At 52.0% G+C, this 121,613-nt stretch overlaps 2 protein-coding genes across 5 annotated transcripts; one reads left to right on the top strand and one right to left on the bottom strand.

The window, feature by feature from the left end:
- The first annotated feature begins 8,919 nt into the window (after positions 1-8,919).
- LOC143828257 (galectin-4-like) lies at positions 8,920-17,573 on the top strand. Its single transcript, XM_077318539.1, has 4 exons — positions 8,920-9,093; positions 13,431-13,519; positions 16,009-16,204; positions 17,346-17,573. Exons 1-4 carry the CDS (start codon positions 8,944-8,946, stop codon positions 17,466-17,468), a joined length of 558 nt encoding a protein of 185 aa, XP_077174654.1. The 5' UTR covers positions 8,920-8,943; the 3' UTR covers positions 17,469-17,573.
- A 3,490-nt stretch (positions 17,574-21,063) lies between these two features.
- ACTN4 (actinin alpha 4) lies at positions 21,064-120,377 on the bottom strand. 4 transcript variants are annotated; one of them, XM_077318553.1, is made up of 22 exons: positions 120,119-120,377; positions 61,435-61,549; positions 60,542-60,661; positions 55,434-55,520; positions 54,166-54,253; positions 52,042-52,120; positions 50,158-50,239; positions 48,355-48,440; positions 40,617-40,709; positions 39,517-39,747; positions 38,665-38,812; positions 35,852-36,002; positions 32,368-32,476; positions 32,117-32,257; positions 30,634-30,816; positions 30,339-30,473; positions 29,272-29,451; positions 28,015-28,161; positions 26,113-26,193; positions 25,744-25,809; positions 24,478-24,636; positions 21,064-23,717 (listed from the first exon to the last, which is right to left on the bottom strand). In XM_077318553.1, exons 1-22 carry the CDS (start codon positions 120,257-120,259, stop codon positions 23,559-23,561), a joined length of 2,781 nt encoding a protein of 926 aa, XP_077174668.1. In that variant the 5' UTR covers positions 120,260-120,377; the 3' UTR covers positions 21,064-23,558. The 4 variants fall into 4 exon arrangements, with proteins under 4 accessions (XP_077174668.1, XP_077174669.1, XP_077174670.1 ...); XM_077318554.1 differs by lacking the exon at positions 48,355-48,440 and adding an exon at positions 47,438-47,523; XM_077318555.1 differs by lacking the exon at positions 25,744-25,809 and having other exon boundaries at positions 120,119-120,376.
- Between the last annotated feature and the right edge of the window lie 1,236 nt (positions 120,378-121,613).

The following is a 121,613-nucleotide window of genomic DNA, read 5'->3' as shown; positions in this document are numbered from 1 at the left end:
AAGAAGAGCTGGTTCTTATATGCCGCTTTTCTCTCCCCGAAGGAGGCTCAAAGCGGCTTACAGTCGCCTTCCCTTCCTCTCCCCACAACAGACACCCTGTGAGGGAGGTGAGGCTGAGAGAGCCCTGAGATTACTGAAGAAGAAGAAGAGTTGGTTCTTATATGCCGCTTTTCTCTTCCCGAAGGAGTCTCAAAGCGGCTTACAGTCGCCTTCCCATTCCTCTCCGCACAAGAGACACCCTGTGGGGTGGGTGAGGCTGAGAGAGCCCCGATATTACTGCTCCATCAGAACAGCTTTATCAGTGCCGTGGTGAGCCCAAGGTCACCCAGCTGGCTGCATGTGGGGGAGGGCAGAATCGAACCCGGCATGCCAGATTAGAAGTCCGCACTCCTAACCACTACACCAAACTGGCTCTCAGGGAACTCCAGACAGGGAACTCCAGAGTGGTCTGGGCATGAATGTCTGCACCACAGCCCACAACACAAGGGCCTCAGAGGCCTGAATCCAGCAATGGAGGTAGCAGAATGGCAGCAGCTCCCCCTTCCTCTCCCCCCTCCCCACGTCAAAGAGGAGGCTGAGGGTCCCCATTCGCCACCCCCCTGCCTCACGCTCTTGAAACAGAAGTAGGAGGAGAGGCCTGGGGGAATGTGTCTTGTGTCCTGTTGCAGCCGGTATAACTTTGTAAAGGGCGGTTAAGGCAAAAGAGGTGACAGTTAAACAGGGCCAGGAAAAACTCACATGCTTATCAGATGCGTTTGCTGCATGGGACATTCCAGATGACATTCCAGGGGAGACATGGAGATTGCCCACAGAGGTCAGTTCTCCCGGGGAAAATGGAGGCTTTGGAGAGTGGACTGGGGGCATTGAAGAAGAAGAAGAGTTGGTTCTAAGATGCCGCTTTTCCCTACCTGAAGAAGTCTCAAAGCGGCTTACATTCACCTTCCCTTTCCTCTCCCCACAACAGACACCCTTTGAGGAGGGTGAGGCTGAGAGAGCCCTGATATCGCTGCCCGGTCAGAACAGTTTTATCAGTGCCATGGAGAGCCCAAGGTCACCCAGCTGGCTGCATGGGGGGGAGTGCAGAATCGAACCCGGCATGCCAGATTAGAAGTCCGCACTCCTAACCACTACACCAAACTGGCTCCCGGGAGTCCCTAGAATCACAGAATCATAGAGATGGAAGGGGCCACACAGGCCATCTAGTCCAACCCCCTGCTCAACGCAGGATCAGCCCAAAGCATCCTAAAGCATCCAAGAGAAGTGTGTATCCAACCTTTGCTTGAAGACTGCCAGTGAGGGGGACCTGGGTTAGCAAGGGCACCCTTAAAGATATGGCCCAACCCAAGTTTGCGGTCCTTCACCAGTCTTGGCTCCATGGTAGGGGAAGGAGTAATCTTACTCTGGGAAGCTTTCTCCTATAGGGCTCTCCCAGCTCCGTTGATCATTGGGGTGGTGTGTCAGAGTGGAGTGGGGGTCAGTGGAGAGTTTGGGTTGATCCTCCTGGAGATGGTGATGGCTTGGGCTGTTCAGTACCCCAGGCTTGTAACCCTGGGGGACTTCAATATTCCCACTGATTTGCCAGCCTACAGGTCTGGTTCAGACTTGCTGTTGACCATGGCAGCACTGGGGTTCTCCTAGTTTGTTGCTGGACCCATCAGGCTAGGCACACACTCAATCTGAACTTCGGTGCTGGGGTAGAGGTGGATCTGATGGTGGTTGACCCCGTCCCATGGTCAGACCACTACACCCCGAAGACCTGGCTCAGGACACCACCCCTCCCTGTCTGGGTGGTGAGCACATTTTAGCTCGCCCATGGAGACTTATGAATTCAACTGAATGAATTCAATACTGAATGCTCTGTAGGACCCGATACCTCCTGACAACTCACTGGTGCTGTTAGTGGAGAACTGGCAGTCCCATTTGACTACTGCTATCAATGAGAGCGCTCCTAGGCACCCTCTCCGCCCTCACCTCAGACTGGCTCCTGGTATACAGAGGAGCTAAGGGAGAGGAAGAGGGAGGTGAGCCAGCTAGAGCGAGTATGGAGGAAGACTGGTGATGAAGCAGCAAGAACATCTTATTGCACACTTATGAGGGCATATGAGATGGTGGTTAGGGCGGCTAAATGAGAGTTTTATGCTGCCTATGTCACATCTGCAAGCTCTTGCCCGACCCAATTGTTCTGACCACCCTCTAGGAGGGGTGCCAAAATAGTAGCCAATTGGCACTTGGCTGTGAGGCATTAGTGAACATTTTCGCAGATAAGGTCTTGTCACTCTGCTGGGACCTTCCTGTCACTTCTAATGCAGAAAGCGAACTAAAGGCCCATTGGCCATTTCATGGCTTCAGGCAGCTCTCAGAAACCCAAGTGGCCGAGTTGCTAGGGTTAGTGAGGGTGACCACTTGCCTCCTTGATTCCTGTCCATCTTGGTTACCCAAGACCAGGGACCAGTGGACAGGGGGGCCTTTGGGGGAGATCATCAACCTCTCCCTGTCTACTGGGGGGTTCCCGGAGGTCCTGAAGGAGGCGGTGGTTTCCCCTTTAATGAAAAAGCCATCGCTGGACCCGTGGGACCCGGCCAGCTACCACCTGGGTTTGCATCTTGTGTTCCTGGGAAGGGTAGATGAAAGAGCCGTGGCAGACCAGCTCCTGGCATACTTGGAGGAAGCTTCAGTCCTCGACCCGTACCAGCCAGTTCCATCCTAGCCTAAGGTGACCAGATTGTGAGGGAACGAAGGGATGGAGGTGGGGTGGCTCCTGTCAGGCAGCGGGGGGGGGGGGCGGTGGCAGCGGGGGTGTTCTCCTCCTGTCTCCTCCCAGCTTGCTCACGTGCTGACCTGCCAGCGGCTTCGGGGAAGGGTGGGTGGTGGCTGCGCCAAGCCCCGTGCAAGACAGTCTCCTCAAAGCTGGGGGCAGAGTCGAGGCAGCTGCCTGGCTGCCCACCCCATCCGGGCCAGCCTGCTGCGTGGCTCTGCCGCCTCACCTCTTGCTGCACCACCTCACCTTGCCCTGCCCTGCACCGCCTCGCCGTCGCTGGGCAATTTAAGCAACATGACGGGATGCGAGGTGAGTGGCCTGGAGGTGGGACAGTCCCGCCAGAAGCGGGAAGGATGGGCACCAAGGTCCTAGCCATGGGGTGGAGACAGTCTTGGTTGCCTTGGTGGATGATCTCCAGATTTCTGTAACTTGCTGTACACTGGCCTGCCCTTCTCCTTAACTTGGGAGCTTCAGCTGGTGCATAATGCAACTGCTTAGGATCGTAACTGGGACACCTTGAGGGGCCCATATCCAGACTGTGCTGAGATAGCTGCATTGGGTGGCAGTCCTAGCCCGGATCAAGCTCAAGGTGTTGGTTTTAACCTTTAAAGCCTTTTGTTGCTTGGGCCCTGAGGGTCCACTTGTCTCCTTATGCCCCCCTCAAGGCACTTCGCTCTGAGGATGCTAATCCGAGGTCTCTGGCCCTAAGGAAGCATGCCTGGCCTCAAGCAGGGCCAAGGCTTTTTCAGACCTGGCCCCAGCCTGGTGGAATGAGCTCCTGGGAGAGTTGAGGGCCCAGATGGAGTTATCTCAGTTCTGTAGGGCCTGAAAATGGAGCTCTTCTGTCGGGTCTTGGGTTGAGGTCAGGGCTAAGATCAATACAGCTCCTCCTTAGGCTAAGCATTACAGCCATACAACGCATCCCCAGGTTGGTCTGCTTGGGGGTTAGGGAGAATTTGTGGGTTTTCTCGGGGTTTCTAGGATTTTATGGGATTTTATATCTGTAAGCCACCATGAGTCCCTCAAAAGTGGTGGGATAAAAGTCTAAGAATGAATGAATGACTAGAATGGCCTCCCTGGCCTCTTTTTTAGCAGAGGGAGGGCAGGAGAGTGTGGCTTGAAGCTGCCATCTAGTGGACTATGTCAGGATTGCCTCCCTCCCTGGCCTCTTTTTTAGCAGAGGGAGGGCAGGAGAGTGTGGCTCGAAGCTGCCATCTAGTGGACAATGTCAGGATTGCCTCCCTCCCTGGCCTCTTTTTTAGCAGAGGGAGGGCAGGAGAGTGTGGCTCGAAGCTGCCATCTAGTGGACAATGTCAGGATTGCCTCCCTCCCTGGCCTCTTTTTTAGCAGAGGGAGGGCAGGAGAGTGTGGCTCGAAGCTGCCATCTAGTGGACAATGTCAGGATTGCCTCCCTCCCTGGCCTCTTTTTTAGCAGAGGGAGGGCAGGAGAGTGTGGCTGGAAGCTGCCATCTAGTGGACAATGTCAGGATTGCCTCCCTCCCTGGCCTCTTTTTAGCAGAGGGAGGGCAGGAGAGTGTGGCTCGAAGCTGCCATCTACTGGACAATGTCAGGATTGCCTCCCTCCCTGGCCTCTTTTTTAGCAGAGGGAGGGCAGGAGAGTGTGGCTCGAAGCTGCCATCTAGTGGACAATGTCAGGATTGCCTCCCTCCCTGGCCTCTTTTTTAGCAGAGGGAGGGCAGGAGAGTGTGGCTGGAAGCTGCCATCTAGTGGACAATGTCAGGAATGCCTCCCTCCCTGGCCTCTTTTTTAGCAGAGGGAGGGCAGGAGAGTGTGGCTCGAAGCTGCCATCTAGAGGACAATGTCAGGATTGCCTCCCTCCCTGGCCTCTTTTTTAGCAGAGGGAGGGCAGGAGAGTGTGGCTCGAAGCTGCCATCTAGAGGACAATGTCAGGATTGCCTCCCTCCCTGGCCTCTTTTTTAGCAGAGGGAGGGCAGGAGAGTGTGGCTCGAAGCTGCCATCTAGTGGACAATGTCAGGATTGCCTCCCTCCCTGGCCTCTTTTTTAGCAGAGGGAGGGCAGGAGAGTGTGGCTCGAAGCTGCCATCTAGTGGACAATGTCAGGATTGCCTCCCTCCCTGGCCTCTTTTTTAGCAGAGGGAGGGCAGGAGAGTGTGGCTCGAAGCTGCCATCTAGTGGACAATGTCAGGATTGCCTCCCTCCCTGGCCTCTTTTTTAGCAGAGGGAGGGCAGGAGAGTGTGGCTGGAAGCTGCCATCTAGTGGACAATGTCAGGAATGCCTCCCTCCCTGGCCTCTTTTTTAGCAGAGGGAGGGTAGGAGAGTGTGGCTCGAAGCTGCCATCTAGTGGACAATGTCAGGATTGCCTCCCTCCCTGGCCTCTTTTTAGCAGAGGGAGGGCAGGAGAGTGTGGCTCGAAGCTGCCATCTAGTGGACAATGTCAGGATTGCCTCCCTCCCTGGCCTCTTTTTAGCAGAGGGAGGGCAGGAGAGTGTGGCTCGAAGCTGCCATCTAGTGGATAATGTCAGGATTGCCTCCCTCCCTGGCCTCTTTTTTAGCAGAGGGAGGGCAGGAGAGTGTGGCTCGAAGCTGCCATCTAGTGGACAATGTCAGGATTGCCTCCCTCCCTGGCCTCTTTTTTAGCAGAGGGAGGGCAGGAGAGTGTGGCTCGAAGCTGCCATCTAGTGGACAATGTCAGGAATGCCTCCCTCCCTGGCCTCTTTTTTAGCAGAGGGAGGGCAGGAGAGTGTGGCTGGAAGCTGCCATCTAGTGGACAATGTCAGGAATGCCTCCCTCCCTGGCCTCTTTTTAGCAGAGGGAGGGCAGGAGAGTGTGGCTCGAAGCTGCCATCTAGTGGACAATGTCAGGATTGCCTCCCTCCCTGGCCTCTTTTTTAGCAGAGGGAGGGCAGGAGAGTGTGGCTCGAAGCTGCCATCTAGTGGACAATGTCAGGATTGCCTCCCTCCCTGGCCTCTTTTTTAGCAGAGGGAGGGCAGGAGAGTGTGGCTCGAAGCTGCCATCTAGTGGACTATGTCAGGATTGCCTCCCTCCCTGGCCTCTTTTTTAGCAGAGGGAGGGCAGGAGAGTGTGGCTCGAAGCTGCCATCTAGTGGACAATGTCAGGATTGCCTCCCTCCCTGGCCTCTTTTTAGCAGAGGGAGGGCAGGAGAGTGTGGCTCGAAGCTGCCATCTAGTGGACAATGTCAGGATTGCCTCCCTCCCTGGCCTCTTTTTTAGCAGAGGGAGGGCAGGAGAGTGTGGCTCGAAGCTGCCATCTAGTGGACAATGTCAGGATTGCCTCCCTCCCTGGCCTCTTTTTTAGCAGAGGGAGGGCAGGAGAGTGTGGCTCGAAGCTGCCATCTAGTGGACAATGTCAGGATTGCCTCCCTCCCTGGCCTCTTTTTTAGCAGAGGGAGGGCAGGAGAGTGTGGCTCGAAGCTGCCATCTAGTGGACAATGTCAGGAATGCCTCCCTCCCTGGCCTCTTTTTTAGCAGAGGGAGGGCAGGAGAGTGTGGCTCGAAGCTGCCATCTAGTGGACAATGTCAGGATTGCCTCCCTCCCTGGCCTCTTTTTTAGCAGAGGGAGGGCAGGAGAGTGTGGCTGGAAGCTGCCATCTAGTGGACAATGTCAGGAATGCCTCCCTCCCTGGCCTCTTTTTTAGCAGAGGGAGGGCAGGAGAGTGTGGCTCGAAGCTGCCATCTAGTGGACAATGTCAGGAATGCCTCCCTCCCTGGCCTCTTTTTTAGCAGAGGGAGGGCAGGAGAGTGTGGCTCGAAGCTGCCATCTAGTGGACAATGTCAGGATTGCCTCCCTCCCTGGCCTCTTTTTTAGCAGAGGGAGGGCAGGAGAGTGTGGCTCGAAGCTGCCATCTAGTGGACAATGTCAGGATTGCCTCCCTCCCTGGCCTCTTTTTTAGCAGAGGGAGGGCAGGAGAGTGTGGCTCGAAGCTGCCATCTAGTGGACAATGTCAGGATTGCCTCCCTCCCTGGCCTCTTTTTTAGCAGAGGGAGGGCAGGAGAGTGTGGTAATTTCCCCAGCATTGCCAGCACTGTACTAAATTTAAAATCCGACCGTGTTTGTTCTTACAGCCAAAGGAAAACTGAATTCTCCTCTTGGCTAGAGCTAAATGCCCTGGCTCTTCAGGGCCATCCCATGTGGGAAGCGAAGGAGCCAAGGGCCAACCCCTCTGCCAGCCTCTTCCCTTGGCAGCCTTCTGGGGTCCCTGGGAGTCGGTGGGCAACCCTGCCAGGGAGGGAGGGGCACCTCCCCAAAAGGACTACAGTGACAGCAAGTGACATTTAAAAGATAACAAAAATAAAATAAAAACTACAGATGCTGTATGAACAAAGAAGGGAACAGTCAGAATATATGGGGAAGACAGCTTGGCATAGTGGTTAGGAGTGCGGACTTCTCATCTGGCAAGTCAGGTTAGATTCTGCGCTCCCCCACATGCAGCCAGCTGGGTGACCTTGGGCTCACCACGGCAGTGATAAAACTGTTCTGACTGAGCAGTGATATCAGGGCTCTCTCAGCCTCACCCACCCCACAGGGTGTCTGTTGTGGGGAGAGGAAGGGAAGGTGAATTAAAGCCGCTTTGAGCCTCCTTCGGGTAGGGAAAAGCGGCATATAAGAACCAACTCTTCCTCAGTAATATCAGGGCTCTCTCAGCCTCACCTCCCTCACAGGGTGTCTGTTGTGGGGAGAGGAAAGGGAAGGTGCTTTGAGCCTCCTTCGGGTAGGGAAAAGCGGCATATAAGAACCAACTCTCCTTCTTCTTCTATGCGTTCATCCTGTCCCCTGCAGGGTGGCCAAACTGTGGCTCTCCAGGTGACCATGGACAACAATTCCCATGAGCCCTTGTCTGCACATGCTGACAAGGGCTCATGGGAGTTGTAGTCCATGGATATCTGGAGAGCCACAGTTTGGCCCCGTCTGCTAGAGACAAACAAACAAACAAAAAAAGGAAATTTGAGGGAACTTTCAAAGTTTTGTTGCTAATGGTGTTTTTGAGGATCCTCCTCCCACAGCTCTCTACACCCTTTAGCTGTTTGGCCCTGTCAGCCGTTGCTGTCCTCCCCAAAACCTCTTTTTTCATTCGGTGGTCCCAGTCAGATCAGGCCTTGGCCCCTCAAAAGACACTCCAACCACAAGCTGAAATGACGTCAGCTTTTAAAAGGTCAGAAGGCCCCTGTAAATTAGGACAGATTCCTTACGCTCAGACTGCGGAGATAAACAGCTCACCAAATGCCCCGAGGGGAATTGCTGATGAGGCCCACCTGATAGCCTTTGTTCACGCAGAGGGACACAACAGTTGCCAACTCTGGGTAGGGAGATACCTGGCGATTTGGGGGGTGGGCCCTGAGGAGGGCGTGGCTGGGGAAGGGGAGAGAGGTCAATGAGGCATAACAGCACAGGGTCCACGTTCCGAAGCAGCCCCTTTCTCCAGGCGGACGGTCCGTCTTCTGCCGTCCACAAAGCAGTTCCCAGGAAACCTCTAGCTGCTGCCTGGAGGATGGCAACCCAGTCGGGCAACATCTATCGTAAAGGGAAACACAAACCCAGCCTGGAAAACAGGCGGGAACCAAAAGGTTAGGGGTGAAACCAAATGTGGAAGAATAGGAGCTCAAAAATCTTTCAAAACCATACCAGAATATTATTATTTAATGAATTAATTATATGCCGCCCTCCCACGCGGTTCGGGGGGGTGTACAACAAACATTTACATCAAGAAAAAAATGTCTTAAAACCTTAAAAGCAAACCTATTCAGCACACATAAAGCATCTCAGCAGTAATGCCCAGCCAGGGTTGTGTGTGGTAGTGTCCGAATCGGCCGATTCAGGCGCTGCAGAGGTCCTCACTGAGATGTTTGTGTGCCAAACAGATACTCTAAACCTTTTGGAGCTGGAATCATGTCCAGTGGGCGGTTCTCCATCCCAGAATCTGATGTAAAACTTGCTTCCAACGGGTGGTTGTTCGTGGCTCCTCCACCGACAGGCTCCCGGCCGCTTTCCGTGCTTACCTGAGCTGCAGGGAAGGAAATTGTGCGCGCACCTGTCTGTTGGCTAACCAGGCCTGTGACTCGCTGGAGGGTAATTCCAGGCACCACCAAAACAGTTGCCCTCTGGAGCACCGCCTCACAAGTCAGGGCTGTGACATCTCACACAGGAGGAACGCTGACTAAGTGTGAAGTCACAGGGCGTGGGCGGCGATGGATGCCCCGAAGGGAGAGCCACCTCCCTTGGCATCCTGGCTACAAAAGGGACCGGCCTCCCTGGGAGCAAAGCCTCCGCCATCGCTCCTGCCTCTCCCCCTCCCTGGCACCAAGACAGCAAGGATGGCGATAGAGCCCGAGACCTTTGTGAGTACCGCTTCTCGGGGGAAGGAGGGGTGGTTGGGATCTGGCCTGGGAGGCACAGGAGGCCAAGCTGAGTGCTCAAGTGCCAGGCCCTGGACAGAACACCAGGGGCACCCAGGGGCACCCAGGCCCACCACGCAAGGGGGGCACTTCCAGATGGGCAGCTGGGCTTATCCCTCCTCTGCAGAAACGGACTGCAGGCCAGACCGGGTGTTATCCTTCACATGTCAGAGCCCAGAGAGGCCTCTGCTATTGAACTCCCCGGATCCCTTGTATAAAGCAGCATTGTGGGCTATTTGGGGTGTGGGTGTGTGTGGTTTTGTTTTCTTTTTCTTTTAAGGAAGCAAAGAGCTAGTAATTAATACCACAGGCCTGCGTCAGTGCCAGCAAGGGCACTGGTTTGGCATTGGTCACCCCCCTCGCTGAACAGCAGGGCCCTGTCGCCATGACGTGTGCTCACAGAAAGAACACAGCCTTCCGCCCCGTGCATGACTTGGACTCTGCCGGAAGGACACCCTGAGGGACAAGCTTCACCGTCTGTCAAACTGGATTTGCACTGCTGCGGCTGACCTAGCCAGACCAACACAAGAGCTCTCCCCTCACTGTCCATTCCCAAACTCATTCTTTGGTGGTTAGCTGAAAAAGAGGACTCCCCGCCCCCCTCAAACAAACAGACTTGACAGCAGGAGACCAACATTGGCCTGTGCAGGCTTAATTCTCAGGGCATATCAGGCCCGGCTTATTTTCTCTGCAGAATTAGACCTCGCCATCTGCTGCCAGGTAGGGCACAAAACGTCAGACCTCCCCGTCTTAGGGAAGGGGAGGGGGTGAAGGAGGGGCCTACCATCTCCTCTGGTGGGGCAGGGCACTGAAGCTCACCCCCTTCTCAGTGTCATAGTAGAAGAAGAAGAAGAAGAAGAAGAAGAGAGTTGGTTCTTAGATGCCGCTTTTCTCTACTCAAAGGAGTCTCAAAGAGGCTTACAGTCGCCTTCCCTTTCTTCTCCCCACAACAGACACCCTGTGAGGGAGGTGAGGCTGAGAGAGCTCTGATACTACTGAAGAAAAAGAAGAGCTGGTTCTTAGATGCCGCTTTTCCCTACCCGAAAGAGTCTCAAAGCTTCCATTCGCCTTCCCTGTCCTCCCTCACAACAGACACCCTGAGAGGTGGGTGAGGCTGAGAGAGCCCACATATTACTGCACGGTGGGAACAGTTTTCTCAGTGCTGTGGTGAGCATAAGGTCACCCAGCATGTGGAGGAGTGCAGAATCAAACCTGGCTCACCAGATTAGAAGTCTGCACTCGTAACCACTACACCAAACAGCACAGTGCATAACATTACAGATGGTAAAACATGGCTATTTTCTCTCTCCCCCTCCTCCGGGGAGTACATGGTTCTCTCCACCTCTTTTTAAACCTCACAACAAACCTTTGGGGTAGGCCAGACGGAGAGAGAAAAGCCCAGAGTCATTCAGTGAGTTGCTTGGCTGATCAGGAGTTGGAGCTGGATATGCTCTGTCTGGGTGTCTAATGTATACGTCAATTAGGTTAAGCAATTTCGTTCCACATGAGTAGAGTTGAAATTGAGCGTTCAACGCACTTCCTATCCAGCCAAATTGTAAAATGGGCCTGTAAGGAACAGATCAGGGATCTGAGTGGCCCAGGAATTCCACAACTGCCAGTTGACGGACAGCGTTCAACCGGAGCGAGAAAGCGGAACGGCTGTTGTTCTCTCTCAGGGAATCTCTGGAACGGCACATTTTCCTCTGCCTTCCACCCAACACAGGCCTACCGCTCTCACTCTGCGCCAAACCAGTCTGCAGTTTCCTAACGATTTCTCGGGGTGGGGTGGGGTGGGGGGGTGACTAACTTTCTTGGCTTTCTGCCCGTGAATGTGTGCGTGTTTGAGTGGCTAAGCTCCAGGGGTGGCTGGTGTTAGAACCCATCTCTAATGACAGAGATCAGATCCCCTGATCTGGGGGAAATGCCAGCCTGGAACGTGGGTTCTGTAGAATCGTCCACTGCTTCAGCTAGGCTTGTCCACTTCGGCGGCCAAAGTGGCCGTTCCAGCCTGAAGCAGCCAGCGCCATGGCGCTGGCTGCTTCGGACTGGAACGGCCACTTTGGCCGCCGAAGTGGACAAGCCTAGCTGAAGTTCCCAGCCTCCATCCCCAACTCTCCAAGTATTTCCCAACCCAGAGCTGCCACCCCAGGGCATGAGTGGGACAGACTCCTGCTAATGCACTAAGGTTACCTGGCCAGGGATGCCAAGAGGGGAAACGGGAGCCCCTAACCGAAGGCCGGCTTGTTCACCTTTTCCACCTCCACCTGGGGCCTGTCCCGCCTCAGGGAAATACCAAAAGGGTGTCAATGTTGTAAGCATGTTTGAAAACAAGTAATATCGTTCAGCATGGTGTGATGGTGAAGAGCAGCGGCTTTTAATCTGGTGAGCTGGGTTCGGTTCCCCCGCTCCTCCACATGCAGCCAGCTGGGTGGCCTTGGGCTAGTCACAGCCCAGATAGAGCTGTTCTCACAGCTCTCTCTCTCAACCCCACCTTCCTCACAGGTTGTCTGTTGTGGAGAGAGGAAAGGTATGGTGATTGGAAGCTGCTTTGAGACTCCTTCAGGCAGTGAAAAGCGGGGTATAAAAAACAACTCTTCTGTGTCATTGGGTTTGCCCATATCCTTTGTAAAACTTAAGTCTCCCATACCTGGCATTATATTCTCTTGCAGGCATGGCCCATCCTGAAAGAGCGACCTTTATGTCCGTTCTGTTGGCCTTCATAACAAATGTGCCTACCCCTCTGCTTAGCAGCAGTGGCCAAACTGTGGCTCTCCAGTTGTTCATGGACTGAAATTACCATGAGCCCCTGCCAGTATAGCCTATTGGCAGGGGTTCATGGTAAATGTAGTCCATTGACAGCTGGAGAGCCAATTTGGCCACCCCTGGTTTTATGGGATTGTACTCCAGCTGGAATCCTTGTCCTCCCCAGGATCCACCTCAAATCTCCCAAGAGCTTCCCCAAACTGGAGCTGGCAACCCTATGGCCCCAGCCCCTGCCTGTGACCGGAGCAGACCCCGGCAAACCCAAGCATACCTGGCGTCCCCAGCCCCAGTCTGGGCAGGTTGGCAGTCTCAAGCGAAAAGGAGGGATCCCTTTTGGCTCTCTTCATCTGGACAGTTCCTCAGTTGCTCCATCGTACAATGGCAAAAACAAAGCAACCAGTTTGCCTTTCTAAATGTGCAAGAATTGAGAAATGCAGCACAAACCTTCATTGCCCCACCGGGCCAGTTCAGGGCCTGTTTGGCTGGCGGAGGAGCTGCAACATCCGTATTCCTTAGAAAACCACACCTCCGCAAAGCAGAGCAAAAACAAACCTCCCCACGTGTCAAATCTCTCTTGCGGCATCATCCCGTGCAGCTTTGGGGGCGGGAAAGGCCACGCCATTTCACAGACCCACTGAACATTTCAAAACATCAGCCTGCTCGTTTTTCCGTAGAATTACCCTCCCAACTACTTTATTATGGTTTCCCAGCCCCGTTTTGCAAGTCAGGAAAGCCCGAGGAGGTCCTCTGAGGTTCTGGGCATGTTCTGCACCTGGGATTACAAGGGGTCTGTTAGGGCTGGGCGCTTCGGCTCTGCCTGCTTCAGGCTGGAACGGCCGCTTTGGTGGCTGAAGCGCCCAACCCAAACAGTGGTCAATTCACTGTGAGAAAATGGCCCCTTCAGAAGGGAGACTCTGTGGCATTCTGCCCCCTGGAAGTCCCTCTCCTCCCCAAATTATGCCCTCCTCAGGATCAAACCCCCAAATCTCCAGGTGTTTCTCAACACAAAACTGGCCATCCAGTCAGCATTTAAGCATGATAGTCCACAGCTTGGAAAATGAGAGGCCCGACATGGCTGGGTATTCTGAGAGTCAAGAGACTTTTCTGTCCTCTACAGCAGTGGTCCCCAACCTTTTTATCACCGGGGACCGGTCAACACTTGACAATTTTACTGAGGCCCGGGGGGGGGGGCGTTAGTCTTTTGTCAAGGGACGTTGTCGCCTGAGCCCCTGCTCCACTTGCTTTCCCGCTGGCGCCCCTGACTTCCTGCTGCCTGCTGCAGCTGCGCAGTGCCACGCTGAGGGGGTGCCCCAGACATGGCGGCCGCTGGAGAGCACCAAAGGTGAGCCGGAAGCGGAGTGGTAGGGCAGCCCCCGAGGCAGCAGCCGGGGAGGACGACTGATCCACGGACCGGTCCCGGGCTCCGGACCGGGGGTTGGGGACCACTGCTCTACAGGACTAGAAATATGGCAGCTAGAATGGCCAAGTGGGCCTCAGCTTCTAATTCTGTCTTACAGGACATGCCTTTCAACCGGAGGATCAGGGGTGGCCTCCATCCAGAATCGGTGGTCGTGCTAGAAGGTTTGATTCCAGAACAGAGCAAATGGTAACTTATCCGTCAGTCCTTGCGACAGAAAAGTGCATGGTCAGTAAGGAAAGATGCACTCCTCAGCAGAGACAATTTTTCTTTCACTAGAAGTTGATATGTCAAAACAGGGTAGCCAACCTCCAGGTGGGTCCCAGGCCTCTCCCTGCTTTACAACAGCGAATGCTGGCAGGGGCTCATGGGAATTGTAGTCCATGGACATCTGGAGGGCCGCACTTTGACTACCCCTGACTTACAGGGTCGCCATAAGTCAAAATAATTAGTACGTTTTTTTTTGGGGGGGGGTCTTAAGTTGCTGTTAATGTTTGAACACGTCCTTTGAAAGAATGGGAGCTTCCAGACTCTCTGCAGACCCACACACTGTGGCAACATTACCCTTTGGTGGCAATCTAAAAACTGAACAAATGGGAGAAACGATCTGAAGAAGATGGAGTCCGACTGGGGGGCTGTCGGCTGTCATGACTTCCTTTTTGAGATGTTGTATATTTACAGAAATCTCCTGTCTATTTATCCATGTCTGGACACACCCGCCGCCACTAACACAGAAGATTATTTGCGGCTGTCTTTCTGTCGTGTTCTTTTTCATGTTGTGGTTTCAGGTGATGTTTCTATTTTTGAGCTCTGCAGGACTCTCTCTCTTGTGGTTTGTGAACTTCTGGTTTAACATTCCTTGAGGGTGTCTCTCTTTCAGCTTTATTTCACTCAAGCTGGGGATTGGCACTCCCCACCCAAAGTTTTGCCCTGAACTTGCGCAGTGTCACTCAAGGAGAGTGCTTCTGGGCATGCACAGAGTACTTTCTACATTTCAGCCCATTTCAGTGTGGAGAGCTAGAACCAGGGTGAACCAGACTAGCACAGTGGCCAAGTTTGCAGATGACAAAAGATTATTCGGGATGGTGACCACCAAGGCTGGCTGTGAAGAGATCCAAGAGGACTTTGACCAACTGGGTGAGGGTGGGTGACAGTGGCAAGTGAAGCTGAGCATCGGTAAGGCCACAATATTCCAGCTTTGAATGTAGGCGAAGTTTAGACTGAAAGGGATCTGCCCTGTTGCTTTAGGATGCTCAGGGCTGATCCTGTGTTGCAGGGGGTTGGACTAGATGGCCTGTATGGCCCCTTCCAACTCTAGGATTCTGTGATTCTGGGGTGCCGGTGGCCTGACGTTGCTGAGAATGGACAGCTCCATGAAAGGGTCAACTCTGTGTTGCTGCATCCGTGAAAAAGGCAAACTCTGCAACAGGGATCCTTAGGGAGGGGCTTGAGACTAGAACAGCCAGTCTGGGGATGCCCCTGGAGAGATCTATGGTGCTGCTTCATTGTACAGGTTACACTTCTGGTCACCCTGTCTCAAAGGACAGAGTTGGGGAAAGGACAGAGGAGGGCACCCAAGATGATGGGGGGGGGGGGGTTGGAGCCCCTTCCCTAGGAGGAAAGGCTGAAGAGTCTGGGGCATGTCCGTTTAGAAAAGAGACAACTCAGGGGGAACAAGAGGGAGGTTTCTAAAATGATGCCTGGGGTAGGAAGAGTTGACAAAGGGAACCTGGTCTCTCTTCCCAAATACTACTAATCAAGGGCACCCAGCAAAGTAGTTGGGCGGTAGGCTCAGGGTGGACAAAAGGAAATGCCGCTTTAGACTGAGGGGGATCAGAATGCGGAATTTGCTGCCAAAGGGTGTAATGATGGCCATAAACAGCTTTTAAAAAAGGATTTGATGAATTCATGGAGATCAATAGTTATTAGGCAAGGTAGCTGTGGAAAACCTCCACCCCTCCATCGTGCCCATTGGTCCTGCATAGGGACTGTTCCACCACCATTTGGGAGAGGAGGCTGGACCAGATCCTGGTCTGACCCAGCAGGACTTGGTTTATATTCTTCTCAGGGGAAGGCCTCGGCCTCTCTGCCCTGTGGCTGGCCCTCCAGAGAAACTGGCTGGCCCCTGGGTGAGACGGGAGGCTGGACTGGATGGGCCCTCCCTGGTCTGACCCAGCAGGGCTCTCCTGATCTCCTTAGGAAGGCCTCGGCTTCTCTGCCCTGTGGCTGGCCCTCCAGGGGACCTGGCTGGCCCCTGGGTGAGACGGGAGGTTGGACTGGATGGGCCCTCCCTGGCCTGACCCAGCAGGGCTCTTCTGAGGGTCTTCTCAGGGGAAGGCCTCGGCCTCTCTGCCCTGTGGCTGGCCCTCCAGAGGAACTGGCTGGATCCCGTGTGAGACGGGAGGCTGGACTGGATGGGCCCTCCCTGGTCTGACCCAGCAGGGCTCCCCTGATGTCCTTAGGAAGGCCTTGGCCTCCCTGCCCTGTGGCTGGCCCTCCAGGGGAACTCGATGGACTCCTGGTCCGATCCAGCAGAGTTCTTCCGATGTTTTATGTTCCTTTATTACAAGTTTGATTTCTGCAGGAGAGTCGGCAAGGTGTGCACCTCAAAAACCTTATCTGAGCACCTCAAAAACCCTGCTGGGGGCAAACGGGTGACGGCTCCTCTCCTCTGGCAGGTTCTACATCCAGTTTGCCAAGGGCCAATACGAGAGGGCTAAGGCCCTCCGACTCGAAGCCCGCTTTGAGGACTTCCCCTACTTGGCCATCATTAAGCTGAACTGCTTTGACGACCGACCGCGGATCAAGGAAAGCCCCCTGAAGCCGGGCAGAAGGTTCACGATCAAGATCAGTGTGACGTACAACAGCTACAAGGTTTGTCTGGGGAGGGGGGAATGCCATTGGGGGGGGCTTTTTTCTGAAATCTGGAAGGAGAAAGGCAAATACAGGTTTTCATGTTATGCATGGCTCAGTTGAGGATTGTATGAGATGAAGTCATGTTTGACTTTCTGGTGGTTTGGAGCAGAAAGCAAAAATCTCTTCCGCTTGCAACGAACAGCAGATGGAACTCGCAGGAACATGCTTAAGATCCACTGAAGGGATTATTAGCCACCCTGGGGCAGGAAGGGAGGACCTGGGCATTGACAATTAAATGGCACCTTCATATATAGAGGCAGTCTATCTGGAACTGCACACTGCAGAAAGGGGGGGGGCAGAAGAAGGTATTCACTTCCTTGTCCTATCCAGAAGAGTTATGAGCCATGATCTAGGGATAGTTTTTAGGCTGTGCTAAGATGCAGGCTATGGTGATTAAAATGTGAACTTTGCTGCTAGAGGATGTAGGGATGGCCATGGGCATTAAAGGGGGATGGGAGAGATTCGAGGAGCATGTGACTAGTAGCCAAGGTGTTTAAAAGGGACACCTACATTCAGAGGCAGCAAACCTCTGAATCCCGGGGCCAGGGGGTGACATCAGGGGAAGGCCTTGGCCTGCCTGCCTTATTGTTGGCCCTCCAGAGGAACTGGTTGACCACTGGGTGAGACAAGATGCTGATAGACTTCTGGTCTGATCCAGCTGGGCTCTGCTGCTGTTCTTAAGCTCGAGAGGAAGTCGAGCGGCCTCAGAGACACAAAAGTGGTGTGGTTACGGGACCTCGGGTGTCAAGGCTAGGACAATGGGCAGCAGTGCCAGGAAAAGAGAGATGAAATACTTGTATCAAGCAGTGGCAGAATCCTCTTTCCTGTCGACCTCTCAGCTTGCAGGCTGAGAGGGACAAGGAAACACGGCCCCTCTTTGTGTAAGCGCACCAAGCAGTGGGCTCCCCCCAAAAGCTGCCAAAGAACAGGCAGTGCTACAGAATCTGGGTGGATCTCTGCAACTCACCGGAAGGTGCCCAGTCCCCTGGTTGAGAGGGGGCCAAAGCAAGACCCTCCACCCCAGTGATTGGAGATGGCTGGCCTGGCTGCCAGAGCCCGCTCCTTCCACCCCCTTCCACCCCGTCTCTTTTTCTCCCAGATATTCGCCAATGGCCGACTCCTGGACGAGTTCCCCCACTGCTTCCCGCCGAAGGACGCCATCTTTCTGGAGGTGGACGGGGATGTGATGCTTGAGAAACTCTATTTGCCTCCAGGCCGATGAATGCTTGACAGGAGGGGGGGCAGCAAGAAGTGCCTCCCACCCGAGGCGAGCTCTGCACTGAGGAGAGGACGGGGGGTGAAAATAATAAAAGGCAGATATTCAGCAACGAGGCTTCCGGTCTGGCCCTGGCTGCTTCTCTCCTGGGAGCCACCCTGGTGCTCAAAGGGGAAAGACTGACCGTGGGGTTTAAGGCGGGGCCTCCAATCACGCCTTCCAAGACCTGCTAAGGTTCACGGCTGGCCGCAGGAGGTGGAGGTTGGCTTGGGCCACAGATTTCAAGGCCCGTTAAGGTGGTTGGATTTAGGTACACCTGCTGCAGAGAAGGGACACAACACTGGGATTCGGTGTCACGTTTTGAGCCCGTTCTGATCCGCCTCCATCTCTGGAAGCTTCCCTCACATGTTGACCCCCTCCCTCCAAACCCTGAGCAACCCCTTGTCCTGCCAGTTCTGGCCCTTGCTTTTGGCTGCTATTTTTACTAGGGCAAAGATTCCAAGTATTAATCTGAAAATACAGGGCAATCACCCTGCCCATCGACTCTAATTTGAAAGGCCTTGAGCTGAACCGTGCTCTACTGCTCACCCTGCTGCGATCAAAAATTACCCAGAAAAGCAAGATGGAGGGGCAGCCTTTGGGGGGAGGGGTGTGTGGAAAGACAGGTTTCCTGTCCCGCAGGAATGGGTTTAAACTATGTAGAGAACAATAGCGGCTAGATATCAGGAAAGCAATTTCACAGTCCGAGTAGTTCAGCAGTGGATCCTATGGCCTAAGGCAGTGGGGAGCTCCCCCTCACTGGCCGTCTTCAAGCAGTGGCCGGACAGGTACTTATCCTGGATGCTTGAGGCTGATCCTGCATTGAGCAGGGGGTGGGACTAGACGACCTCTGTGGCCCCTTCACACTCTAGCCCAGTGGTTCTCAACCTGGGGGTCAGGACCTTTTTTGGGGTCGAACGATCCTTTCATGGGGGTTGCGGGAGGGGAAGCAGCTTGGCCGGGGGGGGGGGCACCATCCACACAACAGTCTTGTGAGGTAGATTGAGATAGAGCGTTCGTCTGCCTGGAGCAGCGGAAAAGAGCAAGATCAGCATGGTGGGACAAGAGGCAGAACGGAACTGAGAAACCCCAAGGAATATACAGTTTACAATATACAATCCTGAACAGTGGATCTTCACGCCATTGGTCGGTTTCGGTTTAATTTCTGTGAAAGAACCCTTGCATCATTTTATGGCTGGGGTCACCCCAACATGAGGAACTGTATTAAAGGGTCGCGGCATTAGGAAGGTTGAGAACCACTGGCCTAGGATTCTAGGAGTCTAGTTCAGCCATGGAATGGGCCACCTAAGGCAGGGGAGAGCTCCCTCTCACTGGTGGTCTTCAGGTAGTAGCTGGGCAGGTACTTATCCTGGATGCTTGAGGCTGATGCTGCATTGAGGGGGGGGGGGTTGGGCTGGGATGGCCCCTTCCCACTCTAGGATTCCATGATTCATTCTTTGTTCTTTTTTCATCATTTCCACTCCAGCATTTCAGAGAAAATTCATGGGGTTTCAAGGGGGGGGGGGTTAGAAGAGAGAAAAAAGGGGAAGAGGCTGGCCACGCTCTCATGTGTGTGGCAGCACGGGGTGTGTGTGTGTGGGAATTCTCAACAGCCTCTGCCGCAACAGCATCCGGGTACGGATTTTGATGAGACCCAGTTTTAGCACCTGGCTCAGTGCCAGGTCTTCCTGGTCTAACCGGCTCACGGCCGCCAGTGTGACTAAGCCCTCGTGCTTCATGCGTGACTGCTGCGTGGCTGGATCAAAAGCAATGTTCAGAAATGCTTCGCAACCTGGAAGCCAGGTCAGGACAAGGTGTGGGCAGGCATTCTTCCCCAGATCAATTTTGGTATGACTAGGACCACTACCTAAGGCAGGGGTAGTCAAACTGCGGCCCTCCAGATGTCCATGGACTACAATTCCCAGGAGCCCCCTGCCAGCGTTCGCTGGCAGGGGGCTCCTGGGAATTGTAGTCCATGGACATCTGGAGGGCCGCAGTTTGACTACCCCTGACCTAAGGTCTTGAGAAGGGATTATGTTGGCCTGGTATTGAGACAAAAAATTAAATTATTCACACAAGTGGCATAACATCCTTAAAACCACAAGCAGGAAGTTGCCGAAATGCTTCCTGACCGTGGCTAAGTGCAGACTGGTGGCTAAGTGCAGAGACAACGCATGGACCAGGCTCCAATGCAAGTGTGTTTGCCTAGGGTGACCCACCCATCTGCGTCCCGCAGTCCTCTGCAGAGGGGAGAACACTCTGTGGGGCTACCCTGGCACCCCCCCCCCCAAACCTCCACAGCTGGGAGAAGGGGCTGCAATGATTACATGATCTGCTGTTCATGTCTTCACTTGCAAGTTCAAAATTCAGGTTAGATCTGGGCCGTGGTTTCCATCTCATCCCCTTCTGCATTTGGCGCAAAAGCTCTCCGTAGCCCGAGCATTTTGCTCTTCCCATTCCCCCGAAATTGCCTTGCTCCTTCAAAATCATTCTGGCCACAAAGACAGCCATTTTTGGCACTTGACGGTTCCAGAGCAGGCGTCTTAAGAATGTCCTCTAATACAGAAGGATTTCACTGCTGGGCAGAGAGCTTTAAGGAGAGCCCGTCAAAAATTGTCCTGAATGAGAGAATTTCAAGGGCCAACTCTTTAGAGCCACTTTGAAACTCAAGTTCTGCAACAAAGACCTGTTAGGTGGCCCAACCCGCCTTTTCCTGCTCTCTGCCGGTTTCCCCCCTCGGTGACTGCCTTGCTAACATTTTTACCAGTGGCCTTGATCAAGCTGCGTGGATTTTCGCTCGACAGGATTCGGCTTGAGGTTTTGATCCCTGTGGCTGTGCCTGGACCATGCCTAGATGGGTCCACATGAACACGAAGGGTCCGGGGACTGCGCATGCGCATGACATCTGCCAAGACGTACCTTGAAGTGAAATCCCAGACATGCCCAGACTTGTACATCCATCTGTGTTTTAGAAATGGACCAATTATATGGTTTCCTCTCACACTGTTGGGCTGGGTTTTAGAAACGGGCATGTCACGATTTTCTCTCGTGCAGCCCAACTGGGTATTAGCAAAGGACGTGCCACCTGATTTCCTCTCATCAGTCAGACTGGGCTTTACTTCCCAGGATTTTCTCTCAACCAGTTGGATGAGGTTTTAGAAATGGACCCTTCCTGTGTTTTTCTCTCATGCAGCCAGGCTGCAGCCAACTTCTGGTGAACTTGTAGGCTTTCCAAGGCCAGAGCCATTCAGGGGTGGGTTGCCTTTGCCTGCCTCTGCGTGATGATGGCTTCCTTGGCGGTCTCCCATCCCAGTCCCCACCAGGGCCGAGCCTGCTGAGCTTGTGAGATGGGATGAGCAGGCCAGCTTAAGCTATCTGGGCCAGGGAGCTGCTGCTTTGGGTACTTCGTTTTTTAAAGTGTGTCTATGCTCCATCCTTTTGACCAACAAAAAGCGTGCAGAGTCGATGTGGAATCCAAGCAGAACTCCTTGGCACAACCAGCAAAAAGCCCTCTTCTCTAAAGGGGGGGGGGAGGGAGGAATGAATCACACCAGATCAGTCATCCTTAAAAATATGACATTTTATTGTCTGATTTCCCGAGGGGGGGGCTGGTTTCCCCATAAAAGTGTGGAAGTTTCAGAACAGTCTTGATGAACGACAGATACAGAAAGAAGCTGGCAACTCCCTATTGGCTGAAACGCCCAGTCCTCGCCGTTGCCGGGAGACAGGGCGCAGTAGCAAACGCAATAAAATTAAAACTAACCTTCTGTGATGGGGAGCAGTGGGGTGGGGGGAGAAAATCCAAACAGAAAAAAGACAACAACAACAACTGAAAAACGGAATGACGAAAGGCGTGGGAATGTTAACCGATCTCCAGTGCTAAAAAGTCAGCCATAACTTTTCATGACATGATGAATAAGACATACACGGAAATAACCCCATCGGCAAATATACGATGCTAGGTGAATATATATTTAATAATAACAAATCTGGACGTTATTAAATTGCAACCGTCTGCTGTGGTCTGGTGGTTTTTTTTTAATTTTCTCTGCTTTTTAAAAAATTTTAATTCATTATTTTGTTTTTTAAGAAGATCTTTTTTTCCTTTCTGCACGGGTCTCTCCTCTGCTTAAATTTTGGTCCTCAGGGGGAGGGGGGAAACCCTGCACCATGATGAAGAAAAAAATTACAAAAAAATAGATATATATTTATATATATATATATATGCGTGAAGCAATGAGTTTTTTTAAAAGGGTCTGCTCGGAGCATGGAGGAGAGAAAAGAGAGGAGAAGGAAGACGAAACTTTGGGCAATGCTGCTCTCACCCCGGAAAGTGGGGGGTGGGGGGGGCGAGACAACTTTGGAGGCACCCAAAAAAAGAGAGTGATCTACACCAGGACTCGCTTAATTGGTCCCTGTTTGCTAACTTGACATCCTATTAGGTTCTCTCCCTCGGAAAACTGTAAAATGTGATGGATCTTCCCCCTCGTTTCTAAAAAGATGCTGTTTCCCCTTCAAGAGCATCTTTATAGTTAAGACCAAACCCCCACCCCCCCTTTCCTCTTCAAGTTGCTTGAGGACCTCCCTCCCCCCCACGCTTCCCACCCACTGTGTATAAAAGAGTGTACGCGGAGAGAAAAACCAAGACAAATCCGTTCAGGAGGTTGGTTGCTTCTGAGATTTCATCTCCAGCAAGCCCCCCCCCCCCGCGCCAAATAAAAAGACACTAGAAACAAGAGATGGGGGAGGGGGGAATAGGATACCCCTCGGCCAGCCCCTCAACGCAGAATTCTGCTTGCAAGTAAAGTGAACCCGTTTGGTGTTCGGCCCTTGATTTTTGTGTGTCGGTATTGCTGAGAGAAATCGTGTGGTCTAATAAGCTGTGCAAAAGTGAGCGCTGGAAGGGAGGATGCAGCCCAGAACCAGCTGAAAGAAACTGGCCTGAGAGGCCGTTGCACACCAGCAGAGGCCTCCTTCCCGCCCTGGCCCCCCAGCATGCCTTTGCCCTCTTCCCCGGTAAGCAGAAACTGAAAAGCCAGAAGTGAGAGACGTCCCAGGAAAGGCATCCCTGGCCTGCGGGAAGGAAAGAGGCGAGCAGGCGAGCAGTCTACCCCTCTTCACTCCCGGCCTCAGCCCGTCCCAGCAAGAGGAAAGGCTGAACTGTGGACGGGCATGGAAGGGCCTGCGCCAACCCCAAGGAAAGGTGGCAGGCAGAGCATGGGAGTCTTGGTGCATGGAGCCTCCTAACCCGGGGAGCCACTAGCAGCCCTGCTCTGGGCTTGGTTCAATGAGCCTGTTTAGAAGCACCTCCCGGATTGGGACCGGGAAAGAATCCACACCAGGAAGGCTGCCCCAAATGCTGCCCAGGACAGCTGGCTGCAAGGCCCATGAGGCGGCAGAAACACAGAGGTGGAGCTACCTTTCCTTCCAAACCTGGGCAGATTTCTGCTGGAATGAGGTTTAAATTAAAAAAGATTAAGAGAGGGTGGAATGGCAAGCCCAGGGAAGGAAGGAGTCCCACTCCAGAACAACAGCAGCCAGCATCTCCCCTGCAAATGAAAACTCAATTCCCAGCCGCCTAGGCTCTCTGGCTCCCTCCTCACATCTCCTCTTTGCTCCCTCCCTTGTCTCCCCTTCCTCCCTATTCCCAAGCAAGGCAAAGTCAAGAAGGTGATGGTGGAGGTGGGGGGGGGGGGGAGTGTCGAACTTGGCCCTCCACCCCGGCTCGATGCTGGGAAAAAGAGAGGACGGCAGGCCAGGCCGTTGCATAGGTAACCGTTCGCAGAATAAACGCAGTGAGGAAAAGAGTCTCGTAGGCCAGCTCCCAGGTTCGCCCGGCGTGGAGGCAGCTTGCTGTCCTCAGAGAGAAAAGAGAGAGGAGAAGAGGAAGCCGGGCCCCCACTGCGGAAGGAGGGAGCAAGAGAGTGCGCAAGAGAGACGGTGTATGTGTTTGGGGGGAGGGAGAAGAGAGAGAACTGTGGCTCCCCCCCTCCCCCCCCGCCCAAAGCGCCAGCGCTTGCAGTTGCTGCTGCTGCCGCCGCCGACTCCCTCTCCGCCTCACAGGTCGCTCTCGCCATACAGCGCCGTCGAGAAGGACTTGTAGTCGAGGGCTCCAGGGATGGCGTCCGGCCCTTGGTAAGGTGCCATGCGGGCGATGCAGTACTCGGCCTGGTCCGGGGGCAGCTCCCGGCGCAGCTCCTCGGCTGTGATGTAGTTCTGGGCAGGGAAAGAGAGCGAGCAGGAGCAAAATGTGGCAGGTCAAAGTTCACTCCTGGACTGCCACTGCTTCCCACCGTGATGTGGCAGCTCCTCTGCAAAAATTCGTAATGGGCCGAAATTTCGTGGCCGAACCCGATGCCACCAAACTCATTTTGCAAATGAAGCAAATCCTGAGTAACTAACGCTTTGATGCTCTGTTCCGCAGGATGCTCTCGTCATGCCTTTCTTGGGGACAGGCGGAGTCTTTTCTAAATCCTGCGGTGCCTCAATTGGAATTCTGCGGCCTCAATGCATTGTGCAAATTAAGCCAATTTCTATCTTGCGATCGGGGTAAGATTCTCTGGCTGGGCTAGCCGGGGGAACTCTAGCACGATGCACCACAAGTCCTTGAGGACCCCGTCTCAACTGCTGGAAATTCTGCTTCACTCCCCCAGTTTTGGGAGATCAGCAGAGAAGCTTTCTATGTCAACCCACTCACCCCTCCCAAAATGGCCAATGATGTGCCTGGAGGAGGTGGGGAGGGGCTCCCGGTGGGCATGCAGCTATGTTTTCCAGCCATATTCTGCCCAATAGCACCACTTCTGGGGTTTCTCGAAACCTGATGAATGTTTCATGGGTTTATCAATGGTAGAAATGCTGATCCAGGTGGATTAGAGACTTGTTCTCTTGCTATCGTGCAGGTGTGGGTACCAATCCTGAGGCCCCTCTGCCAGGACGGCTATGTCCACCCCCACCACCCCTCGGCCTGGGAGCTCACCTTGTCTCCTGCCAGGACCTTGAAGGAGGCGATGACCTGATCTGCTGTGTCGGTGTCTGTCGTTTCCCGTGACATGAAGTCGATGAAGGCCTGGAAGGTCACGAAGCCGCTGTTGTTGGGATCCACCACGCTCATAATTCTGTTGAACTCTGCATCCCCCTGGGGAGGGAGGGAAAGAAAGAGGCCATTCAGCCTATGAGCAAGAGGAATGGGACTTCAGCTTTGCAAAACTTCAGAGGCTTGCAGAGGAGCAAGTACAGAAGCCCATGGCCCAACAAAGCAATGAAACTGCCTGCAGCTCTACTGGAAGACCCCCCTTATGACAGTCCCAGCATCAGATGTCCTGGACTGCCAGTCTGAGCAGACCATACGGACCTTGGTGGACCAAGACTCATTCAGCATAAGGCTGCTTCCTGGGTTTCACATTCGTTGCTGGCAGTGCTCAGGCTGGCAGTCCAGGATGTCTTTCCCATCTCTTACAACCTGATCCTTCTAATGGGAGGTGCCAGGGATCGAACCTGGGACCTTCTGCATGCCAACCGGATGCTCTGCCACTGAGCCAAAGCCCCATGAAGTCTGTTAAAAGGCGGGGTTTCTCTTGCCCTAGAAGGCTCCAATGCAGTGAGGGCCGACCCTCTTTGCCCCTCAGCCTACGAGGCTTAATTCAGTCCTGCTGGGGGGGGGGGGCACACAGCATTTTGCTGCACACAAAAAAAAGGAATGCCCCCACCCTTCAGTTCTGTAAAGTCCTCCCCACACACCACAATCCCTCTATGCCTTTGGCCTGACCAACAGGGCATCCTTCTGACTTCCCCAAAATCAGCGAGCACTCTAGCAGCAGACCCTGGGCCTACCGGTTAATTATCCACCCCAGCAAATACCAAATCTGCCAACTTGAACAGGCCTCATTTGAGGGTTTATTTCAACCACAAGTAGACCTTTCCCCAGATTAAATCTACCCAAGTACTGGTGTTCGGGCAATCCATCGAATTACTTAAAAGCTAATCGCTTGAAAGGCAGATCCAAAACACAGATCCTTCATGAAGCTGACAGTTCCAGCAAATACTGTTCACCTGGAATCCTGAGTTCCCCCTCGGTCTCTATTCCACATTACGGCACAGAAGAATACCTCCCCGTTCAACTTCAACCCTCCCCTCTTCCCTCCTGCCCCCCTGGGAGCCGCAGCAGCCTAAGCAAGACTTGGACAGGCCCAAACCGCAAAGGAGAGGCTGGAGCAAGTGAAAGGGGGAAAGGCAGAGAGCGTACCAGGCTGTATCCCGTGGAGATAAGGAGGGCTCGGTAGTCATCCGTATCCAGGCTCCCTGTACGTTTCTGTTCCAAGAGGCCGGCAGCAGCAGGAGGAGATGGAGGAGGCATGCAAGGGGAGCGGGGAGAGCAGCAGGCCCCGGGAAGGGAGGAAGACGAGAGTTGCACAGAGAAAGACAGACAGTCAAGTCATGGAGAAGCGAGACAAACCGGGGCGGAAGCCGGCAAGGGAGATGAGCGGACAGGGAGGAGCACGGCAGGAGAGGTGGGAGAACAACAGCGTTGGTGAAGGAAGAGAGAAAAGGAGACCACGTTAATGGCGAATGCTCCCCCCCGAGGGCTGTGCAGGGCAAAATGGGCGCCGGGTACCTGTCTGTCATTCTCCACATCGTATCCCAAGCTGATGAGGCAGGCTTTGAACTCTTCGGGTCCCAGAGAGCCGCCATGGTCCTGCCGCCGTGCCGCACGTGCACGCCAGGACGAGAGGAAGGGGAGGGGAGGGGAGGCCCAGGCACACGCAGCCAAGGGAGGGGAAAAGACAGGCAGTTAGTTCCAGGCTGGCTCTGCCTTGGAGGCATTTCTCCCCAACCTGCCCCCCCCCCCCAGTGGACACAGGGGAAGGTGGAGTCTCGGGCCATCAAGGGCAGCATTGCCTGCTCAGACTGGCAGCAGCTCTCCGCAGCCTCAGGCATGGGACTTTCCAGCTGCCTCTACTGGAGCCTTGTGCCTGGAGATTCTGGGGCCGTCTGCATGCCAAGCAGGAGCTCCCCCACTCAGCCACAGTCCCTCCCCCGGCCTACCCAGGGGGTTGTGGAAGGCGGCAGAAGAGCCCGCGATGGCTAGTGGCCACTAAGAGTGGGCAGCTTCTTTGCCCAAGCCAGAAACCTTTGAGAGCCTGAGGCCAGCCTCTAAGAATCCGGAAAACATTTTCTGCAGTTCTCCTCCAGCCTCCTCAAGAGGCAGGTCTGCTTCACACGGGGGCCTGGGGGCCATCCCAACAGTGGCGGCTCTCGTCCAAAATGTGCGGGAGCAAAGGAGCCCACACAGGCCGGCGGCTGGATTCAGAATGTCTCCCACGCGGTGCTCTGTGTTCCACGGGGGCCCGTTCTGCAGAGGGACCGCAGGGAATGAGGCATGGGAGTGCACGAACCAGCTCATCCGGAGAGGTGTGTGCAGGATAGCAAAAGGGGCAGGAAGGTGCAGCTAATTTGGGGCAGAGACCAAGGTGTGGTCACAGGAGGCAATTAACTGCCATGCTACTTGGCAGCAGAAACCATGCTCTCTGCCCTGCAGAACAAGACGGAGTGCCCTCCTAGCCAGTGGTCTTTCCCAGCAGCCAGAAAGCTAACAAAAGGTCTTCATGATTTCGCAGCTTTACAGGGCAGCAAGGCAGAGTATCCGGCCTCAATGCGGCTTTGCTGCACTCCCAAGTTGCTAACATTATTGGACCGATCAATGCGGCAATGGCAGCGGCTCCCCTGGAACCTTCGTGCTTGGAAGGGAATCCCCTGGAGCTGGGAGGGGGGAGGGAGGAGCGGACAGGCCCACGTGATGATGGGCATTCAGTGGCCGAATCCCACAGGCACTCCATCTTGATCCAAGGAGGGCCAGCCCCTGCATCGCTTAGCATGGAGATGCTGACTGTGGGAATGGGCGTGGAAGAAAGTCCAAGGTGTGTGTGTGGGGGGGGGGGATGCCTTCTCCCCCAGGGAGTGAAGCTTCCAGTTTTCTGAAGGTAGTAGGCTGGGAAAGGAGGGTGGAGAAAAGTGCGACTGTGTCAGTGTGTGTGTGTGTGTGGGGGGGGGATGGCGATATAGCGGTGTTGATGCAGTGGACTGGATTCATGCCAAACCAGGCGTGGGAAGCCCTTGGTTCAAATCCTTGCTCCACCAGGCCAGGCCACCTCAGCCTGGCGTAAGGCACAGGGTTATCCTTGGGATAAGGGGGAGGAGAAGAGACAGTAAAGGACATTGCAATTGCAGGTCAGTGATAAAGACCATGACCGATAAATGCACAGGAAGATCCCTGTTGGATCAGACCAGCGGTCCGTCTAGTTCAGCAGGGCATGTGCTCAGCCCATTCATTGTACTTATCGAGAAGATGCGGGACAATGGAATCAATGACTCCCTAACCAGCAGTTCCGACCCCGGACAGGATCTCTGTTGGCAAAGACGGAGACAGCGGCTGGTGGAAGGACCGTGCTCCCGCAGACATACGTGGGGGTGGGGGCTCCAGAGTCAGGCTGCTGCCCCCGCCCAGGACCAGGCCTACCTTGTCAAAATGGTTGAAAGAGGCCCGGAACTCTTGCATCTGTTCCTGGCTGATGCCCTTGGCGTCCCGGGTCAAGATCTGGTTTTCCACCTCGTTGATGGTCCGGGCAATGGTGGTGAGGAGCTGCTCCCACCCGACACGGATGTGCTGGGGAGAGGCAGTGAGGAGAAACGGGCCAGTGAAAAGGCAGGCACCCTGGTCAGCCTACACTACCGGGAACTGTCAGGGTGGGGAAACAGGGGAGCCACAGGGGATCACCCCCGAGTCTGAGCCCCACCTCCTTTCCTGCAGCACAGAAATTTCAGGAGGGGAGTTCTGACAGGGGCATAAAGTGAGACCACAGCCACCCCCCCCCCCAGGTGTTTTTCCACAAAGGCTTTTCTCCAATGCCTCAAATCTGTTCTGATTTCTTTTCCTGAGAGTTTGTCCTTTACGACAGTGAACAATCTTTCAGGGAGGGGAGATTTAGAAACACACAGAGAATGCCCAAAGCCTCGTTTCAGGTACTGTCTCCAGGCGTGCTCTGCCCACATCCACCGAAACGGACTGTTCCTGGGCCATGTGAGGCTACTGGAGGTCAAATGACTATTCAGGCAAGAGTTTGAAGCTTCCCAATCGGCAGCTTTGCCAAAGGGCCTTTGCCATGAAGGGCTGTACGGGGGAGAGGGCCAGAGACCCATTGGCTGAGATTTCCAGCTCCAGCCCTGGAATGGGCAGACCCCTGGACAGTAGGAGAGAGCCAGAGTTCAGAAGCACCATAAAGACTAAACTTTGGGGCAGGGTGCAAGCTTTCGGGAGTCAGCACTCGCTTCCAGATGGGTCACTATGTTAGTCTTTCGGGAACAGCAGAAAAGAGCCAGGAGTCCAACACAACTGGTGGCAGAGTGTAATCTTTCAGAAGTCACTGCTCACTTCTGCAGACACCTCTCATGGAAGCTCCTGCCCAGCCACAGATTTGTTGGTCTTGAAAATGTTCCTGGACTCTTGATCTTTTTTGCTAGACAGACTAGCAGGGCAACAGGTCTTGAAGAAGGGAGTGGTGACTCCCGAAAGCTCCTCCGTTGCCATCTTCTCGGTCTTGAAGGTGCTCCTGGACTCTCCCTCTTTCCTTCTGCTCCAGACAGACCAACCTGGCAACCCCTAGAGACCTCTGGGAAGTCCCTTGCCCACCTCCTTCTGGAAGCCGGGTCTCGACCATGAGAGTGCTGCCTGCCGGTGCCCTGCCGGGGGGCTCACCACCATCCCGTTCGCCCGTACCTCCATGGTGTAGTTGGTATGCTTGTTGTCGAAGATGAGGGCCTCCTGGATGAGCTGGTGCTGCTGCTCCAGGACGTCAATGTTGGGCTTGTAGTCCACGATGCTCTGCTCGTACTGCTTGAGGTGATTCAGCTGGTCCTCCAGGGTGCCGTTCATCTCAATGGAGATGCGCCCAATCTCCTGATGGGGGAAGGGAGGAGGCGGAGGGGAAGGATGAGACGGGCTTGGCTTCCTGGAGAAACACCGAGGCTGGGGAAATGTCCAGGTTAGCCTGACCTCAAGAGAGCCAAGCAGAGTCGGCCCTGGGGAGGGCTTGGAAGGGCCACCACCGAGAGACCAGGGCTGCTACGCAGAAGCGGACCATGGCCAACCCCCTCTGTCCATCTCTGGCCTTTACGTGCATGGCCCAGGCTAGCCTGATCTCTTCAGATCCTGGAAGCTAAGCAGGGCCGGCCCTGGGGAGGGCTTGCATAGAGACCCCCTGAGGAAGTCCAGGGTCACTAAACAGAGGCAGGCAATGGCAAACCCACTTTTAAAAAGTCTCTTGCCTGGCAGGGGCTCATGCGAAATGTAGTCCATGAACATCTAGAGAGCCACAGTTTGCCACCCCTGACCTAGAGGGCCCAGGCTAGCTCCCTCCTGGCAGACCTTGAAAACTAAGCAGGGATGGTCTTGGTCAGTCTTAGGATGGGAGACCACCGAGGATGTCCAGGGCTGCTCTGCAGAGGCAGACAACAGCAAACCGCCTCTGCTCAGGTCCTGCCTTCAGCAGACATTAGCTGGCTCCCCGACCGCATTTTCCACCTCCAATGCTTCCAACAGTCTTGGGGAGTAGGCCATCCCTTGCCACTGCTTGGCCCTGAGGGGTGGGGGCATGCTAGGGCCTGAGGGGGGAAAACCACTTTGCCTGAAAGACCACTCAACGTGTGTGGAGGCCAGTTGGGACCGGACCCCGGCCGACCTCCCCCCCATCCTGTCACCACCCATGTCCTCCTCCTCCTCCTCCTCCTCCGTGCCCCCCACTTCTCTGTGCCTCACCCCGTTCCCGGGCCGCAAGCCCCCCTCACCTCCATCTTGGTCTGGATCCAGGGCCCGACGATGTTCGCCTGGCTGGCAAACTGCCGGCGGAGGTGCTCGTTGGACTGCTGCTTGCTCTGCTCGTCTTGGAGGGCGTGGTCCCTCTTTGGCACTAACTGCTGGACCTGATCCATCAACACAGCCAGTTACCCCACCCTGCCTTGGGAGTCTTCCCTCCACCCCAGCTAGCCCCGCTGCTTCCCTTCACCCGGCTCACCCCACAGATTTGCGACAGGGGCCTCAGCCAGCACTTGCTCCCCTTCCCTTCCCCTCCTCTCCACGCACCCGTTCCCACTTGGAGTTGATAATCTGCGGAGTGACTGAAGTGTATGGGTTGTCCCCAGACAGCTTGATGTTGTTGTAGTCCGCAATCCGCTGTGCCTCGCTCTGAATCCCCAGGATGGCCTCTCGCTCCTTGTCCGCCTCGGGCAGGGTGGATTTGAACTGGTCGTGGGCGGCAATCAGGCCCTGGGGGAGGAAGGTCGGTCTGGTTAGAAACACATGGAAATGGGCCGGAAGGGCCTCCGACTGGGCCGGGGTCACTCAGGACTGCAGTTGGTGACTGTGGGTACAGCCTTCATTTAAATATTCCCCTGCGAAGTAAGGAGACGTCTCGTGTTTAGTGACCAGAGTTACGGTGAATGCAAGGGTCACTGGCAGTTTAATTAAATACTCAATTAAAACACAATTAAATCCCAGAGTGTTAAGTCTGTTGCGCAAGAACCAAACAGCAATTTTGTGGCACTTTCAAGACAAAGCAAATTTTTATTCTGGCGGAATTGTCCGGGATTCACTCTCTCACACTCAAGGTTTGCCTGGCTGGGATCCCCTGTGTGGGTCTGATGAACAGGACTCTAAGGCACAAAAGCTCCTGGCAGAATTTTATAAACATGTTCATTTTTGAGATGCCACAAGATGTGAAGTTTCTTCAACGATCCCACCAGCTCAACGCCTGAACATTTTTGCTTTTTCGTTTTTGCTCCAAGATGGGCAGCTTTCAAGAGTGGCTTCTTCCCTTGTCCAAGGTTTTGGGCAGGCCCGAGACCGGAGAGGCAAGAGCAGACGACACGGCCTCAGAGTGAGTCACAGCCTAGGGGTCCAGTGACTGCGGGGGCTCTCCATGTTTTCCAGCCACAAAATCTTTCAGTGGGAGAGTGAATACAATTTGCTGCCAGAAGTTGTAGTTTTGGCCACAGGCACAGACAGTTTTAAAAGAGGATTCGGCAGATTTGTAGAGAAGGTCCAACAAGGGCATCTAAAAATGGCGATTAACAGGAACCTTCAAGTTTAAAGGCAGTCAGGCCCTGAACCCCAATGCTAGGAGGCAGCATCAGCGGAAGCCTCGGCCTCTGTGCCCTGTGGCTGGCTCTCCAGAGGAACTGGCCAGACACTCTGTGAGGAAGGAGGCTGGCTTATTGGTCTGATCCAGCAGGGCTCTTCGGATGTTCTTTGGAAATGCTGGTGGCCAAACCTGGTACCTTCTGCATGCCAGGCAGCTACTTGCCCTAAATGCTCTTGAGGCCGTAAAGGGCGGAGTCAGACCCTTGCATCCGTCTTTCTCAGCGTGGGCTCCTCTGACCAGGAGGGTTTTGGGTAGAGAAATGCCCATCCCAACTCTCCTTTAACTGGCAATACTGTGGACTGAAACTGGAATTCTACCCATGCAGTGAGAGTGATCTGGCCCTGAGCCACGGGTCCTCCCATTCCTGAGCCACAGATCCCATTTTTCTCCCCTCAAGCCGCAGGGACCCTCTTCCTTCCCCCTTACCTCGATCTCCTCGATGGTGTGGACGATGAACATGTCCTGCAGGTCCTCCATGGCACTCTCCATCCAGTTGTTGAAGGGCGCCGCCCTCTTGGCGTATTCCAGGTGGAGCTGGTCAATAGTCTCCAGCTGCTTTTCCGTTTTCTGGGCAGGAGATGCAAGAAGGCGGGTGGGTTGGGGCCTCCTTGCTGTAGACCTTGCTCCCCACCCGCCTGCCGAAATGAGAAATGGCTCTGTTTGGAACCCCTGCTCACCTCCAAGGCCTCCCTCCTGGTGTGGGTCAAGGAGCCCAGCAAGTCCCACTGGTCACAGATCTTCTGGCACCGGGCGTTGACGCTGGGGGAGTCATAGTAATCCAGTTCACTGCCGGACAGAGGAGAAAGGGCAGAGTTACTCAGCAGCAGATCGGAGAGCGAGTGTGAAACCATGAAGGCCCAAGCACCCCCAGAATGGAGGAATTCATTTATTTAATTCATTTAATTTATATACTGCCCCTCACTATGACGTTTCTAGCCGTGTACATGGAACAGTAGAACGAGCCCATTTTAAACTGCCCTGAGCTGCAAGGGAGGGTGGTATATAAATGTGGTATGTATATAAATGTAATTATTAAATAAATAAATCAATAATAAATATTAATAAAACAATACGTGTATGAAACAGAAGGCGTAAGGAACACCAACAGGAGGACAGCCATTGGAATTCAGGGCCTTTGCCCACAGGGCATCAGACAGCGGTGGATCAGGCCAGCGGGGGAGGCAGCAGCTGGGTGGCAGCTTTCCCGTGGGAGGCCTGGAGGGTCAGAGATGCTTGACCGGGGGGCCCTGGTGCTGGTCTCAACTGAAAGCCTGGCGGAACAGCTCTCTTCTGCAGGCCCTACGGAAGCGTTTGAGTTCTGATAGGGCTTGATTTCATTGGGGAGGCTGGGGCCACGGACGAGCAGGCCCTGGTTGTGGCTGAGGCCAGGAGGATTTCCTTGCGGCAAGGGATCACCAATCTGCTTGAATTGCAGTAGCCAGTCCCATAATCTGATCCTTGGGGTTACTCCAGCGGGAACATTTTGATTTTGGGGTGTGGACAGGGCAGCACTGGGAGGCTTCTGCGGTGCACGTTCCATTCCCTTTTGCAAGAGCCAACCTGTTCTCTAAGCATCCATGCAGGCCACAGACGCAACTGGAAAGCTGGCCTCCTGGTCCCTGGTCCCATTCTCAGAACCCTGACAGAGTTAGGGCTAAAACAAGGTGTTGGAGAGTTCCCAGTCCTCTGCCCTCTGCGTCTGTGTGAAATGGGAGCCATCTCAGTGGTCTCCAGCTGCCTTCCCCAGGAAGGAATGGAATACTGGATCTTCCAGCTTATGCCGCCTTGCTTTCCGACTGTACAGGGGCCTGGATGAAAGGTCATATGGGACAGGCCAAGAAGTTCTCCCCTGTGGGACTTTGCAGTCCCCTGACATCTCCCCCCCCCCCAGGGCTGCTGCTCACAAAGCAACTATCCCCAGTAAGGGTCCAGTTTAAATGAAAAGACTGAGTGAACAGGTGGTCTCATGGGAAGGTAATTGTGCTCCAGTGGTATTTAAACCGTGGGTGTCATGGGGGCCGAGGGGAGAAGCAGTGGATGGAGAAAGCTGAGGGGAAAACCAGACTTCACAGGGGTGAGAGATGGGAGGCACAAGGGCCCCCCAGCACACCTCATGGTTCTCAGGCGCATCCCCACTCCACCACAGATGGTTGGGTGAACTTGAGGCCAGTTCCACTCACTCAGCCAAGCCTACCTGCCAGGGTTGTTGTGAGGGTAAATTGAAGGGTGTGAGGTTATAAGCCCCTCTGGGTCTTCCCTGGGGAGAAAATTGGGGGTGCGGCTAAATAAACATTAAGGTTTCAGGTGTGACCTTTTTTTGAAAATTGACCCATGTCATCAGCATGACAGTGGAAGCTCTCTGGAAGCAGGGCATGCTGCTGCATTCTTAACCCGTGAAAGTCCCTTTCCTCGAAAGTCCAGGAAAGGAAGATGGATTATACTTGAAATTTGGGATTAAGCATAGAACTGATAAACTATATAGGAAAGAGAAGCCGAATTGACAGAGGTGGGTGATTAGAGGGATGAGCTACTGAGGAAATGTGCTGGCTTTGTAAATGGGGTGATATCTGGATCCCATTCTGGCTTGACCCGGTGAATTGAATAAAAGCGCCAAGGACTACACACAAGAATGGAGAAAAGACTTTTTTCCTGACGCTGTTTGGTTCTTCTCGTTTCTCGCATTCTTAACCTGTGGCGAGTGGCCCTGGAAGCTAGAAACTGGCACTGTCCCTTCTGCGGAAGGGGGGATTTGGTTTGGGGAGGGGGCAGCCCTCATTGGCAGCAAATTCTCAGTGGGCCCCAAAGGCCAAGTTTTACAGCCAGACTGCAGGCTGCTGCATGAGCAGGATCTAGTAGTGGCAGGGCAAGTCGGGCTTGTGCCAAGCAAAACAACTTGGGTGAAGACAGAGTAACAAAGCTACAGATGAAAGTGGGGAGGGAATCATCTCCCCCCCCCCCGCCCAACAGCCAGAAACTCTTGTTGAGTTGCCCAGACCCAGGAAGGCGGGGGGGGGGGGGAGGAGAGCCAACATGGCTCTGACTAGCTGTCCAACTGGGCCTTGCCAGTTCCAGAGTTATTGCAGGCCTGGGTGGCGGAGCGACGTCTCTATGAAATCATCCTGGGGCCATGAGCACGCCCCTTTCCCAGCGCTGCCTCCGCCCTTCCCAGTCAGGGGAATAACAGCCTCCATTCATGGCGGGGCCGCACTCCGGGCTCCTGTGTGTACTAATTGTGCGCGAGTTTATCCGAGCGAAGGGAGGCCAGGAAAGAAAAAGCGGTTCGCAGCAAAACTCTTACAATAACCGTATTCTGAGGTGGGCAAAAAGAGAAGAGGGGAGGGAGAACAATGGGGCCACTGTGCGTGTTGGGGGGGGGGGTGGCGGAGCTCCTCTGAGAAACATCTTCCAAAGAGAGGTGATCCCTGGCCGAGTCTGCACTAGAGCCAAGGATCTGCAAGAAACAGACCGTGACAGAAAAGGCTATTTTCGGCCTGCCAAAAATACCGCACGGTGTCGGGTTGCGTCACAGCTCCCCTTTGAGGCAAGCCCAGACCTCTCCCTCTTTCTTTTTGGGAGTGTGCTGGGAAGGGAAGACCGCCAGGCAGGCCCCTCCTTCAAGGATGTGCAGGCGAGGAGGGCAGAAGAAGGGCTGCGAGACTATGGTGGGCCCTTCCTGCTCACGAGGAGCCTTTCCCAGGGTAAGGGATGGCTCCCCTCAAGTCCTGGCTGCTTTCCACCTTCTCAAGGTTTTCTTTTTTTTGGGGGGGGGGGAACAAAAAAAAGGAGGGGGGAAAGGGGGGGGTGGCTATAACTTGGAAGCACCGGTTTTGCAATGAACAGCAATATCTTGGGGTTTGGGCTGGCTGAGGATTGGAGCAGTGGTCCCCAACCTTTCTGAGGCTGGGGACCGCCAGGGCATCGGGCCGCGCCCACATGGGCCATGCCTGTGCATGAGGCCGCGCCCGCGGGCCATGCCTGCACGGGCCGCGCATGTGCTAATGCACCATGTGCGGCCGATTTCAGCCGTGCATGGCGCATTCGCACATGCGCAGCCCAATGCGCAGGCGTGGCCTGGCCCTGATTCCCTCTCCCCGCCCTCCTGCAGTAAGAAGCTTCCCGGCCCGCAACCTTCCCAGGGCTGGCCTGACGGATGACCCCTACTTGAGTTCCTGCGCGATGGCCGCAATCTGCTCCACGCGGTCTTGGTGGGCCGCCAGGTCGCTCTCAAACGCCTCGTGCTTCCGGATCAAGGCCTTGATGTCTGACAGGGTGGCCGTCTCGTAGTCCTTCTGCCTCAGCATGGCCTCTTTTCCTGGGGGAGGGAGGGAGGGAGGGAGGGAGGGAGATCGTCATGGGGCTTGGAGCTGCAATGGGGTTGACGGGGTAGCAATTCCTGCCCTCCTCCTTGCCCAGCAGTGATAATAAATCAGGCCCACCTCCCAGGGCTTATGAAAGTGACACAGAGAGCCTCAAATACGTGTGGACATCTAGCACCAGAAGGGGCAAGAGGGATCCCCCCCCCCGCCATGCTGCTGTCTTATGTCACAGGACGCTTCCAGAAGACTTGGTTTTTATACTCCAAAGGACTCTCAAAGCAGCTTACAATCACCTTCCCTTCCTCTCCCCAAAAGACACCCTGGGAAGGAGGGGAATCTGAGAGAGCTCTGACAGGACTGAGAACAACCCTCTCAAGGCTGTGACGAGCCCAAGGTCACCCAGCTGGCTGCAGGTGGAGGAGTGGGGAATCAAACTGAGCTCGCCAGGTTGGAACCCATTGCCCTTAACCACTACGCCATGCTGGCCACTGTATGAGACAGGATGCTGGACTGGACGGACCACGGGTCGGATCCGGCAAGACTCTTTATGTTCTTATTAAAGACCTCAGCCCCTCTGCTCTGTTGTGGTCTGTCCAGAGGACCTGGTTGGCCAATGTGTCAGACATGCTGCTGGACCAGATGGACTGCTAGTCTGACCCAGCTGGGACCACTGGTGACACAGCTCAGCCTCTCCAAAGGCACATCGACCGCCCAGCCAGGCCCCTTCTCCTCCTCTACAGACTGGCCCCTCCCTTTTGCTTCCCACGGTCCTCAGCAGACGAGGGGGGGGGCTTCCCCTAACAGCTGCTCGACAGCCCAGTGTTCCCGCCACTTCCAGCACTTCCCTTGCAAACAGAAGCCAGACGCAGGAAGACAAGGCTCCCCCCCACCCCACCCCACCCCCCCCCCGGACACAGGAAACCTGAGAATCGTGGGCTGTCAAACTCTTCCTTGAGACTTGGTTTCCTGGGGGCAGGAGTCCATCGGCTCTGTGTCCCACCCACCCACCCCTCCAAGGCCCGGGGAGGGGGGCTGAACAAAATGCCGCCGCTAGCTGCCCTGGCGCACGGATGGAGCTTGTGCGTTAATTCAAAAGCTATTTGCATTTGGGAGCTGGGAACAAAGAAACGGCTGGAGTTTGGAAAATCGCTCCTCTCTTCCCATCAGCTGTTCCCCCGGACACGCTTGAGAAATCCCGTCCCTGGCTGCCAGCCAGGAAGAACAAGCATGCTCTGGGCAGAGCGGCCTGCTTGGGTCGAAGGCTCCCCCGGCAGAGTTAAACTCCTATCTTGCAGGCACTCGTAGCTCTCAGTCATTCAGAGTAAGAAGACCCCATGCAGCACTGATCCCCCCCTCCCCCGGCACACAGTGACATCCTGGGAGTGCATATTTAGCGAGCACACTGCTGGGAGAGTAGGCAAAGGGGCCAGGTCAGAGCAGGAAGGAACCAGGAGTCAGCCAATCCACCACCCTGCACAACACAGGAAATTCACAAGTACTGTTCCACCCCACCCTCCAGTGACCCCAGAGCTCTGCCCAGAGGAAGGCAAAAACACTCCAGGAGCCCTGGGCCCCTCTGGCCCCAAAGCGGCAATCAGCACAACCCTGGTGATGTTCGAAAGGCTGACGAGAGCCAAGATCGAGCTCGTCCCTACCCGCCATCCCTGTCGCAATCTGCTGAAATGTATAGCGAGTCATAGAATCCGCATGGCTGCCCAATGGCCATCTAGCCTGTGCTTAAAAACCTCCAGAGAAGGAGAGACGCACCTCCTGAGGAAGCCCACTCCACTGAGGAACCGCTCAGCAAGTTTTTCCTAACGTTTAGCAAACAACAATTCCGGTTTCAGCGTCATAGAAGGTCCTCTAAGCGTGGCAGTTCCGTTTTCCCCCGCAGGGCACACTTGAAGTCGCATTCTACTGAATTAGAGTGCAGGCCCGTCAAGGTGGGTATTGTCTGCTCAGGCTGGCAGCCGCTCTCCAGAGTCTCAGGCTTTCCTGTCCCCTGTTGCTTGGTCCTTTCTAACAGGAGGTGCCGGGGATTGAACCTGGGACCTAAGAGGCCTGGCTGGGGCTATCAGAGGCTCACAAACCCATCCGCAGTTAACAAGGGAAGACGCCATGAAAGCCCAGAACGTTTGCCTTTCGGCAGCAGCCCCCCCCCCCCCCCCAGACTCTCCCTAGTGGTTCAAAGAGAGGCTGGGCTGCTCACGGCAACTGATGCTGGGGGGGGGGGGGGAGAAAAACAGTTGTCTGGAGGGTGGGTTGGGCTCCCCCCCCCCCAGAGACAGGAATTTAAGCCATTTATATGACACTGCCCAACAGGAAGCTGCAAGGAGGAGGATTTAAAAAAATGTTTTTCCTGCTTGGGACAGAGCTAAAATAAGGCCTGATCGAGTCCTGCCTTCGGAAAACAAAACCACTCAAGACAGGAACTCAGCACAGCAAGAGGAAGGCCAGGCTCGAACCTCCCTCCTCTGCAAGCTTCTGTGCCAGGATGACAGAGACAGCCGCCCTTGCTGGGATCTGCGGTCACGTGACCATGTTTCCTGAAGCGGAGCTGCTACCTGTGCGGAACCCGCCAACTGCTGAGAAGCGCTCCTCCAGTTCAAGGGACAGAGCGGCTTCCCTGGTGGGGAGGGTGGTGGAGGGCTCACTCACCTTCGGTCCAGCACTCGTGGATGGACGCCTTCTGCCGGAACTTCTCCGCCAGATGGTCCAGCCTCTCCAGCCGCCGCATCTCGTTCAGCAGCCATTCTTCAAAGCCTTTCTCTGCCTGCTCCAGGTGGTACCAGCCATTGTTAATGTCCTGGGGGAGAGAGCAGGGACAGAGGGGAAACTGGGAGGACTTTCAGGCATGTGGGCTAGAAGGCAGAAGTCAGTGCCGCTGGCCACAGTCCTTGCAGCTGGCCTAAACGGCTTTGAAAGGAGGTAAATTCAGAGGCCTCAGATCCAGGCAAGGGTTTCAGCTGCAAGAGCTTAATGGCACCCACATATCCGGAGGCAGTGCACTCCTGAACACGGATGCCTACAGCCACACCTCCTCACCCCCTTCCCCTGGCTGTGTGCAGAGATGCAGAGAAGGATGCTCTATCAGCAGCTAACACCTCTCTGCTTCCCCCTGCCCCACTGCAACTCAGCACCACCACCCTGGAGAGCAAAGACAGCGACCTTCTTGACAGAGAACAGGAATCCAATTGCCCTCGCCATAAACTGACACCCCCCCCCCCCCGATATTCAGGTTACTGATAAGTCACCTCTGTTACAGCACATTTCCAGCACTTTGCATGTCTGTTGGTTGCAGCAGCCCTGTAAGGCGGGCCTGTTCTCATGCCCTTTTTGAAAATGGGGCGGGACAGAAATCGCGTTTGTGGCTGGGCTTGGGATGTTAATCTTTTGCGCTTCCTCTCGTCTATCTGCCTCTCGACCTCCACTCTGCACTTGGAATCGACCCCAAACCCTTTCTCATCTTGCTGGAAAACTCGTCCAGTCCTGCCTGCCTGGCGGACTCACCGAGACCATTTTCCCCTCGGAGGGCATGAAGGCGGGCCGGTTGCTCAGCCGCAGCTTGGTCTGCAGGGTGTTAAAGTTGATCTCCAGCTGGCACTTCTCCTGCACCTTGGGGGGCTTGTGGACCCGCCGGTAGTCGCGGAAGTCCTCCAACTTCTGCTGCATCTCTTGCATTGTCTTCTGGGGGACGCGGTTCTCCAGCCAGGGGACAGTGCGCTGGATCCACTCCAGCAGCTGTGGGAATGGGGCACAAGGTCAGCATGGGGTGATGTGGAAAGAGCACACGGTGTGCGTGCATCTGCCCATGGCTGCTTAGCCAAATCAGTCCAGTTCCACTAAAAAGCTGCGCTGTTCACAGTTGCAGTGCCCAGGGAGTCTCGGGGGGGGGGGGGGGGCTCAGTCGCTGCAGTGTGTTAACTGCTCTATGGGACCCTGTTTTGAGACCCTGTATTAAATCGGCTGCTCTCAGCGTGTAATCTGGTGCCGATGTCAGGTCATTGAATAGTCTATTAAGCTATTTGCTTATCTGTTCAAACATCTTTGTAACTGCCAATTCCACTGATTTATGATGGGACTCTCATTCAACCTTTCTGTATCTTAAAGGAGGGTCACAGCTCAGTGGCACAGCCTCTGCTTGGCACTCAGAAGGTCCCAGTTCAATCCCAGCATCTCCAGCTAAAAGGACCAGGTAGGAGGAGATGGGAAAGACCTCTGCCTGAGACCCTGGAGAGCCATGAAGTGGGGCCACAGCTCAGTGGTCGAGTCCCTGCTTGGCGGGCAGAAGGTTCAATCCCTGGCATCTCCAGCTAAAAGGACCAGGCAGGAGGTACTGGGAAAGACCTCTGCCTGCTGAGATCCTAGCTCAGTGGAAGAGCACCTGCTTGGCATGCTGAAGGTCCCGGCTTCAATCCCCAGCAGGCAACACTGATGCCAACTGACCAAGGGTCTGATTCAGCATAAGGTGGGTTCGTGCATCCCTGGGTATATCAGCTCCTCCTGTTCCCCTGACTTCAATTTTGGCCTGAAAGGCTCATGCTGTTAGTCACACCAAGCCTTGACCCCTGGAGAAAACCTCCTGGGACCATTTTCCTGCCAATACTCACGTCCGAAGCTAGCTTCTCGTAGTCCTCCATCAGGTGCTCGTTCTCCTGGTTGACGGCCAGCACTTTGCAGATCCGGTTCGCAGCCGTCTCGGCCTGAAGGTGAAGAGGAGAGACAAGCAGCTGAACATTTTTAGGCCTGCCTCGAAGGTGGTGCAAAACACAGATCGGAGAGGAAGCTGCCTGGCACAATCCAGTCAAGCCCAACAACAGGCAGAGCGTGAATTTGGGGAAACCAAGCCCCTGGCGGGCTTAAGCGGTCCTTGCAGCGAGCCCGAGAATCACGCGGAGGCTGTATGGGCCCCATTCCCCTCTGCAACCGCCCCCCCCCCGAGCCCAGCAACCTAAAGACTGTGGCCGCAGCCTCAACCTACCCGTGGGGCAAAAGTTTTAACAGCCCCTGCCAGGACAAACAGCAGAGCAGGTAAGACTTGGATGGCTCTAGGACAGGGGTGGTCAAACTGCGGCCATCCAGACGTCCATGGACTACAAATCCCATGAGCCCCTGCCAGCGCTTGCTGGCAGGGGCTCATGGGAATTGTAGTCCATGGATATCTGGAGGGCCGCAGTTTGACTACCCCTGCTCTAGGATCCCTACTTTGGCTACCCTGACCCCACTGTGCAACTGATGCCCCTGGTTGCATGCTCTATTCTTCTCAAACGGATCTATTCGAAAAGCAAAACCTCTATCTGCACACCCTGTTCTTCCCTGGGACTTGAGGATTTCCTCATTTGGATCTGGTGCACCTCATATGGGGATCAGGTCTTCTCTTTGCCATGCAATGCAGGTGGGATTAAGGGGTCCCTATCGGACGCTCGATGAGAATTTCGTAACTCCCCTGGGTTCCTTTCGTCTTCCCCTTTCCACAGTTCTCCCAAATGTCAAAGAGGAACCTGTCACTCTGGGTTTAGCGTTCTTTCAAGTATAGGGGATTTGTGGGGAGGGAATGGGATGTCCCTGGCAGCTAAATTTGGCCTCTTTCCCTGGCTTTTGCACCCGCCAAAGATGGCTTGTGCTCTGCCCTCCATAATACACAGTGCCCTGCAGATTAGAAAATGGGGAAGGGAGGGGGGAAGGCGGAGAAGAGAGAGAAAACAGCACATGGAAGCCATGGGAGGGGAAAAGTGAAGAGTTCAAGTACCTTGCCAGGAGAACAGAGTCCAAGGGGAGGAGATGGAAGCCAAAACATCAACAGAAAAGGTGAAGAGGGTCTATAGAAGGATGGGGAGAGGAAGAGAGGCACGGGGTAAATGAGTTGCTAACAGAACTAGATATGCAATTTTTATTATTTTATTCTGCCATCAGGAAAAAAAAACTTTTTAAAAAGATGCTGTTCACTCTAGAACAGGGGTGGTTCTCCAGATGTTCATGGGGATCATGGGAATCGTAGTCCATGGGCACCTGGGGAGCCACTGTTTGGCCACCCCTGCTCTAGGATCACAACCTACTCAAGGGGGATTCTCGCTGCATTTGTTGGAATACTGTGGGGGATGTGTGTGTGAAAAGATCAAGGTGGATCCTTACAGAGAAGAGTCTGCAGACAGCCAGAACTGCCTGGTGAAGAGCAAGTACAGGGGAGACGGGAGAAAGGAGTCCATTTCAATTCTGTGGACATCGTTAGCAGTTGTTGGTGGAGTTTATTCAGTCAGAACTTGTTCTAGGACTCAAGCAAACCTGGCCCAGGTAGAGCAGCTAGAGTCCAGAGGCACCTTAGAGGCCAACAAGACTTTCAGTGTAGAAGCACGTGCTGGCAAGGGATCCTGGGAATTGTTGTCCACGGACATCTGGAGAGCTACACTTGGCCTCCCCTGGTATAAGATCTCCAGCTTATGCCCCAACAATCCTGCTGGTCTCTTCAAGGTGCTTCTCGACTTGACTCTAGCTGTTCTGCTGTAGATTAGCAGGGTGACCCCAAGACCAGTCTGGAAGAGTTGCTTTCTGTCAAGCTGTGGGGAATAGGCTATGCAGGCTCATAGGCAGGCCTTCCTTCCCAGGTGCACTACCAAAGCCCCAACAGCAGCCATTACAGACCCTGTGCTTAAGTGTCCCAGCAACTGGGAGGGTGGCTTTTAAGGAGCAGGGCCTACTCTGTAGTGGCACCCTTACAGTGCAGTTCCTAGCCCAGACATTTGAGAATCTTTGGCAAAGCAGGTCACGGCAGGTCTTTGAACTGATGGCCAAAAGCAGGGGTAGTCAAACTGCGGCCCTCCAGATGTCCATGGACTAGAATCATAGAATAGAATCATAGAATCATAGAGTTGGAAGGGGCCATACAGGCCATCTAGTCCAACCCCCTGCTCAACACAGGATCAGCCCAAAGCATCCTAAAGCATCCAAGAAAAGTGTGTATCCAACCTTTGCTTGAAGGCTGCCAGTGGGGGGGGGGGGGGAGCTCACCACCTCCTTAGGCAGCCTATTCCACTGCTGAACTACTCTGACTGTGAAAATGTTTTTCCTGATATCTAGCCTATATCGTTGTACTTGTAGTTTAAACCCATTACTGCGTGTCCTCTCCTCCGCAGCCAACAGAAACAGCATCCTGCCCTCCTCCAAGTGACAACCTTTCAAATACTTAAAGAGGGCTATCTTGTCCCCTCTCAACCTCCTTTTCTCCAGGCTGAACATTCCCAAGTCCCTCAACCTATCTTCATAGGGCTTGGTCCCTTGGCCCCAGATCATCCTCGTCGCTCTCCTCTGTACCCTTTCAATTTTATCTACGTCCTTCTTGAAGTGAGGCCTCCAGAACTGCACACAGTACTCCAAGTGTGGTCTGACCAGTGCCGTATGCAATGGGACTATGACATCTTGTGATTTTGATGTGATGCCCCTGTTGATACAGCCCCAAATGGCATTTGCCTTTTTTACCGCTGCATCACACTGCCTGCTCATGCATTCACTGGCAGGGGCTCATGAGAATTGTAGTCCATGGACATCTGGAGGACTGCAGTTTGACTACCCCTGGCCAAAAGGATGGGAGGCAGCAATCGGGCCGGGACACCCGAGCTCCGGTCGAAGGAGGAAACAGTGTTAATGTCAACCAGTCAAGAATAAACAGACGATTCTCCTCAGACGAGATCCAGCTTTTGGGAAGCGGGTGGTGCCAGGTGAGGATTTTGCCCAGCACGGCTTCTGACTTGACTACTGGAGATTGAACTGGCTGTGTTGTCTTAAAAATACTGCCTTGGCAGCATCTGGCACTGCGGGGTGATGACCTCCACACAGTGTCACTGAAGTTAAACTGCTGTACCCTTCTGGTGGCTGATTCTGCCTTCTGTGGTGCCCATATTGCGGCAACCATTTTGTCACTGTGCCCACTGTGCTGTGTTGGAATTCATGCCCGCAGGCTCAAACAAGCTGGGGACCCCTGTGCTAAGGTGCTAACCCAGGGGTAGTCAAAACTGCGGCCCTCCAGATGTCCATGGACTACAATTCCCAGGAGCCCCCTGCCAGCGAACGCTGGCAGGGGGCTCCTGGGAATTGTAGTCCATGGACATCTGGAGGGCCGCAGTTTGACTACACCTGTGCTAACCGTTCATTAAGAAAACCATCTGCATAAGCAGGTAGAATAATTAAGGCAGCCGGGGCCTGAAAGACCCCAACGACACTTCCCTTCTTCCTAAAGTCACGGCCCTCTACTGTAAGCAACCACTGAGCAGTATACCTTGACACTAACTGGTAGTCAAAAACACCTTATTGCTTTGAAACACACAAACACAATGGGGGTCTAATGACAGTTTAGCAAAGTGCAGGTGAGTTAATGCGAATGAAAACATGGGAACCATCTACGACTCAGCTTTCAGGCTGCCAACTGGCCATGCTTACACAGACAAGTTAAAAAAACAACACGTGCCATTCCTGCCCCAAATCTGGGAGCGTAGACGCACAGCAGAGGCATGCTGGAAGCTGTGGCAGCGGCCACAGAGAGGGGGCTGATAAACCCCAGTGGATGGAGGAGATGAGCCAGCTCAGCCCCCAAGGTCTGGAAACGGGCACAAGAGGAAATTAAAGGGAAGGACTGGCAAAGCAATCGTGCGGGTGCAAGCCAGTTCAGACTTTAGAGGGGGTGGGGAACAGAGCCTGCATTTAGAGCACAGGCAGAGAAATCATTGGCCGGGACAGCGGCAGCGGCTCCCTTTCCTGCCTGTAAAGAATTTACACGGTTGGGAGCCAATAAATTAACGCCGGGCTCTAATGGGAAGCATACTGCGACAGCTTGGTGGCAGAGCGAACCCATTCGGTGCTGCTCGAGGGAATGGACACACACAGCCAATTCCTCTCTCTCCTTCGCACACATGAAGCTCTTTCAGCTTCTGTGACTAGGTCACCCAGCTGGCTGCACATGGAGGAGGAGTGGGGTATCAAACTCGATTCTTCAGATCTGAGGCCACTGCTCTTAACCACAACACCAAGTTGGCAAAGGATTTATACACAACTAAGAGTCCTGTGTCATTCCGGATTAGCTGAGAACAAGGAGTGTGATCCTGCACATGGTAGTCAACCCCCCCCCCTTACAAAGCCTCCTCTCCAAAGCAATCTGAAATCAGTTTTAGTGTGGACAGGGATAGGAGATTGGCTCTTACCAAAGGTTACCCATGAGATGAGTTTTGCGGTTGGAGAGGGTAGGAAAAGCAAAGTAGGGGGGGTGCAAGAGAAATGGGGCCCCCACCCACCCCAGCACACAAGCTGAGGGGATGCTGGCGAGAGAAGTCAAGCAGGGGGTCAACTGGGGGGTGGGGGGGATCTTGAATGAATTAAGCGGGATGCTGAAAGGCAGGAAAGGGAGAGCCAGGGGAAGGAGGCCGATCGGCACACGAGATGAAGAGCTGTGCTCTTCGGCTGGATCCAACAAGGCCAGGTGTGCTGGCTAAACTGGGGGTGGCGGGACCTGTGTGGGCCCTGGCTGAGCAACCGCAATGCACACTTACAGGGAGACTTCAACAGGTATGCTGGAGACCCAAAGGGGGAATCGGGTAAGAAGTCCTCTGGGTGCAACCCGTAACGGGCTGTGCAAAAACAACCCAATTCTACAACCTGCATGGTGCTAGGTGGCAACAACCTTTGGGCATTCCGTTAAGCTCCCCTGCCTTCAGGACTAAGCCCCAGAGCCAGTTTCTCATCCTCCCAGCGGCTCAAAAGGGAGCTCCGTCCGGAGCCCCTTCCACCCACTCCCTCCTGGTATGTTTGGAGACCCAGGACAGGCCCTGCCTGGGACTAGGAAGGGCTTATTCTGCAGGGAGGTGAGTGTGCAACCAAGTCACTAGCCCCAACTGTTTTAGGTGGACGATTTCATAGCTGGAGGGGTGCAGCGAGAACTGATGAAAGGAGACCTGAGTTCAAATCCCTGCTCTGCCATGGAAGCTCCTAGGGTGACCCTGAGCCGGTCCCACACCCCTGGCCTCCCCTCCCCATCCCTCCCAGGATTATTGTGATGCTACTAAAATGGAGGAGAGGAGAAGGAGGCAAGCCTCCCTCGGTTCCCACTGGGGGGTAGGCAGACTATAAAGTTCTGCACTCAGAGAGGAGACGTGCATGAGTTACTCTGGGTCCTTACTGGGGAGAAAGGAAATGAAGCTTCCTCGGGAGGTGGTGGGTTCTCCATCTTTGGAAATTTTAAACAGAGGCTAGATAGCCATCTGACAGAGAGGCTGATTCTGTGAAGGCTCAAGGGGGTGGCAGGGGACAGTAGATGAGCAATGGGGTTGTGAGTGTCCTGCATAGTGCAGGGGGTTGGACTAGATGACCCCTGAGGTCCCTTCCAAGTCTATTATTCTATGAATTCTATGAAGTAGAATTGGCTAATCAAATGTATTTGGGGAATTTTAGGAGAGCATGAAAGAATACAGCAAAGTTTCTCAGTGGATTTGACACAGGCCCCGGCATTTATCCAGAGTCTGGTGAAAGCGAGCAGCAAAGATAGGTTTTTGCTCCTTGAGCGCTCATTTTATCCCCCTACCCTATCCAAGGAACTCAAGGTGGGGCATGTGACTCCCCTCTCCGCCATTTTAAGCCTTGCAACCCTCCTGGGTTGCAAGCACCACACGGATCGTTCACTGAGAAGACCATGGAGGTGCCGGTTTCATAAGGATTGTGAAACCTGCCCACCCAGAGAAATCCCACAAGCCTCAGCAAGGGCAGACCATTCTCCCCAATTCACAATGCAGCCGACATTGAATGTTTAATTATTCTTTTCTGGGAAATCACTTGGACTTTGAGCATGCCATTTATTATTTACTTGATTGATGTATCTTGTCTTTCTCTCCAAATAAGCTGCCATTGTTCTCCTCTCCTCCATTCTACCCTCACAACAACCCAGTGAGGGAGACTGAGCTGAGAACGTGTAGCAGGTCTAACAGGTGAGCTTCCAGGGTGGACTGCCAATCTGACTCTGACACTTTAGCTTCTATGCCAGGGGTGGGCAAACTGTGGCTCTCCAGTTATCCAAGGACTACAATCCCATGACCCCCATGCCAGCATCATGCTGTCAGCCATGGATATCTGGAAAGCCACGGTGTGGCCACCCCTGTCCCATACCATGCTGCTACCAAAGAGTGGGGCGCATTATTGGTTCTTATTTCCAAAAACTGTAACATGGTCGCGCACTCCTCTTCTAGAGAGATGTGGCCAGCGATGAATGGTTATGACATTAGTGTGCTAGCTCCCTGGTTGGCATCTCTGGCCATTCCGGGCAATTCTTTCCACACCCAACCTCAACTGTGTCCCCGGAATAGCGCAGGAAACACGTTAGCGGTAGCTTTGGTTAGTCAGGCACCTGAACAATGCACCCGCAAAAGCAGCAGCCCCTCAGCCCACAGCCAAAGCTCACCTTCTGAGCCCCAGAGAAAGCGTGATAGAAGCAGGAGACGTAGGTCATGATGGCTTTCTCATCGGGCCTCAGCGTGCCTACAATATCTGTGCAGAAAGAATGAAAGAGAGGGAGGGAGAGAAGAAAGAGGCCAAGTCAAGAGCGCAAACGCAAGATCCCTCCAGACCCTGCTCCGGCATGCAGCAGAGGGGAAAGGCAACGACATGGCTTTATTTATTTATTTTTACTCTGGACAGGGACCCAAATCTCAGCTGGAATGAGAGAGCCATGATCCTCATAAGCCCAGGCAAATCTCTCGATCTCTTTCTCAAAGGTCTGCCCCAACTTTAATGTGCCACGAGCCACAAAAAAGGCAAAAGGAAAAAAAAACTTTTGCTAATAGGAAGGTTAATCGATATGCAGGAGACTCAGTGGGAGGGCTGAGGACAGAACGACAGGCCTTCTGACGCCCTTGGGTTTCACCCTAAAAGGAACGGCCTGTGGCTTCCCCCCATGCTCAAAACTAATCTCCCAAACTTTCTCCAGCAATGCAAATTAAAAGCAGGAGGGGACACCAGTGTAAATTGTTCAGTCAGTTTGACAGATGTGAATTTAACCTCTTAATCCATTGTCCAAAAAAGGAAGGACAATCACTGGGTCATTATGCTACATGAAATCCAGAGGCACACTGGTCACTCTACTGGAAATACAGAGGCATACTAGACACACTCTTTAAGCATCACTCAGAGCCCTCAAAATAATTTTGCCCAGAGGGATACGTGCATTGGGTCCTGGATGGCATATGCTCTTTAGCAACACCCTGATCTAGCTGAGATTTGGGTGCCCTTTTTCCTAGCGGTTGCTGTCCCCTGCAAGAGAGAGTTCAGGAGCATGAAAAGAACACGCTGTGATGGCATAGGCTCAGCTGCTTCTGGTACCTTCTGTGCGCCAGAGAAGGCATGGTAGAAACTGGAGACATAGGTCATAATAGCCTTTTCATCGGGACGAGCTGTGTTCACAATGTCTGAAAAGCGAACAATAAGCATTTAGGACACGGGGAGGGGAGAAATTGTGAAGGGGCCCCCTGCTCAGAAGTCCTCCTGTGGGGAAAGAGAGTCCATCTGGAACATGTTAACATACACGAGAACAAGCCACACATTCTAACCAAGCGGAATTGGCTGCTGGGAGAGGTTAAGCTAGTGATCCCAAGCCCTGAATGCCACACTCCAGGGCAGCTTCTTCAACTAACATGGGCCTTGAGTTCTCCCCATGCTGCGGCATCTAATGACACCTGCCTTTTTTTCTGAGCATCCCAACAGGAGGCTTTGGCCTTCTAATGCCGCTATAAATGCCTGCTGGAATACGGTCACTTTGGGTTGGCTTTTGTGGACTGTTTATTATGCCCTTCTTCCGCCTTCAGAGGTGGAAGTAAGAAGCCTATAAATACAGGGGCATGCTACCTTGTTTGCTGACACAGCAAACCAAGGCGTGTGGCTGTTTCCATAGCATCATTTGGGAGGGAGTGGGTTGATTCTTCTCTTGGATCCTTCCCAGCAATCATAATATAATATAAAGGCTGAAAGAATTCCTTCTGGAGTTTCCCTCCTCCGAATCCTCATAACGGAGAACTGCGGCTCACCCGAAACTCTGGAAACTTGGCTTCAGATACACCATGATGCTAAGCAAGCCACAGCAGAGAAAGCCTCAGACTGTAATGGCTGCCAGTGCGAGAGAGGCTGCTGGACCGTTTATGCACTGGGAACTTCACTGCCCCAGCTCCTGTGCAGGAGCACAAATCGGGGCCGGATGAAGTGCACCGGGCCAAATGCTCCTCCATGTGGGTGCAGGAATAGGTGAGGCAACCTGCCATGACTAAAACTCCAGCCTGCAGCCCAGCATGAAACCTCCAGTGCATAAACGCTAGAGGATTATGCCCATCCATCCTGCTAGTTCCCAACTCCACCGTGGGGCAGCATTTTCACTAACCAAATGGATCAATAGGATCCAGCCCAGAGTCTGCTGTTCTCCATATCCAGGACTAACTGAATACTGGCCGAACGCAGGCCAAACTCTGGACTTGCTGTTTTTAAGCCATGGAATTCTCACTGCTGGTTGTTCCTTGTTCTCAGAAAAGAAGACAACTGACAAATATTTACCAGTGGCCCATTTTGGCCCATAGAAAAACAAGCCAACAGCACACCTGAGTAAGAATGGACTCTGTAGGACTTCAGAGTGTGCTTGGTAGGATCACTTCTTTTTTAAAGCAGAAGGAGCAATTTCCCTGGAAGCAGAACGCTTCAGGAAGAAATGGAGATCTGCCAATACACTTCTCCCCAATGTTAAGAGTTTTCTCTTAAAAAAAAAAAAAACTGCAGAGGGGACATTAAAAATGCGATCCCTCACCTGAAGGTTGAAATGGTATGTCCCACTTAGCAGGACTCTACCACCTCCTCCCCCCCTCCGAGGAGGGCTGGGGCAGAGGACCTGCAAATTGTCTGCCTGAAGAGGAGTCCATACTTGCAGGGGATCACTGGCTAAATGCAGTTTCGATTACCCTGGTTCAGTGTTTTTGGCGTGTGCAACCTCAATCCCCACTGATGGTAAAAAGTATAAATGGTTCTTCAAAGCCAAGTTATTGATGGAACGTGCTACATTACAGCTCAAATGCAATGCAGCAGAAAGGAAGGAATGTTCTCTTGGCGCCCTGAGACCACGAAAACACAGAGAAGCGCCAAGCTTACCTTCTGCATCCAACATTTTGGGAATGTCGAGGTATTTCTCTGCAACCTCAAAGGCATTGTTCAAATTTGTGACTGGATCATCCTGGGGGAAGGGAATTTGACATTAAAGAAGGCACCCGGCACAGCAGTTGGCAATTCTGACCCACCAAACCCAGATCTTGGGAAGAGCTGAAGTCAGCATTTCATTTCTACCCCATTTCAGTATTCAGCCCTGAAAATAACAGCTGCATGCCATGGCTCTGCATAGCCACGGAAATACTTAAAGCCTTTCCCTGTGGGTGTCCCACCTTCAGGAGGATGGGAAACACCCACATTTCACGGTGGCAAGTGAAAGAAGGCTAAAATGGTGTCCCCAGAATTTACATGTCCTCTTGGCCACATGGAGCTCCTGAGGCTGCAGCTGTGATTTTTGGAAACAGCCATTCTCAAAATGGAATTTTTCAGATAGATCTCCATTACTGTGAGTCAGCTCCTGCAATCCTGCAGCAAACTGAGGCAATTTCTTCCTGTGAAAGCAGCCTTCCCTGATGCAAAACTCTTGGAAGGGCATCGTGCATTCGGAAAATGCTTTCTGCCACAGAAAGCGCCTCTGTATTCGAACGCTCGAAATCCCGCACACAGGCTACACTCCCCGGATTTTTCAGTATACGCTTAACACTCTCTGTCCTGAAGCCGGCCACAATGTTATGCTCATCTTATCGAGGGAGGAACTTAGGTTTAAGGTCCATGACTCAGTCCAGGACACCAATGACGGCCAGAGCAGGATTAGATCCCAGGTAATGTGCCTCTTGTGGCGCAGGGTGGTAAGGCAGCCGACATGCTGTCTGAAGCTCTGACCATGTGGCTGGGGGTTCGATCCCAGCAGCAGACTCAAGGTTGATTCGGCCTTCCATCCTTCCGAGGTCGGTAAAATGAGTACCCAGCTTGCTGGGGGGTAAAACAGAAATGACTGGGGAAGGGAATGGCAAACCACCCTGTACTGAAGGGGAGTAGATAGAGTCATGGAGGAGAGGTCTATCAATGCCTTCTCCCTTCCCCCCCCCGGCCCTTTACAACAGTGGTCCCCAACCTTTCCGAGGCTGGGGATCGGCAGGGCATCGAGCCGCGGCCGCGCATTGCGCATGCGTGAATGCGCCATGCGCATGCACAATGCGTGGGCGTGGCCCGCACGGGCACGGCACGGCCCTGATTCCCTCTCCCCGCCCTCCCGCAGTAAGAAGCTTTTTTACTGCGGGGGGCGGGGGCGGGGAGAGGGAGCCGCGGCCTGGCACCGGGCTGCGGCCCGCAGGTTGGGGACCACTGCTTTACAACACACTTTGGATGTCATTGTCTCCCATCACTCCCAGGTGGGACTATCTCGTTGCAGAGAAACAAGCTCTGGGTTCCCATTGATTTGTCATTGTCATGAGTTAAAATTTCCATGAAAATAAAATGTTCCTTATGCTCATTGTTGTGGCGTGTCTGTATCTTATTTTGAAGGGATGTTTAAACATAGCGATCAGAGAGCGTTAGGGCAGTGGTTGAGAGTAGAGGAGTAAACTACCCCCCCCCCCACCGGGCCTCAGTAAAATTTGTCAAGCGTTGAGTGGTCCCCGGTGATAAAAAGGTTGGGGACCACTGCTCAGAGGAACTGGTTGACCACAGCGTGAAACGGGGCGGGACCAGAGGGTCTAATCCAGCTGGACTCTTCTGTTCTTCCAAAGGCTTCAGCCTCTTTGCCTGTTGTTGGCCCTCCAGAGGAATTGGTTGGCCACTGTGTGTGGCAGGAAGCTGGACCAGATCGCCACTGGTCTAACTGAGCAGGCCTCTGCTGGACGGGGGGGGGGGGGGGAGACCATGCAAAACCACATGGTGAGACAGCAGTCGCCATTGTCATTGACGTACCTTCCTGAGTTTGTCGTATTCGATCAGTTCGGGTCTATGTCTGTGGATCAAGGCATTAAAAGCAAGGCCGTCTTTCCAGCTGTGGACAGAAGTACAGTGCAGTTATTTTTTCGGCTACTGCAGAGAGTCGGATGCTAAAGCTGCGCTTCAATAAACCATGAGTCAACTTCATATACTTGCGCATTTTGGGGGGGAGGACGACTGTCAAATGTTGACTGGACACCCACATTCTGCAAAATCAGACTGCCCACTGTCATGGGCTCAAGCATAATTTCTCCAGGCCAGGAGCGCAATTCTCAAATGACCCCGCCAACCACGTCCCAGTTCCCTGCCATGTAATCTCTTCTCTTTTCTTTCCCCACCAATGCAAAGCTGACTTATGGCAACATCATCAGGGGGTTTCCAAGGCAAAAGATGTCTGGAGGTGGATTGCTACTGGCTGCCCCCATGTCATAGACCACTCTTTCTCGGTAGTCTCCTTTCCAAATAGAAGAAGAGTTGGTTCTTAGATGCCGCTTTTATCTACCCGAAGGAGGCTCAAATCAGCTTACAATTGCCTTCCCCTTCCTCTCCCCACAACAGACACCCTGTGGGGTGGGTGAGGCTGAGGGAGCCCTGATATTACTGCTCAGTCAGAACAACTTTATCTGAGCTGAGACTAGTCCAAGGTGGTTGCACGTGGAAGAGTGAGGCATCAACCCAGCTTGCCAGATTAGAAGTCCGTACTCCTAACCACTACACCAAGCTGGCACTACTGACTGGGGCTGACCCCCAATTAGCTTCCAAGATCTGATGAGAATAGCATAACCTGGCCTACCCTGGCTCATGCAATCTGATGACTACTTCATATCCCTCATAAAATCAGAGTCCAGGAGCACCTTTAAGACCAACAAAGATTTATTCAAGGCGTGAGCTTTCGAGGGCAAGCACCCTTCGTCAGACTATGATCTTCTTACATGGCAGGGAATGTATAGCAAAAATCAGTTCTGTTACATCTGTGTCACAACCAGATACAGCCAATGATAATCCTTTGTCGAAACAGCCAATGAATCCCCTAGTTTTCAGTATGCTTTACAAAGAGAAACCAAAGTGTTGCTGGTAGAGAGATCAAAGGCTATCACAGGGGTAGTCAAACTGCGGCCCTCCAGATGTCCATGGATTACAATTCCCAGGAGCCCCTGCCAGCATTCGCTGGCAGGGGCTTCTGGGAATTGTAGTCCATGGACATCTGGAGGGCCGCAGTTTGACTACCCCTGGGCTATCCCCTCTCCATATGTCACTTGCTCCATACAACTGTGAGACATTCCTCCCAGGGCATTGCTGGTCCCTTCCCAAGGATATCCCTCACGTCACCCATCTAACACGACTGATCTGCAATGCAGGAGTGCTGATGGCTACAGATCAGGGGTGGCCAAACTGTGGCTCTCCAGATACCCATGGACTACAATTCCCATGGTCCCCTACTGGCATAGCAGGCGCTCATGGGAACTGTAGTCCACAGACATCTGGAGAGCCACAGTTTGGCCACCCCTGCTTTAGATAAACAGACTAAATTTACATGCGTAGAGTGGAAAGTTTCCCCACAGAAAAATTCAGTATCAGAAAAAGAAAGGTTGGGTTTTATACCCCACTTTTCACGACCTAAAGGAGTCGCAAGGTGGCTGACAAACACCTTTCCCTCTCTCTCCCCGCAACAGACACTGTGGGAGGTAGATGGGGCTGAGAGAGCTCTAACAGAACTGTTCTGTGAGGACTGCCTTAAGACAACTGTGACTAGGTCACCCAGCTGGCTGCCTGTGAAGGAGTGGAGAATCAAACCCAGTTCCCCAGATTAGAGGCTGCTGTGCTTAACCATTCCACCACCCTGGGACACTGTCTGCCCTGCATCACTGACCATGGTAATGGGCTTCCTAGCATGACCTGACCTCCAGCAAGCAACTTTGTTCAGGGCCTCTGGCTCACGGAGAAGAGACTAGGGGCCCGCTCATCCAAAGCCTTAACAGAAGATCGCTATCAGGAAGCAATTCCTGCGGCCTTCGATACACTCAAGCATTTTGGGAAGGTGAAGGAGTGAAGACGGGGGTGGGGGAGCTTCCGTCAAGGTGGGGCTTGGTTCCATTTTACCTGATGTGGAAGTTCTGCACGTTGACGTTCTTGTAGGGAGCCGTCTTCCGTTGGCACCAAAGCAACAGGCCTTCTTTGGCCGAGGTCTCTGCGCGCGGGGGGTGAAAAGGAAGTTACAAAGCTATATTCAAGAGCAGGCTTTCCTCATGTGGAGCTTAAGTGGAAGTGGAGGCCGAAAAGGCACAAAACGGACCCAGTCCAAGTCTAGACAAGAAACCCTGGTGGATTCATGCAGGGTTCATGGTGGGAGCATTCTGACAAGAAACACACTTCGCCTTGAGTTTCTTATATATTATGGGGTTCACCAGGGCCAGGAATCGTCTTGTGCAAAGTAGGTCTTTGTCCTTACTTTACAAAGGGGCTTGCAAGAGACTCAAGTATGAGAAACGCTATCTCTTAGAGGAGGGCAGGGAGCTGTTCTTGTTGGCAGCGGGAGACAGCACTCACGATAATGGGTTTAAATTACTGGTGGAAAGATTCGGGTTGGATTCATTCACAATTATTTTTTTACAGTAAAACTAGTTCAGCAGCGAAATCAGCTGCCTCAGGAGGTGGTGATCTCCTGCCTTCAAACAGCGGCTGGGCACATACTTCTTGGGGATGCTTTAAGCTCATCCTGCATTGAGCATGTGTATGTGTTTCGACTAGATGGTCTGTATGGCCCCTTCCAACTCTACGTTTATATGGCAACCCCTCCCCAAGGCCCACTGGCCTGTCCTTAACAGCAGAACAAGACAGCAGCAAGCTTAGGATCTATGGTTCCAAATATAAAGGCCGGCAAAGAGAGCTGAACATATCTTTAAACTTAGCTGCTCTTATAATATTTCAGCAGTGGCCTCCTTGGCGGAGCCGGTCCAGCCTCTGTTTCCAGTCCACAGGCTAATCAGTGTGCACAGTCCTGATTGGACTGGAAACAGAGGGCAGCCCAGCCCCCAATGAACCCAGCAAGGGGCAGTCTGACGCAATCGGTGCCAGTCTGCCCCTGACCACTGCTGGGAGAGGAGGTTGGTAGGCCTGGAGGTGGGGGGAAGGAGCTCCCTGCCCCAAAAAAGCCCACCGAGCCTAGCAGAGGCTGCGGCAGGCCATTTCGGGGCATAGGGGAAAGTTGGCAGGAGGCCTGCTGGGTATGTGAGGGAGAATGGGGATGCTAGTTTAGGGTTTTTTATCTTCCTCTCCATCGTACCAAAAGCACAGCATCTGTACAGCTGTTGTGATGTTGTGATAAGCATGAAGGGAAACCAACACCATGCCCCAGGTCTGGTGCCTACCTTCCACCGAGATGTCCTGAATAGCGAATCGGAGGATGATGGTCCAGATCATACCCAGGGTCATCTTGGCATTGCCGTCAACGATCTCTGAAAATGAAAGAGGAGGAGAATGTTAACAATGTGTGTGTGTAGGTAGGTGGGGGCGTGTGTGCTGGGGAACCATTCTGCCACAGCTAGTGGTGCTCCCGAAACTCCTGGTAACCGCAGTGTGCTTTGAAAAAATAAAACAGAAACAGGAGACCTGTTTTGCTGTTGCCACTGGGATCACTTACTTTGTGTCAGAATTACTGGCCCACTTAGCATTCTGCGTCATCAACTGATCTGGGTGCATCTTGATGGGAAAAGAGGCGCACCCAGAACATCAACTCATACAGAGAAACACCAGAAACAGACCTCTCTCAGGAATCTACGTGTTCCATCTTTGCACGGGAAGTATCCAAGTTAAATTACAATCGCCGAGAGGTGCGTCAGGTGACACTGACTGGAATGAAGCTGGCACAGTGAATCATGCAGAGACGCCACCGGCAGCCTCCTTGGGCGACAAGGACTTTGGGCTCGTGAGCAGGCTTTAAGGGGGCACTTTCCACTCCTGCACAACAGGCAGCTGCAGAATTACATGGCCTGTGAGAAAAGGGGTCGGGCAAAGCTGCTGAATTAGGGAAGGACACTAGGAAGCGCCCAGGGAGAGAAAGCCCTTTCCCTTAGGTCACAGATTCCGCCGACACCTTCTTTAATTGTCTGCTCACTGCTTGCCCTCTCAACCTGTCCACTGGAAAACACACAACGGCATAAAACTCTGAAAGTCGCTCCTCCACAAGCGCCTGTGGAGAGAGAGCCCTGGAGCAGAGCTTCCTGTCTCTGGGGGAAACAAAGGGAGAACAGCTTACAGGAGCCAACTACTGCCGTTTAACAGAGGCAAGTACAGGCAGGCCTTATGCTGTTCATGGGCAGGCAATCCCACCTCCTCCTCCTCTGCCACCGCCCCAGATTTTAGCAGCCTCTGATGGGCTGCTTGCAAGGAGCAAAACGCTCCCATCCGCCAAGACAACTCTTTTGTTCTCACAAGGCCCCGGAGATCTCAGGAAGGACTGTGTGTGCCTGTCACAGTCCTTAAGGGAACAGGATCCATTGCTCAATTTGTACCTTCTTTCTTTCCTTTTTAAAGAAAAGCAAGTTTCAAGACCTTATGACCATGAAGAGACGTTTTAGAGCTAATGGGCAATTCTTGTTGAAATCTTATGTAGAGGGTAAAGAACGTGAGAGCAGCCATGTTGGATCAGGTCAGTGGCTCACCCAGTCCAATGCTCTGTGTCACGCAGTGGCCAAAGCTCAGGGGCCATCAGTGGGTGCAGAACTCCAGAACTCCCAGTGTTGCCCCCCAAGCACCAAGAACACAGAACATCCCTGCCCCAGACATTTGCTCCATCTATCCCTTGGGGCCAAGAGCCACTGATGCCTCTGCTCCCCATGGGCATCCAACTCCCTCTTGAAGCTGCTTGTGCTGGTAGCCACCACCATTTCCTTCAGCAGGGAATTCCACGTTAATTACTCACTGATTGCTTAAGGTGAGCCATGAGGGAAGAGCTCCTCTGCCTTAGTTGCAAAAGCAGCCCGAATTCTGCAGTTGTAGTATCATGCATGCCTTGTTCTGCGCATTATGTTCACTTGTGCCAGTTACAGCTTTCAGCAGTTTGGAATTTACAACGGCCCAGGCATGAATTCTGATTTCCTCCCCGTTCTTTTCGAGAACGGAGCCCGTCTGAACCACTGGGAAGCCTGAGTGCAGCTGTCAATCCTCCCACCAGATTGCGCACGCCTGTCCTTGCCAGATTTGGGCGGGGAGCCGGCTCAGCTACTGGGAGGATTTAACAAGAAGCAACTTGGGTGAAGGCTCTGGCCGGCGCAACTTGGACAAACGTGACCATTTGGAAGCGAGGAAGGGAGGTGCAGTGGAGGGAGGTGCAGAGCAGAGGCAACTGAAGGCACTACTGGGGTGGGGTGGGGTGGGGTGGGGAAAGTACAATGGCAACCTATTTGGCAAACTCTCCTGTAACCCGAGATGCCACGCCTGATGAACTGACAGGGTGTCTGTCAGAACAGGCTCAGAGCTACCGAGGGCAACTCACTTTCCCAGGTTAGGTCCCAAGAGGCAGGAGCGGTTGCCTGATGCTGGGCCCCTGGGGCCGTTGAGTCAGACCGTCAAGGTCAGTGTTGGCTCTCAGGTTTTCCCACCGACCAATACCTGGTCCTTGTTAACTGGGCTCCTCAAAGTCTGATAAATTATTTCAGGGGCTCCTCCATGATCAAAAGGTTGAAAAAGGCTGTTATAAGAGAAGACATTTCCGCTAATGGGAGGTGTCAGTAACACTGAACCAACTCCACAAAGGAATTCAGCCAGCCAACTGCCTTTACGAAGCTCACAAGGAAGGCACGGAAGTGGCAGCCTTCCCCGTGCTTTCTCTGATGTTCTGCTGAATAGAGGGAGGCTGGGGGTCACTGGTCACCCTGAGAAAAGAGGCAGCTGGGTGCTTGGGCTGGGGTCAAAGAGGGAGCTGGTCCAGGAGTCAGAAGGGAAGAGAAAGCAGGGCTGGGAGGGGGGCAGGAGACCAGGAGATGGAGCACTTTCCCTGCGAAGAAAGGTTAAAAGTGGCTAGGGCTCACTAGCTTGGAGAAATGACGACTGAGGTTTACAGAATTATGCCTGGGATACAGAGGGCAGAGAAACGCCTTCTCATTTTCTCACAAGAGAAGCACTCGTGGTGGCGGCAACAAACTTCAAGAGGGGACTTGAGAATCATCTGGAGCAGAGATACATCAATAGCAATTAGCCCCAAGGTATAGATGGAACACTCTCTCTGGGGCAGCGATGCTCTGTCTTCTTGGAGCTTGGAGGGGGGGGGCAACAGTGGGAGGGCTTCTGGAGTTCTGGCCCCACTGGACGACCTCCTGCGGACACCTGGGTTTTGACCACACAGTGACATGGAGTGTTGGACTGGACAAGGCAATGGCCTGATCCAACATGGCTTCTCTTATATTCTTTCCCTGAATCAGAACAAGCACCTACCCGATACTTTGGCAGAGGGCCTGTAGCTAATTCTCCTATTTTAAATCCATGCCCAGTCTCAAATTCAGCCATTAAATTCTATGTATGTGCGAAGGGAAGAGATCAGCAAGGCTCTACCTTCCATGACTCTTACAGCTTACCCGGGGGGGGGGGGGATTTTCTCCAACCCCAGTAAAAATCAAATCCACACAGCAGGTGGAGAAACAGCAACCAACTAGTAAGGAATAACAGCGCAGAGGGAGGGGGAACAAACTCTGATTGGGGAGGATGGGAACATTTGCGCCTTTAAAAATAAATCCTGCAATAAGTTTACTGCAGCTCTGGCCAGGCTCAAAGCAGGATCAGTCACAGTGGCCAGGAAGAATGTTTGGCTGGCAAGTTTGATCCAATTTACTCCAAAACACCCAGCAGCTGACCAGCCCTGGAGGAAAGGACTATTCCTTTGGCCAGCCATCACAGACAGTTGTGTTTGCCTTTCGCTTCCTCTCCGGCTCCCAAACGGCTTTTAAAACTACCTCTTGCGGATCTGGCTTCCTGCAGATGCCGGGAAAAGAGAGAGAGGGGATAGGATGGAGGAGAAGAAGGAGCAATCTTATTCATGTCTTTCTGAAGGTCTGGATGCAAGTTGAGCTCCAAGACGGCAATTCCAGACTCTGCTGACACCTCGTGTGAAGCCCACTTGGCAGCTGCACAGCCTCAGACACAATTAGAAAGATGCATGGGGACAATTCAGATTCCAAAACCTGTGGCAGTGATGCTGACAGGGGCTCATGGGAACTGTAATCCATGGGCATCTGCAGAGCTACTGTTTCGCCACCCCTGTTCCATACAGTAAGTCTGCTCAACTATTTGGTCTTTCGTGTACCACATGCCACTCTGAGCCATTTGGAAGAGGGGGATAAAAATCTTGGTTCATGTACCCTTCTCCCCCTCCCCTCATTTTGCACAATTTATTCTGGTGTTACTTGAGGGAGGGGGCAAGGCTGATGGACATTTCTCTCCCCAACCCCAACCCCCCCGGGATTTCTATTCTGAAGGTCTTCTGGTTTCCAAGATTTCAGGAGGGGTTGCTCACATATACTCTCGGGGGTCTCCTTCAAGATCATGAGGGAAAGAAACTGAAAAAATGAAATTAAGACAGATATCCAATTAGACCCACGTCCCGTTTCATAGATCCTGATGACAAGATGCTGCTCCCACCAAACCAAAATTGTCCCCTCGAGATGCATTCAGAAAGCTGAATTCTGCTCCTGCCATTCTGCTCTTCTTCCTACACTCTAAGCAATCTGGAGTCTATTCGGAAGCATATTGGAACTCTGGTCAGCCCACTCAGTCATTTCAGCATGAGATGTGTCCATCACATGGGGGACCTTAACTTTCGTGACAGTGTTCCTACAGGGGATTTGGGTGATTTTTGCAGCCATCTTGTCCAAATGTCCTTGAGCTAGGCTGGGGCCTGAAGGAGGTGATTTTCCAAAGCAAACTTCACAGCTGAGTGAGAAATTCAAACTCAGGACTACAAAGTACATTGGCATCAGCTCTCAAATACATTCACCCAGCCAAATGCAGTCAGTTACAGAGCCATGCCCTGATCTACCACGTCAAGTCCCCCCTCTGAGCCCCTCCCAAAAGTTGCCAAGCTGCCTGAGTCAACAGCTGCATGAATTCCAATTCCCTGTCACATAATGCGACTTCTCTTGCACTTACTATGCCTGGCTCTTCTTTCAAACCCAGAGATCTCCCTGCATTCTAGCAAAGACTGCGGCACAGAGGCCAAGAAAGTCCCAGGGTTCCGTCCGGGAGAAGAGAAACTCAGAGGGGACAGATGACTAGGAAAGAGCTTCTGGAGATGAGAGTGGGGGAGAAGCCATCACATTTGTGGCAAAGTGCAAACTGAGCATGCTCAAAGGATTTGGTCTCAAGTGCCTCTGGTTCAAAATTCAACAGCCCAAGATCCTGCAGAGAGACCGAGCGGGCGACACGGAGTTGGACAGATCAAGAGGGCCTCCTCCCGCTCTACCCCTATCCCCTGCCACCAGCTTACCTTCAGCTCCTATGGAAACTAGTTTGACTCCTTTGCTGGCGATGAAATCGAGAGCCTTGTTCACGTTGTTGATCTTGTGCACCCTCATCTTCCCTCTCTCTGGTTTTGGTAATCGCTCCCCTGAAAGAGGCCAGGTTTTTTTGGGGGGGAAGAGGGAGAAGAGAGACGAAAGTTAGCTAGCTTGGAGACAGACTTCAAATAAGGCACTCAATAGGTTTCGAAAGACAAACTGGGGGGAGGGGGGGGTGCCACACTAGAAAAAAACATGGAAGAGAAAATCTACTGCAGGACTAGCTAAACTGTGGCTCTCCAGATGTCCACAGACTACAATTCCCATGAAGCTCATGGTAACTGTAGTCCATGGACATCTGGAGAGCCACAGTTTGGCCACCCTTGATATACTGTTACCCCAGCTTTTCTTTGTGGGGGGGGGGGGGGGAAGAGGGGAGACAGAAAAGAAAGAAGATTTGTAGCCGCCTTCTTTCTCCAAACAGGGATGTTGACAAACAGTACAGAGCCCATTTCTGAGTCCATCAGCAAAAGCTTAAACCCCACACAACCCTAAAACAACAGGTTTGGCACAAGCCCTGTGACCGGCTCCTCCCAGTCGGCTGGACCCTCACAGCCTCACAGGCCAAGCTCTCTGAGGGATAACTGTGCACATTAGCAGGCTAATTCTGAGTACAGGACTGGAGAAAATGGGGAACTGTCTCAACTGCAGGGAGAAGCTGGCTGCCCAGAGGCCACCAATGTATCCTGCCGTTGCAGCATGTCGCAGTTGGGCTGCTCCGCGCCTCCCGGCGTTCATGGCGGAAGGACAAAAGGCTTGTGTTGGGGAGAACATCAGGGAGGAGGGACCACAGAGCAGGTGGCGGCAGATAACAGCAGCTCACCCGAAATGACCTCCAGCAGCAACATGAGTTTGAGGCCATCGCGGAAGTCTTCGTCGATATTCTCGATCTGTGTGCCGGCTTTCCGCAGGTGGGAGTTGCACCATGCTGTGAAAGTCTAAGAGGAGGGAGAAAGAAAGAAGGTGAGGTGAGGTGAACAAAAAGGCCTGGATTCGCTGGCTGGGGGTAGTCAAACGGCGGCCCTCCAGATGTCCATGGACTACAATTCCCATGAGCCCCTGCCAGCGTTTGCTGGCAGGGGCTCATGGGAATTGTAGTCCATGGACATCTGGAGGGCCGCCGTTTGACTACCCCTGCGGCTTAAACGGACGTGTTCTTCAGAGGCTGAATTCCAGCCCCGTCGCCCAATCTCCTGCTCTTCTGTGGGATTAACAGTCCACACACTGTGTTTCCCATGACCAAACATGGGAAGCCCCCTCCCCCCTGGAAGATCACAACTTCAGCACAGACCACTCCCCAAGAAGAAACAAGCACTGCAAGGCTGGGTCTCCCAACCACTGGGCTGGGACACAGAAATGCATTGCAATTTGCACGGCCTCTAAAAGTGGGCTGTAACCAGCCCTCTCGGGTGGCCAGCCTGCTCTTTGGTACCCTGCAAACAGTCTCTTCCATGCCGAACGCATGCATTTTTTCTTCACTGTGTACACAATGCTGATCAAGCAGAACATGTCCCGATGGTCTCTACAATGAGTTTCTGAGAATCTTAAGGGACATCAGATGGAGTGAAGGAGAAGAACTGTCAAAGGCTGAGACGTAGCCTCCATATGTGCAACGGCTGTGTGCGTAGGAAGGCCACTTCCTTGGGGGAATACTGGCCTTGAAAGGCACCAAGGGCATAACTTGCCTAGGTCAGCCACAAATGCTGGGTCAGCCCTGGGGGGAGATGCCATGCCAAGTAAATCTGCATTTGGGAGTTGGGAAGGGCCTGCTGCATCTGAGGTGGCCTCTGGATACACGGCAAAGATAAATGAGCGAGCCTGCGAGACTTCAGGAGCAGCAACCTGCTGCCCCACCCCTCGTCACATTCCCCTCCAACTTCTTCCAGGTGGAAGATGTCCCAGAGGTGAGCCAGCCAGTGAGTGACCGGGAAGGGAGGGATGGGGGGCTTGGGACCATGGTCGGAGCGAGGGCGGTTGCCAAGCCAGCAGCTGGGACCTGGGAAGGAGAGGGGGCCAGCCCTGGCCTCCTCCGCGTTGAGGCCGGAAACATGACTGCTGCCTCACCGCGGGTGGGGGGCAGCCGCCACCGCGAGCCAGGGAAGAGGGCACGGGGGACCTGCAACATGGGCCCTTGTTCCCGCCTAACTGCCCTTGAGCCCAGCCCACCTCTGACTCTCATGGTTAGCCATCTGCGCAGCCCGAGAGGGTACTGACCTGCCACATGGAGGCTAGCCAGCTGGGGGGGGGGAGCCCTGGCCTTGGCATTGCAAAGTGGCCCAGCTTCCATGGAGTGGCAGGAAGGGGGGCCTGGGGCAGCTACAAAGCCAGCCATCTCCGCCCTTTCCTCTCCCCCTCCTTTCCCTTCCTTCCCCCTTCTTTCCTTCCCTTTTTACTCTTTCCTTCCTTCCTTCCCCCTCCTTTATCCCCTTTCCTTGCTTCCCTTCCCCCTCCTTTAACTCCTTCCTTCGCCTTTTCCTTCCTTCCCCCTCCTCCTTTCCCTTCCATTACCCCTTTCTTTCCTTACTGCCTCCTCTTTTACCTTTTCCTTCCTTCGTTCATCCTTCCTTCCTCCCCCCCACACCTGGAGATTCTAGTGCTCATTGTATTCTGAGGTACAGTGGGCTTTGGCCCTAGTTTTAAATATTTCTCTGCTGCCTTTTCTCCCAATCAAGGTCTACAAGGAGTCCACTTTCTATGTTCTTTCCGTTTCCAGTTAATCTGGGGACAAAAAAAAATGTGTTGGGGGGAGGTCAGTTCTGCACATGACAAATTGCTTTTGTTAAAAATACCAGAAGCAGCAGTCCTGGGATGAGATGATGGGGTAGGTCCTCTGTGTGATCTCAGAGGCTGTTTTTCCAAGTAAAGTGGCCAGTGCGAATCAGGGCGATCTTTAACTTACACAGGCATGCTCCTTTTCTGTTGTCATCCCTGCTTAGATGAAGGAGATGACACCCCGTGACAAGCTTGTGACTCGATTGATACATGGTCAGAGACCAAACTCCCTTGCTCAGCCTTGTACTATCCCACAAAGGGGGTGTTTTTTTTTAAACAACAACTAGCCATCTTGGGAGGGCACAGTATGCGCGATGCATCTATTTAAAGCAGGGGTAGTCAAACTGCGGCCCTCCAGATGTCCATGGACTACAATTCCCATGAGCCCCTGCCAGCAAATGGTGCCCCCGGGCACCTTGCCCAGAGCTTGCCCAGAGCTTGCCAGGTGTCTTTAGAAAGTGGACAGGGCCACCTGGGGCTTCTGATTGGTTGTGCTATTTTTAAGAGTTACTATTTCAGTTACGTATAAGCTCACTCTTACATTCTGCAGTTGGTTCCTCCTCCTGTGGCAACCATTTTGTGGCTGCACCGACCACCCTGTGTCAGAAATTCTAGTTGCCCATGGCCTCAAAATGTGGGGAGCCCCCTGGTCTAATGCTTCACACCCACGTTAGATTTGAGAGTCGCTGGTCAAGACATAAAAGAATCTGGGACACTTGTCAGGGTCACACCTCTGCCACACACCTGTGGTCTTTGGGAAGCCATTTCATCAGCCTTGCCTTGGTCTATGGAAGACTTAAATGGCAGCAGCGCTAGCAGGTCCCAAGAGGAGAGTTTCATTTGCTTAAGTCAGAGACGAGTGTAGCAGCATCCTAATGCCTAACAGCTTCAGCGTGACATCAGCTTCGGAGGACTATAGCTCACGTCACAGGCAGTAAGTATGTCCCCCTCTGCATAGAGTTGTTTCCCCCGTGCCCTTAATATTCTGGGACACAGTTCATGCATCTGGTGATGTGGGCTTCAGGACACCTGAGTCATAATTAAGCAGTTTTTGGGTGCTGCCAGAATCTCGCTTTTGCACAGATCTATTGGGGAAGATGAAACGGCCGCCGATCAGATTTCAGAGTGGCCATTTCCAAAAAACAGGCGTACACTATTTTAATTTAAAATATTTAAGAGCCCGTTTTCCCCACCACCACCACCAGGGACCTGAGGCAGGCATCTAATAAACATTTTCCAACATGGCTGAGCTCCAAGTGGAAGATGGGCTTCTTCCCCATTCTTTCAAGGACAAGGAGATACACCCTCCCCAGTTTAACGCAATTATAATATGCTCCCCATGGTACAGATGTCAGCAGCCCATCTCAATTAGTAATACTTGAAATACAGTCAAGGTGGGAGGGAGCAGGGAGGAAAAAGGATCAAGTCACCTTTTCTGCCTGATCACTTACAGCAATTATTTAGTAACCCAAGGAGACTATTTACAAGTCTGTCTCTAGCACACATACATACATACATACATACATACATACATACATACATACATACATACATACATACATACACACACATGTCTAAGGCAGGGGTAGTCAAACTGTGGCCCTCCAGATGTCCATGGACTACAATTCCCATGAGCCCCTGCCAGCATTCGCTGGCAGGGGCTCATGGGAATTGTAGTCCATGGACATCTGGAGGGCCGCAGTTTGACTACCCCTGGTCTAAGCAGATACAAACTTTCTGCAATTCCTGAGCGGGGGCCCTGCTGGGTCAGATGCGGTGGTGTATCTAGTCCAGCATCCTGTTTCCCACAGTGGCCAAGTTGGTTGTCCTGGAGGGCCAACAAGCAGAGCAGAGAGACCTGATGGTGCCCTGGGATTTAAAGGGTCGCTCTTTTTCTCTTTGGAGTCATTGTCGCTAGTAGCCCTTTATGGGCTCCTCTTCCAGGAATCTGTCTTAATTCCCTTTTACGAGCCATGTACACTCATGTCCACCACTACATGCCCAGTGACAGGAAATGCCCCAGTTTAATTACCCACTGAGTGTACATCCTTTCACCCGACAACTTCCAATAAGCCCCAAATTCCAGAGTTACAAGAAAGAGAGTTTTCTGTTCATGTTCTTCATCCCATGCTTAATTTCAAAAGCCTCTGCTGCTTCCCCCTTAGTCATCTCGCAGCTTAACCCTTTCCCTCCAGGGACCCCAATGCATATCTGCCTTTCCCCCAAATACAGAAACTCTGCACAAGTCAGCCAGGCGTGCAGATTCTCTTGCTACAAAGCATGCCCCATGGCCAAAAAACGGGCTTTCCCCCATTCTGATGTGCCTCGGTGAGCTCAAATCAGCCTACGTGGCAAATCTCACAGGTGTGGCTGCTAACTGCAGGACTTTTTGGGGAATGCGCCACCAGTTGTTCAGAAGGAGTGAGCTTTGGGCTACGAAGTCATTCCGCATCAAAGAGGTGACCCATAACACTCCCGCTCCAGATCCACAAGCAGGGCCTGGTGGCAGGATAGAAGGGAGAGCTGAAGAGCTCTGGCCTTTGTCCAAGCCATGTTTCCTAACCCTCCTCATTCAGAAATTTGTCAGGAGTGGCTGATTCATCTGCACCAAGGCAGTGCAGGGCTTGCCAAGCAGGTTACAATGAGCTTCACAAGAAAATGAGAACACGGGAATCCAGAGCTTCTTTGGATGTTTTTAAGCAGAGGCCAGATAGCCACCGGGCAGAAGTGCTGATTCTGTGAACTTAGGCAGATTGTGAGTGGCTGGGCAGGAAGGGTCTGTGTCAGTGCTTGGCTCTTGTGGCCCTTTCTTGGACACCCACTTTGGGATCAGGAAGCAAAGGTCAGAAAGGCCAGGGATCCTCATTTGGAGATGGGCATCATCTGGGCATGGAATTGAGGTCACTGTGGGTGGGCAGGTAGTGGTGAGTTTCCTACATTTTGCAGCAGGTTGGACTAGATGACCTTGGAGGTCCCTTCCAACTCCGTGATTCAAGTTCTTTCTCCTCCCACCCCTGCCCATCATCCGTTGATGGATGGATTCCACTTGATGAGAAAGTGGCATCAGGCAGGGCTCCGGAGGGGGAGGCAGGCAGCCCTGGGCTGAGGGACTCTCTGCTTGGTGATCTTTGAGGAGGAGCAGGAGGCCAAACTGGCTTGCTGCCTCACCCTCCAGAAGGCCAGCGAAGCATGCTCCAAAGCGACAGAAAGTGACGGGGATCGGAAAGAATCTGGAAAGGGCAGTCTGGCACCGGTGGGGGGAGGGCAGAGAAGCCACACCCGTTCCTCCGGATGACAGTAATGCACCTGCCATGCAGGGTGGGGCAGGAAAAACTAAGCCCGAAGCCGATCCCTGAGACAAAGGGAGCAGCATGGGCTCAGCCCTTCCGAGGCGTCAAAAAGGATTTGATGGGCATGGTGATCCCTGCCGCCACTCTGGGACACCCAGGCAATCGCAAAAAGCTGCAAAGCCTCCCCTGCTGATCTCAAGTGGGCAGGAAGGGAGGTTTCATATTCCTGCAAGATAAGGGCAAGTGATGCAAATCCTGGCTGTCTGTCAAGCTGAGCATTGCCAGCTGTGGGTGGGAAGCCACCTGGAGACTTGGGGTGTGGTGCTTGGAGGGGTCCAAAGCAGGGAGCAAAGCCACAGAGCCTGCCCTCCCACGTGGCCATTTTCTCTGGGGGGGGGAATGGACCTGTGTCATCTGGAGATGGCCTCTAATAGCAGGAAATCTCCAGGGCCTCATCTGGAGGTTTCAAGCCAAGAGAAGAACCGACCACGGCTGTTCAATACAGAGATTTATTAATTTAACTTTATGTTTTTTTAAAAATGTTCAAGTCCTTCAACAATAATAATTCTTCAAAAAATGATAGAACGCCCTTTTGGTGAGGCTCTCTGGGAATTTATAAGCTTGTGGCCAAAGTGATCTACAAGAATGGCTGGAAGATTGACACTTGGGTTGGAAAGGAACACCACTGAAAAAGGAGATTTCCCAGAAAACAAGGGATGCAGCCAAGGTACCCGTTTTGCTAGATGAGCCTCTTGTGGCGCAGAGTGGTAAGGCAGCCGTCTGAAAGCTTTGCCCATGAGGCTGGGAGTTCAATCCCAGCAGCCGGCTCAAGGTTGACTCAGCCTTCCATCCTTCCGAGGTCGGTCAAATGAGCATCCAGCTTGCTGGGGGGTAAACGGTAATGACTGGGGAAGGCACTGGCAAACCACCCCGTATTGAGTCTGCCATGAAAACGCTGGAGGGCGTCACCCCAAGGGTCAGACATGACTCGGTGCTTGCACAGGGGATACCTTTACCTTTACCTGTTTTGCTGGTAAAAATTTGATTGGTGAATATTCTATCATTTTTGAAGAATCATTATTGTTGAAGAACTTGGACATTGTTTTAAAAACATAAAGGACAAGTTTAATTAATAAATCACTTTACTGAATGGCCGTGGTCGGTTCTCTCGGCTTGCGATTTCTTTGGACCGTTAGGGTTGTGCTGCGTTGGCCTGGAACGGCCGTGCACTTTCTCCAGTTCCTCATCTGGAGGTTGGCAACCCAAGCCAAGCCACTCCAAAAGGGAACCCATTTCTTCCTGTTTAGTGTTGGCCAGGAACCAGTTTGCACTGACGAGGCCTGCCTGCTCATTACACGCAAACTGCCAAGAAACGGCATGTTTAAAAACACAGGGTAGTAAAGAGAGGGAATCTCCCCTTTTCACTTCTGCCGTGGGATCATGGTCTCCTCCCCCATGGCCCTTCACTGGCAATACGGAGATACTGGTGATCCACCTTGCAGGGCTGTTGTAGTGATTACTGAGATGATATGAGCAAATACTAAGAAGAGCTAATATTGCTTATCTATAGCGTACGAAGTATATAATAATATGAAGGCCAGTGTGGCGCAGGAGTTAACACACGCTTTCTCAGCCAGGACTTTATGAAGCCCTGGGGTTTCTTCACAGCCCGAGAAAGGTTTCCTGAATGGCTGGGAGCTAATTAATGTTTTGTATATCTTTAAAATTTGTTGGTGATGTGACCATATATGGTCATGTCAATCTGTCCCCCCCAAATGGCCAATGATGGGCCTGGAGGGGGCTTCTCAAAGCCTGAAGAATGTAAAAAACGTGAGAAAGGATGGGTTAAAATGTCAGACTAGTATCTGAGAGATCAAGGTTCGAATGCCATGGAAGCTTGCTGGGTGACCTTGGGGCCAGTCGTACTCTCAATATAGTCTACCTCACAGGGTTGTTGTGAGAATAAGGCAGGGAAGGGGAGAAAGACAGAAACTGCTTTGGGTCTGCAGCCCAAAGGAGAAGCTAGAAAGGAGAGCTAGAATTAAAGTTGTTACTCCTTTACAAGGTCGGTTTATTTTCCACCCACACGCCTTGAGTGCCTTCAGGCAGGTCAGTAACTTCAGAGATAAAATCGGGTGGGTCACTGGGCGGGTCTGAAGTAACAGGACAAGGTTGGAGTCCGGTGGCACCATAATGCACAAAGGTTCCCCCCCCCCTCACCCCAAGATATAAGCGGGTGTGTGCAGGCACACTTCTTGTGAAAGCGAATGCCTTGAATAAAACTCTGTTGCTCTTAAAGGTGCCACTGGACACCCGGCCCTGCAGAAATAAAGAAGCCGTTTGGGCAGCCCCCACCCCTGAGTTGGGTCCCCACCTTGGGCACCAGCTGCATCACCAACTCCAGCAACCGAGCCGGGGAAGGAGGGGCTGGGCTTTGCCGCCTCATGGTTTACTCATGCACGCATTCCTTCCCACGCTCCGAGGAGACCAACCCCGGCGTCCTGAACGGATTGGGAACCAAAACCATGCACTGCTCCGTGTGTGTGTGTGTGTGTGTGTGTGTGTGTTGGGGGGGGAAGACCCCCTCCATGGTCTGCTGGGTGGCATCACGAAGCTGGGTAAGCAAACAGGGCGCCCTGTGTCTCGTCCCATCTCTTTCCCCCCCCCCCGATGCCCCTCCCCAGCAGGCCGCTGGCCAATCCGGACAGGACTTGGTGAGCTCAACAACCAGAAATGTTGCTTTGACAGGTTTTAATGAACCCTTCGCCTGACGGGGAGGGGCAGCGGGAGGGAAGCAAGCTTCTTCCCCAGGCAGAAAAAGAACAAGAGAATCTGAAGCTTAAACCTCCACAGTAACCCCAAACACCCGCTTTCCATTTCTATGGATAATAAGGCAGGAAGAATGCACAGGGCTTGCAAATGAGCCCCCCCCCTTTCCCTCCCCGCAGCCCTGTTGCCACAGGTCAGATTCCAGCTCAGCAGTGGAGGCAGGAATCGCCATTAAACGGAAGCCACGTGACAGGAGTAGGAAAGCACAACAGCCCGGGAGCACCTCAAAGCCTGACCAAACTTTTCCCAAGGCACGGCTTCAGGTATTGAACCCTGCCACAAATTTTGCCAGTCTTGAAGGTGCTTCTGGAGTCTGGCTCTTTTCTACTGCCACAGACAGACTAATGCAGCGACTCGTTGCAGTCTGATTTATGCCGACTGCCTTATGGGGTTTTCAAGGGAAGTGATGTTCAGAGGTGGATTTTCTGTCACCTGCCCCCACAGAGTGGCCCTGGGTCTCCTTGGTGTTCCCGCATGCTGTAGTGGTTAGGAGCGGTGGCTTCCAATCTGGCAAGCCAGGTTTGATTCCCGGCTCCTCCACATGCAGCCAGCTGAGTGACCTTGGGCTAGTCATAGCCCTGATAGTGCTGCTCTCACTGAGCAGTCTTGTCAGAGCTCTCTGAGCCCCACCTCCTTCACAGGGTGTCTATTGTGGGGAGAGGAAGGGAAGGCGATTGTAAGCTGCTTTGGGCAGCGAAAAGCAGGGTGTAAAAAACAACTCATCTTCTTCCCATCCAAGTACTCACCAGGGCTGACCATGCTTAGTTTCCGAAATCTGATATGAGAAGGAAAACTGCTCACTTTTCAAGTCTTTTTAACTGAAGCATAGGGAGCTGCTTCTGACCGAGTCAAATCTTTGGTGCACCCAAGTGAGCACTGCCCACTCAGGTTGGTGGCAGATCTCCCGGGTCTCAGGCAGAGGCCGTTCCCATCACCCACTGAGGGGGGTGGGAAGTGCCAAGCCACAGACAACTCAGGGTCAGCCTGCAGGTTCTTCAGGACAAGAGATTTCAGAGGTCCTGGTCATTGCCCGCCACTGCGTAGCAGCCCTAGTCGTTCCGGGCGGTCTCCTATTCAAATACCAGCCAGGGTTGACCTTGTTGAACTTCTTAGGATAAGATGGGGTCTACACGTACCGCCATGATACTTTCAGCTGCATGTGTGGCCAGGGATAGAAACTTGGGACCTGGCAGTTAACCTACAAGTGAGTGTCAAGCCAGGGAACGTTTTCCAAAATGTGTCTACACAGAGGAAGGAGCCCTAACCCCAAAAAATAGCAGGTGTAAAGAGGGAGAGTATTAACCATCTCCCCCACACCCTGCGAGAGGAACAACAGTGCGAGGGGCTGGGGGGAAACGTCTAGCACAGGCTGGGCCCTGAGGTCATCAAATGGGTGGGAGTTGATACATTTTTATATATTTTTTAAAAAATTGGTAAACATTTATGGTCGTGTCACCCCCCCCTCCCTAAATGGCCCATGATGGGCCTAGAGAGGGTGGGAAGGGGAGGAGCCCCAGGTGGGCATGTCCACCGCTATGCTTCCCAACCCTATTCTGCACCATCATGCCAATTCTGGGGTTTCTTGAAGCCTGAAGAATGTCTCAGGGGTTTCTCAACAGTATAGGGTGGGAAATAGGGGAGGTATAGTGGACGTAGGGACTTGAATCCCATGGAAAACCAGGCAGTTTGGAGGTCTGCCTTGCTTGTCCTAGGGGAGCAGGGGTTTGCACATGGCAGTAGACAGCCCCTCCCCTTCCCTCAAGGGCCAGCCAGGCGGCCGTTTGCAATGTTAGCAACAGGCTGATGGACCTCGAGAGGCCCGAAACCTGCTCTTCCGACAAGAAGACCTGTTCCCGGATTACTTCTCCTTGGCCATGGAAGAGAATGCCGTGTGGTCCTCCTCTGAGCCATCTCTAACTCTTACAACCGAGAGAAGAAACCTGGATGGTTGCTGCTTCTGGCACTTGGGCAGAGAGAAAGCCAATGAATCTGAGGGGTGGGGAGTCAGTGGTAGAGTATCCGCTTGACGTGAGCGAGGGCCCGGGTCCAATCCCTGGCATCTCCAGTTAAAACACTTGGACAAGGACACTTGAAGCAACCTCCTACTGAATCAGATTCAGGCGGGTAGCCGTGTCAGTCTGAAGCAGCAGAACAAACTGGGAGTCCAGTGGCACCTTTAAGTCCATTTGTTCTTATACTGAATCAGACCATTGGTCCACCAAGGCGAGTATTGTCTCCTCCAATGGGCAGAGCTGGCCAAGGTTTACTGGAGCAAATGGAGGCTCCTCCATTCAGTCTCAGGGGCTAATGACTGCTGGTCAACCTCTTCTCCATGAAGGTTGACTAATCCTCTTTTAAAGCTAACTAAAGTAGCAGCCGCCCAGACCTGGATGGCCCAGGCTAGTCCGGTCTCATCAGATCTCGGAAGCTAAACAGGGTTGGCCCTGGATGGTATTTGGATGAGAGACCCACTGAGGAAGACCACGGTCCGTATGCAGAGGCAGAAGATGGCAAGCCACCTCTGAACGTCTCTTCCCTTGAAGACCCTATAGGGGCACGGTATGTCAGCTATGACCCCACCGGCTAGGGGCCACTGCTACATCTAGTAGCCGTCAATTCCGCAAGTCACTCACTCCAGGTGAAGGAGTGTGTTTTTGTCCAGCACCGAACACAGCTAGCTAGGTGGTCTCAGGGAGCTCTTTCCCTAGACCCCTCAGTGGCACCTTGAAGACAACCAAAGAGGTGGACTTATAAAACCTGCCGCTTGCGTGGCCAACTGTGGTGAGTGATCCTCACCTCCAGGTGACCAGGCAACGAAGAGCAAACCCGAAGAGCTGAATTCCTCCCCTCCCTTCCTGGTGGAGCAAGTGTGAAATAAATGATTAACTCAATGCGTGCGTGCCGAGGCAAGCTGACAGACAGTGCCGTGGCTTAGTAACTTCTGTGGAGTTATAAGGCTGAGACTGGAATTTTTAAGAGTGATGCTGGCTGAAGGGAGGAAAACGTCCTCCGAATACTTTGCATGTGGACGATATTTTAACAGGGATGCTACCTGTAGACAGCAGCGGCGTGCCCACCGAGCAAGCAGAGGCATGGTTGAAATGAGAGATGTGTGAACACCAGAGTCCACCCTGGATAAGCTTAGGGGTGGTTATGTCTTTCACTCACCCCACTGTAACGAGACAGCCTGGGCGGTTCCTGTTGAAATCGCATCAGGACAGAACCTACTGAAGAATGCACATGGCGTATTTGCAGTACAAACAGTGACCATTGCTAAAAAATAACCAATCGCACCTTCTTACACAAGTCACTGTTCAAGGCTCGTAACCGGGGAGGGGCCGGGTTAAACATTGCCCAGCAGAAGAAGCCTTCCGAGTGGTTCTCTCTCGCTGTCTTCTTCCAGCCAACCGTGCCTTAAGGTCAAACAGCAGGCTGGCTCTGGAATGTTCCAAAATGGAAGTGTTCGAAACGTGCTATTTTGAAACGGGGCGTAATCTGACATTGAAGGGAAAGAGAAGCAGCCAAATGGCCAGTCTTCGCAATGCACACACCCCTTCCCACACAAGGCTACTCCCGGACTTCGACTTTTGTTGCTGGACAGGAACTCCAGCACGGTGGTAGCAGGACTCAAACGGTCGCCAATGGCTGCTTCGGTACGCTGTCGTCATTGCAGCATATAGGGTAAAGATCAGCAACTGGAGACCCCCTACCCCCTGGCCAAAGTCCCCCAAGGAAGGCCTCTCTACAGTCAATCTAGAGCACACACAGATCTAGAGAGAATGAATCATCAATACTCACAGGAGGACACTCAACAAAAGAGAGGCATTAAGGCTCGCCTGCACGATCAAACCGTGAGGACTAGAAGCTTGGTTTTAAGGAAGCTGCTCCTCTCAACAGCCTGAAATGTAGAATGAAACTGATTCCACCACAAAAGCTAAGTCAAGTGACCCTGGCTACTGGTGTATAGCACATCTGTAAGTTGTGCATTAGGCTAGATCCAAGCAAAAACAAGCCCACTATTCTTTCAGACGGATATCGACTGGGGATGAATTTCAGCATTCTGAAGTGGCAAAGTCCAAAAAACCCTGAAAATATTTGGAATTTTTAGGCATCAATAGATAGATCAAATTCCCTTCTGAGGGAATTTGCCAATTGGAGGAAGTGTTTAAAGAAACTGCAAGCCCTTTAAATGCCTTCACCTGTGGCTTGGGGAAGGCATTTAAAGGGACCACAATTCCTTTAAATACCCTTCCACCCCATTGAAACCAATGAAGGAGGGGACATCTTCTTTGGGGGCCTACAGAATTGGACTTCCTGGTCCAATCTTTTTGAAACTTGGGCTTTGGGGTTTTTTTGAGAGGCACCAGCCCCTATGCTGCAAATTTGGCACTTCTATTTAGTATACCACAAAAAATAGCTCCAGATACCCCCGAATTGATTCTCCATTATACCCTGTGGCAGGAGTTCTCAACTTCCTTACGGCCACGGCCGCAACTGTGGCATGTGCAAGTGTGCGGGGGTGGGCACACAGGCACAGAACAATCCAGCGGAATGGGACAGGCGACCCCACTTGGGGTCAGGACCCCAAGGTTGAGAACCACTGCCCTATGGGAATCATTGGCTATAATGATCTCCAACCCCCCCCCCCCAAAATTGGGATTCCCAAATAGTTAACTAATCCAAATGTCATACCAATATTGGGATTTGGGAATATCAAGAAATACCAATATTTTTCAGGTTCAATATCCCCAAATCGAAAAAATACCAGAGGTTTTTGCACATCCAACTGCCTGCTCTTTCGTGTTACAATCCAGGTTTGTATGAAATCATTTCCTGGCTAGCGGTGACAAAGAATTACTTCTAGCAATTTTACAAAGGAGAGTTTGTTAGAAAAAGTCCCAGAATGACCTAAATACAATTTTACCAGATTTTTGGACTGCTTCTAAGGAGCCTTGATAGCTAACTGGCACAACAAAAAAGAACTTCTCTGCCCTGAGAGCGGGGGTGTCCCCACAATGTTGGGGCAAGCAATAGGGTCCGAACCCTGTGGACACCAACCTCACACCCAGGGTTTTCTGAGCAGGGCCGCACTGGTATGTATGACAAGACAGGCTCTTATGGTATGTCTGACAAGACTGTTCTTATTGCTTCCACCAACTCAGACAAAAGGAGAATACAGCAGTGCCTCATCAGTATGGAACCCCCACAATCTTTGCTGAGGCTTCGTGGTGGTATCAAAGCAACCCCTGGACAAAAAGAAACACACAATACTTGTGCCGTGGGAGAAGTCCCTCCAGGAACCACCGCAGAAGGTTATTGTGGAGGACGGAGCTGCTAAAAGGCCAAAGGAGAACTGGCAGGATCACATTTTTTGCCTGCCTCTGTGCCCCCCCCCCCCCAAAAAAAGAACAACATCTCAAATCAAGGCAGGTTTACTCTGACACTAGACTGAACAATGCTTTTTACAAGAACAGCTGGGGGAAAAGGCAGCTTCAAAAGCAGCTGGCCCAAAATTGCAAACATGAATCTAGTTCCTTGACCATCATCTGTTCCCAGCTTTTGCCCCCATGGAGAAGCATCTTCCATCCATTCCACTTGAGAGCTGAGCTCTTGAGGCCAGGGACCAGGGTCAAGTAGGCAGGCTGTGGCCTGGACTTCAAGGGCTTCTAGAAACAGCTGGACTGCAGGGTGGCCGTTATCGAGAACGGTTCACCCATGGCTTGCCTAGAACAGGTCTCCCACGCTGCTCTCCACCAACAACCATCACCTTTCAACCTTAGTGAGACCTCCAGGACCTATGAAGTCCATTGTGTATCATCATCTTGCTCTCCTGTTTATGAAAAACTGAAACCTTCTGAAGACCGTAAAAATAAAAGAAAAAAAAAAAAAAGAAACCCAGACAAAAGAATCCACATCTGCACAATTACAGGCTACCCTATTGGCCATTATGATACGCAGGCTACTAGCTTGAAGGGGATGAGAAGTAAAATAAATAACTGCCCCACTATAAACCAGGCATTCAAGCAATATCAGTCAAGTTTTGAGGCCGGGGGTTGACCTTGGGACCCTCTGCTTGCTGAGCAAAGGCTCTACCATGTCAGCACAGTGCCTTTCTGGTGCTGTGCTTCTGGATTTCCCAGGAGAGGGGCTATGGCAAAGAGCCTTTGTCAGGCAAGCAGAAGGTCCCAGGATCAATCCCCGGGCTCTCCAGGGAAAAGATTCGGCTGTAGGTGGTGTGAAAGACCTCTGCCTGGGGAGACGCACTGCCGGACTAAGTAGAAAATACTAACCTTGATGACCCGCGGGTCTGATTCAGTATGAAACTGCTTCATGTGCATTCAGAGAGAAGCTCTGTCTACCCCAGACACGATACAAACCCTCTCTATGTATTGATCCCCCTTCCCAAGCACCACTATTTGCATTTATGCAAATACAGACAAGAAGCCAATGGGCTCTGTGCAACGGCTTCCACCTGCCTTTGAGTTCTCTGGCCAAGACCTTGGAGGTGGACATGGTATAACCCCACCACCACCACCACCACCACCACCCCAGCCGATATGCCACCAATTCCATAGGGGAAATAATGTTTTTTACCCATGTCCCAGACTGCAGCCTCCCTTGGCATGGAGGAGAGCACACCCCATCCGAACCAAAACCCTGCAGATAGAAGCTGTTTTTTCAGACGAACAGGTCAAACCACTATTTGCATGAAATTCATTTGCATTGCTTATACTTGTGTGTGTCTAAGCAAGGCATGAAATTTGTAGAAATTTGAGTTCATCCCAGGGCTCTTATGAGAGACAAGCTAAAAAGGTAAAAAAATTCTGGAAACGTTGACGCTGCAGGGAAAGGCAGGGTGAGCGACAGCAGGTCTGTTCCACCTCCCTTTTAGGTAGGAAAAAAAATTGGCACAGGGAAGATTAAAGCATAGGCCAAACTTTGCTTTTACTATTTTTATGACATAAAAAATGTATTATACAGCATGTGGCACTACAATTGTAGGATTTGGTATATCTGTGGAATACCAAAAGGTATAAACAAAGGCATTTTAAGCACTGGCTCACTGTGTTGACGGATGAAATTTCCACATATAGACAACTGGAAGGCTGCATTTTTTAAAAGGGAGGTTTTATTATAGGGGTTCAGAAACCATAAAAAGACTTGGCATTCCACATTGAAGCACAGAACTATTTTTAGAATAAAAGGCTAAAAACCTTAAAAAATCTTCATAAAGGGTAGAAATAAGTCTGAGCATTCAAGTTAAATGTTAACAGTGAACTCTGCCAAAGTTTATCATTCTATGAAGGCAACAGCCCAGCATACATTTAAGTGGAGAAAACCCACTGAACTCACAGCGATTTGATTCCAAGTAAACTTGCAGAGTGTCAGGGCAAAGTTCACTTTCCTGAACTCATACTTATTTTATTTATATCTCATTCCCTCCCACTAAAAATACGCTGTTAAAAATACTATCCTAAATCCAGTTTCTCTCTTCATAATCAGGAGCTGGAAGAGCCAAAAATTCCAATTTGGGATTTCAGGAAACAGGAGATTTGCATGAATTAACACACCCTTCTGTCCTTTTGCAAGTTGACAGGACGGGGATGGAAGAGCAGTAGGCGACTGAGGCCCTGCCGGATGGAGGCTCCCCCCCCCCCCCCCAATGATGCAGAGGCCCAGATTTTCTTCCTCTGCCATCAAATATCAGAAAAATGTTTGGAACTCTGCAGAGCTGGGAAGCCATTTTCCCCATGGGCCAGTCCTACAAGAGCTGAGAAATCCAGCTGAACTCAACAGCTATGGGCAAACAGATTCAGGATGGACAAACGGAAATCTTTTTTCCCCACAGAGAGCGATTAAAATGGGGAATTCACAGCCAAAGGATGCAATGATGGCCACAGGCATAGACTGCTCTGAAACGTGATTAGACAGAGATCTGTCAATGGCGATTACAGAGAACCTCTAGAGGCAATCAGTCTCTGAATCCCAGGGTCAGGAGGGAACATGGAGGAAGGCCTCAGCCTCTCTGCCCAGTTGTTGGCCCACCAGAGGAACTAGCTGGCCACTATGTGAGATAAGATGCTGGACTGGATGGACCACTGGTCTGATCCAGCAGGACTCTTCTGATGTTCTTATGAAGGACTTGGTCTTGCTGTCCGATTGTTGACCCACCAGAGGAACTAGTTGGCCACTGTGTGAAACCAGATGCTGGACTATACTGACCACTGGTCTGATCCAGCAGGCCTCTTCTCATGTTCCTGATCTACCCTCATTATCAGAACCTTTGAAACTTGAGGCCAAGGAAATTGCAGCCTGCCCAGTTTAATTTCACGCCAGCTGCATCTGTTCTCAAAGAACCTGGGGTGGGGGCTGCGTATACCCCTACTGTAACTTCACAACCACCCTATTAGTAGGGTTAGGCCGAGACGTTGCAGCTGTCAATTGTGGCCAGTTTCTTCTGACAATCTTAACATTCAAGTGGGGACCCAGGTCTCTCCCTGGCCCTTTGCCCTGGCCATCTGCCATATCCCTCAAGATGATGAGACTAGAAAAACTATGTTACCTACTGGACGATTTAGAAGGCTTGACCATCCATCTCTTGCCCAGAAGGATAGGGCGGCTTCACGGCAGCTCTTTATTGTAGCCATCGCCCCTACCCACCAGCTAGCCTGGAGCTTTTAAAGGACTGGGTCCCCCACTGGGCTGACATAGCAAATTTCTCTGGGGCCAAGTGGTGCTATAGAGCTGGGGGAGGGAGGCAGGAAAGAAAGCAAGATCGGGCTTGGTTGTCCAGGACTGGCGATGAGTTGGGTGCAAGACGGTGCCCTCACGCAAGCACGTCTTTTATCATTAACCCAGAAGGTCAGTCTGCAGGTAAGCAGCTCACGTTGCCTGGCAACTCCTGAACTTTTTCTGGAACATGGAGAGTGGAACCAGGAGTTGCGGGGACTCCCAGGGCCACATCAGCCTCTTGGGTCTTCTGAAGATGAAAAAATCAAAAATGTGGGAAAAGAGGCTAATATTCCATCCACCACCACCCCACTATCCCCCCCCCCTGGAAAAAAAAGCTAGCCCAGCAGAAAGGCTGCGGCCTCTTCTTTATAAGCGGAAGGTCCTCAGTTCGATCCCCAGCATCTCCAGTTCAAATAAAGCCCAGCCAGTAGGTGATGGGAAAAACCTCTGCCTGAGACCCTGAAGAGCCAGAGCCAGTCTGTGTACACAATTCAGACCTTGATGGACCCAGGGTCTGATTCAGCATAGGGAGGATCCATGGCTCAGTGGAAGTGCTTCTGCTTGGCATGCAGAAGATCCCAAGTTCGATCCCCAGCATCTACAGTTTAAACAAGAGGTGCTTCTTTGTGCCCTGCTTTTTACTACCTGAAGGAGTCTCAAAGCAGCTGACAATCCCCTTCCCTTCTCCACAACAAGACACCCTGTGAGGTAGGTGAGGCTGAGAGAGCTCTGAGAGAACTATGGCTGGCCCAAAGCCACCCAGCTAGCTGCATGTGGGGAATCAAACCTGGTTCTCCAGATTAGAGTCAGCTGCTCTTAACCACGACACCAAGATGGCTCTCAAGGTCCAAGTAGCAGGTGATGAAAGACTTGTGACCCTAGAGAGTCGCTGCCAGTCTGGTAAACAATACAGACTCTGATGAACCAAGAGTCTGATTCTGTATAAAAAGGTAAAGGTATCCCCTGTGCAAGCACCGAGTCATGTCTGACCCTTGGGGTGACGCCCTCCAGCGTTTTCATGGCAGACTCAATACGGGGTGGTTTGCCAGTGCCTTCCCCAGTCATTACTGTTTACCCCCCCAGCAAGCTGGGTGCTCATTTGACCGACCTCGGAAGGATGGAAGGCTGAGTCAACCTTGAGCCGGCTGCTGGGATCGAACTCCCAGCCTTATGGGCAAAGCTTTCAGACGGCTGCCTTACCACTCTGCGCCACAAGAGGCTCTTCTGATTCTGTATAGGGCAGCTTATTCAGAGATAGAGCGTCCACTTGGCATGCAGACAGTCCCAAGTTCAATCCCCGGCCTCTCCAGTCCAAGCGGGCAGTACTGAGCTTGATGGAACAAAAGGCTGATAGAGCATAAGGCAGATTTGTGGGAAGCAGGCAGAATCACACCAGGGGCCTGGGGAGCATGGGAAGGGAAAGGAGCCAGACCATGTAACCTGCCTGGTCTACAAAGAGCAGGGAGAGTGTGGCTGGACAGAGTGCTCCCCCCTTCCAAGCAGCATGACCTTCCTGTCAAGATGCTAAAAGGGGACAGCCTGGCGTCTAAATGAGGAGTACAGGAAGCCACCTTCGGAATGGGGTGGTTTTGGACAAGAAATCCAATGTTTGTGGCAGGAGGGCTGGCAGGAAGAGGAGGTGGCAGTGGCGCGTGCTACTTTAAGCACCATCCAAACTGGGTCTCAAATTGGGAGCGTGGGCTGAGGCGAAGACTGAAAGGTGCCTGAAGTGGCTACATCGGACAGACTGAAATACCCAGACATTCTCAGCTACAGCTCTGGTTGGCAGCCAAGCCGAAGCTGGCCACGGGTAAGCAACCAAAGAGGCAGTGTCAGAACCTTCCATGGGCCAGAAGGGGTAGCAGGAAGCACTGCAAGAAATGCACAACTTGAACTCAGGGGCCTCTCTTACAAAACCCAGGGGGCTTGCTTGTCTGTATCAGAGAATGGGAACCAGCAGTGCAAGGGGCCTCCATCCCAACGTCTTCCCTCTTTATGAACCTTGGCCGTGTGGAAGACTGGAACTCACATTAGGACACGGGTGGCCAAACGGTGGCTCTCCAGATGTCCATGGACTACAACGATGGCAGGGACTCATGGGAATTGTAGTCCATAGACATCTGGAGCGCCAGTTTGGCCACCCCTGCATTAGTTGGGCTCGCTCAGGCAACAGACAAGCAACAAGGCTGCACTGAATCAGACTCCCAGCGGAGGTTCAGATCCCTGAATGTTCCTCCAGAAGTCTCCATGCATGCCGAGATCTGATGCGCCAGGCAGAAGACTAGCTAGGAACATAAGTCATTTGTTCTCACATGCAAGGATTTTACAAAACCTGGTTGAACCCCTTGCCAGCATCAGGATGTCCAAGATTGCTGCCACAAAAGACAGAGCTAAAGCAACACTTTTCAAAATCTGCCTAGACAATCATAATCTCCAACGGCCGATCAAAAGCCTTGCAGGGCAAACGACCCACCTGTCCTCACCCAGTGTCTTGAAGCAGGGGTAGTCAACCTATGGTCCTCCAGATGTCCATGGACTACAATTCCCATGAGCCCCTGCCAGCATTTGCTCATGGGAATTGTAGTCCATGGACATCTGGAGGACCGCAGGTTGATTACCCCTGTCTTAAAGCACTTAATGAGTGCAATGGCACCTGCATGCACCGTGTTGGGGAACCCTGTCCTGACCCTAAATCTACCAGCACAATACAAATTAATGGAGAGTTCTCTGTCCTTTTCACCCTTTGAGTTGCACAGAAAAACTGCCAAGCAAATGAAGTTTCTGGGAGATCTTCTGGAGGACCCCTTACGAAGTCCAAGGGGTGGGAGCAGCGCACACCCCAGTAGATGCTCATCTGAACATGCAGAAACCAAACCCTGCAAAGCCTTGAAGAAGGCCAGAGCCACACGATGTTCAAGCCCACCTTGTCTCCACGGCGTCCCCTGCCAGCAGTGAGAGGCCTCTGGTGCCTTCCTACGGGCAGGGCATTCCCACAGTGCTCCAGCTATTATACCACAATGGACCTTTGAGATGGCGTTGAGCCCAGGACCTAGACCCGGGACGGCTGAGCTATGCTGGGGTTGGCCGAAGCACACTGGCGAGCAAGAGAGACTCCCGTCGAGCTGCACTCAAGCCTGCCAAGGCAGAGAAAGCCCGCGTGCACAATTAAGATTTCAACTTCCAGCAGCCGGCTTGCAGCTACTTGTCCCAGCAGCACATGGGGGGGGGGGAGGGGAGAGATGAATCCTGCCTCGCTTGAGAGAGACCGGGAGGATCTGTCGAATGTATTAGTGAGAACAAAGCTTTTTCGGTACACCGGCCAGCTCCCTGAACTCCTGCCCTGTCTTTCCTGGCTTATGGGATGGTCGCTGTAGACCAGGGGTAGTCAAACTGTGGCCCTCCAGATGTCCATGGACTACAATTCCCATGAGCCCCCTGCCAGCAAATGCTGGCAGGGGGCTCATGGGAATTGTAGTCCATGGACATCTGGAGGGCCGCAGTTTGACTACCCCTGCTGTAGACTGAGAAACACCCCCCACCCCTGAAAAAGTCGGAACCCCACCTGAGCTATATAAAGTTGCTATTAAAAGCTTTTGGGCTGTGCAACTGCACAGAGGAGACTCTTTTCGGGGGGGGGGGGGGGGAGTGCCACCCGATGTTAAGACCAGCTCCTCTATTTGTCCATGCTGGTTCCAACTAACAGTTAAGCCTTACAACTGCTGGGAGAACTCCCTGCTGCTTTCCCTGCTCAGAGGCGTGTCCGTTGCCAGAGAGATGCCCGCACCTTTTGGGCGCAGCCGTAATTGCCCTGCCAGAGGGGCCCCGCCCTCATTTCAAGAGCAGGAAGCTCCGCTGGCTCCTCGGGGCGGGGGGGGCCTTGCCCCGACTTCAGTGCCGAATGGCAACGGAAACTGCCCAAGTGCCCCACTGAGAGGGTGTGGCAAAGAAAGTGTTTTTTATTACTCTGCGTGCAAATATGGGTCCCGGTCCAACCCCAGAGCCTCACCTATTGATTTTTATGAAATTTATACCCCACCGTTCCACACTCACGTCGTTCATCAAAGTGGCACACAATTTAAAACAGACGTCATGTTTTAAAACCACTACAACGAACACCCACCTCGTGTGAGACAAAGGCCATTAAAACAAATTAAGAACAGAGCTGAAACACCCACAATGACATCAACACAACCATTGAAACAGGGACTTCCAACAGGTGGGGGTTTAGCCCAGCAGGGCAAACCAGGTTCTGCAACCTCAAAAACCCATCGCTTGCATAAGTGGCACAATTAAGTTGAATCTGCAAGTTTAAAAAGAGAAATGTTGCATTTTCTGCTACTTTACATAGTCAATTTTGCTTCTAGGTGGTGGGTGTGCACATGCGCAAGTTACTACAAAATGCACTGGAGTCCCCCACCCCCCACGAGAACATCAGTCTCTTCCTCGAACACCACCACCCTACCCATAGTGAACGTCGCACGCTGGAAACAGGCCAAGATAAACCGTGCAACCAGTCCAACCAGATGAGGCAGAGACCTGACGGATCAGCACCATTTTAGGCAGAAACGTCAGGGCTGGGAGACGTTCAAACAGTTTTCCCCTGGCGCAAGAGACGGCTTGTACCACAGCCCAAAGCGGCGCCATAATCAAGAATGGATCCCACCATGCATGGTTCAAGGTTCCTTAGACAAGGACGTCTACTTTTCCCTGCCCAGAGGCCAGTCTAGTCAGTACACAGAGGCCTGTCTGATGGGGAAGGGGGAGAAAGTGAGCTGGCTCCACAAGCCTCTGAATCCTGACTCCCAGTTGACAAATGCCACGCACACCTTCCTGTGACAGGTCTCAGCCTGGATCAGCCAGATTAAAGGCAGAGAAAGCCCGTCAAGCCGCTGCCTCCATAACAGAGAGTGACACACACACAGAGATAAAGGGGAAGGGGGAGGACAGACCGTCAGCCTCTCTTTCTAAATCAGCGAGACAAGCCACTCGGGGCCAGTGGCCTCCTGCCCAAGGTGGGCGGCAAAAGCCAACCTGCTGGACTATAAGTCCTCGTAGAGCTGCCTTTATTTTTTCCAGCTGCAGGTGACGTACCTGCGCAGACAAGCAAGGGTACCATGCTGCCCACACATGCATGACGGTGAGGTCACTCAGCAATGAAGCGGATTCCTTTTAAGTGACAGCAAGTTCAAAGGCTCTGGCTCCTCCTCTTCTTGTCACATGCAATGCCGTCTAACTTCCGGATGGCTTGCCAATCAGGGGCATTAGCTTGATCCTGGGCCCAAGAAGGCTAAAGACTGGTATGCTGGACCTAAATGCTCCCATCCTCAGAGGAAAAAGAATTTCATCTTTATTCTCAAGTTGTGAATCTACCATCAATGAAACAACAAAAGAGGGAGCAAAGTACCCCAACCTGTGTGCACAAGTTAGGAACCTAAAAGGCTGAGCAGCAGAATAGGAATAAGTTTAAAAAATTTAAATGCAAATATTTATTACAGTATAAAACTTAAAAATATCACTGTATATCATGCTCTACTGCACAAATCCAAAACATTCTAACACATGGATGAATGACCAAAATAACCAATGCACTCCTGTGATGCAATGGGGACTATAAGGTGGGAAACAATATGAATGGGGAGGCTCCCACACGAACAGAAAGATCCAAATATGTCTCCTGGAGCCCTCCAATTAAAATATTTATTCTTCAAAATGCGACTTTCCCACTACATTCCATGAGGCAGATGAGGAGACACTGTGGCACAGAGAGGCCTTCTGGAGAAAAAACATTTGGACTGGAGGGCTCCAAGAGATGTATTTGGATCCTTTTCATTAGTGTGGCAGCCTCCCCATTCATATTGTTTGCCACCACATAGTCCCCATTGGGAACCTTAGGGGAGAGCAGCATATAGATGTTAGAAATAAACGAAACACTTTTGCCCCACTGTTAAGTGACCATACAGATACATAAAAGGCTGGATCCTGCAGGCCTGTTCCATTTGCAAAGTTCCTTTCCTCCAAATGAAGACGGCTTCTCCCGACACAAGGAACTCAAGAGAGCATCTGGCATCAGGGAAGTTCCTACCTGCTGGGAAGCACAGCCACTAGCGGACCGGATCCAAAGGTCCACCCCTTTGTTTGCCGGCTCCTGGAACAGCCGGTTGCTTGGTCATAGAATCATAAGAGTTGGAAGGGGCCATACAGGCCATCTAGTCCAACCCCCTCCTCCACGCAGGATCAGTCCAAAGCATCCTAAAGCATCCAAGAAAAGTGTGCATCCAACCTTTGCTGGAAGACTGCCAGTGAGGGAGAACTCACCACCTCCTTAGGCAGCCTATTCCACTGCTGAACTACTCTGAGAAAATTTTTTTCCTGATATATCGTTGTAGTTTAAACCCATTCCTTTCCTCTGCAGCCATTGGGAACAGCATCCTCCCCTCCTCCAAATGACAACCTTTCAAATAGTTAAAGAGGGCTATCATGTCCCCTCTCAACCTCCTTTTCTCCAGGCTGAACATTCCCAAGTCCCTCAACCTATCTTCATAGGGCTTGGTCCCTTGGCCCCAGATCATCCTCATTGTTCTCCTCTGTACCCTTTCAATTTTATCTACGTCCTTCTTGAAGTGAGGCCTCCAGAACTGCACACAGTACTCCAGGTGTGGCCTGACCAGTGCTGTATACAATGGGTTTATGAACTCTTGTGATTTTGATGTGATGCCCCTGTTGATACAGCCCAAAATGGCATTCGCCTTTTTTACCGCTGCATCACACTGCCTGCTCATGTTTAGCTTACAATCCACAAGTACCCCAAGGTCTCGTTCACACACAGAGTTACCTAGAAGCGTATCCCCCATCCAGTAGGCATGCTTTTCATTTTTCTGACCCAGATGCAGAACTTTACACTTATCTTTATTAAATTGCATCTTGTTCTCATTCGCCCATTTTTTCATTGTGTTCAGATCTCGTTGAATTCTGTCTCTATATGTCAAGGAACTCCCTCACTTCACCTGAGGTGGAAGCAACACCCAGGTTCATCTGCTTCAGGGGTCCCCAACGGAGTGCCCATGGGTGCCATAGGAACCTTTCCGGGTGTCCACCAAGTGGTTTTAGAAAGTGGATGGGACTCTGAACCAGCCCGGTTTCTGACTGGCCTTTGGAGAGCTGCATTTTAAAAGTGCTGCTTTGGCGGTAGCCGCTATCACAGTGCAAGGTCATCAAATCACAGAGTTGGAAGGGACCTTCAGGGTCATTTAGTGCAGGGTTAGTCAACCTGCGATCCTCCAGATGTCCGTGGACTACAATTCCCATGAGCCCCTGCCAGCAAATGCTGACAGGGGCTCATGAGAATTGTAGTCCATGGACATCTGGAGGGTTGCAGTTTGACTACCCCTGATCTAGTGCACCCCTGCACAATACAGGAACTCACAAAATACCTGAACGTGTGTCTGAAGGTAAGCTGTGGCAGCCATTTTATGTTGGGCTCTGCCTCCTGTGGCAGCCATTTTGTGGTTGTGCCCATCACGCTGTGTCAGAATTCAAAAGGTGCCTACAGGCTCAAAAAGAGAGACCCTCACCTTGTTCAACCCTCTGTCAATGTAGAAACTACAGCTATAATATCCCCAACAAGGAGGTTTCCAAGAGATACTTTAAAATAGGGATCCCCAACCTGTGGGCCGCGGACCACTGTATCTTATTTTGAGGGGATGTTTAAACATTACCATAGCGACCAGAGAGCGTTAGGGCAGTGGTTGAGAGTAGAGGAGTAAACTACCCCCCCCCCCACCAGGCCTCAGTACAAGGCATTGAGTGGTCCCCGGTGATAAAAAGGTTGGGGACCACTGCTTTAAAACCTCCTCTTTCGGGAGACTGTTCCAGCCTCTCTGTCAGGAATTTCTTCCACAAATTTAGGCAAACCTTCCTTTGGTGTAGTTTAGGACATGGTCTCCAAACTCATCAGCTTTGGCACCCAAGCTGGACTCCTTTCCGGGTTATCAACATCCCTTTCTAAACTTTAGGTAAAGGTAAAGGTAAAGGTAAAGGTAAAGGTATCCCCTGTGCAAGCACCGAGTCATGTCTGACCCTTGGGGTGACGCCCTCCAGCGTTTTCATGGCAGACTCAATACGGGGTGGTTTGCCAGTGCCTTCCCCAGTCATTACCGTTTACCCCCCAGCAAGCTGGGTACTCATTTTACCGACCTCGGAAGGATGGAAGGCTGAGTCAACCTTGAGCCGGCTGCTGGGATCAAACTCCCAGCCTCATGGGCAGAGCTTTCAGATGGCTGCCTTACCACTTACTATTCCTCAAAGCACTCTTGCAAGGTAGGTCCCCTGCTATACCCATTTTCTAGGAGAGACTGCAAGACCTCCTTCATATCCCATCCGTTGAAGCCGTGGCTGAGGCAACGTCTGGGATCAGGCGACAGTCTATTTGCAACCCTGGATACAGGCTTGCCGGACAAAAGATACCTCACCCTGTCACGTCTCGAGTTCAGAAAGCACTTTCTCACCTGGATGAGAGCATCTGCTTGGCCACGCCAAGGTCGACTGAATGACACTGTGGAGACAGACACGGAGACAGAGACAGACACGGAGGGGCGGTTCCCTCCAGCCGACAAAACCAAAGGAGCCCTACGCCTTGCGAAGGACGAACACACACGAAGCTGCTTTATACTGATTCAGACCTCTGCTCCATCAAGTTCAGTCTTGTCTTGTCTACTCAGACTGGCAGCAGCTCTCCGGGGTCTTAGGCAGTGGTCTTTTCCGTCACCGACTGCCTGGTCCTTTCAACTGGAGACGTGATTGGATAAATATATGGGAAAGAGGCCCATCAGTGGCTATTAGCTACTATTTATAGAGCAGGGGTAGTCAAACTGCGGCCCTCCAGATGTCCGTGGACTACAATTCCCATGAGCCCCTGCCAGCGTTCGCTGGCAGGGGCTCATGGAAATTGTAGTCCACGGACATCTGGAGGGCCGCAGTCTGACTACCCCTGGTATAGAGGGTAGATTGTGCGATGGTGTGTGCTCTCTCTGTGTGTGTTCTGGACTGGTTTTCTTGGTGAGATGGTGATGAGAGAATCAGCTAAGGCCGTAGGGGCAGAGGAAAAGGGCTGGTTGCTCCTTGACGCACTCTTTGGAGGCAGCGGTCGCAATCCCAAGGAAGCGCAGCCCGAGCTTAACGTGCATTCGCCTAGGACAAGCAAAAGAAGCAAAAATTCAAAAGCTTCCCCTCCCTGTTCAGCCCCCTCTCCTCCTCGCCACAAAAACATTTAGACTGTAAGCTTCTGGGGGAGGGAGTTATCATCCGGTACCACCTATTTTCAAAGGGTGAAGCTGTGATAGAGGGGGGGGCACAAATTTGTGTCCTCTGGGGCTAAAGGCCTGGTGCTGCCCACAGGACTGGGTTCAGATTTGAATTCTGTCTCCCGTGACAGGCTTGGAGGCATGGAAACGTACAATTCCCTTTCTCCCTAAAGGAGAAGGGTGTTTATTTTGTTTGGAGCATAGATGCTCATGAATCTACCAGCAGCTATTCAACCTAAAGGAATAAGAGGTCACCGTCTTTCTCTCTTCTCCCCCGCCCCCAAGCAGGCGCACGGGTGTTTCTGCCAGCTCCATATCTATTTAGCTGCAAGCAGCAATTATCAAGCTGGTCAGACACCACTGTGAGCATGGCCGTGCCAAGCTTTCCCCTCCCGTCTGGAGAACTCCATAAGCGGAGACAGATGGCACGGGACGGGCAGGGGGATCTGGCCTCCTTCCCCACCACACATTTCCAAATGCTTCGTTTCCATTCATCCTCATGCTTGAAAAAAAAGGGAGCATAGGCAGGAATGTGGAGCGGCTGCAAATAGTAAACATTCATCAAGAATGCCAGGTTTTAATAATAATGGGTTGAACAGGGGTCTATGCACTGGGTTTTCTGTATTGGCGAGAAAGATTTGGCTGGTGATTTGAAACAGGCACATCTCTCCGTCCTCTCTTCCAAGATGCATTCCTGTCTCATTCTCTCCCCAACCTGCCGCCAATGCTTCTGAGGCGTCTTCTGTGATATCAAGGCAGCTCAAGCCAATCTCTACTGGAGGTTTCACAGCCAATAGCCCTGTAAGGTAGGCCGATAAGGACAGAGGGCAAAATGGCACAGATGCCTGCTCTAAGTCCTCCTTCAGTAGAGAGCTCACTGGCCTTGGATCACCTGTCTATAAAACAGGAAATACTGGCCTAACCTGGAGACCCAGGGTTGGGCTGAATGTTATACTAGGGCCAGAGAGAACCAGATTCAACCCCTGTCAAGACACGGAAGCCGGTTACTATATTTCAGCAAAGCCTTAACTTCCCCACGAGATAAAATGGAGAGAAGAAATGTCTATACCAGCCTTTTTTACCACTGAAAAGCCTCTGAAACTAACTTCAGGCTTCAAGAAACCCCAGAAGAGGCGTGATAGTGCAATATATCGATGGAAGCAGAGCTGTGCAGGGCCCCGCCCCTCCCCACCCCCTCCAGGTCCATCACTGGCCATTTTGGGAGGGCAATTCAACGGTCATATCACTTAATAAATGTTTAACACAGATCCCTTGGAGGGCTATTGAGAGGATGAACAAGGCCACATGGCATATGACTGCACTGGCATTACAACCCACCAGCATGCCTCTAGAAAAAAAACAGAAAAAAAAGCAAGAACTGACCTCTGACACTTTCAGACTGCATTCCCGCTGGACAGTCAAAGAGGTATGCACAACCAGGCAACTTTTCAAGATATTTATGTGTTAGTCATACTAACCAGTTCACTTTAGTGCCAGTTAAGGGACTTGAATTTACAAGACCAAGCCAAACTTTTCAAGGAGAGAGGGGTTTTTGGAGGTCGTCAATTCACAGGGTTGCCAGAAGGCCGAAGTGACTTGGTGGCACTTAACACATATGCATGTGCACAACCCAGGCCTGGTTCGGAGTGTTTGATCAAGATGAGGTTCTTCAGTGGTGAGGAAGGGGCTGCATTCACTCCACTCTCTGTGCATACCTTCCCAAAAAAAAAACCCCACTGCTCACAAGCAAGAAAAATGGTACAATTTGCAAAGAGTACAGCAAAGCCAGTCACTCTGGAAATGAGGGCCATCAAGAGAATCCCTCACAAAATTGTGTAAGAACAATCATGGCATGTTCTTGTGCACTTTGGCACTTGTCTCCACAGGGCCAAATGCTGGCAGGGCCGTAGCCTGGCTAGAGCAACCTTTTAGAACCTACAAGCATTTCTGAAACTCTGGTTCAGGGGGGTGGGAACAGCCACTGCAGAATGTGCAGAGGAAGCCCAAGTGCAAGACAGAAGGAGGATAATTTTAAAGAGGAAAGAGGAGCGAGAGAGAACAAAACCAGCCCTGCGGGGGGCAGCCACCAGGGAAACAAGGTTCTTTTAATCTGCCCGGCCAATCCGATTTCCAAAAGCCACTTGGAAGCCCTAATGGGCAATACCTGGCCCTGCTCACTTTCCAAAAACACTTGGTTGGTGTTGTGTTATACCAGGGGTGGCCAAACTGTGGCTCTCCAGATGTCCAGATGGATTACAGTGCCCACCTGCTGACAGGGGCTCATGGGAATTGTAGTCCATGGAATCTGGTAAGACGCAGTTTGGCCACCTCTGGGTTACACGCTGAGGGCCTGCTGGGCACACACAACAAAAGCTGCCCCTGCCCTGAGGTCAACAAGTGAAAATCTAGCCTTCTGTCAACCCTGGCTTTTGACGCAGCAGCTGCAGGCGTATTTACAACGGCCATGCTGATCAGAGAGTCAGATAGTAAGGGGAAACCAAAGTGCGCAAGTAGATATAATTTTCCAGGAGTGGTTTAATACTTTATCTTGTTCAGACTTCTATCCTGACCTGTGGGATGTGCCCTTTGCAGCTGCTAGACCTTCAGAGTCCCTCCTTGGGAGCAATCGCTGAAAAGCTGCACAGGCCAAACTGGACTTGAAACCAGGACAAGCAGGCCCTGCTAGGACACCCCCAGATTGTGGAGGAGTTTCACCCAAGTGCCCAAACTGGCTGAGAAGGACCTCTGGTTGCTCACTGAGAAGGGCTCTTCTCCTCTGAGGTTAACGGAGACATCTGCATAATGGGTTTTCCCACCACTCAGCCAGGGAGGCAGGAGAAAAATTCTTCTCCTGCTTCCAGATGTCCATGGACTACAATTTCCAACGAGCAGTCAGCGAATGCTGGCAGGGGCTCATGGGAATTGTAGTGCATGGACATCTGGAAGGCTGCAGTTTGACTACCCCTGCGTCAGAGTTTGGTAACTCCAACAGCTTGATCAAGTTACTCCACTATACTAACTTTGACAGTAGCAATAAACAACTTACAGCAATGGAAAAGGGAGGACAGGAACCTGGAACGCAGGAACCGCGAGGGAAGAAGAAGTTCACTCAGGAGCTTCTGAACTTAAACACGTAGCTATCAAAGACTGCGATGTTATATATATAAAAGAACTAGGAGACAATGTCAGGGAAGGAGGGATTCCCCTCCACCTCAGAAGAGAAGGACCCTTCTTAGTGAGTAATCAAGGGCCGGTCTTCCTCTGAAGTGGGAGATGTCTGCATAACAGGAACTTTCAAAGCAATGGTCTGTCAGGGGTGGCCAAACTGTGGCTTGCCAGATGTCCGTGAACTACAGTTCCCATGATCCCCTACCAGCTAGCAGAGTTTCATGAGAACTGTAGTCCACAGATATGTGGAGAGGCACAGTTTGGCCACCCCAGTTTACATCCTGGGTGGGGATTTCATCCTCCTGGTCCGTGACCTGCTGTGCCAACCTCCTACCAAAAATGGCATCTGAGGAGATTCATACATAAATTTTCCAATGCCTGCTTCATATATTTGTATCTCTCAACTGTACCTGTTTGGAGACACTGACTAATGACAGCTCTAGACATCTTTACAATCCAAGTTTGGTGCTAAGGCTGTAAATAGATGCACTGTCAGATTTTTCTGAAAACTTCCAGCGCATTTTATAAGAGCCTTTTCTGGCATCTAACATTTGCCCTATCTCTTCTCTGAATGTTTTGGTTATGTCTAGGAAACAAAATTTCTTGTGACTGGTGGAGTAAAGAATTGATCCTAGACCGGAAACCTGCAAATGCATAGCACCACTTCATCTTTGAGGAAGATGTACCTCCAAAAACTTGAAAGGACCCCAAGCCCAAATGTGTCTCTAACATGTGGATGTTCCGAGACTACAAATTCTGCTACAATGAGGTAGTACCTAAGACATTGCTTAATTGATGGAGGGCTGCTAGGCGCAGGTCTCTATGAATACCCTAATGCAGACAGTTCGGGAAATCCTCTGGACGGAATCGATCTTCCTTTCATCGCCCTCAATGCCCGAAGGTCTCCCAGAACATAATGCATATGTGGAGGGCAGACTGTCCTTGAGACACTACAATGGTGTTTATGACCTCTCAGTAAATCCCTGCTACTTTAACTACCAGGTGGCTAATCTAGGCCACGCTATAAGGGAGTAATAGAAAGGGAGGTTTGGCAGGATCCGGAATATCATATATGGTACGAATGCTAAGCAGAGCAACATTAGGAAGTAAGGCCACTTTGATCAACAAGATGCCTTAATGGGACATATGCTTGCTACTATTTTGCCAAAAAATCCTGGGAACACTATGGATAGAGGAAGAGACATCTTGACTGTACTGCATTGGTTCCTTCTGTGAAGAAATAACAAAAAATAGGACGGGAAGAGAAAAAGTTAGCCTACTGATCTGCAGTGTCATCAATAGTTCCGCTGCTGGGAGGCTAAACCTGTAAGAAATCTGCCTAATTTTATTTATTTACTTATTTGGATAACTTTTTTCTGTATGTCCCAGCTCATCTTGTGAGCTTCCTGCATAGTGCAGGGGGTTGGACTAGATGACCCATGAGGTCCCTTCCAACTCTATTATTCTATGATCTTTTCCCTTTTTCCTAAATGCTTGGGGAGGCCCTCTGGTAGGGCACAGGGTTATCAAACAGGATTTCAAGCCCTTCCAATAAGTAGATCCTTCCTACTATCGACTCCTGCCTCCCTGGCTGAGTGGTGAGAAAAACCACTTGAGGGAGCAAGAACCAGGAAGCTGTCAGCAGACTGAAGCGAAGTCAGCTCAGAAAGCCTGTGCCTCCAACTCCTTCACACTGCAAGGAAACTGGCAAGTAGCACGTCTTCTGCTTGCTTTTTTAAAAGGCTGACATTCAACACCAAAAACCCTGAGCCAGCCTCCTAGCTGCATCACCCTTCCAAGCTCATGCAGACATCAGCAGAGCCCTAACAACCAGCTCTCCGCAGCTCCCGAGCCTGCAAAAGGCCATCCGGGTGACGGGAGTAAGTTGCAAGAACCCAGAGTCCCAGACGTGTGGTGCACGGCGCATTTGTTCACACTGTGGTGGCTACTTTGTCTGAGCAAAGAAAAGAGTGTTCTTTCTGCTTCAAATCCAGGTCACACCAAACAAGACAGGGCTTTCTATGAACCTGGTGGATGGGAGACACTCCCTAAGATTGCCAACAAAAAAGAAAAAGAAAAAAGATTCCTTTGTAAATTAACACAAATTCTAAAAGAGACTGTTTGCTTTCGAGGGGAGGGACAGAACACCGATAGCCATTCGGGCTTTCTCAAACAGGGTTTCGTGAAGCCCGGAGGTTTCTTGACAGCCTTGGAAAGGTTTTCTGAATGACTGGGAGTTAATTGTGATATATCTTTTAATTAGGAGTTTTAAAACCAGAATGATTCTTATAGCTGGAATGCTTTATCTTTTATAATATTTAAGTTATCAATGATTCTTTTATCTTGTTAATGCCAGATGTTTTTATGTACCTTGTAATTTGACTACTGGTCTAGTACCGTAATAATAAAGACTTGACTTGATATATCTTTTATTTATTTATTTATTTATTTATTTATTTAGATTTATATACCGCCCTCCCCGAAGGCTCAGGGCGGTTTACATTAAAACTAATCAACGATACATGAAACAGTCTTCATTAAAACATACAGTAAATAATAACAGTGGTTGTAACCATATAACAGAATAATGTAACAGTATAACAGTATAATAAAATAATATAACGATGGAACGGTGCAATACCACAACAGGTCCAGGTTTTAAATGTGTTAAACACTTGCTTGATATGACCATATATGGTCATATATACCTGCCCCTTCAAAATGGTCAATGATGCACCTGGAGGGGGTGGGAGGAGGAGGGGCCCAGGTAGGTGTGTCTGCAGCTATGCTTCCCAACCATATTCTGCACCATCACGTCACCTGGGGCTTCTCAGAGCCTGAAGAATATTTTGGGGGTTTCTCAATGGTAAAAATATTGAGAAAGGCTGGCTTAGAAGGGAAGTGGGGGAAAGCCACCGGAGAGATCACTGAATCCCAGAGTGGGAGAGAAATAAATTGCCAAGAACATCCTTTCAGTACTCTTCATGGGCTCTGTCAACTTGTTCACTCGAGGGTTGAATAACTTCCAGTATGCAAAACAGGCCTGCACATGAAACAAAATTAGGGCTGTTGTATGCAGGAAAAGGCAGGCGGTGGGTTCTCCTTCTTTGTAAGTTTTTAAGCAGAGGTTAAATATTCATCTGACAGAAAGGCTGATTTTTATGAACTCAGGCAGATTGTGCGCGGGTGGGCAGGAAGAGATAGGCCAGTGTTTGTCTCTTGTGGCCCCTCCTTGCATGCGCAGGGAATTGCTGATTGCCAGTGAGGGATGGTAGGTGAATTCCCTCCAGGCCAAGATGGATTCTGGAGACTTTTGGTAGGAAGATCACTGGGGCATGAAATTGGGGTCACTGTGGGTGGGCAGGTAGTTGTGAGTTCCTGCACTGGACAGGGGACTGGACTAGATGACCCTGGAGGTCCCTTCCAAATTTATGATTCGAGGGCACTTGCAAATTAACCCTTTTGCTACAATAACAAACCAACCTGACCACCATGCTCCCTGCTCTCCAGGAGGCACCTTGAAGGCAACTGAAGAGCTTGTAATAACCCCCAGACTATCTCCTGTCTTGATCATCCAGCCTCAACCTGGATGGCCCAGCCTAGCCCCATATTGGCAGATTTTGGAAGCTAAACAGAGTCAACCCTGGGTCATTCTTGAATGAAAGACTATCAAGGAATGGTTACTGCCCCGGAAGGGAGAACGCTGAATGGAGTCATAGGACCCCTTTCCTGTTACCTTGACTGGTACTGGATGATGGGGTCTAAATTCAGCAGTTCTGCAAAGGAGAAATGTGGGAAGAAGCTGCCCTTCCAGGGCAAGTGTCCACACCCCATATCCTGGAGCAGCCTTTCTCTACTTTTTTACTGTTGAGAACTTTCTTCAAGCTTCAAGAAACCCCAGAAGTGGCACTATGGTGCAGAATATAGTTCGGAAGTACACCTGTGTACACGCTGACCCAGGTCCCTCCCCTCCAGGCCCATCATTGGCCATTTTGGGAAGGGAGGGGGTCAACCATATATGGTCACATCACCCAATAAATGTTTTAACAAATTTTAAAAAATGGTTTTAAAATTAATTAACTCCCATCCATTTGGGAAACCCTTCCAGGGCCACCAAGAAACCCCAGGGTTGCACAAACCCCCCACTGAGAAAGCCTGTCTTGGATGATGATGATGATGTCATCTGTTCAGTCGTGTCCGACCCTCGGTGATTCTATAGGCAAGTCTTCGCCATGCGCCCATCTCTGACTGCTTCTTTTAGCTGGTTCGTGGTCATCCCCGTATCAGCTTTGATCATGTCGAGCCAGCGGATCCTTTGGCGACCACGTTTCCTTTTGCCGCTGACCATGCCGAGCATTAATGATTTTTCCAGCGTCCAAAGTAAGTAAGTTTGGAAAGAGGAGGGGAAATCCCACAAGCACAGAGCGTGGTCTTGACTGGCCATGCATCCGTGCCAAAGAAGCTAAGCGACAGCTGACCTCCCAGCATGAGTTCATAACTGCTAACGTTAAATACGGCTGCCCCAGAAGGGACAGGACTCCCGGCTCTTCTCTTTCCCTTGAAAATCCATGACTAAGGACCATTTGGCGAGTTCGGCCAATCACTGTTCAATGGCTTGGCAGGCAGCGCCTTCAGCACCTCTCCATCTGGAAGGCAGGCTCATTGAGGAGTTATCAAGAAATGGGGAGTGGGGGGAGAAGAGATATAGAGAAGATTTCCCATGTAATCCGATTACAGGCCAGAGACCTTGCCAACGTGATTTCAGCAACTGTGAAGTCCCAGACCTCCCCAACAGAAGGCAGGTTTCATTTTTATTTCCACCATTTGTAGTCAAAGGGATCTTGCAGGTTTGGGAAAAGGAATATTCAACCGCTGAACTCCTAAGGAACACTGTGTTTCAGCAGCCACACCACACTGGGGAGCAAACACCTCAGTCTGTGGGTTTGAGTGCCCCCCCCCCCACACAGGGCCCAATCTACCCAGTTCATTTCTCTTAGGCTGGCCTCACTGGAATAAACAGGAACTTCGCAAGCCGAGAATGTACCAGTGGAATGGGCTTCACATTGGTTTAGGGTGGGGACACTCTTCAATTTTTCATCTCAAGAAACAAAACCCACCAGATCCTCCACAGGAAGGACTTCCTCTGCTTTCAAGGGGCCACTGTCCAGTCATGCAGCTCCTTCCTCCCAAACTCTCAGATGTCAGGAAGCATGCTCTCTGATGCCCCACCAAGCCTGGAGCTCTGATTTGGAAAGAAAGGGAAAGGTGTCTTGGCCAGCATCAACTGCAGCCTGCTCAACTACCTAAAAGGAGACTGGGCCCACAAGGAAACGTGGACGGTTTCCTCAGGGGGAGCAACGCGGATCCCCTTGTGAGAGTTTATCTACGAGGTTTATCTGCCCTGACCTGGATAGCACAAGTGACGCTAACTTTGTTCAATTTCGGAACCTCAGCAGGGTTGGCCCAGGGCAGTATTTGGAAGGGAGACCATCAAGAGATAATACCAAGCTTGTGACGTGGAGCCAAGCAATGGCAAACCACCTCTGCATGTTGCTTGCCTTGAAAAACACATGGGGTTCCTAGGCATCAGCCGTCACCTCAGGACAAAAAACAACAACCCAAACACCCTGTCCCTTCAGGAAGTTCCCCTAAGCGCCCACTCCAGCTTTGGGGCAAGGGGGCTCTGATGCCAATAAGGCCCCTTTACCAGGAGATTAGCATGTAGCCTGAAGTTCTGAGTCACATCCAGTTGTGAATTCAAATTATTATTATTATTATTAGATTTATATCCCGCCACTCCCTTGCGACTGGAATGCCAGCTGGAAACAGACTTTACCCGGAATACCCACACCCTGACCCTCCCCACTTCCCAATTTCCTAATTGTGGCTCTCCTGTCTGGAATGCCACATTCACAACGGTCCAGGTGGAATGGCTTGCAAAGAAGAAGAGTTGGTTTTTATATGCCACTTTTCTCTACCAGAAGGAGTTTTGAAGTGGCTTGCTTACTTTCCACTCCCCACAACAGACACCCTGTGAGGCAGGTGAGGCTGAGAGAGCTCCGACAGAACTTCTCTATCAAGGGATTCCTGTAGAGGAGTAAGGAATGAAGCCCAGCTAGCCACCCCTCGTAGCCACTACACCAAGAGGGACACAAGGGCTGGGCATGATGAGAATCGCTGCCCTGGCTGCAATGCAAATGGAAGGAGAGGGCAGAGGAGCACAAGAAGTTACTTATGCTCCAGTTCCATCTCAGATGAGTCTTAATGAGCTCTCTGGCTAATTAAGCATCTCACCTTCAAGGGAGGTGGCAAGGCCTCCACAGGCAGGTTTGATTTGCAATGTCTGCAAGCAAGGAGGTTGGCGGCACATGACCTCCAGCAGCTGTCTGTTGGGCTCCGGACCTGCCACTCAGCTTCCAGAGCACTACCTGAGCTACCATAGAAGCATTGCTGAAGCGACACACACTGAATGAAGCAGTGCACCTGCCCATTCCAAATTACTCATATGGGGAAAGAAGAGCAAAGGACACTTATCCTTGGGGGGGGGGGGGGCAAAGAACAGACAGGCTTCTGTATTGGACCAAATTCTTCCCTCTGGTTCCATGTGGAAATGGACACTGAAACCACTACCGCTTCCCAAATCAGAGAACAGTGGCAGGATCGGTACACGAGGTCCCTAATCCAGTCACCTTCTACGGCAGGGGTGGCCAAGCTGCGGCTTCCCAGATGTCCATGGACTACAATTCTCATGAGCCCCTGCGAGCTCTATGCATTCCGAGACCTATCACAGCCTGGACTGCAAAGTGGGAGATGAAGCCCATGTTCTGTTCCAGACATATTTCTGGAATGAGCATGTACAGCGGACCACACATCTTCAGAAAGCAAGGCTTTTTTTGGGGGGGGGGCGGGGTGTTGAGGGAAGACAGCCTGGTTTAGCTCTGTCTTGTCAGATCTCGGAACTTAAGCAGGATCAGTACTTGAACCCAAGGAAGATGCTGCAGAGGAAAGCAAGGGCAAATCACCTCTGCTGCTCACGTGCCTTGGAAGGCCCTTGGTGGGGTCACTGGAAGCCAGCTGCAACTGGAGGGCATCCCCCCCCCCCCCGACAGAGCTCCAAAGGACTTGGGAGAATCACTCATTTGAATTCTCAGCTATTAGAGAGACTGCCCTAATTTTGTGTTATGTTGGAGGGGCTGCTGTTTTTTTTAAGGGGGGGGAATAATTCAAATGGCAGTCAGTTACGCCATCTTGCTCAATGTACAGCCCCAGACACTGGTTGAAGGATTGGGGGGGGGGGAGGCTTTCCACGCACTGACTGTTGCACGGGGGGGGGGGGGGTATTAGGGAACAAGACAGCCATCGCCTTAAAGAGGAGTTTCCTATTGCAAGGCAGGAGAGCCACTCTGACTGCTTCGCCCCACCCCTCCCCGGTCTAGACGAGCAGCAACTGCCGCAGGGCTGACCCCCTTAATGTACGGATTGCAGACAGTATGCAGGCCCAGGCTGTAGAAGCTGCTAGAGAAGAACACACTGCTTCCTATTAATGAACTACCCCACCAAGCGACTGCATGCCCTGGCTGAGAATGCAAATGGGAGGGCGGGGAGGGGGGGTTGGGGTTGGGATGGAGAGGCTGCCCAAGGGCAGCTGTTCATTTCCTGGGACACCCCCACCAAGCACACAGACTCACGCTCCTTTTTGCATGCACCCCCCCCCCTCCAATTTGAGGCTAATGCTCAAGGGGGGGGAAGCGGTCCGCAAAGATTCCCTTCATTCTTTTGCCTTATTAGGCTGTTGACAGGGGAGCGTCTGGCTAGGCCGAGGTACAGCAGCAGGAAACAGCTTTTCAGGGAGATGAAGAGACGGCTCCGGCAAGGGAGACAGATCACATAAACAGAAGCGGGGACAGGAAAGCATGGCTTCTCTCTCTCTCTCTCTCTCCCCTTCTCTGCTAGGAGTCCACAGCAGGTGTTATCTGTCTCTGTGCTGCTGGCCCCCCTCCCCCCCACCTGTCCATCTGGAGGGAATAGTCCTGGCTTCCCTGATGTCTCACTCATAGCAAGCCTGCCTTGCCCCTTTGGGAAACTGCCACTGGGCATCAACTGGGCAGGAGGCAGTATTTTTTATTGTGAGATTACTCTCCCCTAGTGTCATAGAATCATAGAGCTGGAAAGGACCTCATGGGTCATCTAGTCCAACCCCCTGCACTATGCAGGACACTCACATCCCTCATCTACTGTAACCTGCCACCCCTTTGCCTTCACAGAATCAGCCTCTCCGTCAGATGGCTATCCAGCCTCTGTTTAAAAATTTCCAAAGGTGGAGAACCCACCACCTCCCGAGGAAGCCTGTTCCACTGAGAAACCGCTCTAACTGTCAGGAACTTCTTCCGGATGTTTAGATGGAATTTCTTTTGAATTAATTTCATTCCATTCGTTCTGGTCTGTCCCTCCGGGGCAAGAGCGAACAACTCTGCTCCATCCTCTATATGGCGGCCTTTTATATGACCCTCCTGGCTGTAAGCCGTCCTGGAGAGGGGCAGCCTAGAAATCTAATCTAAACACTAAATAAAATGCTTGGGTAACCCCTTGAATCTTTTCCTTCTGTGACAGAGAAGTGATCTATATAGCCAACTGCCTGGTTGGGGCGGCTTTTGGAGCCTCATCCTGCAGGGACCGTTTTCAGAGAATGCATCCAAATGCAAAGTCAGACGAGCACACTGGATGCTTACGCTGGGCCACAAGAAGTCCGCAACCACCGCCACCCCTTGTGCACCTCTGCAACATGGGAATTCTTTTTTGGCCATCCGGTTGCAACTGACATGGCCACCCTGTGGGAATGGAAAGGCAAGCGATGTCCAGAGGTAGCAGGCCATTGCTGGAAAGCAACCCCGGACTTCCTTGGTGGTCTCCCATCCAAATTCTGACCTGGGCCAACCTCGCTTAACTTCTGATATCTGACAAGATCGGGCCAGCCTGGGCCATCCAGGTCAAAGCCACATGGAAAATAATGACACAGTGTTAAAAATGGGCTGCCCTATAGGGTCGCCCCATGGATCTATCCAACCTAGCAGCCTATTCTACTCCCTCCGCCAAGACAAACTACTAGCGCCCTACCTGGCCCCGGAACACCTAGCCACAGGGATCCAGGCAACGGTCACCTCTAGACTGGACTTTTGTAACTCGCTCTACGCAGGCCTCCTCTTAACCTTGACCCAGAAGCTACAGCTGGTCCAAAATGCAGCGGCCAGGATCCTCACTGCAACACTGTGGAGGTCCCACATCCAGCCCATTCTCCATCAACTGCAATGGTTGCCATTTGAATTCCGGATCAGACTGAAGGTTCTGGTAATTACCTTCAAGGCCATACGTGGTCAGGGCCCAGAGTACCTGAGGGATCACCTCCCTGCCTATACCCCCAAAAGAACCCTGCGCTCCATTGCTACCAAGTAGCTAAGGGTCCCGGCCCTAAAGAAGTCTGCCTGGTCTCGACCAGGGCCAGAGCCTTCTCTGTTCTCACCCCCACCTGGTGGAACAAGCTCCCGGAGGAGATTAGGGCCCTGACGGAGCTTAAGCAGTTCCACAGGGCCTGCAAGGAGGAGCTCTTCTGCCAGGCATTTGGTTGAGACCAGACATAACCAACAGTAGCTAAAGGGCCCCTGCTCCCCCCCCCGTCCCCCACTCAGAACACCACCTATACACTCTGGACCTGTTTGTATTGTTGCATTGTTGCATTGTTTATTGGTTATACTATACTGGTTATACTATATTTACAATTATCAGTTATTACTGCACGGTTATTCAAATGTTTCATAGATTGTTCCATGTATTGTTCTTATGTTATTATGTAAACCGCCCTGAGCCCCTGGGGGAGGGCGGTATATAAATATAATTAATTAATTTAATTAATTAATTAAAGTTATATATTTATTTAATTATATATAATATTAATATAATTAATATTTAATAAATTAATTAAATATTCATCCAGGCAAGAGACTCAAGGTCAGCCAGTGAGTTCTATGGGCAGATGGAAACCGGAGCCTGAACACTCCCAGCCCAGCACACAAACCATAGCCATGGGCAGCAACACCCAAAACAAGGGCTCCAAAGGATCTCTCCGAGCTGCTGCCCTGTTCGCCAGGCGTATCTGCCAGTTCCCTCCTGCAGACTCCCCAGCTGAAGCCTCCGAGCCCTCCCACGCAGCCGTGCTTGGCAAGGCCGGCCAAGCCACTCGAAGAAGTTTGCTCCTGCCTCTTGTTCATGAAGTGCCACTTGTGACGAAGCCGCCCCGTCTGTGCCTTTGCCAGGAACTGGCTGAAGGAGTCCAGCAGAACACTTCTGCCCACTTGTACGAAGCAGGGAAGGATCTTTATCACGCTCAAAGCAGAAAACACAAACTTCTTCCCTGCAAGCCTTGCAAAGATGAAAGGGGGGGGGGGGCGTCCAGGCCAATAGCTCTGGACCAGCTAGGCCAGAGGGCGCATATAGATGTTGAAGAACATGGGAGAGAGGACCACCCCTTGTGGGACACCACACGACAGTTGGTTACTGTGTCACGGCTCCCACACCATGGCAACCCTCTGTGTTTGGTTCTGGAGAACGGAGATCAGCCATTGCAAGGCTGTCCTCCCGTATTCCAGCCCCAGCAAGGCAGTGGGCTAACAATTCCCAGTTAACAACATCAAATACCACTGACAGCTCAAGCTACACGAGGAGCACTGACCCACCTCTATCCAGCTGACACCGGAGGTCAACCAGAACTGCCTTCACCCTGTGGCCAGACCGGCACGGATCAAGTGCCGAAGTTTCCTCAAAGAATGCTAGGAGCTGGTCCGCAGCAGCCTTCACAACCACCTACCCCAGAAATGCAAGATGCAAGATGCGACGCTAGTTGATCGGGTCCCACAAATCCAATAATGGTTTCTTCAGCAGGGGGCAAACACTGCTTCCTTCAGCCCCGCTTGGAACTCTCCCAATGTCAGGGAGAGGTTGACAATACCCATGAGGGGGCTCCACTATCCTCCGGTCACCCCTCTGAGGAGCCTGGAAGGGCAAGGGCCAAGGGGGCATGTGGTCACCCTCACCGCACCCAGCAGCTTGCTCACTTTGGTTAAAGACAGCTGCCTGGAGCCATCGAACAATTCCTTCTGAGGCAGCCAATGGGCCTCCAGTTCCCTTACTCTATCAATTGTGGAGGAAAGTTCACAGTGGAGGAATGAGACTTTGTCCGCAAAGCGGCTCCCTAATGCCTCACAGCCTAAATCCAACTGACTAAAATTTTGACACCCTTCCTGGAGGGCGGTAAGTAACCGAACTACCCTAAATAACTGGTCTGGGCGAGAGCTCATGTACGCAATGGAGGATACATGCATTTAGTGACCTTCACTGCCATCTCATATGCCCTCATAAGCGTGCTATAGGATGTTCTCCTTACCTCATTGCAAGTCGTCCTCTGTGCTTGCTCAAGGCATCTCACCTCCCTCTTCCTCTCCTGAAGCTCCACAGAGCCTGCTTGAGGCGAGGGCAGAGAGGCCATCGGGAAGTGATCTTGTCAACGGCGGCCGACAGGCGGGAATGCCAATCCCCCACCAAGGCCACCAATGAGTCACTGGGAGGCATCGGATCCCGCAGAGCATTCAGGAATCTCGCAGGATCCATGTCTCCGCGGGCAGGCTAAAATATGCCCACGGCCCAAGCGGGATGGGAGTGGCTTCCCGGGTTGAGCCTTCAGGGCACAGTGGTCTGACCAGGGGACAGGATTAACCACCACCATATCCGCTTCCACCCTGGCTCTGAAGATCAAATCAAGGGTGTGGTCAGCCTGATGGGTGGATCCAGCAACAAACTGTGAGAACCCCAGAGCTGCCATGACCAACACCAGTTCCAAGCTATGATCCAGGGATGGCAAGTCTACATGAATGTTGAAGTCTCCCAAGATAAGAAGCCTAGGGAACTGCAACGCCGAGGTGGCCGCTGCCTTAAGCAAGCTTGGCAGGGCAGCTGGTGGTGTGCTGGATACACCAACCAAATGGCCAAGTTCTCAACTGAATACCACTTCAGGCCGATACATTCCACCCCCAGGATTGAAGGGGCCAGGAGAGCCCTAAAAGAATACAAATCCCGGGCCACAGTACCTACCCCTCCCTCCTCCACATGGGCTGGGACTGATGGAGGACCGAGAACCGCGTGGTGAAAGATCTTTCAAGGCGAGAGTCTCCCCATCGCACACCCAGGTCTCGGTCAGGCACACCAGGTCATGCTCCACAAAATACTCCCAGAGTGTCAAGGACTTGTTATTAAAAGACCTGGTATTCCACAACATCAGTGTCGGTACCACTCTAGACTCCACTCCTGCATTCCTCAGGATGGGTCGGAGGCTAGGAGGATTGTGAGCATGTCTGTATGGGGCCCGGCCGTGGACAAGCCATGAGCCAGGGTCTGTTAGACCAGCATATCTCCCAATCCTATTGTCTAACCTCCTCCCACCGTGATAGCTCCCTTGTCCCCATAGGACTGGGATCCCTGACCCACTGTGGGCCCCCCTCATTCAACACCCCCAGCAACCATACCTCACACCCCCTCCTCCTATGTCTGGACTAACTAGCTTAAGATCTATCTTCACTCTTTCAAAGATATGGTTACCCTACTTTTCCTCCCAATGAAAACCCAAAGCTATTTACAACATCAACCTCCACTTTTTCATTTTATCCTAACCCCCACCCTACAAGACTGTGGACTGTACCGCTGTGTGTAGCTTGTATTTTCCTGTAACAAGAGAAAAGAGTGAGAGTCCAGCAGCACCTTAAAAACTAACAGAAGTTGAGGCAGAGTAAGAGCCCTCGTAAGACACCTCGGACTTCTTTCAAGGAGCACCTCAAAGGCTAACAAAATTTGAGGGAGGATACAGGCTTCTGTGAGCCACTGCTCACAACTCACAAAAGCTCCTCCTCTGCCACAAATTTTGTTAGCCTTTTAAGATGCTAATGAACTCTTTGTTTTCTACTGCTACAGACAAAGCAAACATCACTGCCCGTCTTAGAAACATAGAGTTGGAAGGGAGTTCCAGGGTCATCTAGTCCAACCCCCTGCAGAATGCAGGAAACTCACAATTACCTGCCCACCCACAGTGACCCCAATTCCATACCCAGATGATGCCCCCCCCAAAAAAAAACTGAAGTCTGGCCTGGAGGAAATTTGCCTTTCGACCCCAAAGTGGTGATCAGCATTTCCCTGGGAATGCAAGAAAGGGCCACAAGAGCCAAGCATGGATACAGTCCCTTCCTGCCCCCCCCCCACTCCCAATGTGCCCAAGTTCACAGAATTAGGTTTTTCTGTCAGATGGCTCTCTAAAGGTAAAGGTAAAGGTATCCCCTGTGCAAGCACCGAGTCATGTCTGACCCTTGGGGTGACGCCCTCCAGCGTTTTCATGGCAGACTCAATGCGGGGTGGTTTGCCAGTGCCTTCCCCAGTCATTACCGTTAACCCCCCAGCAAGATGGGTACTCATTTTACCGACCTCGGAAGGATGGAAGGCTGAGTCAACCTTGAGCCGGCTGTTGGGATCGAACTCCCAACCTCATGGGCAGACAGTTCCAGACAGCATATCGCTGCCTTACCACTCTGCGCCACAAGAGACCTTCTAAGGAAGGAGAACCCACCACCTCCCAAAGAAGCCTGTTCCACTGAGGAACCACTCTAACTTCTTGTCAGCTGCTGTAAACAGGCTCCCACAAGGTGATTTTTGGTTTTGTTTAATGGGTCTGTTATGCATTGACTTGCAGTAGTCAAATCCTATTGCACTGTATATCAAAGAAGTCACGGCTGACAGTCCTACCGCACTGCATATCAGTGTTCTACTCTTGATTGCACTGATCTATTCTCGGCACTCTACCTTCAGTCCCAGTGAGAACTATATATAAACTATACAAATATAAATGCAAAAATAAATGAATACATGAAATGAATCAGACCGAGGGTATGTGATTGGCCCATAGGAACCCAGTCAGCATCCATAGGAGACCAGGGATTTGAATCTGGATTTGCCGAATCCTGCTCTGCCAAGGATCCCCACACTGCACTGTCTCTCATTAGCCTGCAGGGGGAGGGCAGCTAGTTCAAAAGAGGCGGGTTGGCAAGGTCTAAACCTTTATTTGGTGGACAAAGCTGTTTTTTTCCTCCCAAAGAGACAGTTCAGAGAGTTATTTATCCCTCTCCTGTACTCTGACCTTCCAAAAGCAGTCCTAGGACACCTTCCTAGGGGAGGGGCCTTGGGTCAGCAGTAGAGCGTCTGCTTGGCATGCAGAAGGTCCCAGGTTCAATCTAGGGTTGGGGGCTTTGGTGTCCAAAGTGGTCCCTAGTTCAATCGCTGGGATCTCCGGTTTAAAAAGGAGGTGATGTGTTAACATCTCTGCTTGAGTCCCTGTTCCATGAGTTTGGAAGTCAATCGGGGTCTGGGCCACAGTCATCTGGAAGATGTAGCCAGTGGATCCAACTACACTGGGGGCCCAAACTGTGGCCCTCCAGACTTCATGGACTACAATCCCCACAAGCCCCTGCTAGCACAGCTCAGAACACAGCTCAGAGTACAGCAGGGGGAATTGTAGTCCATGAACATCTAAAGAGCCACTGTTTGACCACCAGTGAACTATGGGTTCAGGAAGATAGCAGCACTAGATGCCTGGAAGGGAGAGATAAAGGCCTTTCCTGTCCACAGAATCATAGAGTTCGAAGGGACCTCTTGGGTCATCTAGACCAACCCCCTGCACTATGCGGGACACTCACAACCCTATCGCTCACTCACTGTAACCTGTCACCCCCTTAACCCTTCACAGAATCAGCCTGTCCATCAGATGGCTATCCAGCCTCCAGAGGCCAAGCAGAAGCTCTGCAAGCCAAAAGGCCCACCCACCCACTTCCTAAAGATACTCTCCAGGCACCAGGAAAGGCGTCAGTGGTTGCCGCAGTGGCCACGAGCACCACACTGGGTATTGCTGCTGCTCCCTCAGCCTGACCTTGCCTCCTGTGCCAGAAAGGCCACAGACAGGATTCCGGACATGTTACAAAATTAGTGAGGCTGGCTTGATTATGGAAGATTCCAAGGGAAGAGTTGATGGCCCTCCTTTCAACCGGGGCTTACTTTGGGGGTCTGTAGCTGCCCCAAATGCAGGGTGCTTTCAGATAAGGAAGCAGCCACAGCTGGCTAGCAAGAGGAGAGATGCGTGTGTGGCACATTTTTCAAATGCTCGTGTTCTTCCCCAGAGAGCATTCCACCCCCCCTTCCTCCCCGAGCCACAGATCGAGAGATCTAAATATAAATTTAAACAATATTTGCAGAGTTACATCATGGGAAACTATAAAGGTAATCTTCTGGGGAGGGGGGTAGAGGGAAGAGGCAAAGAAACTGTATCAAGCAGGAGCAAAAACAAACTCCTGGGCAGGAGGGAAAGGGAAAAAAAGGAAACCTGGATTTAGGTTACAGAGCTGTGCTGAAACCCTGCTTTGAATTATACATCTAGCTATGAAAGTTTTAGCAGATAAGCCTTCAGTGTCTTGGCATTTCCTCACAAAAGCGAAGAACAGAAGAACTCGGCCAGGGGGAGGGGGGGGCAGCAGAGACAAAGCAGAGAGCCAAATCTGGCAGAAATGGCAGCAGAATGAAGCTGTCTGTTTACTTGGTGGCCAAGCGTGGTGCCTGAGAACACAGCTCAGAAGCATGCTAAGAAGAGAGGCTGGTACGGAAGGAACCAGAGGCCACTGATGTATGGCGTGGCCAAGCTAGGAAAGTGGTCCAGCTGCCACGCTGCATGTGGGCACACCCAGCTGTGCAGCGTTTGACAAGAGTGCTCAATGTATAAATGGAAGTGCGACCAGGTACTGACCAGGGTCAACCCTACTTATCTTCCAAGATCTCATGAAATTGGCTACCCTGGGCCAGTCAGGTCAGTTAAGTGACCATATTTTTGCAATGGTCCACAGCAGCCGTGAATTGACCGGGAAATACATTGGCTGAAGCTAAAGGGGGCGGGAGGGGTGTAAGCATTCAACATCCTCTGAGTGAATTCTGTGCCATTACTTCAACTGTTGCTGGTGCGCCTTCTGTTGAAGAGACAGGAGCATGCATGCTCTCAAACAGGAGGGCAAGTGGGTTTTGCACTCAGCAATCGGAGACCATTTGCCATTATGTGCAAGCCATGCAGCAAGAGCTCTGGTGATATCTGGGGGTCCTCCTACAGGGAGTAGGGGGGATGGGGAACAATAACAGGAAGGACCTGCGTATACAGGCCCTACTGTACTCTGCTAAAAAAAACATCAGAATTTGTGCCAAGGTGAGGCAAGTTGTGCAGCTAAGGAAAGATTAATTCTGTAAACTCAGTTACGTAAGGGTGCATGGCTAGCCCAGCCTGGAAATGAAGCAAGTCTGGCCCTGGTCACTATTTGCATGAGAGATCGTTATGGAAGTCCTGGGCCACTTTGCAGAGGCAGGCAGTGGCTAAGCCCGTTTGGCCCAGGCTAACCTGGTCTGGTCAGATCTCAGGAGGTAAGCAGGGTCTGCCTCCGTCACTAATAGGATGAGGGACCACCAAGGAATAACAGGGTTGCTATGCAGAGGCATGCAGCGGCAAACCACCACAGCCTACCTTGAAAACCCTATGGCTCGGGTGGACAAACTGTGGCTCTCCAGATGTCCATGGACTACAATTCCCATGAGCCCCTGGCAGCATCAAGCTGGCAGGGACTCATGGGAATTGCAGTCCAGGGACATCTGGAGAGCCAGTTTGGCAGGGATAGTCAAACTGCGGCTCTCCAGATGTCCATGGACTACAATTCCTATGGCAAATGTTGGCAGGGGCTCATGGGAATTGTAGTCCATGGACATCTGGAGGGCCGCAGTTTGACTACCCCTGCCCTATAGCATCATGTGTCAGCTGCAATCGTTCCCCCCCCCCCCCAGAGAATGACCTCTCACTCAATGTGGCTTATTCTACTGCTAAACTTAGGGAAGGGGGCAAGAAGTCCAAGGCAGGGGACCCGGCATGGAAACTTCTGCAATTACAAGGACTAGAATTTTTTTTAAAAGAGTGGCAGTTTTTGGGAAACAATGTATTGGTTTTGCAGTATTTGCACACTGAATCACGGCTCCCGGGAAAGTATTTGCATGAGCTGATTAATTCCTAGCCCTATCTGAGGTGAGCAGTGAGGACTCCCAAAACACATTTTGTTGGTCTTGAAAGTGCTACTGGACGCTTGCTCTTTTCTCCTATTACACAGACAGCATTTATAATTTTTCTTCTGCCTTTCCCTGAAAACACATCTTACAACTAACATGTAGGATGCAAAATCCTTTTTTTTTTTACACTGCCAACAATCAAGCCCACGGATCTTAAATTTCCGGGGGAAAGTCACACTGCATTATTGTGAAAGAAGATTCATAATTAACAACAAGGCTGTCCATGTTTCACCACTCCAAACTAGCCCTGGGAATGCAGGAAAATGCCTTGTTTAAGAAAAGAGGAAGCTCAGAGAGTTTATATTTCGCTTTCCTTCAAGCCTCAACCAAGGAAGCCGGATGAAACAAATGGTAACATCTGCTTGATTTCCCCTAGTCCTCACCTCTGAAACGTCCCCAGGAATAAGGAGAGCTACAAAGAGTCTGGAAGCGAGTTAGACGCTGCTCCTTGAATGTGGCAAGACATGGACTTTAGCAGTGTCTTCTCTCCAATGTATAAGTGCCACTAAAAATGGCAACTGTGCGTCCTGCCCTTTTCAGCACCTAAAATGAACATCGTGGCCCTGTGCCTTTGCCTGAACCAGCACCACAAAATAAGCTGGTGGGAATGGAGATAAACAAAGAGCCCACATGCGGAGTAAAGCTACAATATGAGGGGAGGGGAGGGCCTGCTAACACAGGGCTGCCAATTCCAAGGCATGCTTCAAGCAGCTTGTAGTTCCAGAGATCCCAGATAGCCACTGCAGCCAGGGGAGAAAATGCCAAGCCAGGGGGCACCAAAGAGAACAGGCAGCTCCAAATAATCATAGCTGGAGGCTTGCTGAAGAGATTTCCCACCCTCAGGTGCGTGGCAGGCATTGGGAAAGACCCTTCCCTGCCAGAGCCCGTGGGGGAGTGACTGCCAATCGACAGAACACAGACGCGCTCTTCTTCCTAATTACTTCAGGAGAAAAGCGTCCTTAAACTGAGAGGAAGCAGTTGTGTAGTGGTGACAGCCTCAGGCTGGGATCCAGGAGGGCAGAGCTCAAACCCCACCCTACAGTGAAAGCCTGCTCGGTGACTTTGGGCTAGTCACACACACAACCCTAGCCCCCCTTGCAGGGCTGGTATGAAGGACAAAATGGAGAGGAGAATAATGTAAACTGATTTAGGTCCCCCATTGAGGGCAAAGGTGGATTATAAATGAAGTAAGGTGAACTGGCCAAATACGCAATAGAAAGCTAGTCCTGGACTTTACTTCCTCATTCTACAGGCCTCTCAGGGGTGCCGGAGCTCTTGGCTTGAGCAATGGGGCCAAAGTCCACCTCTGTGTCCCTTTTGTAAAAGGGCTGCCTTAAAAAGAAAAGAAAATGAAAACTGAACTGTCAGTCTAGATAGCATTAAAAGAACAGAGGGTTTTTCTGTTTTTTTAGGCCCAACAAGGAGAAAGGTAAGCTGATCAGCTCTATCTGGTTCGCTGGCATCCATCCGCTTTTCCCAACTCAGTTTTAAGATCCGGTTTTCTTTGGGCTGCGACAGGACACCTGAATGAGAGCAGACAAACAGGAGACAAGAACTCGCAAAGAATCAAAGGGCTCCCGGAACAGAGGGAGCATTCAAGAACGGAAAGAAGAATCCAATCTTTGTGCAGAAAGGAGCTGCTCTACCTGCCTCATGAGCAGAGGTTTCACGGCTGTCTCCTTATATGGGAAAGCGGCAAAGCTCTGAAGCAGGAAATGCATCTTCTAACTCTGGCAGTAGCGCCTGCATCTCCTTTCCACAACAATTCAGCAAAGACTCCACCCGCCCTAAGCAAGTGCTCACCGCACGGAGGTGGAGACACAGAGTGAAACGTTGTGGAGACCTCCAGAAAAATCAAGGCCTCGAGCCACACAGCACCACGTCCGTTCCAGAAGGCTGTGATGGATCTCCCCTGACACTTCCTGGTTTTTATCTCCCTCTCCCAGAAGACTAGAACTTGAGGGCATCCAATGAAGCTGATGGGCAGCAGATTCAGGAGACAAACCTCCATGTTCAGAGGCAGTCCACCTCTGAATCCCAGTGCCAGGGGGCAACATCAGGGGATGTCTGCTAGTCCTTCAGAGGAGCTGGCTGAGCACAGTGTGAGATGGGAGGCTGGGCTAGGGGGACTGTTGGTTTGTTCTTATGCTGTTGCCCAAACCTCGGGGTGGAAGCGGTTCAGAAAAAAGTCAGTGTGTGGCTCGTCCAGGCAACTGGGCAGAGAAGGGCACGGAAGAAAGCCTGGATGTGTCATCTCTTAAGAAAGGAACCGTTTAGACTAGCAAATAATGCTGGCTTGTTTAAAAGATTAGTTGGCAGACTTCACTGCCATTTTGGGTTTCATGAGCTGCCTGAGATGTTGGCCACCTTCAGAATTTCGAAACAGCGTGGCAAGCACAGCCCCAAAATGGCTGACAGACGGGCTCTCGCAGGAGGCGGAGTCAACCATAGCACAGCTCCTGCCAGCTGATCTTTGGCCACAAAGGTCCACACCAGGGGTGGTCAAACTGCGGCCCTCCAGATGTCCATGGACTACAATTCCCAGGAGCCCCCTGCCAGCATTCGCTGGCAGGGGGCTCCTGGGAATTGTAGTCCATGGACATCTGGAGGGCCGCAGTTTGACTACCCCTGGTCCACACCTACCAAAGCACAGGTGCTCAACACTTCAATGACCGATCAGAAGCCCTGCTTTGCAATAAGCCCCCCACAATGACAACCACTTTCTAAAAACACTCGGTGAGCACCGGGAAAGCTGTCAATGGGCACTAGGGCACCATTTTGGGGAGCCACAGCATACAAGGAAACTGGCAAAAAGTTGCTCCCCCAGCAAGGCGGCAACATGTGAAGGGCACACAAGTAGCACGGGCATGTTTGGGCAGGCAGGTTAGTAAAACGTTTGCGCCAACAATATTTCCTGGAATTCCCAAGATGGTAAATTCCCAGCTCCAGCCAAAGCCGTTCTTTTACGCAAGTTCAAGTTCTTCCAAGACTGAGCGCCCATTTTTATCCCTTTCATCAGAAATTCTGCACATACACTCCTCAATTTTAATCAGGACAATGTTCTAATGTGGTTGGCAGCATAGAGCAAAAAGAGAGGGGGGAAGAGAGCAAGAGGAAGGGTAGAGGGAAGCAGGCAGCTTCCAACCTGTTTAGCAGGATTCATGATAATCCTCTACAACCATACAAGCCAGAGAACCGTTCCAAGCTGGCACCAACCGTGGCTTGGCACCCCCCAAAAGTGTGAACACAGATCCCGCCTCCACCAGGGGACGTCTTCGCTTCCCTGGCCTTGCTCCAGTCAAATGAAATTTAAATCATGATTTGTTACACAGGCGAGCTAATAGGGGGGAATGATTCATCCGCCTGCCCTTCAAACACGCTCAGGCAAAAGAAGAACCTTTTCATGCAATGCTTGGCTGCAGCTTCCCGGCTGCCAGAAACTTGGATGCGGATTCCCCTAAGCGAACGTGGTAGGATTTACAGCCTCTGCCTGGGAGAAGTGTGGAGGGGAGGTACAGATGGAAAAGGTTGCTGTGCTTTTCTAAGAGGCTAGTGTTCTGCAAATTTACTTTCCGCGCTTTGTTCACGATGCTCATTCGTGTTTTTATCCAGTGCTTCCAGACTTGGGGGGGGGGGGGAGATCTGTGTAAGGCATAGCTGGGTTCTCTGCAGTGGCAGCTTCTTTGCAACTATTTGAGAAGGGAAAACGCAGGATTTCCAAGCAAGGATTTCCTGCCTGCTGTTGAAGCCCTGCAGAGCCAGCATGCCAAGGCAAACTCCTTCTCTTTCTACCCCCCCCCCCCCAAAAAAAAACACTGGATAAAAGCCAAGAAAGAATCTGCAGGGTATGCAGACAGGAGACAAAACCTGGTCCAGAGGACTCCTGTAGCCCTTTGCCAAGCATGAACAACCCAAAGCCCCTACCATTCCTGCAAGATTCAGGAGAAAAGTATGAAGCCCCTAAAGTGGGTGTGGCCAAACTGTGGCTCTCCAGATGTTCACAGACTACAGTTCCCATGAACCCCATGCTGGCAGCCCCACGTTCTAGTGCCTGGGTTCCCAACATGGTGCCCATGGGCACCATTGTGCTCACCGACACCTTTCCTGGCACCAACCAAGTGCTTTTGAAAAGTGGCTGAAGCAAGATGGTGTCGTTGCCCAGCTGGGCTTCCGACTGATCGAGGGAGATCTGACTGAATGTGCAGATCAAAGTAACGTTATTTCAATGGCCACTTATTCTCTGTCATTCCTTTCTCCCAGTGTATTTCCAGTTTTGCCCTCTTCTCCTGCATGCTTGGGCTTTCCATGTGTGCCTCCACCTCCTACAGCAGCCATTTTATGATTGGTGCTACTTTCCAAAGCAACCCCATTATAGTCAGAATTCCAAAGGCACCCATAAGCTGAAACGTGCTGGAGACCCCTGCTCTGGAGGCATTGCCAGCACAGCTCCCTTGGTGAGCAGAACTAGTGGGAAGAGGCTTACATGGGTGCAACAGTAATTTGCATGATGGGACTCAATCCTCTGCATGCAAAGAGTTCAAAGACTAGAGAAGAAAGTTGTTTTTATAGCCTGCTTTTCACTACCCAAAGGAGTCTCCGTGGCTTATAGTCACCTTTCCTTCCTCTCCCCATAACAAATGCCCTGTGAGGTAGGAGAGCTCTGAGAGAACTGTGACTGACCCAAGAGATCAGTATCTCCACTTAAAGGATCTCAGGCAACAGGTGTTAAGATGTAACTTCCTCTACCTTGCAGAGCTGCTACCAGAGAGAAGAGAGAACGTTAAGCCAGAGCAGCCAACACTCCAGCTTCAGTTGTTACCAGGAGAGGGTGCACAGCTCATGAGGGGGCCACTGACTATGTCAGTAGAAGGTCCCCGGCTCAGCTCGAGTCACCTGCTGTTGACTGAGGGGTGTCAAGGAAGACTTTTTCCTGACAAGGTCTGCTGGAATACTGAACTAGATGGCCTTGCAAGCTCAACTTACTGCCATTAGCCTTGTTCCTTGGCCTACCACATGGCACACTATTGGTCCACCAAGGTCATCAGTCCCTGTTCTGACTGACGGCAGCTCTCCAGGGTCTCAGGCAGGGTCTTTGGGTCTCCACACCACATGCTACTAGAGCCCTTAACTGGAGATGCCACGGATTGGACTAGGAACCTGCATGCCAAGGAGGCGCTCTGAGTAACACACAGAAATTTGGGGGCACCAATGTGTCAGTGGTCACTCAGCTGTGGCTAGAGAGTGAGTGGCAACATCATGCAGCCCGCCTACTCACACAACCGCACGCCCAGAGAGCCTGTCCCAACTGTTTAAGCCCCAGGCTGACACAGTGTTTCTCCATGTCGGTTGTGTGCCCACTTCTAACATGTGAAGATAGTGCTTTCGCAAGCCACAATATTGCCAGAGACTAGCAACTTAGTTAAACTGATTTTATGGGTCCCCCCTTTAAAGTATTTTAGGGTCTCTTAACTATGGAGACACAAGAAGGGTGCTAGGCTTAAGAGAGAAAGGAGAGGGGGAACCAGGGAAAGGTCAAACACTGCCCTCCCCCTCAAACAAATAACTGGCCAAGCAGCAAGAATCTGCTTGATCCCAAGCTGGCCAAAGCCAGACTCCGCACCCCCCATGGAGACCCCCATCAAGGTCCTCCCTCTTGCAAGAAAACTGAGGCCAGCCACCCTGCAAGCCAAGTGTCCAGCCGGGCTGAAAACGGCAAGTGTTGGAACTCTCCCTATCAACTGGGCCCTGGTTCAGAACTCTGCAACTGTTACAGTTCTGGCACGGAGGGGGGGGGGAGGATATTTTGCCAAGTTTCTCCAGCCAAGGAAGGAAAACAGGGCAAGAAACACTGTTGCCATTTCAAAACAACCCACTTTTGAAGGCCCTTAGCCAAAATAACTGGTTTAGCTTCATTTTTAACCCATCGTTCCCACCAATGGGGAGCTAGGTTAACTTACAGCCTTCCTTTTCATAATTAATTAATTAACTTATTGATTGGTTTGTTGGCTGCCGCTCCTGGTTCAACCAACCCACTAACAGCTGATATAAAATGCAATGTTAAAAACCGCAATCATAACTTAATAAAACCAACACAAACACCCACCACCACCACCTAATCCTCCCATATGACATTTTTCCAGGTAAAATGTTAACACTGGGACATTCGGCGCACTCGAAGGAGGGGATGAAGGTCCGTTTTATCCTCACAACAACCAGGTAGGGTAGGCAGAAAGCGCTTGACTGGCCCAAGGTCACCTGGCAAGCGTCCAGGGCAAGGCAAGGAATTGGACCTGGGACACTCAGACCCTGGCCCTTACCTCTAGCTGCTTCATTCAAACACAGCAAGATATGCAAAAGCCAGATGGCTGCGGTTTCTGTTTTTCAAGTTGCTCTCTGCAAAACTTTTAACAGAAACGCTCGGGATTTGACAGATGCCTGCACACCTCACAAAGCGGCTTGGGATCGCCAGGCCTGCAGGCCGTCACCCAACCGTTTAAGACGGTGCCCGGGTATGTCAGCAATGATTAGATACACCCCGAGAAGATCCACCTAAGCCTGTTGCACCTGAGTCATTACGAGCATTAAGATGCTCCGCCCCCACCCCAAGCTGTGCGCAGCCGAAAGCTGCAGGCCACACAAATGTCACCCCGCTGTTCAAATATTGGCACTGGAACGTGACGTGCAGAGCCAGAGCGGGATGCAGGGCCTCCCTTCCTCGACCTTGGGGGGGGGGGGGCACACCCTCCTGAATCACAGGGGATTATAACGCCTCAGTCCCAATTGTGCCCAATGTCACATTGACCCCTCAAAAGAATACGTGCCTACTTTCCACTGCAAACCAGTTAGTCCTAATCCAGGATAGGCAGAAGGACACATCTTTATTTCCTCCACTTTGCAAACTAGGGGCTGGGTGAGGATTCAAATCTAAGCCTGCCTAGTCGGAAACTGCCCCCAGCATGCCATGCGGGCGCGCTCAGAATCCTGGGCAAACCCGGCTGTCAGAAGACAGCCAAACGTTTGTTGGCCCCATGCAAAGAAAAAACACACATTAACGGAAACACACACACTCACACCCTGGAACAGCTCTGAGTTCGGTGGAGATAGGAATGTACACTTTGATCAAGGGGAGGACTTATCAGGACTTTCACCCTCCATTTAAATCTCAGAGCCCACGTCACCGTATGCAAAATCTCCGGCCATTCAATGTCATCATGGATAACTTCCACTCGGTGGAACACTTCCTCCGACACACAAAGCTTTTTCATGGGAGTGAAAACTGTTTAGAATGGAATCCGCATTCCTCCCTCACCACACAAACATCCTATTTGGACTATCTGCAGACCCCATTTCTCCTCACACAGCAAGGGCCCAAATTAGAAACATAATAAACAGCCCCGCTCAAGTCCCAAATGCTGCCAAGCTGGAGACCTCCCACTATTACAAGCGATCTGCAGAAAACCAAGTCCAGCCCCCCAAGTGGAAATGGCTGCTTTGGAAGGGGGACTTCCGGGGGGGGGGGGATTACACATTTATTTCATGATTTATATACCTCTCCTCTCGGCTACCCTTTCTACGGCGGTTTACAAAGTCTAGAAGCACAGCAAAACAATGGTTCACGTGATGAAGCCTGGTTGAAACGATACAAAACCACAATTTAACACTGCAGCATCACTTTGATTACTTAGGTCAAGCTGTCGCCAGCAGATGTTAGACTATAGTGAGGAAGTGGGGGAGGAAAGGAGAGCCCAGGAGGGAGGCCCTTCCCCAAATCCCACCACCCCCAGGTAACACCCCCTCCCAAATCTCCAGGTATTTCCCAACCCATAGTTGGCAACTCAGCCAGCTTCACCCCTTTCCCTTCAATCTACCCCAGACTACGGAGGACACTGTGCTCACTCCCCCCCCCTCGGGGGAACCATTTAGGGCACCAAGCAGAATCATTCAATAAACGCTGCACTGTCACAGACCGCGGAGGGAGCACAGGGCGACACGGTTCCTTAGCTTAGCCTTTCGCTGACCCACATTCAAATATGCCAAAGCACTTTGAGCATTCAATTCTATGGACTGCAGAAAATGGGGGGGGGGGGGAGAGAGGAGACACACAGAACAGGACAGAAAGGCCGTTGGAGAAGGGAAGGCATGCTCTGTGCAACACACCCGGGCACTGCCAGGGGAGTCTGCTGAGGCGTGGGAGCCATGCACTCATAAACTGAGCTCTCCAATAAAAATCGCTGCAGTGCCACGTCACGGCAACACGGTGGATCAGGAGCCCCCAAACCAGGTGTAGTAGGCAGCACTGCACTACCAGTTGGGGTTTTCAGAAGCTTCACCCCCCACAACTCCCCCGGAAATGTTCAGGAACCGTCATTTGGAAAAGAGACACCGGTGTTCCTCCCAGAAGGCCAGAAATATGGGAAAGTCATTAGCTGGGCCCTGGCTCGCTCAGCAGCAAAAATATCAGGGTTGATTTCACGCCCAGACCTTTTTTTCCCCTTTTTTTTTGGGGGGGGGGGGGGCTGCAGGAATGTAAATGCTCAGTGTTGGTTTAGACACTCAATTGACAGGCAAGTCACTGTTTGGACCGTGATCTGAAGGAACATATGCCCGTAAGGCAATTAAGCAAAACAGCAGATGGCCACCTCGAACTCGCTTCTCACCCTACAAATAAAGTCCCAAATGAATGTCAACCACGTTCCTCTAGGGATACCACCAGGGTTAAGGATCCCTAAGTGGCATAACCTGGGATACTGGGAACAACTCCACATTCCAGAGGGTGCCAGCATTAAATTGGTAAGCCAAGTCTTTCAGGACAAGGGAAATTGGGAAAGGCAAAAGAGGAAAGCAAGTGCATGTTGAAGAATCGGTTAATATGGGCATGGAAGCTGTAAGAGGACACCAACAAAATGAGCTGTCAGAAATAGGAGACTGCCTCTACAAGGCTGGTATGGATCAATTCAAAGACAGCTCTTTCCCTGGCATGTTGTTGTTAGGTGCGAAGTCGTGTCCGACCAGTCACGACCCCATGGACAATGATCCTTCAGACCTTCCCTGGCGTATCCCCATATAAATATGGCTTATATGGCTGTTTCTGCCCTTGCACCCTGCAACGAAAGGACCCAGGTTTGGGGGATCCGTTCCCCCAAATTTGCCTTCCACCAGTTCAAGAGCTCAGCCTCCCACTTTGGGGAAGGGGCCTCTACCAACGAAACAGACCCACGGGATCCAGCCCCCACAGAAATCAGAATTGCTAGCTCCTCACTGCAAAGGTCAGAGTGAGAGGCTAAAACCAGCTTCTTGCAGGTCACCTCGAGGGAAACAAGACTTCCACCATGCCGGTTGACTACTCAGCTTCTTAGCTACTGTGGCCAGTCGTGGAAACAATTTAAAAAGCTATTTACAAAGAGTCTGGACACGTGTTTGAGATCTGAGAAATGTAAGGCGCCTGGAGAAGTCCTCCAAACTTGTTTGTTTGGTCAGTTCTGCAACCTTCCCCACCAACTAGACCAGGGGTAGTCAAACTGCAGCCCTCCAGATGTCCATGGACTACAATACCCATGAGCCCCTGCCAGCATGCTGGCAGACCCATGAGCATGCACACATGCCTTTTAAGAGTAGGCATACTGGGAGCTTTGCTACAGGAACAGCACACACTGGCTCAAGAATCCCGCCTGCCCCAAACAAATATTTCCACATTGCAGGCCGCAGAGACCGGAGGCAGAAAGCCCTGGCAGCCCAGCGGGAGACAGAGAACAATAGTCATCAGCCATACTGGACGTGACAGCTGACCTCAGGGATGTGGCTTTTCTGCTGCTGCCGCCGCCTTTGTCGGCCAGGAGAGCTTCTGAACACATGTCTGCTGAAGCCCGTGCAAGGAAACAGGCTTCCGTTACAGCAAGAACAAGAACACTACTTTAGAAGGGGAGACCCCAAATTCAATCCAGCAAAACCTTTTGCAAGAGATGCTGCAGGCAACATTCCACAAAGTTCATCCTAAAGGGAGAATTGTGGCACTTTGAAAGGGAAGCCAGGCACACAAAGTGGGCAAGAAATGACTCGCAAACTTCCCGGTGTCTCAGACAGCTAAAGAAAGGGGTGGGGGTGTTTCCCCAAAGGAACAGTCACCCACAAAGCAATTGATTATGTGTCCATGCCTCTCTCATGGGGGGAGGGGGGATATATCTACAGTGAGCTGTCTGCAATTTTAAAATGGTTCCCTGAGGCAGGGGAGAGCAGTCGCTTCTCTATTGAGTTCCTACTCCCCCCCTCCCCCCCCCCCGTCCCGGGCAAAATGAATCAGTCCAGGGGGAATGCCAGGAGCAATGGCTGGCAGGAGGGGCTGCCCCACCCAGCCCTTCCCTGCCCAGCCGCTGCCTCCGCTCCATGGTTCCACACCTGCCCTGACCCCCCCCTTCTTCCTCCTCCTAGCTTTCTAGCAGGAGGCCTACAAAAAGGGGGTGGCAGCCACAGTAAGGTCAGCTCACCCTCGCCATGTTTAGCTCACCAATGGGGAGTCTCAGAAATGCCACACAACTTCCCTCCCCACAGGAATCCCACTGATTTCCACCCTCCTGCACTGATTTCCCTTCCCACATACCCCTGCTGTATCTGTTCCACTGCAGGCCACACACAGTACACAATTCCCACCCTGTGGATCTTGCCCTTTCACCTTTGGGTCAGAAGTCTTTGCTCCAGATGGGCTCCTTGATATTTCATAGCCCTCTCCTGGAAACTCCCCCAATCCCTTAGGTCTCCCCAAACCTCCTCACAAACATCCCCCCAGCCTTACCTGGCCCTCTCACTGCCTCCTCCCTAAACTGGCATGCTCTTCCCAAACACACCCTTCCTCAACCCTCCTGGCTCTTCCATCCCACACAACCCCCACCCTGCTCTGGCCAAACTGGTGACACACATACACTCCCCACACCCCTGGCTAAGTTCTCGTGCCACCTAGGTGTGGTGGCCCCCTGCCAAACCTACTTTCTCCACACTGGCCCCCAAACCTTAACAATACCCCTAGAATCATAGAGTTGGAAGGGACCTCATGGGACTAACCTCAATTCTGCCCCCCCCCCCGTACCCACTACAGGACAGCCCCACTTGCTCGGAAGTCTCTAAGGCCACAGGCCAGTAGCAGGCACTGCAGCCCCTGAAAAGATTCCTTTCAGAGGCAACTCTGTTGAGTCACAGCTGGTTTCCTCAGGCAGGAGGCCAAAGCCCACTGGCTAAAGAATGAGGCAGTGGACATTACTCTGGATTGGGGGGTGAGGCACCAAAGACCCACAACAAGGCTGTCCCAAAGGCCTTGGAAGCTTTTTGCTTTTGAAAAACTAAGTATACACCACCTAGCACAATACTTGTTTTGGGTAAGCCTCATTTCTCCCTCCTCCATAGCTGCTCCTCAAGTGGAAGAGATCCCCCCCCACACAAGGACCCCCTTCCCCCCTTCCCCCCCCACACACGCGTGTGTAACTTTCCACCTGTCCAAGGTGGGCTCATAATTCAAACCACAGGCCTTCCCTCTGCACACCCCAGGGCACTTTCAAAAAACCCCAAACTTTCTTCCATTTTATCCGAGCCACTGTGCAAATTGCCAAAGACTGTGCTGAAAACAAAAATAATGGGGTTTAATCCTGCGTTAATTGGAAACACACACACCAACCCCAACCTACAGCTTTTGACCTGGCAAATCAAGATGACCCACCCCCACCCCTTTCACAAGGGAGAAGGGATTCCTGCGGGGGACTTGGAGGCTGAGAAGCTGGGAAGGGAATCAATGGAACAGCGAGCAGAAAAGGCCCAACAGATGCCCACTTGGGGCGCCCCACACCTCACAGCTGCCCCATCCCTGAGTTCCCTTCATGCCCCTCCCGCAACCCCCGACACGTTCTTTTTCATTCTCCAGTTGCAACCCACACGACGACCCTGCAGGGCAGGCCAGTACTGTCCAAAGTCGCAATTCAGAGGAGGAGAATCTGAAGGGAGAGCAGGCGAGGGCTTACGCGAGCCCTGCAAGGCAGGCGAGGGCTCCCCACCTAAAGCAATTGCTGCCACCCTTGCAACTTCCCCGCAAGGAAGACCAGCCCCATCCCCCCCCCTCCAATGAAACTGGGGCGGGGAATCCGAGAGCGGGGAGTGCCTGGGCTCCTGACCGGGACGGCGGCGCTCTGCCCATGCCCAGAGGCGCGCCCACCTTGCGCTGCTGCTTCTCCCAGGCGGGGTCGAGGAGGAGGTCGCGGTCCCAGTCGTCCTCTTGCGCCATGTAGTCGCCGATGCCGGGCCCGTTGCCCCCGTACTGATACGTTGCTTGGCCGGCGGTGTGGTAATCCACCATCGCTCCCGCGCGGGCTCCGTGAGGCGGCTGAGGCGGGCGAAGAGGAGCGCGCAGCTCCCGAGCGAGGCGGCGGCTCCGACCGACTGACGACGACTGCCGCGGCCGCTGCCCAGGGGCGCCGCTGCGCCTGCGCACCGCCCGCGACACGCCCCCTTGCGCGCTCCAATGCGCATGCGCTGGCAGGAGGGTTGGAAGGCCCGTCGCTGGGCTGGTTTTTTTTTTTTAAGGAGGGACGAACGCCCGGGGGAAGGGGACTCGTTCAAAGACTGCGCGTGCGCGAGGATAGGCCAGCGGGTGGGGGCGGGGATGGCAACAGACTCACTCAGCCGTCAGCACGCTTGCGCAGATTGTTCCCGCTTTGGCTCGAAGAACCGCTTAGGCGCGCGTGCGTTATTCTCCTCCGCCTCGGACGGGGGGGGGGGGTTGCTTTCTGATATTGCGCATGCGCGACAGGTCCCCATACTCCTTGAAGTTAGATGTAAATATCATTAATATAGGATACTAATTAATATTTTGTGCTGTAGATCGCTGGGAGATCTGTTGCTTGTTACTATTAGTATCGGGAGTCACTAATATTCATGTGGATAGATAAGCCTCTCTCTTGCTTGCTTAATTTCAATCTTCATTCATATATTAATCTTGATGATGTGCTGATAGAGCTGTAGTGCAGAGGTGACCAAACCTTTGATTGCCAGATGTCCTCGGACTACACTACCCAGGGGCTCATGGGAAGTGTAGTCCGTGGACTTCGAAAGAGAGCCACAGATTGGCCATCCCTCACTGTAGGGCATGGTTGACACCAATAGTAATCTTAATATTAATAGCTATTTTCAGATAGGGTTGTGTGCGGCGCCACCGTGCACAACCCTACACATATCAATACAAATAGTAATCTTGTACCCACTTTATCTGTGATAATATTTTAAACCAGTCATATCAGTATCACCACTTTACTGTGAGGGTAATAGAAGTGTGAGTCCTGTGAGGCACCTGTAAAACCAACAATGTTTAAGCCAAGGTATAAGCTTTCATGGGCATGGCCCATGTCTCCAAAATGCACACAGGGGACTCAGGAATCCCGGGTCATTTAACTCCAGATGCCATGTTTGGTTTTGGGCCAGACTTTCCTTGGTCTTCCGTCTCTTATTTCTGGTTTAATTGCATTACTCTTCAGCTGGGCAATAGGTGAAAACACGAGGAACAGTTATGCCATTACATTTGGCAACTCCTCGTTCTGGTGTGTGGGATCAAAGAAAATCAAGTGCTTTTGAAAATCAAGTGCCATGTTCTTCATGTGGAAGCTGCCTTTCTCTTCCGCAGCATAAGAAGATAAAAGCACCCATATTGGATCAGG

Source organism: Paroedura picta, unplaced genomic scaffold (genome assembly GCF_049243985.1).
Source record: "Paroedura picta isolate Pp20150507F unplaced genomic scaffold, Ppicta_v3.0 Ppicta_v3_sca21, whole genome shotgun sequence".
Taxonomy (NCBI): domain Eukaryota; kingdom Metazoa; phylum Chordata; class Lepidosauria; order Squamata; family Gekkonidae; genus Paroedura; species Paroedura picta.
The sequence above is the reverse complement of the archived record's forward strand: the minus strand, read 5'-3'. Positions and strand labels throughout refer to the sequence as shown.

What these genes read in the sequence shown, in the direction of transcription:
- LOC143828257 (XM_077318539.1), top strand. Translation starts at nt 8,944, where the DNA reads ATGGATGCCCCGAAGGGAGAGCCACCTCCCTTGGCATCCTGGCTACAA. An exon ending in CGATAGAGCCCGAGACCTTT is followed by an intron (nt 9,094 to 13,430) that starts GTGAGTACCGCT and finishes TCTGTCTTACAG; the next exon opens with GACATGCCTTTCAACCGGAG. An exon ending in TGACGTACAACAGCTACAAG is followed by an intron (nt 16,205 to 17,345) that starts GTTTGTCTGGGG and finishes TTTTTCTCCCAG; the next exon opens with ATATTCGCCAATGGCCGACT.
- ACTN4 (XM_077318553.1), bottom strand. Translation starts at nt 120,259, where the DNA reads ATGGTGGATTACCACACCGCCGGCCAAGCAACGTATCAGTACGGGGGC. An exon ending in ACGAGAAGCTAGCTTCGGAC is followed by an intron (nt 39,748 to 40,616) that starts GTGAGTATTGGC and finishes CCATTCCCACAG; the next exon opens with CTGCTGGAGTGGATCCAGCG. An exon ending in GCCATCGCGCAGGAACTCAA is followed by an intron (nt 32,477 to 35,851) that starts GTAGGGGTCATC and finishes TCTGTCCGGCAG; the next exon opens with TGAACTGGATTACTATGACT.